This window comes from Urocampus carinirostris, chromosome 2, assembly GCF_059441175.1.
Source record: "Urocampus carinirostris isolate Australia breed hairy pipefish chromosome 2, RoL_Ucar_1.0, whole genome shotgun sequence".
NCBI classification, from domain to species: domain Eukaryota; kingdom Metazoa; phylum Chordata; class Actinopteri; order Syngnathiformes; family Syngnathidae; genus Urocampus; species Urocampus carinirostris.
In genome coordinates, this window is record NC_142350.1 from 48,421,392 (window position 1) to 48,543,287 (window position 121,896).

General features: G+C 39.4%; 7 protein-coding genes, 1 non-coding gene and 1 pseudogene across 12 annotated transcripts; 2 read left to right on the top strand and 7 right to left on the bottom strand.

Moving 5' to 3' along the window:
- Positions 1-6,251: 6,251 nt before the first annotated feature.
- On the bottom strand, positions 6,252-12,913 carry nppcl (natriuretic peptide C-like). The gene is made up of 3 exons (XM_088326863.1): positions 12,765-12,913; positions 9,928-10,079; positions 6,252-6,819 (listed from the first exon to the last, which is right to left on the bottom strand). Exons 2-3 carry the CDS (start codon positions 10,027-10,029, stop codon positions 6,535-6,537), a joined length of 387 nt encoding a protein of 128 aa, XP_088182989.1. The 5' UTR covers positions 10,030-10,079; positions 12,765-12,913; the 3' UTR covers positions 6,252-6,534.
- A 4,241-nt stretch (positions 12,914-17,154) lies between these two features.
- Positions 17,155-47,563, bottom strand: ncapd2 (non-SMC condensin I complex, subunit D2). The gene is made up of 32 exons (XM_088326862.1): positions 47,437-47,563; positions 46,961-47,080; positions 45,353-45,428; positions 45,046-45,104; positions 44,789-44,964; positions 44,208-44,347; positions 43,865-43,992; positions 43,597-43,720; positions 43,226-43,373; positions 42,950-43,147; positions 42,753-42,887; positions 41,808-41,895; positions 39,267-39,468; positions 39,078-39,196; positions 37,381-37,581; positions 37,125-37,299; positions 36,780-36,864; positions 32,386-32,522; positions 31,734-31,866; positions 29,140-29,215; positions 28,861-29,067; positions 28,605-28,765; positions 27,463-27,574; positions 27,216-27,339; positions 26,970-27,125; positions 24,476-24,653; positions 24,294-24,388; positions 21,486-21,566; positions 20,874-21,057; positions 19,113-19,281; positions 17,654-17,773; positions 17,155-17,443 (listed from the first exon to the last, which is right to left on the bottom strand). The coding sequence occupies exons 2-32, from the start codon at positions 47,076-47,078 to the stop codon at positions 17,361-17,363; spliced, it is 4,188 nt and encodes a 1,395-aa protein (XP_088182988.1). The 5' UTR covers positions 47,079-47,080; positions 47,437-47,563; the 3' UTR covers positions 17,155-17,360.
- Positions 44,421-44,754, bottom strand: LOC148372228 (small nucleolar RNA U85). Its single transcript, XR_015849848.1, has one exon. It is a non-coding gene; the product is annotated as a small nucleolar RNA U85 (small nucleolar RNA).
- Positions 47,564-48,499: 936 nt separating the features above from the next.
- ing4 (inhibitor of growth family, member 4) lies at positions 48,500-58,675 on the bottom strand. The gene is made up of 8 exons (XM_088326864.1): positions 58,561-58,675; positions 56,466-56,537; positions 56,029-56,195; positions 52,592-52,706; positions 52,417-52,528; positions 52,199-52,343; positions 50,613-50,674; positions 48,500-49,143 (listed from the first exon to the last, which is right to left on the bottom strand). Exons 1-8 carry the CDS (start codon positions 58,595-58,597, stop codon positions 49,104-49,106), a joined length of 750 nt encoding a protein of 249 aa, XP_088182990.1. The 5' UTR covers positions 58,598-58,675; the 3' UTR covers positions 48,500-49,103.
- A 3,592-nt stretch (positions 58,676-62,267) lies between these two features.
- Positions 62,268-74,940, bottom strand: nop2 (NOP2 nucleolar protein homolog (yeast)). Of its 2 annotated transcripts, none has more exons than XM_088326865.1 (16): positions 74,799-74,940; positions 72,896-73,022; positions 72,034-72,076; positions 71,879-71,946; positions 71,502-71,806; positions 70,391-70,622; positions 70,106-70,305; positions 69,843-69,932; positions 69,456-69,543; positions 68,451-68,591; positions 67,322-67,461; positions 67,147-67,236; positions 66,102-66,224; positions 65,934-66,031; positions 62,954-63,090; positions 62,268-62,869 (listed from the first exon to the last, which is right to left on the bottom strand). In XM_088326865.1, exons 2-16 carry the CDS (start codon positions 72,999-73,001, stop codon positions 62,445-62,447), a joined length of 2,286 nt encoding a protein of 761 aa, XP_088182991.1. In that variant the 5' UTR covers positions 73,002-73,022; positions 74,799-74,940; the 3' UTR covers positions 62,268-62,444. The 2 variants fall into 2 exon arrangements, with proteins under 2 accessions (XP_088182991.1, XP_088182993.1); XM_088326867.1 differs by having other exon boundaries at positions 72,896-73,057; positions 74,799-74,893.
- LOC148372231 (U2 spliceosomal RNA) lies at positions 64,985-65,198 on the top strand (annotated as a pseudogene).
- A 153-nt stretch (positions 74,941-75,093) lies between the features above and the next one.
- On the top strand, positions 75,094-79,288 carry emg1 (EMG1 N1-specific pseudouridine methyltransferase). The gene is made up of 5 exons (XM_088326868.1): positions 75,094-75,275; positions 75,388-75,489; positions 75,553-75,694; positions 77,513-77,718; positions 79,004-79,288. Exons 1-5 carry the CDS (start codon positions 75,126-75,128, stop codon positions 79,115-79,117), a joined length of 714 nt encoding a protein of 237 aa, XP_088182994.1. The 5' UTR covers positions 75,094-75,125; the 3' UTR covers positions 79,118-79,288.
- An 882-nt stretch (positions 79,289-80,170) lies between these two features.
- kel (Kell metallo-endopeptidase (Kell blood group)) lies at positions 80,171-100,963 on the bottom strand. Of its 2 annotated transcripts, none has more exons than XM_088328001.1 (17): positions 100,851-100,963; positions 99,018-99,312; positions 98,720-98,941; positions 98,532-98,653; positions 94,626-94,784; positions 92,709-92,780; positions 92,457-92,645; positions 90,329-90,489; positions 89,985-90,249; positions 88,703-88,801; positions 88,556-88,633; positions 85,889-85,995; positions 84,572-84,661; positions 83,031-83,098; positions 82,801-82,958; positions 81,769-81,858; positions 80,171-81,186 (listed from the first exon to the last, which is right to left on the bottom strand). In XM_088328001.1, exons 1-17 carry the CDS (start codon positions 100,923-100,925, stop codon positions 81,040-81,042), a joined length of 2,397 nt encoding a protein of 798 aa, XP_088184127.1. In that variant the 5' UTR covers positions 100,926-100,963; the 3' UTR covers positions 80,171-81,039. The 2 variants fall into 2 exon arrangements, with proteins under 2 accessions (XP_088184127.1, XP_088184126.1); XM_088328000.1 differs by having other exon boundaries at positions 80,172-81,186; positions 98,720-98,944.
- A 463-nt stretch (positions 100,964-101,426) lies between these two features.
- zyx (zyxin) lies at positions 101,427-121,294 on the bottom strand. 3 transcript variants are annotated; one of them, XM_088326869.1, is made up of 10 exons: positions 121,001-121,294; positions 112,657-112,899; positions 109,970-110,226; positions 109,211-109,306; positions 107,148-107,663; positions 106,158-106,299; positions 105,915-106,084; positions 104,608-104,786; positions 104,339-104,459; positions 101,427-102,893 (listed from the first exon to the last, which is right to left on the bottom strand). In XM_088326869.1, exons 2-10 carry the CDS (start codon positions 112,883-112,885, stop codon positions 102,792-102,794), a joined length of 1,812 nt encoding a protein of 603 aa, XP_088182995.1. In that variant the 5' UTR covers positions 112,886-112,899; positions 121,001-121,294; the 3' UTR covers positions 101,427-102,791. The 3 variants fall into 3 exon arrangements, with proteins under 3 accessions (XP_088182995.1, XP_088182996.1, XP_088182997.1); XM_088326870.1 differs by lacking the exon at positions 121,001-121,294 and adding an exon at positions 120,221-120,610; XM_088326871.1 differs by lacking the exon at positions 121,001-121,294 and adding an exon at positions 114,541-114,643.
- Positions 121,295-121,896: the final 602 nt, after the last annotated feature.

Consider the following 121,896-nt stretch of genomic DNA (forward strand, 5'->3'; position numbering starts at 1 on the left):
TACCTTTTTTTTAAAATTTCCGTTTTCCTTTTTTCGAAATTCCTCAAAAAAAATAATTTTCCCATCTTTTTGTCTTTTTTTGAGAAAGGCTAGGTAAAAATTCAAAGCGAAAGGCTTCACTTTTGGTTACATTACACATGACAGCGACATTTAGTGGACAAATATAAAACACTGTCCCTCTAAAAACAGTGGAATGTTTTTATCAGCGCTGTTTTTGTGGAAAACTCCTTTGTTCCAACCTCCCCCGGACCCTGGCTTCAGTGGCCCCCAACTTTATTGAGTGTGCGACCCTTGCAATACTGTACTTTTTGTACTGTAATATTCGCTACTGGTCTCAAAAATTGCAGTGATGCTAAAGGGAGAGGCAAAAGTATGATAACCATGGAAACAAAGCTTACAATTTTCAAGAAGTACGAACATAAACCACTACCTTTGCTAAGTCCCATGGCTGTAACTAATCAACAAACAGGACTATTATTAAAAACAAGACGGAGAAGGGAAAATTATTTGCCTCAATTTCCATTTTGGTCAAATCAAAACGGAACAATGAATAAAAAAAATCAGCGAGCCCGAGTTAAACATGAGCCTTTAGCTAGAAGCTTGTTAAATCTAACAGTTAAGAACATCTCATCCAAAACGGCATACCAGTCAACTTATACGTTTTTATTTCAAATTGTGTGCAGCGTATAGCAATTTCTATATGGGAATCATTTTTTAAAGTAATGTATTTTTAGCGCTTTTAAGTCAATAAAGGCCTCCCAAAGCACTTTACAATGTACTTCATATTACCCATTCACACACCAATTGGGAGTCAGCCAACTCCCTACTTATCGGAAGCATTAGGGATTCACTGTCCTGCCCAAGGATACTTCGACATATAACACGGAGGAGCCGGGAATCGAACCTGCGGCCTCTTGATCCCGAGCCGAGCGCTCTACCTCCTAACCTAATTTTATTAATCAAATCTTGTCTTTACCACTTTTTAGCTCCAATCACTGGTAACAAATGTCAACATCATCCTTGATCGCTAATATTGTCGAGGTATTCCATGTAGTCTGTTTTGCTGGAGTTGTGTTTGTGAGGTTTATTCGCGCTTAATAAGGGGAACAATTGACTGAGGTCGCCAAGTAGGAAAACTCTATCAATATCTATGATTTCTGACGCCGAATTTACACAAAGACTGGCAAATCTACGTCTTGCCACATTTTTTTGTGCCTACTATCAGTCGAGTGTTTGCGGACGTGCACGGCAGCACAGCTGAAGAAGTTTGCTGGCACGCGTGACCCCTCGGCCTTTACGCTCGATAGCTTAAGGTCAAAGAGGGGCCGGAAAGGGCAGGCTAAGATTAGACGGCGGCTGCTGGCGGCTCCGAGCTCTCAACAGAATCTACCAATGGAACAGACGCTATTCCAAACATTGACCCGTCCTACTCAATAACTCAAAATCTACCAGAAGATTTGCAAATGCGTCACTTAAAGACATAAAAGCTAGAGAAAAACACAAACCGCTTAAATCTCTCACACAAAGTATTTGTGGACTCTACAATGCATCATATTAACGACAGAAAGACTATCTCGACCAGGGGTCTCAAACTCGCTGGATGATAGTTTGAGGCCCCCGCCTTGATATGAGAGTTAAAGGGACGGTGTGTATGATATCAACACTGGATGTTGCTGTATTCTGTCGTGCCACTGAAAACGAGTGCTAAAAGAACAACGGAAAAAGAGAAAATAGGAGACTCAAAGTGACCGAAGCGCACCTTATTACTTTTGAAAATAAAATAAAAATCAAATAAAGAATAAAAGAAAAACCAGGGGCAAAATATTAAAAACGAAAAGAGAAAAATGAAAAAAATAACAAAAAGTAAAACTCCAGAAAAAGGGTAAATAAGAATGAAAAAAATTAAAATGAAACATTGAAAGAAGAAAAAGTTGCATTTTTTCCTTTTGTGTTTTTCCTTTTATCCCTTTCTTTCTTTCTTTCCCTTTTCTCTATTTTCCTTTTTTTGTGCATTCCCTCCTACTTCTCTTTAATTCCAGTTTCCTTTTTTGCCTCTTCTCGTATTTTTTCTCCCCTATTTCTTATTCCTTTTCCCCCTTCTTTTTGTCTTTCTATGTGAAAGGCCTGTCATGAACCAAAACAAGATCAGGACCCAAACACGCGACGTTTCTCACACAAGCCTTTTATTTTGAGGAGGTCCAATTCCCACTGGAAACGAATCCGACACACTGAGCAAACTCCCAGGCACCCTCGAGGACCTTCTAGAGCAGGGGTGTAAAACTCATTTTGACTCGGGGGCCACACGATAGAAAAAACATTCTCTTGGGGGCCGGACTAGTAGATTAGAGGGAAAGAAAAAGCGAAAGAAATAAGCAAACGAGAGAGGGTGGGACAAAGAGAAAGTGAGAAAGATAGAGAGAGAGACAAGAGAGAGAAAATGTGAAAAACAAAATAGAGAAATAGTGAGAGATAGAAAAATAAATCTAGAGAAAGAGAGAGGAGAAAGAAGAGAAGGAAAGAAAGTGAGAATGGGAGAAAGAGAAGGGGGAGGCAGGGAAGAGAAAAAAGAAAAAAGGTAGAGAGCAAAAGAGGAACAAAGAAAGAAAGAGACTGAGAGAAAGAGAGAGGGATAGAGAGTGAGGAAATAAGTAGGAAGAGAGAGAGAGAGAGAGAGAGGTGAAAGACCTACATGTAAAGTGTTTTTGAGAGGCACCTGGCTTTGGCAACATCAGGTGGTCATATTTCAACCTGCAGCTCTTTTTTCTCTTGTGCTTCCCTCAGCGCCGTCTCGAGGGCCGGATTCAATCCCTTAGCGGGCCTGAAACGGTCTGCAGGCCGCCTGTTTGACACCTATGTTCTAAAGTGTGTAGATCTGGTCCACTGTTCCACGGCCCGGAAGAAAACCACACTGCTCCTCTTGAATCCCAGATTCGACTTTCTGACGGAGCCTCTTCTCTAGTACTGTACCCCCAAATAGACCTTACCAGAGAGGCTGAAAAGTGTGATTCCGTGAAGAACTCGCACATTACAAAAACATTAACTAATGCATGACTTAAACACATAAAAGCTACAGGAAAAACTCACAAAACTCCTGAAAAGTAAGAAAAAAACGAAAGCGTTATGCAGCATATAAACTACAAAAAGACTTAGGAGTTTAGAAACCTGCGGCTCTAGAACCACATGTGGCTCTTAAGCGCTACCCTGGTGGCTCCTGGAGCTTTTTCAGAAATGTTTGGAAATGGAAAAAGATGGGAGGGTTTAATACATTATTTCAGACGATTTCCTGTGAAAAGACAAACACGATACTAAGATTTTTTCATGTTTTGGTGGGGCGGACCCAAGCAGGGATACATGATTTTTTTTCGGGGGAAAGGGAATTAATAAAGGGCGCTCCAATTATATAAGTCCTCAATTTTTTTTGCAGCTCACCACATAATTGGATTCGTTATGGCTCTTTAAACAAACTGGGTTGCAGATCCCTGCACTAGATTTTTGAAAGCTCACTCAAATATGACGTAAATATTCATGGGCACCTAAAATACGTATTAATACATGATATCAACTAAATAGACTGACTAATTCAAGCATGACGATAAGGAGATCATGTGATTCTCATATGATTCTGTATGGTGGCTGGGGAAGCTATTTATGGTATAGAAGGGATCACTTTGATTACTTGGGAATATTCCACAAGCTCATGTTTCCCTCGGCCTAGAGTGAAATACAGTAGACCCCCGGGAAATAACACAAATCCGCTCTGAGGCGAGGGATTGCGAAAGTAAAATTGGTGTATAGTGGGGGATAGACAACTATTGAGATTATCTCCAAACCCCTCGCACTCCAGATAAAAACCTTAAAATTTAAATGAAAAATCTTATAAAGTAAGTAATGCTTGTGTGTAGTATAAATGCATTTGCAATTATACATGTCAAGGCAACATGAAATTGTATTGTATTGTACATGAATTGACCAGCTCAGTAGCCTAGATGGTAGTGTGCCCGCTTTGAGACTGGGAGGTCACTGGTTCGCGCCTCGGCCGAGTCATACCTAATTGGTAAAATGGCGGCGCCCTCTGTTGGCTGCGGCTGCATCGGCTCGCTACAACGGGTCAGGTGTATCGACATTTCGTTCTGTGTACATTGTTACAAATAATGACAATACAAAGGAAATTATTATTATTAATTATTATTTACTTTCGTGTGACGTAACCTGGTACAGTGGAGTAGCGGGAGGAAGCAAGGTTGGGAGGAGACGGTTCTTATTATAACAGATTCATGCAATATGACCCCAGATTAAAATGTCAAAGTAACAGGAATAAAGACTATAAATTAGCTAAGCGTCCATCTAACCACACCAAGAACTCCAGGTTGCTTTAACAAAAATTGGGTGACAATAATAAAACCTATCAGGGTTGGGTAGGGTTACTTTAACTTGATTACTTTCAATTACTTTTGGATTACTCCAATACAAAATATGCAAATAAAAGACAAAAGACACTAAATATGAATAAAATTATGACTCACAACACGTGGTATGCTTTCTCTCCTGGCTTTGATCTCCGGCAAAACTAACACAAAATGCGACAGAAACAAAATGAAAATAAATCCCAACAGCTTGCCAACATCATTGTTGCCATTCCATGTATTCCGTTACTCCCCAAGCCTGCACAAAATGTAGTCATTTGATTCATATTTAGTTTATTTTGTCTTTTATTAGCATATTTGGTATTGGAGTAATCCAAAAGTAATTGAAAGTAATCCAGTTAAAGTAACCCTACCCAACCCTGCGAATAACATACATCATAATAACAAGTGAGCATTGTCTGTAAATTAACTAAGCCTGCTATCTAGCGGCAAGAAGAGGAACTGCAGGTTTTAGCAAAAACTGGACTTGCACACAGTAGAAGACTGTCTCAGAAAATTACATCAGGATTATTTTCAGTATTGCAATAAAATAAAATCTTACGTTCTGGATTATTACCAAACAACGGAAATATTTCAAGTCTTTGTTTTAACAGTGCCGATTATGACATACAATCAAACACCGACATTCAAAAAAATTCGAGAATATCATGAATACGTATTTTAGTAGGCTGTAAGCATTAGTGAAAAATACTAAAAATCACATTATATATATATATCTTCTGAAGTACTTCCTGAATATAAAACGTCTTTATATTTTTCTCTTTAAACTCCTTAGTATGTGTTTATCATGGAGTGCCAAGTCTAATCCTGTTGTTAATGAATGTTCCTTACGTTGTTATCAAAAATAATATAGACAACTCTAATGTCACTGGATTTATAATGACTCCAGATTGGATTAATTTTTTTTTTTTTAATTGCATTACTGAAAATAAAGAACTTATCACTATATTCTTATTTTCAAGGAAAGTTCTGTATGTAGATCCATTTCTTTAGTTCTCTATGCAAAAAATACAAAAACACGTGAATTTGATCATTGATATTTTGTTTTTGAGTTTGGAAAATAAGTAACTACAGCAGGGGTGTCAAACAGGCGGCCCGTGGGTCGGATCAGGCCCGCGAGAAAACACTGAGGGAAGTGCAAGAAAAAAACAAGCTGCAGGTTGAAATATGTTCACTTGATGTTGCCAAAGCCTGGTGCCTCTCACAAATGTACTTGTATTTCTCTCGATCTCCCTCCCTTTCTCTTTAACACTATCGGTCTCTTTTATCTTTCTTTGTTTCGCTTTGTCTTTTTCTGTCTTTCTACTTTCTTTTGCTCTCTTCCTTTTCTGTCTTGCTTTCCCCCTCTCTCTTCTTCTCTTTACTCCCTCTATTTCTCTTAAGATTTCTTTCTTTACCCCTCTCTTACATTTCATCTCTTTTGTTTCTCATATTCTCTCTCCCGCTTTCTCTCTTGTTGTACCACCGTCTTTCTCTCCCTCTTTCTCTTATTTCTCTCCCTCTAATCTACTAGTCCAGCCCCCGAGAGAATGTTTGTTCTATCACGTGGCCCCCCGCGTTAAAATGAGTTTAACACCCCTGAACAGTATGAACCAACTGCGACTGTGACTTTACACAATGTACTTATATGTATTGTTCAAATTTTTATTTCTTTCATTTTCTTTTTAACCTTTTTGCACATATTCATAATTTTATTTAGTTTCATCTGCACTGATAGGAGAACCCCGCCCAATTTCATTCATCCTCTATGATGACGATAAAGGCCATTCATTCGTTTAAACTACACCGGTGTACCTAATAAAATATCATCAGTGGCAAAAACAGACACAAAGGTAAAACCTATTTATTTGTGCAAATCATAAAGAGTGCGGAAACACGATGGATTGTATAACCTACATTTCTGCTTCTACAACATGAACTCACAGCATGATTGCAAAACATCACAACACTGGCCTTAACATATTACTAAAACTCGTTATCTCATTTACAATGAAATCAATGCAAAAGAAATAAAAGCTTTTCAATGTTAAAAACTATCCTTAATAGTTGAACACTACAGTGGAATTAAAGAACCGCAACAAGCTAGAAACCGATCCCTAAAGTCTGTCCACTAACAGCCCAAACCGCTCATGGAGCCGATCCGGTCCAGTTTCAGGCCGAAGCATCCTCGGTTCCACCCCCTCCGCGAGCGTTCTGCCTCGTGATTGGCCAAGGAGCCCCGGAGGAGGCGGAGCCAGGGCGTCTCGGGCTGGGTGTCGGCCATCTTGGAGGGGAAGTCCAAAGCCTTGGCGTCGGAGGAGAGAGTGGACTGCTCGTCGGCCGGGGAGCTCAGAAGGTTCTCAAGGTCGTCCGTGGTCAGGAGGTCGTTGTAGCGGTCCAGGAGATGCTCCAGTAACTTTGTGAATGAGAATTAGATAGAGGAGAGAAAGTGATCTTCCCTGAACAAACTGTAGTGGAGGGTACGCATTAGAGGTAAGAGCTTAAACCCGAGCCCGACTCATTACGTTCGGGTTCAGGCTGAGCCATGGTTTTCTCTCGCTAAAAGGAAAAAAAAAAAAAAAAAAAAAAAAAATATATATATATATATATTATATATATACCCCCATCATTGTTCTTTTTCTTTGTGAAGGGTCCATACAATGTGTGAATTTCCCTATGGGGATGAATAAAGTATCTATCCATCTATCTATCTACTATAGACTCCGTCCCCCTCTCACACAGCGCAGCCCGCACGCTCATCGCGCAACGAGTGTGCAGACATGCTGAACGTGCCAAGGAGGAATCTATCGAACGGATCCTCCACTAAGAGAGAGGGGGGGGGGAAACAAAGGACAACGACGGGTGGATAATTAAAAAAGGAGAGAAAACTGAAACAAAGGTCACCGAGAGGAGTCTTACTGTCGAGTCCTCACAAATAAAATATAAAAATTCGGGTTTGCTTCGGGCTCAGTCCCTCAAATCAAGTGAACTGGTCGGGCTCGGTAGGGTTTAATTTCTTTAGCTCTAGTATACATTCATATTTTGTTATATCTCGTCCCTACCGACCACTTAACGTTCCCATCGTGCATGAACAGTTCGAGAAATGCATACTAAACTGGACATTCGTGATACCTGTGGCCAAGGAATGTGTATAAATTCCAGTCTCACCAAAGGGTTGATTCCTACAGAATCTTATTACGTGAACACAAGGATTCAGAGTGACAAGATGCTCTAGCGGTCGCATGGGACTCATAGAACTATAACTACTTCCGTTTTATTTAAGGTATGTTTTTTTTTTTTTAAAGTTGTAAACTTGCTCTCGCTAAAGGTTGGGTTTGTACACATTTTCCATGCCCAAATGTAAGCATCTTTTAATTATTTTCAAAGCCGATTTCTCCAGTTCCAATGAAAGAAGAAATCCGGAGTGAACAAAGTATTTTGCAGATCGACAACTACATCTGCGATTCACATATGCAATACTTAATCTTGCGTGTGCTATATCAAGACATTATTTCTAGATCTTCAGTAAATCGCGAATATATCAGAACAATACAAGTATACATTTTTAAATACAATACCTGTAGGGGCCGATGACGCTTCATAGGAAAAAGTCATACTAACTAATGCCAGTTGCCGTTAACCACAACGAAAGAAGGAATGCAATGGCAAAGAGAAGCCACCAGAGAGCAGTGTTTGCATAATTTTTTCAGCAGACTTGTTTTTTTTTTAATCCCATTTTTAACACTATTTCTAATTCATGAAATAATCAAAAAATATCCCTGACTTATCGCTGTAATAGGGTACCAGAATCCCAGTGACATCAACAAAATCACACTTAATCTTTTTGTTTCTGATTTCATTGATGTACCTGTTTTGAAGTGTTGGACATAAAGACATTTTAAAAGCTCTTTGAGTTAAGTGACGTATTGTAGATTATATTTTCTTACGTTCGATGTTGGCAGATGGAAAAAAAAAAACTCTTTAATATACCAATAAAACACTATTTAGATATTGAACAAACTAAATCGACTTTCAGAGATGTGTTTTTTTCACATTACACCAACTTGAATACCGTAAATTCCGGACTATAAGCCACTACTTTTTTCCCCAAACGTTCAACCCTGCGGCTTATTTAGCGATGCGGCCAATTTATGTAATTTTTCTAACAGCCGCCAGCGGCGCTCGAGTACAAAAGGTAAGATTTAGACCGGTGGAATATATGCGCCGAGGAAGGCTGCAACTTCTTTGCTTGTGCACAATTTAAATTAGCGTAGACATATCCTCACCATATAAATTGCATCAAGAAAGACACATGACGCAGCTTTCAAGGTAAAAGCAATCGAGCAGTCCGATAAAAAAGGAAACAGAGCTACTTTACTTTGCGAGTGTGGTGCTAGCGTGATTTTGAATAAGGGAGCGTGGAACGACATCCATTTGACAAAGTCTCTTTTTTGACATCAGTTATAAGGAGGAGGATGAGGACGGTTGACCGTGATTTCTACAAGAACCATATATTTCTTTTGACAAGAACCATATATTTCTTTATTATTAAAGCTTTGAAAACTCTCTCGGTGTACCGTCTTTCTTTGTAAATATGTGTAACCATGTATAATATGTATTTGCAACTGTATATTTTTGTAATGTATTTATTTTAGAGACTTATTCTGCTATGTTTTCCACGGGCGAATACAACGGGGGCTGATGGGAAGTGGAGTAAAGGTGAGACGTGTTTGTGGACGCAGCGGACAATAGTGGATATATATTTTTCCCACCATTACCTTTGGAAATATAATTTTTTTTCCCTTGGATTATTTTCAACGGGACCCGGACTCTGCAGGTCTACATCAAACGTTAAGTACCGGTATTATTTTCCATTCTTTTTGCCGGCTGCGGTTTTTGGATGGTGTACTTTATATTCAATTACAATCGCGGGACTCAGTCGGGTTTGGGTTAATTTTGTGATTGTGTCACATGTTTTGATGTGGGCGCATGCGGCTTATGTACAGGTGCGGCTTGTGTAAGTACAAAAGCGGTTATCCTCTTAAAATGTGGTGGGTGCGGCTTATAATCAGGTGCGCTCGATAGTCCGGAATTTACGGTAATTTTTAATACTGTCATTGACACTTGAGCAAACCTAAATGGATTTACTATGAATGTAAGCATAATCATTGATTTTGAACTTGATTGAATTCTGGGAAGAAGAAAAAAAAACACATTGTGTGAACTATAATAGTAAAATGCTGTAATTGGAAAAAACAAAACTAGTTCACGGATGGCCAAACTAAGGCCCGTGGGCCACACACGTGATGTTTAATCCCGCTTGCAAATATCATAATTGAAAAAAAGAAAAATGTTTCGGTGCTGCTCTTGTCGTCAGTGTCCCTTGGTTTTGTTCAATTTTTGCAATAAAAATCATGTTATTAAAATGTCAACATTTAAAACTTTACAGTAAAAAAATATTTTGTCTTCGAGTAGATCCCGAATCTTTTTCATTAATCTATAGCAACGTGACGAGTTTTGCTACCTGAGTGCCATCGGGGTTGGGGTGAAGAGCGCGAGCCTGAAGAGGGTCCAGGGGGGCCAAGATGAGCAGAGTGGCACTCAAAAGCACGGGACGAAGCAACATGGTGGCAGAAGTGAGGAGTTCGAGAGGTACGGATGAGGAAAAGGGTCAGGCTGTGAACATATTTGTATACAGTTGGGAAATTTCTTCCAGCTCCAATGCATTTAAAATGAATTCATTTATAAGTCAAAAAGAACTGCAGAAAGAAAAACAGTGGTGATAAAAAAAATATATATTGTCATTTTCAGTATTTCCCGTCAAATTTAGCGAGGCACTAGTGGGTGGACAAGCTAGGGGAGACCAGGGGCATGCTCCTTTGTACGTTTTAAACTCAACACATCAATCTGGTGCATTTCACAGCAAAACGTAAAATGAACCGCCTTTTCGTATGTCTATACCACCGGTGGTCCAGTTTTGAGAGTTTGGTGCTTTCACCGCTGCGACCCGGTTTCGAGTCTAGTTGCCTCCAATAGCAAAGTTTCAGAAAAATTGAGACAAATTGTTATACCGATTTCTTAGCAAAAACAAGGGGTTCACAAACCATTAATAAAAAAAAGTAATTATATTTATTAGGAATGAGTGGAGAGGTGTCGTAAAAGGATAGTGGGATGTTTGGACGCGTTCTAAGGGATGGGCAGGGCACCTGTATGATACAGCAGGGATAAACCAGTGAAAGCTGTCGGGCCCTGCAAAACCCATACATTGTTTGTCTATGATTGAATTGATGTACAGAATTGATTTAGTCTAATGGTGCGTGATTGTGTTGAATCAAATGGTGTGATGAGACGTTATTATCCTACAATTACTACCTGACATGTTCATTATTATTTACTTTTGAATGACAAGATGTGATCCATTTTACAGGATATATTGCTATAATAACTGGTTGTATGATTTTAAAAGTGGGAACAAGATAGACTCATTGTAACCTTGCATATGATGATCAACAGAGGAAAAAAAATAAAAATGTCAATCACAAATAAAGTTAAATCTGTTAATTTGAAAGATTCGCATGAATGAAATGCAAAAAATAGAGAGAGAAAGGTGTTATTTTAATACACGCCACTAAATTCACCGTGAAAGTGTTACGATAAAAATCGAGATAATTCAGAAATATTTAACAGTACGCAAATAATTAAAACAGAAAGACTTAAATACAAGCCTGTCTGAGCGCAGGGGAGTTTAACAAGCGGCCTGTGGGCCGGATCAGGAGCAGATAAAATCCGCCCTGTACGCTGAGAGATGGGCAAGAGAAAAATGAGCTGCAGTTTTAAATATGTCCACTTGATGTCCCCAAAGCAGACATTACTCATAAAGACACAGGGTAGCAATGTTTTCACACTTTCTCTTTTGCCCTTTCTCTTGTGACTTTCTTCACTCTTTGTCTCTCTTCCTTTCTCACAGTCTCTTTTACCTCTCTTTAAAAAGCAAGTCTTTTTCTCCCTTTCTTTCGGTATTTGACTTTTTTTTTCTGTCTGTCTTTCTTTCTTTCTGTCCTGCTCTTTTTTCCTCTTTCGCCCTTAAATTTACTTGTCCAACCCACGACTGTTTTTTTTTTAACCGTGTGCCCCCCAAAACTTGAATAAGTTTGACACCCTGACTAAGAGAATGAAAATATTGTGATGAAAGTCTTTCGTCATAAACTATGTCATACATTTTGGATTAATTAAAACTCAACTGATATTGCAAATATTTAAATAATTTTGCAGATTATGGCCCGCAGCTTACAAGTACACTTTTTTACTCATTTTGAGATGGGACATTTCTGTCTATGAGTATTTCAGTGAATAAAGTATCTATCTAGTTGATTTGTATCACAATATTCTCCTTTTTTAGATGGGCCTGCATCTTTCTGGTTTATTTGGTGACTTCTGGTTTCAAATGTCTGTATTATGTTCATATTTTCCCCCTTTAAATTATTGCTAATTTAGTGGTCTGTATTTTTCTGCCTCAAGTTTTAATTTTGCAGATACTTTATTTTTGATCTCTAATAAAATGTTTTCTAGCTTCTGTTCCTTTTGACTATTGCTCAAATAAACTGAATTACTGCAAGGCTTTTTTTAATTTTAATATAGTTTATTATTGTTTGCAGCTTTCTAGTGTACGTTTTTATGATATTCTAATATTTTGAGATGCGGTATGTAAGTTTTTGCCATAGTAAGCAATGTAAAAATAATAAAAGGCTTGTAATATTTTAATTGCCTTGTAATGAATCCAGAATGTATGATTTTTTTTTTTCATCACAGCAAATAAAGAACTTAATCAAAATATTCTCATTTTCTGGGATAATCCTACATTTGAGAGTTTCAGGTTTATGGTTACAAATGTATTATTCTGCTTACCCCTTTCGGGGCGGCAGTAGCTCAGGAGGTAGAGCGATCGTTTTAGGATTAAGGGATCCCAGTTCAAATCCCGGCTTGTCCGTGTTACATATCGAAGTGTCCTTGGGTAAGACATTGAACCCCCAATTACCCCCAATAAGCAGGTTAGCGCCTTACATGGCTGCACACATCACGGCCGCTATTGGGAAATGTGAAGCACAATGTAAAGCGCTTTGGGAAGTCATTGACTTGAAAAGCGCTATATAAATGCACATCATTTCATAAACCATCACTTATTTAGGGGTGTGCATTTTTCTCCCCTCTGATATCTATTAGCACTTTTTTTAAATTTAACATAACCAACTTGAAATTTTGTTCATCAATAAAACAATGATTTTGTAGTGTCTGTATTATCTTGATTTTTTCCCCCTGAAAGTCCTGTATAAATAAACATAAAGAAAAGTGAAACCTGCTCACCTGTTTGCTGCTCAGCGACGTGTGTGTTGTGGTCTCAGGCACTCAGTGAGTCTTCTCCATCCCTGGTCCGGTCCTACTTGTCAGTTTAAGGGCACCTGCCGAGAGCATCACTATCTCACCAGAAAGGCCCCGCCTCCTCTTCACTCTCCTCCTCGCCCGCTCTGGAGGAATTGAAATGATGATGCTTGTCCCCCACCCACACAACCTCCTCCTCCACCTTTTGTTTGTCCTGGTGGCAGAGGCTGAACGTTGGGGCAATTAGGATATTTTTTTTTGTTTTTAATTTATCGCAATGAGGTTCAAAACCTCGGTTTTAGAATGTGGGCACATTTTCCCTTCTGTAATTTATTTTTGAAGATGTTCTTCCCCTGAGATTTGATCTGCAACCTCAGTGGAACTGTTTAAATCTAGGCTTAAACACACTTCTAGCATATGAATAACTTATTTTATGTTGACAATATCTGTGTATTATTTGTTATTGCAACATCCGTTGCAGCCTGGTCATCCTGGAAGGGTGATTACATCATGTGCAGTCCCTTCTCAAAGTTTCTTCAAATTCCTTATGTCGAGGTTTGTGAGTTTTTCCTTGCCCTCATGTAGGTTTTAGATCAGGGCATGGTGTCATAATAGTAATAATAGTTACTATTATGTTAGCCCTTTGAGACTCCTTGTGATTAAGGGCGTCACAAATAAAACATGACTTGACATTTACAAACTTCGGCAAAATAAGTCTAGTTTCCCAACCATTGGCTTTTGAAATGAAATATTTGAAAAAAAGCAAAATGTTCTCAATTAACTGGCTTGTAATTTGGCTAATCTTACGTAACAATTCTCTCGTTTTTCTGGAAATATTTTAAAATGAAAACATGAGAAAAAAAATTAAATGTCCAAAATTACAAATGTACTAAAAACAATAAAATAAAAATGATATTTAAAGCGTGGTCTTCTTTAGTTTTATATTAATTTAAAGTAGAAATAATATAATGAATGCATAAAATTATTTATAATTTACTCATTTGACCATGTAATCAACCTTTAAAAACTTAAAAATATTGCAATCGACCAAAATCGAAATAGTTTTCTTATGTACAAACTAAAAAATATAAGTAATCTTTTTTTTAAATAGTGAAATGTAAGAATTGTAAAATGAACTAGTTAAAATGTATTAACTTGTAACTCAACCGTTTCAATTGAGTAAATCAAAATGAAAAGTATGATCTTCATAATGTCTTTATTTGAATTTAAATGAGAAAATTACCTTAAGCAAAAATGATTAGAATAATTATTGCAATGCAAAGGTAATTTTACAATCTGATTTTATTTAAATTTGTCACTTTTGTAAAAAGTAAATAAAAAGTACACTGCTCAAAACAGGCTTTAAATAGTGCAATTAAACATTGCAAGTTACTTTTGTCTTTTGATTATTTTGTTTCCATCCCACTTGCAAAATGAAAACTATCCTTCGAGCAGGTCCAATCTGCTAACCAAAAGTGATATAACGACATTGCCTACTCTCCTCTTTTTGTCTCAGGTCTTTCCCAGCATGCACCGATCTCCCGTCCCTGTTAGGTAACTTACATTCTGTCATTGCCATATGCTCCCTAAAACCCCCTGCCGCCAAAATATAACGCTTGCGAGAACTTGAACACACTCGTTTCTTTAAATTCCAAAAATTCTCAAATCAAACTGCATATAAAACCAAAGAAGTATTTCAAAGTGGGTCAAGCTTAAATGAAGCGACATTTCTAGGGGCTTTATGTAATTGCTTATAAATCCCCACGGTGAGAAATTCCCCTCTTATATTTTCGGGAGAGGACAACGTGTAGGCGAAAGGGAGAGATTAAAAATTGTGAGAGGGAGGCAAGGAGGAAGGCGGGTGGGGGTTTGAACTACCGTGCGTGTGATGTCAGAAAAGAGATGAGCGCCGTGGGAGGGTATAAAAAAAAAGTGGGCAGAGGGAGTGAAGGAGAAATAAATCACCAGGCGTAGACCTAAAAAATACAGGATGAGTGCAGTGAAGCCAACCTACGACAAAAGCAAAATGTCAGATGGGGAAGCAAGGCTTGTTAGTACAAATGACCAAAATGGGAAGGAGTAGCTGATGCGATGAGGAAGCTGCAGAGGGAAAACTGAGAGGAGAGCAGAGGTTGTGACACATCACTGTCCAAACAGACCGACAAGTCATTTGTGTTGATAACAAGCAGAAGGTTTAAAGGGTGATGCAAGCTTTCATGCATGGCAGCGAAGTGATTTTTTTTTGTTTTCTCAAAGAATTCTACAGTAGACCTCTGGGTATGGCATCCCAAGCTTATATTTTCATGTTACAATGTTTTTCGGTCCCTAATTTTCAGTATTTCCCCACAATGTGACATCACTGTCACATTTTTACGTGTCCAAAAACCTCCAAGAGTTTCTCATGTCTTTAATACGCTAGTCTGCTATTGGTCACCGTGAGAAAAGATACTGGTCTGCTGTTGGTTTGCTTCACAGCATCATGCTGATGCCCATGTGCTATTGACTGAACTACCTCCCATACTGAATTGAATTGTCATAGATAATGTAGAAAAACATTGTATGCAAAAAGATTAGACATGGCACTCCATGGTAAATGCGCAAAAGGGACTTTAAAAAGCAAACAAATACAAAAATATTACCGGTAAGTTAATTCTTAGGGAATGGCCAGTTTTGATAAAAGAACAACAAAAAATAGTGCAACAACATTGAGAAGCAAACAAAAAAAAAAATCCCAAGAAAGTCACAAGATATTTTTTCTGCGCTCGTTTAGGAGAGCAACCGTCTTTGAGTCTACCCATGTTTTGTTCAGAATCTTGTGAAATAAACTTAGCTATAGGACCTGGTCACTTGCAATTATGGTAAAGGGAGAAGCAAGATGATGACAACAATGGAAACAAAGCATGAGATGATTGAGAAATACAAAAGGAATATGGCCAAAACCAATCGGCGACCTGGACAATTATTAAGAATAAGAAGGCTTTAAATCAACCAAGACTTCTTAGGGCAGAACGATTTTTCAAAGTTTGAAAAGTTCTTAATTTCAAATCCACTGCTGCCGTCTAGTCACCCCCTTTTGCTCCACCTACTAACTCCGCTGTACCAGCTCAAGTCATTTCACACCAAAGGCAAATAAAGTGTCATTTTTCCTTTAATGAGTAGATTTATGACATTATTTAAACAGATATGTATATTACATATAAGTACTGTATTTTCACCACAATAGTGCGCAGCGTGTGAAAGGGCGCAATCTCCATAGCTGATTCTATTTGTATTCAACACATACATAGGACGCACTGCATGATAGGGGGCGGCTGCCTTACAACAACATTATCTAGCATACAATTGTGCACATTTAAAAATAAGGCAGGAAGAACAGTTTGGTTGGTGGTTTATTCAAGTATGGATTACAAAGTAAAACACACGGATTAAAAACTTGTCAGAATGTTTTTCAGTTTGCTTCACCCACCATTGATTCATGAATCTTCAATTTTCTCTCGGATGCTTGTTTTCCATGTTCATCCGCTAAGCGTATAAATGAACACACCATGGTGGTCAAAAACAGGGAAAGCATTAAATGAAGGAGTAGGATTTTGAATTTACGGTAATTATTATTTGGGGGGAAATCTCTCTCAGCCTCCAGTAGCACAATAACTTTTAAATTGCTAGATACACAACAGCATTAGCATTCATGAGTACTTCAGCGAACCATAGACTCATAGCGCGTGACGTTGTGTCTTCTGCACAAGCAGGACACTTGTTGTGTTCGCATTGGAGTGAGAAAACTGCATACAAGTCGCATTTAGTTGGAAATGTAAACAATCCCTCAAAAACATCAGATTTCACCCAAAACTTGTAAATGAGCATTAAGCTCTGCAGTTTAACCTAACCTACATACCCGCCCAAATCTCACCCTTTATTAGTTACGCCCACACTTTACACACAGCTTCATGTTGTTGTCCTCAGCTACATCCGCCGCTTTAAACAGCACGATAGAGCGGGTCGCACAATTTGAAGAAAGTCTGAGACTTTTATGTACGCCCTATGGTCGTGAAAATACAGTCATGCTTACTGTGTACTATTGGTTTTTATTTCAATGTTTTTATCTGAGGTACCAGGGGTTCGGAATCTATTAGCTATGCATTATAATAGGATTCCATCCCCAGTTATGGATTAATCGCACAATGTGATCCCTACCCCAGAAAGGATTCACGTCATTTCCCAGGGGTCTACTGCACTGCCTAAATGAGTTTTCTAGCACTACATTTACATCATGATCTTAACATTAGTTGCCACATTGTGATCATTTATCAGGTAAAATTTCTTTATGGATGAAAGCAGCCCGTTGGACGGTGATGTGACAAAATGACAGCGACGCTTAGGAGAATGGAAAGAGCCACGTCAAATCCGGGTTTATTACAAGACATCCTGATGCTACGTGGGACATGATAATTTTGCTAAATGACACAAGGTAGTCAAAAATAAGTTTAAAAGAAATATAAAATACTTTTTTTAAAAACGGTTGAATAAAATATTTAAAAGTCGAAAAGAGGAAAAAAAAAAAAAAGAAAAAAAAAAAAGATATCAGTCTCTGAGGCGTGCTCTTCGAGATGTGCGGGAAATAGGTGTCGTGACTTTAGGGGTCTCACTCTCCGCCATCACGGCATCTGATGAAAAAAAGATTGAAGCGGGACAAAAGTAGTGAGAAGCGGACATCTCGCAGGATTTTGGGACCACCGCACACGACTGAAGTGAGACGCAAGTGCAAGAATCTGCCTATTTCCACACATGTTGTACGTCTCTTTCCTCTAAGGGAAAGCTTGAGGATTCAAAGTTATTTTATTTCAGTTAGCGTGCACCTTTTCTGGTGGACTCACCCTCTTCAGCCTCCTCTTCATCGCTGCTGAAGGTGATGACGGGCTTTTTCTTGGGCCTGCGGGTTCTTTGAGGCGTCACAAAACTGTCCTCGCAGAGACTGGAAACTGACTTCGATTGACCTGGAAGCAGAGTCACCAAACAAGATGGTAAACCATTTTTAAGTGACAGTGTGTAATACTTCACCGCTAGAAGTCATTGTAACTAACTAAAACGGAGCTGCAATATGTGCATTAAACGAAGACACACTACAGAAGACCGAGAGATGCCGTTTGGCGTACGACTGAAGCCTACTTCCATATTTTCTTGCGTGAGCCAGTGACAGGACATGAAAGAGGCTGTTAATCCCCTCCAATGACAAAGATAGAACAGAGCGAGTTGGATACACTGGGAGCAGCTGAAAAAAAGTGAATATATGGAATTGATCAACCCCTCTGTAATTGGTTTAATTTAATGGCTATCGGGAAATGTTACAAATGAAGCCAGAAAAACACAGCAAGAGATAACTACATTGTGTCAAACGTCAAGACCCTGAATCACAGAACTCAGCTTTTGAAACAGAGAGACTGAAGGTCAAAGAAAGCTTGATTAACATGGAGAAGCTAACAATAACAATAGCTGCCAGCAGAGCCATTGCCTGCAGCCCAGTTGCTCATGTGAGTGGCTAGATAAAAAAACATTGGGAAAATAAAGTGATAAATTCCCGACTCTCGGCAATCGTCACATGCAGGGCTAAGCTGTGGAAGGTAAAAGGCTGCCAAGTGCTATAAGAAACCCAGGTACTTCGCAAAATCCTCAATCAGGCTTCCATAGTCGAAAGAAGAAGGCTCAACATGTCAGCTTTTTCAAAGGGTGTTTCACATTGTACTACAATTACACATTTCTAAACCTACCAGTCTAAGATATGTTTTTGCATATTATTTGGATCAATACTGTTTAATATAAACAAATGAAGGGAGGCACGATGGCGCAGTGGTTAGCGCGTGTGTGGCACAGTTCTTAGGTCATGAGATCGAACCTCCTGTGTTCTCCCTGTGTCTGCGCGGGTTTCCTCCAGGCACTCCAGTTTTCTCTCACATTCCAAAAACATGCATGTCAGGACATGCATGTCAGGTTAATTGGTCGGTCCAAATTGTCCCTAGGTGTGAATGCGAGCGAATTGTCTGTCTCCGTGTGCGCTGCGACTGGCTGGCAACCAGTTCAGGGTGTCCCCTGCCCACTGCTTGCAGATAGCTGGGATGGGCTCCAGCACCCCCGCGATCCTACTGAAGATAAGCGGTGCAGATAATGGATGGAGGAATGGATAAACAAATGAAATATTTTCACTATACAACACACACTGGGGCTTTAAAGATTAACAGTAAAAATCCTATACATATTTTAGATCAGTAAACAGCAGAACAATTAATCAAACTGCAGTCAACACAAACTAACTGCACAAACTTAAGACAAAGCACAGACCTCTTTTAGACCTGGTTCGCCCCTTTGCAGGTCCTGGCCTTTGAGCGACTGTCTTATTAGCAGCACGTCCATCTTTTTGAGATTCTTCTTCCATCTCGGGGCTTTCCACATTCTCCAGACCTCGTGTGTGGACCGCCGTGAGGCGCTTTTCAAAGTCGTCCACTTGGCTCTGTGACATGATTACACAATGTTGTCGTGGTCCTCTTTGCTATTCAATTCATGCAGAATTTCTCATAAAAATAGCGATGAAGTGGCAAAACACCAAAGACATAGATTTAATCGGGTTTGTATATTTAAACAAATTGTCATGTCCCTATTGAAAGTTAAAAATCTGGAATGAATAAAGATTTTGAGTGGGCTAATATTGTACAGTGCCCTGAATAAGTATTTGCTGCCTTCCCGATTTCTTTTTTTTTGCATATTTATCACTTACAAAAAGGTTTCAGATCATCAAACCAATTTTATTATCACTCAGAAACATCCCAAGGAAATACAAGATGCAGTTTTAAAATTTTGATTCCATTTATTAAGGCACACAAAAAAAGCTTATCTGGCCATATGTAAAAATTGCCGCCTGAATCTAATAGCGCCACCTTCGGCAGGGATAACAGGAATCAAACTTTTACGACAATTGGTAACGAGTCATTCATCAAGCTGTGGAGGAATTTTGTCCCACTCTTTGCAAAATCGTTTCAAATCTTCTGTATTGGAGGTTTTTAATAGCATGAATTATTATTTTTTACATAGGGACAGAAAGGCCTAGATTTTTTTGCGTGTTAATAAATGGAATCAACATTTCAAAACTGCATAATTTTATTTCCTGGGTTGTCTTTGTGCAATATTAAAATGACTTTGATGATCTGAAACCTTTGCAGTAAATATACAAAAACAAAACAACAAAGAATTGAGGCACTGTATGTTCCTTTAACTAATTAAAGACAAACAAGGCCTGGCGCTATTACTCTCTCCGGCCGGAGAGTGACTTTAGACATGCCCACAAGAGCGGGCATTCTTCCTAGACAATATAGTCAATATTGTCAAAGCATAATCAATCATTGCTTGTGAGAGCTTATGAGTCACTTCTAATCAGGATCTGAATGATCTGAAGTCCGTTTTCTGCTGTCAGTCTCAATTGGTTTACAAATTAGTTTTTCAGTCAAAATTTGATTAAATACTGATAATGACTCAAGTACAGGTGTATTACCTTCAGCACTGCGACATGGTTGTGCCGTTTTAAACTCGGGTATTGAGTGGTAATTATTTGAATAACTGATTATAGGCAATCTTTGACATAGGCTTTGTCAGAGAAATGAATAAACGCTGCCTGGTTCCACGTTTTCAAAGTCCACAAGGGTTTGTTTTCATAACTAGCACGAGTCTCCGCTCCCACGAAAAATAAAAAATACATGAAAACACTCACTATCTACCATGATAGCACCACAGTGCTCCTAGCTTTAGTGGCAGAATAGTGCTAGTACGCCCCCGTCTTAAATACAGGGTGATTCAAAAAATGGATATCCTTGTATTATTAATAATATAATTCCCTTATCAACTCATAAGCATGGTGGCCTTCCAGGTAGGTTGCCTGCCGCGAGACTGGGAGGTCCCTGGTGTGTGTGTGTGTGTATATATTTCTACATACTACTTAAAAAGTAGTGGAAACTACCTTACTATGCTTGTGATTGCAAAGTACCTTATTTTCAAGCATAACAAAATTGAAATCCCATTTTCTTAACCCAAGGATGCATTCCAGTGCAGCACCTTGAACTGTATCTTAGCTCCGCGCCGCAGCTTGGCGGTGATGGCCAGCAGAGGTTGGTAGACGGCAGGCTCGGTCAGCTTGTCGCTGTAGCATTCCCAGCATTCCTGCAGCCTTTTGAAGCCTCGCTCACACATGGAGAGTAGGGACAGCGAGACGGCCAGGTCGCACCACTGACGCTCCGTCCTGCCGAGAAGACAAGAAAGACAGATTTCAGGGCAGGAACCAGATTAAAAATTATGGTAATGGTATACCATTCTGGATCTTTTACTTGTGGATTGGGCTTTGTGCTGGCATTTGGAATAAATCTCATTTACCATCTGTAATTCACTTTGCTATTGAATAATATAAAACGTCCTTGCTTTGGGTATGGATGAGTCAGAGGTGGACCCAAGGCACGGTCTAGTCCCATTATTCCTCACGGGTAAAATTCTCCTCCAAATACTTAGATGAGTGAAGGTTAAGTCAGCGTTTAATAGGCAAACTGGCATTAAATGTCAGCATGCCTTTTCACACACACAAAACTAATAACCTCGCATGTCCACCGCCAATATGGTCACAACGGGGTTGCGGTGGGACACTGTTAAAGAAGACAAAACAAGAAAGCAGTTCACCTAGCAGTCCTGAAGCGCTGACAGAGTTTCTCCACTAGGGATTCAGTCTGCCTTTCCTTGGTGATGTAGGAGAAGAGCTGCCTAAAAACATGAAATAAATATTAGATTGATTTTGCAATCCCAGGAGTCACTACCCTGGATTCAGAAATTGTGTGCACCAACATAGTATTTGCAGTGACCAGTGTCACTAATTCGCATAAGCACCTAGCATCCTCCGCTAGCATCTGCCGCTACCAAAACCAAGCTAGCTTTACTGATGACAACCCTAGCAACACCTACGCAGTTTGTTACGTTATGTATTATGGAATAATACAAATTCTGTGTCGTTTTTAAATTATGTACAAAAAGGGTGATCCAATTTTTGTTTTGTTAAAAAATAAATAATGAAAATGGCCAAGCATGTCTTAATTCGGCCTATAGATAAATAATTACCCATCCTTTCCTTAAAACTGGTGGGGTCAAACTCGCAGCCCAGGGGCTATTTGCGAGCCTGAGGATGATGAATTTAAGGTCCCTGCGGATTACGCTTCAGTAAAGGTTTTGTCCCTTTGGATAGTGCTGCACTTAACAATCTGTAATAATCTTGTCCAAGTCATCTGCATGTGTGATGTTTTGTGTGTTGTTAATATTTTTGCTTTTGTTTTATGTTTATCGGGGGGTGGGGGGGTGGGGGGGTGTCTGTGTAAACAAATTTCCCCTCAGGGACAGTCAAGATCTACCTATATCTATCTTAAGGCCTTTAAAGGGACAGGGTGAAATATTTGACCACCAGATGTTGTAGTTGTCCTGCAATCGAAAAAGGAAATTTATTACGGAGAACCAATCTGGCCATGAAGCATTTATCTTCTATTCCCTCCCCCCAGCCTTTTGCCAGGTTTTTGGCTTTTTGAGTACCTAAAGAAGTTGGCAGACGATTAAATCATCTCTCCCTTGGTGAGGCTTATGTTATGTAAAATAAATACAAATTCCTTGACCCAAGTATTAAAAATGCACATCTATATGATGGTTCATGTTTTTTTGCCAATTCTTAAAATCAATATAGAATGACATTTTTTTAACATTATGAGACACTGAATACATCCACTCCCTTGATGTGCAGCCTAAGCTGATTGTGGATTAATTCATGACTGATTGATTAATTTTCAAATGGATTCTTAATGTTTTTTTAAATTTTTACATCTTATTGTATATAGGGAATTTAACCCCTTTACCCCTGTTAGCTTAAGATGTGATTTTAAGGTTCTGTTGTTAGTATACAAAATCATGCAAGGACTTGCTCCCTCATATCTTTCAGATAGAATTTCCCCCTATGTTCCGGTCCGGAGCCTTCGCTCCGAAAATGCTGGTCTACTAATGATCCCAAAAGCCAAGAAGAGATCCGCAGGTTCGAGAGCCTTCTCCATTCGGGCCCTGGTGCTGTGGAACGCTCTTCCCCCCGAGATTCGATCGGCAACCTCAGTGGAAATGTTTAAATCTAAGCTTAAAACACACTACTATGCTACAGCATATGACTAACTTATATTTTATGTTGACAGTATCTGTGTATTATTTTCCCTCGTGTAGGGTTTAGATCAGGGGATGGTGTCATAATAGTCTGTGGTTTGCAATCATCTGTGGTCTGTGCAGCCCTTTGAGACTCTTTGTGATTAAGAGATAGACAAAATAAACTCGACTTTACCCTTACCAAAACTGTAACGTTTGCCTCAAGTTCCAATCCAAGACGTACCCAAAGTATATAGAATGCTGTTCTTGAACTGCTTGGAGAATATCGACGGTTTCTATCTCTTGAAAGGCAACACTCTTAATTTTTTCTGAAATAATCACTGCAAGTGCTAGTAACATGAAGTAATCTGAGTTGTAACACACAGAAATAGACTATGTTTTTGCTTGAATTTTTTCATCAATTAAATGCCTGCAAAAGCTGGAAAACAGGTGAGACAATAGCTTGAAGTCTTGCTTAGTACCTGGTCAAAATTTATCACAATCTGAAAAACTAAACATTGTATTTTACACATTTTTCTAATGGTAGGGTCTAGGCATTTCAAAATGTGTCCACTTGGAGATGACCAGTTCACAGTCCCTTTGCATTCGTGGATTTTACTTTGACCAATTTTTAGACATTGTAAAATCATGTCTTGAATTTCAAGAGTTTAAGATTTCCAATGACATGTGGCATGACATTTTGTTTACGGAACATTAAGGGGTTGGAAAAAAGGGACATTTGGAAACAATGCAAAATATTTATCCAAAGTTTTTTGTGGACAACTATTTGGTCCAACCTCTTCCAGACCCCAGCTTCGGCGGCCCCCAATTAAATTGAGCGTCAAACTCATGGCCCTGCAGCCAGATGTGGCCCGACAGATAATTTGTTGTGGCCCGCGAGAGCTTAAAATGTATGAGCATCTAAAATAAATTGGTTCAAAGATTACCCATAATACTTGTTGACTATGATATGCTCGAAGTGACTGCTCAGCATCACTACAAAGCAGTGTTTCCCTATCAATGCCAATGAGTGGAATTGAAAAATAAAATTTCCCAAACATATTCAAGAAATATTTTGTTATTAGTTTATAACATTTTAGATGTGAAGTAACCTTTTTTTCAATGCAACTGTAATGTTTGTGACCTTATACTTTAGAGTTATTTCACAGGAAGGACTAGTTAAAATTTATTTAACAGATCCAATTACATTTAGTTATTTATAAGTTACATCAGGTCCTTTGAGGACAGCCATTACCCTTATGTAGCCCTTGGTGAAAATGGGTTTGAGTCCTTGGCTCCAAATCTAAGATAATGCCCCTAACTCACTTCATGATTGTGTTGAAGTCCTCAGAGCTCATTCCTCTCTCCGGATCAGAAAGACGACTGATGATGTCCGGAAGCAGGTTATAGATTGCGTTGTCCTGAAGGGGGCGAGATGATTGACAGGTAACACTGTATGAGCACCCAATTATCCTGATTTGAAACTGCAAAACTGCGGGAATGCGCACCTTGGACGACAGTTCAGTGAAGAAGTTAAGGGCCAAGCTTGCAATATGCGGCTCGGGGTCAATTAGCAGCACAGCCACTTCGCTGACTTGCCCTTTGACCTTTAGCACGTCCTTCAGCACCAATTGGGTCAGTACCGTCACGGCTGTCTGCCTCACCGAGGGAACCTCATCACTAAGCCTGCCAGTGAGGGACGTCATATTAGCATAATGAGGCAACTCACCAATACGGTGGACCTTGGGATAAGGCCTCTTTGCTTTAAAGTTTTCACTTTACGGTGCTTTTGCATGAGTAGATTTACGTCTCTAAGATGCCTGTCTGCCATTGGTCAACGTCAAATAAAACGCTGGTGTAATATTTGTTTCTGTCACTGCATCATTAATATGCAGATATGCCAGTTTGTACATTCTCCCACTCAATTCAGCGTCGTAAAGACTTGGCTATTTGGCAATACAATACCGTTTCTGTAGTGCATATTAGCACATTCGCCTAACACGCGAAAGGTCCCTGGTTCAAGACCGGGTGAAAACATATGTTGGCCTAGAGAGGAAAGGGCACCACCAGGCTGTACTTGTCCAAGACACATCACAGGAAATGGTGTCTTGACGACCCTAGTGGTTAAGGGATAGACCCAACACACCCATATTGATACGTTATTGGCCAAGGCTGGAGTGATTCTACAGGGAGAAGCAAAACATGATTACTATGGAAACGAAGCTTGCGATTATAAGAAATACGAAGAGCAACCCTTGATAAGTTGAATGGCTGTAACCAATTGGCGATCAGTTTTTTAAAACAGGGTCGCGATTGAAGCAATAAAAACTACTAAGGGCATGACAATCCTCGCAAGTGGAAGTTTTATAATAAGTTTAATTTGTATCTGTTGTCTTCTTCCCCCTTCTTCATCCATCCACTACGCCTCTCAGCACAAAATCAGATCACACCAAAAATAAATATTCATATTTGTCCTTTGCAAATATAGTTATTCATAGTCTTGCTTTGCGGGCAAAGTGTGCCACAAGGTCTGGCGCTCATCTGTGAAGAGCAGGGGGACACTAAACACTGACAACAATGGCGAGCGGATGATGAAGGTGATGTATCAGAGTCAGATCAGGAGGCTTTTCTTGCTACTGAGAACCATGGAAACAAGTACTATACGTTTTAAAACGAGGAGCAAACCTCTTTATCTGCGATGCAGGAGGTTCAGAATGCATTAGCCAATTAGCATAGGTTTCAATCCTCGGCTATGCAGCAATTTCAAAACGAATTGAAGTCATATCCTGGGGTCTACTGTTATGTATATCTACTGTTGGTGGACCCGTGGCCATTCTATTGCACACATCCATTTTCTAAAACACCAGGAAAATTGCTCCATCAGCTGGACTAAGATCCAACTAATGAAAGGGCATGTACAGACCATTCACACCTATGGATACATTTAATGTCTTAAATTAACCCATGGAAAACTGATAAGGTCATGAAAATTTCCTCATCGGTGTTAATGAGTATGCTTTCTTAAAAGATTCTCCCGTTTATTTTGGTGAAGTACGTAAGAGTGGCAAAGTCAACAACCACAACGAAACCAATTCTGTGCACAAATATACAAACGTATATATAAAAAAAGTTTCTCTCAATCCAACTCACACCACAAAAGAAAGTCATTAAACACTCCTCATTTCTGTCAAAGAGGAAGAATTCTGGCAGAAGATCAGAAACGCGTGCGCTGCACCCGCTCATGCCGATGCTGAGGCTTATTGCAGCAATGAACGGGGTAATTAATTCTTAATACGTTTATCTGAAGGCCCCAAGGTGGCAGCTGCTTCGAGGGGAGGACAGCGGAGGTGTTTGTGTAAGAGACAATTAGGGGGGACTTATCAGGTCGGACACACTAGGAGGGCAACGAGGCACTGGAAAAGAAGTCAATGTTTTGGCATATCCCAAACTGCGAAATGTGCTCATTGTCGAACATTATAATTAAACATATCAAACGGCTCGCAAGTTGGCTGTAGGGCATCGGTTTTGCTTTGACTCTAAAGTCCATTAAAGAATTTTTAAACTCAAGTTCTTGACACGAGAGTAAAACATTCAATTTTCTCCCGAGGTTGTCAGCCCCTGTGCATAATTACGACAGTGTGACCAGCTGCAATCTGTTACACGCTTTTAATTAAACGCTTGAAGAGAGCAGATTCATCCTTAGTTACATGCCACACGACTTTTAAAGTACTGTCATAGTGAGATTTCGAGAAAGCAGGCATCCATCTGAGGACAGCTCATAATGAGGAAAAAAGTCAACTTTTGCAGTAGCAGTGGGGCAGAGCGGGATGATCCAAAAAAGAAAGTTGAATAAAACATAAATCAGCATCAACACCCACGCAGCTGCCATCGGACATGGGGTTTCTTTAGTACAATTAACTCACAACAGGGCCTGTCATTGTGAGAAATGAGAATCTGGGTGATAATTGGTGCGACAGGAACTCGAGAAGCCTGTGACTTCACCTGGCATATAAATTCTGCGTCCAGGGCTCCAAAATGTTGGGGAAGCGCACAGTGAGGTCTCCCAGGGCAATGATGGCATTGGCCCTGACGACAGGAAGAGTAGAGCGCTCCAACACTGTAAACATTAGACGGAGATTTTCCTCACAAACAGACGGGCTGGGAGGGGAAAAGGAAAAAAAAAACACAATTACCCTAATGATTTCAGTCTTTGTTGCTAAAGAATTAGACAATAGCTTGTACGTTTACCTAATCATCATGTACTGTGAAAGGGCCAGACAAGCCGCTGTGGTGAGCTGAGGGTGTGAAAAGCGTCCAGGGGCGCTGCAGACCTTCACCAGTAAGGGAAGGAATGCACTCAGAAGGTTTTCCTCTTGAGGGAACAGAGTGGGTGGGATGCACGCAAAACAACACATTAGCATATGAATGCAGCAGCATGCATTTAATGAGCGGCTAAATGCAGGATAAAAGCGGGAAGATTGGATGCCGTCGTCACCTGCCAGTAATTCCGTCTCGCAGATCTTCCGGATCAGTTCGGACTCCGTGTCTTCCGCGGAGGCGCCGACCAAGCCGAGCTCCTCCTCCATTGTGCTTTCATTTGCCGTAGGCTGGTGGGAAATTAAAGCTTCGCATAATCAGCTATTTTGGGTATTGCCGAGATCAAAACAACTGAAATTATAATTAGGAATAGGAAATGTTTTAATATCAAATACAGTAAACACGAGAATACAACATTAATCATTGCTGGCATGGCGTTCGCAAAGTAAAATTGCCGTAATACGTTCTGAACCCTTGATAAATACATGAAAATAGCAAAGTGTTATACAGAGAGTACAACTTGTGTGTAATACACGAGTAGACGAAAATATAACAAATAAATATACATGTACGGACAAAAATGACATTTTATTCACCTTTGGTTTAATTTGACTTGTGCTGGACGAGTGGAGTATCAGGTGCATGCAGAGGCTAATTAAAATCTAAACTGATTTTAAAACGTCTGATTGCAAGGATTGTCATGCCTAATAAGAATGTTGCTTTAATCCCCTTATTAATATTTTTTAAAAGTTCTAATCAATGATGGGTTTATGGCCATGCAATTTAGTGAGGGTAGTGATTTGTGTGCCTTCTTTCTATTTCTTTATAATCCCAAGCTTCTTTTCTATGGTTATCATGCTCTTGCACCACTGCAAGCCTTGAGACCCATAGTGAATAAATACAGTACAAAAATACAATATTGCTTGCTGACTCGCAAAGTCTTGATGTAGCAAAAAAGAGTCTGGATTGAATAAAGAAAAATGTCATGTGGGAGGCAATTCAGGGCATAGCTTATTGACGGTTTCAGGATGCCTGTATGCAAAACGAGAGCAAAATATCACTTTAATGGCGACAACCAATAGCGGACAATATTCTTAGATACGCATGGTTTGAATTTTAAAAGTTTTAGGGCATGCTAAATAATTTGTTGACGATGTCGTATGGTGGGGAATACGTCATAAAGAGGGGCCCAAACAGAACACATCACTAAAAATTGAAACAGTCGTGGGGGCTCTACTGTATTTTCATTATGACACTCTTCAGGTTCTTCTACCCTAAAAAATGACGGTAGGTCTCTATAGAAAAAAAAAAGTGACAAACCTTTGCTTTGCTGGATGGACTTTTTTCTTTCTCCTCCCTCTCTTCGGTCTCTCCTCTGCGCCTACGCAGCTCGCTGCTCACGCTGCGCTCCAGGTGAGACACCTGCCAGAAGGCCAAGCTGCCACACAGGGACAACAGCTGCGCCAGACACACACAGTTCACTGCAGGAGTGAAGAGGGTAGGTAGCATCAGTGTGGAGATCAGAAGAAAAAAACAAAGCAATACGAGCGCTCGTAAGATAAGAGTCATCGTTGACCTTGTTCCTCGGACTCCTGAGATCCCTCTTGTGTCTGAGTGACACCTTTATTAATTTTACCGCCTTCGGAAATTTGGTCCAGAAGGAGTCTAGCCGTGCGTTGGAGCAAATGGGAGCAGAGCTGGTCAGGAGATTCGGCCAGAAAGTAGATAAGACGGACGGCTTGCTCCATGAAGCTTTGCCAATGTGGGTCCTCCATCATGGCACCTGAAATAAATGCAAATAAAAGATTTTTAAAACTAACATACTAAACACAAAATAATTAAAAAGGGGGGCAACCTTCAGCTATTGCTTGTGTGAGGCATGTAAAGAGCTGATGTTCTTGGGGTAGTCTAAATGGGGCACCTCTTGATTGCTGGTGGAAAAAAAACCATTGCATGTTATCAATGCAGGGTTCCTACAGCTTAAGGCAAGTTAAATTTAAGAGTTTTTATAATACCCTTTGAAATCAAATATAAGAAAAAGTCAACGAAAAAATACACACTATTGAAACAAAACAAACACAAATGTTTCTTGCAAACAATACATCATGGCAGAACTTTTACCCATGGCAAAAAACATTCACATTACATTGATAGTTTCCTATGGTCCAAAGTAAAGTTGCTATGTGTATTGTGAGTAGACCCTAAACATGAGTCTGCTCTGAAAGGCCTGACTGAAACCACATCACCGTTTTGATTTTTTTCTATTGTGGTCACGAGATGTTGCCACGAAGGGTAAATAATTGATGAATGTTCCCATTTTTTTTTTAGTTTAAAACAAATATAAATCTTATTGATGTGTTTACATTTTTAGACTGAAATTTAATTCCTAATAAAGATCTTGCTTTTAGAATAAATTTGATGCCTTTTAAGACTTCCAGGATCTGCAAGAACCCTGTTAATGCCATGGTAGAAGCCAGTGTCAATCGTACAGTAGGGCTGCAACAATTAATCAATGTTGTCGACAAGTCAAGTCATGTTTATTTGAATAGCCCTTACTCACAACGAGTCTCAAAGGGCTGCACAGACCACAATTACAAACTACAGACTATTATTACACCATCCCCTGAATTAAAACAAAAATAAATAATTTAAAAAGTCGACAATTAAATCTCTTGTTGACTCTTGTCACCAGACAGGTTTTTTAGTGGGGTGAGGCATCTTACATAATTATAATCTCTTCTGAGACGCTCATGCGCAATAGCGTCTGTGACTTGAGCAGTAAAATACAGGCAGAACTGAGTCAACATAAGGTACATGTGCAGATTTTAAAGTTTGACAACATTTTAGCCTGCATACGGCGAATAAAAAAAAAAAAACTACTTGCAGTTTGCACTATCATGCCTGTAACTCGGTGATGCACAAAGAGAAAGCACGTCGGACAGTTTAACAAAATGGAAGCCAACTCCCCTTGGTAAGATTCAAGTACCGTATTTTCCGCACTATAAAGCGCACATAAAATCTAATTTAAAAAAAAAAAAAAAAGCTGACTATGCGCCTTATATATGGATCAATATTGAATTGCAAGGTCTCGCAACTAAGAGAAGCAGCCACCGACTCCATTTTTTGCGTAGAAGAAGTGCGCTGTGCATACTGGGAAATATTAAACAACGATTCTCTTTTATTTGTGCGTTTGTATAAAGACCCTGAAATGGCTCCTATTAAGAGACACGCTTACAACGCAGAGTTTAAACTCAAGGCGATCAGTCACGCAGTAGAACACGGAAATAGAGCAGCAACAAGTGGAGGAAGCATGAGGATAAGATGCGCCAAGTAAGGATGACTAAACTAAGTTTCCGTGGCAATAAAAGCGAGATGGCCACAGTTGGAGGACACACCTGAACAGTGGGTTGTTGAACAAAGAGCAGCAAGTAGAAGTGTCAGTACAATAACTATTCGAATGAAGGCAACAGCGCTGGCACGGGAACTTAACATTAATGAATTCACTTGTTGTTTTTGCACATTACGAGTGTCACTATATTGCGATTGCACTAACGTTTAATTTACCATAACAGTATCAGACGGTCTGTCCCCGTGTGCCCTGCGATTGGCTGGCAACCAGTCCAGGGTGTCCCCTGCCCACTGCCCGATGATTGCTGGGATGGGCTCCAGCATCCCCGCGACCCTACTGAGGATAAGCGGTGCAGCTGATGAGATGAGATGAGTATCAGACGTTTTTTTGCGTGTTGACTAAATGGAGGAAGTCAAATGTTAGGCCTTGCTGTTTGTTGTTCAAAGATGTGTCACGAAAATGCTTTACCTCAGAAAATAATAAAACAGCTGTTTATTCATTTTGGGAGTGAATGGAGTTGTGGAAAGCTTGTTTGTTATTTATTAATAAAGTTTGACTGACCTATCCGACTGTTTTGTTGACAGTCCCTTTAGCGCGGCACCATCTAACGGTTGCATAACGTACGTACGTATGTATGTATCTATCTTATACATACATACATACATACATACATACATCCATATATATATATATATATATATATATATATATATATATATATATATATATATATATATGTGTATGTCTTATTAATAGGACATTAGAATATAGAGAGACAAGTGTGGTTTACTGTAATAATCACCTGCAAGGTTAGACAATGTAGCTACATTACTTTCTTACCTACGTGACTACGTCGATGTTGCTGTTCAAGTTCCCGTCCTTTTAAGAAAAGCGGCTCTTTTGCCTTGGGTTACCAAACGGCTCTTCAGATTGTTTTTGTTGCTTTGATCCATATATTATTATTATATTATTATTATCATATGTAAAATTATGCACAAAACGACTTTAAAGGGTGAAAAAAAAGGAAGCAAACAGTTTCAATTTAAAAAAAAAAAAAAAAAAAAAAGTCATGTGGGACACTTTAAATGACTGCATCCTACCCTAACATGGTCAGTGATGCTGCAGATGGTGATCACAGTGTCTCTTGCTAGAAGAAAATCTTCAGTCACTTTTTCTCCCAAAGCCACTGAACAAAGAGTGTCCAGATTGCCTAGGACCACCTCCCTTTCTGCCCTGTTTGAAAACACATCCATGCAACGAAGATATTTGTTAGCATGAGCGATACAAATGCATACTCTTATGAAAAACATGGCCTGCATAAACTAAAATGATTTGAGGTGGCTTAGTCAGTGTTTGTCAGCTGGCCCGATAACGTTTGGGGGGGAAGCAGTTTGGAAGAAACGCGGGAGATTTAATGCGTTTTGAATGCTGCCAGTAGGATGAAGAGAGGAAACAGTGTGGGTGAACTACAAATACTATAATGAATTTTTCCCTGGAGGTCTTTGAGCGGGGGGGGGCACTAAAAGCGTATGTATTTGGCATGGGTAACAGTCCTGTGTATTCAGGTGAGCCTTTCATTACACGGCGAAGCGACTGACGATTAGTGCGTTACCAAAAATGAGATTTGCTGGCTGACGCAATTGCAGAATTTATATAGTGGCATAAAATGTCTATTTATGCAGAATCAGGATCTAATTAGTGTGTGTTCTTGATGCAAGCTAGCAAAGAAATTGTTTGGTATTTTTGTCTTACCGTGCAGCCATACCCAGTAGTAGCGCAGCAGCTCGTTTGTACAAAGGTGAAGTTTCAGTCTTGCCGGTGAACCTTCCCCAAAGGACCTGCACCACGGTAGACTCAAGACTACTGCCGCTTCCAAAAAATTCCTGCACCTACATAAACAGGAATATTTATGTTACAAGTTGAGCAGGTATATAAAAGATATCCAATAATACTAAAACACCTATAATAATATGACAACAGAATAACTATCAAAACTTCACGATATACAATATTGTATATAATGTATACAGAATTATTGTAAGACTTATATTGTATAAAAATGCGTGGGAAAATAGTGTAGATTTGATGAAAAATACTTGCTGGTACAAAATATTCATTGCTGTTTTGACCACTGCAACGCCAAACAGTCCTACTCTAAAATAAACTGTGATACAAGGAGCCACCAGACAGTGCTAGAACTCTCAGACAAGCAAGCCTTAGTGGTCAACAACAGAAAATCTTTGGCTGTTCTGTACCTAGTCTGGGGGACTTAGCTAACTCTTGTGACCACCGCAAAGCTGACAATATAATTAAGAACTCCTCTCACCCTGCTCACCACCTTTGCTGCCCTCCAGCAGACGTTACAGATCCCTTAAAACAACGACAATCATCATCGCCCTAAATAAGCATACAAAACTATAAAATACTCACCACATATAGAAAAAATGCAAGTAGTATTTTATTAATTTATTCCTATTTTTGCACAATATTGCTGCTAACGTCATTGCAATATTTTTCTGATGCACTTACAACTTTGGCAAATCTTCAAGCACTACCTTGTAAATATTTTTTATCGATATCAATCTTCTTTAATCATCATTTTCTCAAGTTTTTCTTGGAATGAAAGTGGAATAAGGAAGCTCAATGCAGTTGAGAAAATGGTTGGATTGCTTTTTTTCCAGTCACTTTCTACCACAGAGGAGGAAGTAGCCTAACTCTTGAAGCCCATCTTCCAAAAGTAAGTTAAACTTAACTTTATTTATCTTTTTAGAACATATTATTTGATTAAATGTTTTTTTGGTACAAAACAAGACGGGTTACTTATGCAAGCCTTAAACATACTTACTTAAACCTGAAATGTACTTATATAATCCTTAAACGTAAATTCCATACAAAATATAGCACTGAAACATCTTACAAACAAATTCAACTTACGATCATCTGGAAGATATCTGGTTTGTAAGTAGGCAAGCGTCTCAGTAGCAAATTTTAACAGCCACACAAAATACATTAAAAATAAAAACCCACTTTTCAAAATGTTCAACAAGTTTTTTTTGGGGGCAAAATCTTTGAACATAACATTCCCAATATGGAAATAATATATAATATGCTTAAGAATCCGTCCTTAATATGGAGTTAAACATGTCATTATTATTATTATTTTTTTAACTTTAGTTCATTTTCTTATGTTTAAGGTTTATACAAGTATGTTTAAAGCTTGTATGAGTAACCTTTATTGTTTTGAAACTAAAAAAAAAATAAACGTTTAATAAAATAATATGCTCTATAACGTGACAAAGCAAGCTGCATGATAAAGCAGAGTACTGAAAAACAAAGTTACACATTAGGCGTCGTCATTCTGTTGTCTGTGAACCCCTTTGAGACTCCTTTGTGATCAAGGGCATCACAAACATGACTTGAATTATTTTCAGTTTTTTTCCCCGCTGGACTTTTGCAGCACTTTCTGTTCCTTTGAAAATTGTTATCCTGGTTTCATAATATAACAGTCCAACAAAGTCGAAACTGTCGTGCCAATTTTGTTCGTAATGATGCAATGTTTAATAAAAAAAGAATTAAATTGTTTTCTTATAAAAATGGTATGAGCGCTCTCTGCCGGACCAAAGTGGTACTACAACTCTCAGCGTCACAACAGAATTAAGTGCACTCTGTGCATTGATTTAACATACTTAGTGGATCGTAAATCACGTAAGCCAACAAATCAATTATCTAATTGGTTGCAAAGGTTTTTAATAATCGATTTAAACCAATTTTATCGATTAGCGTGGCTGCATGATGCCAGACAAACCTGGTGCCAACTTAAGTGGTAATTCCTCGGTGTTAAAGAAATACGAATTCCCCAACCTATCATTTTTTTTCTTACAAAAAAATTGACATCTGTATGATAGTTCATGTATTTGTCTATTATTCAAATGAATGTTTGATTTTACATGACTGGATAAAAGTTTTTTGTACCACTAGTAAGCACTAAATATTAAACAGCGTCCCTTTTAAAAGGTTTTGGCCAATATTAATACTAAAATGCTGTCCAAATCATTGAAAAGGAAATAATGATATACTTGTTTAAAACCAGAACTGTTTAAATCCACAAAAAGACATTTCACCTGTTGTGGTTTTTAAGTTGAGCATGAAATTAGTGACAGAGATGGCACTCTCCACACTCAAGGCTAACGTGTAAAGAGCTGGATATATTTTTCTCGACTTGCTATATTTTTAATCTAGTATTTAAAAACATATTTATAAAATGTCTAAAAACCCCTTTGCATTTTCAGTATTTCAATCTATATTGTCAAATTGTGTGCCTAAAAAGGGGCATGTTATTTTACCTTGCTTTTATCTTTATCTTCTTACCTCAACTCATCTTGAGTTAATCTTGTATTTTTATCTTTGGCTATTCAAAATAATCTTTTATGTATACATGTTCCGTATTTTCCGCACTATAAGGCGCACCTAAAAGTCTTAATTTTTTTCAAAAGCTGACCATGCGCCTTATAATACAGTGCGCCTTATATATGGCTCAATATTAAATCGCAAGGTCTCGCAACTTACGCAACAGCCGCCGACTCGATTTTCCCCCGAACATGGAGTAGTCCGCGGTGTATGCTGGGATTTATATACCGGCGTTTCATTGGCTAACCAATGTGTCAATCATCATTTTAATCGATCGCTATTGGCTAAAGTTATTCGGAGCCTCGGATAGGCTAGAGGGCCAAAACAAACCCTGCAATTGGCCGAAAAAGATGTGTCAATCATCCGTTTAATCGATCGCTATTGGCTGAAGTTATTCAGAGCCTTGGATAGGCTAGAGGGCCGAAACAAACCCTGCAATTGGCCGAAAAAGATGACTGAATAGCAAGCTTGCTAAACTACGCCATAAAGAAACATGTTTCATTAGTCTGTATTTGTAAATATTTTACTCTCCTGGATTTACTACACTCACGGTTGTAAGAAGACCATAATTGCGTATCATTATTGAACGTGAGAACTTAGGTGAGCTAAGCGTCTTTATATTTTCCCGGTATCTTGTTTTAGAACGATCTTGCTGTGATGAGTTGAGGGCGGCAGTGGCTCAGGAGGTAGAGTGCTCGTCTTGGGATCAAGGGATCCCAGTTCGAATCCCGGCTCGTCCGTGTTACATGTCGAAGTGTCCTTGGGTAAGACACTGAACCTCTAATACCCCCAATAAGCAGGTTAGCGCCTTACATGGCTGCAAGGCCGCTATTGGGAAATGTGGAGCACATTGTAAAGCGCTTTGGGAAGTCATTGACTTGAAAAGCGCTATATAAATGCAGATCATTTCATTTCATTTGAGTGAATTTAACTCAATTCCAAGTGTTTATTGTCATATGCACAGTAAAGTTGCGAGCGAAAAAGAAAATAGAAACTAAGGAATGGTTGGCATTTCTTAAATCCCAAGACTTTCCAAATGATATTTGAAATGATGCATTTAAGTGACATCGTACGGACACCGCATCCACACGTGTCTACGACACGAATTTGCCTCTTTGCAAGCTTTGGGAATGTTAAGGGGGTAATCAGTTTGACTGAATCATCTGACTGTTTTGTCGACGTTCCCATTGTAGCGCCTTATAATCCGGTGCGCCTTATCTAAGGAAGATATAGGACCAAAAACTTATTTTTGGGGGTGCGCCCTATAGTGCGGAAAATACGGTATATAATTTATTCGATATATTATGCTGGCGACTGTGTGGACAGCAAAGTAAAAATTTCATTGTGCAGGGAATTGTAGTTCTTTAGTGTGCATAAGACAATAAACACTTTGGAGTTGAAGTTGGGGGCGGCAGTGGCTCAGGAGGTAGAGCGCTTGTCTTGGGATCAAGAGATCGCAGTTTGAATCCCAGCTCCTCCGTGTTACATGTCGAAGTATCCTTGGGTAAGACACCGAACCCCTAATACCCCCAATAAGCAGGTTAGCGCCTTAGATGGCTGCACGGCCGCTATTGGGAAATATGAAGCACAAAGTAAAGCGCTTTGGGAAGTCTTGACTTGAAAAAGCGCTATATAAATGCAGATCATTTCATTTCATTTATTATTAGCCTTTCCAAACCAATTGATTAAATGGGTACATCCATAACAACGCAGCCGAAAGTCATGAATAAACTACTCACAATTTCCTCAAGACATTGAATGGTTCCCAGAGATGCGTCCACCATCAGTTCCGACAGGCTGTCCACAAGAGTCTGAGCTTTGATCCTTAAGGGATAAAAGTAGTAGATAAAGCATCTGCCCTGAAGAGTACCACAACTTGAGGGCTATGCAAAAAATGTGACTTGACTAAACATATTCATACAGTACTTCAGAAATGCCATGACTAAAGCAAGTTATCAAATAAAGGCAGTTACAATTTTCAGAGGTGAAAAAATAGATTTAAATTGCAGTCTTTCATGTGATAATTCAAAGCATATTTTAACTAATGTCACAATAATGTAATGGGCATTGTGGGTTTTCTGAACCTGTTTGTGTCCCCTTTAGGGTTGAGATAGAGGCGCCTATAAGCCTGCACGACGGCATCTTTGATGGCGGAATCAGTTGACCAAACCAGGGGCAGCATCTTCCTCACACCACTGAGAGAGTTGGCCACGCTGAACTCACACACGGTGACGCAAAACTGTACCGCTTCCTGAACCACTAATAGGGAAAAACAGACCACTATGAAATAATATAAAGTGAAATCTGGCAACTTTTTAAAACCACAAAAAGGTCTTTCACCTGTTGTGGTTTTTAAGTAGAGCATGGAGTTAATGACAGAGATAGCTCTCTCCACTTGAAGGGCGAAGGTTTCTGTATCTCGGAGGTACTGCACCAGCATCTCCTGCTTCTTAAGCTCGGCATCTTCTGCTTCTTTATCACCTTCCTTCTGTGGAGAGGGAGGTAAATTCTGACTCTGCTCCGGGGTCTTGTCGTCAGAGCCTAAAAGAAGGGCAAAAAACATGAACAATTTATGATTGTGATAAACTGTATTTGGGGAAAAAGGCATCAACGTGCATATAAAACAACATGAAAAAGTCAATAAGTGAAGCAGTTTTACATCTAGCCACATTGCAAAGTGGAATATATGTGTCGTGGAAAAGGGGAGTGCTAACTTTCATCTTGGGAATACATTTACAGGTTGTTAATTGTAAACAGAAATAATGTGGCGAAACAAACATGACAAGAAGCAACTTCCAACAAAGCAGAAATGTTTAAGGCAGATCCCTGCACATCAGTCGGCATTATCGAGTGTTTTGGAGTAAATATTCCACAAGGTTGGATTCTATGGATTGTCCTTGAGGTAACAAAGCCATTTTCGCACACATTCAAAGAAGTCGAGGGCGGCTTAATAGTTTTCGGTTATCTTGTTTCAGACTGATCAAGATGTTTCTGTGATGAGTAAATCTTGAATCTCAAGAGGTTAAGCTTTCCAATGATAAGTGGCATGGCCTATTTCAGTGACTTGTGACATCGTACAGACACCTAGATGTTTATCAAAGGTTCGGTGGCCCACCGGTGGGTCTTCGGAACACTAAGGGGTTAAACTACCTGATATAAAACTTTCTGTGTATTGTCTTTTTTCAATGTGTGTACATGTGGCGTATAGTCCAAATTTTACGGGTAAACGGCTTAACGTGATGAGGAACCTAAATTTAAAAAATAAATAAATAAAAACATCGTGATCAGATATACAATATAGTAATACTCAAAATATGTTCTTTTGGTGCCACTCTTGCACCTAGTTAACCTTCCTGTTCACTGCACTTAAGGCCAACGTGCAAAGAGCCGGATACATTTCTTTTTCTACTTGCTATTTTTTTTAAACCTGTATTGATCACTATATTCATCAAATGTCACAAAATAGAAAACACTTGTCCTTTTCATTCTATAGTGTCAAACTTTGTGCGCACAAAAGAGCATATAACATTTCTTTGTTTTTATTATTAGCATTTCTAAACCAAATTGATGAAAAAATCAATTTATAAAAAAATATAAAAGATGAACTATATCATGCAGATGTCTAAACGTATATTTATTCATAATCTTGAGAAATTGGATGGTCCTACATTATCTTTTGGAATCAAGACTGTTTTGGCAGCAGATAGTCACTTTTATTTTTCTTGCCCGCTGCATATTTTCTACCCAAATCCCCCTGCAACTCAAGTTTCCCCATCCCTGCCCTAGCTAGCCACAATCAGTGATGTTTCCCATTGCTGTGCTAATGCATTGCATCATTGTTAAGGCGACTGGTTTCTGACATATTTAAAAAGACATTTCTATTATGAACTTGTCACTTATAATTAAGGGACATGAAAAGATGCCAAAAGAAATGTCCTCTAATAATATGACCCACTACAATGAATTCGTAATAGGGTTCAGAAGCCGTGACCATCAGTGGTGAGTGACGCACTAAGTAAAGTGATTGATGGGTTCACCTTTGAAAAGAAGGCCCAGTGTGTCCATGAGAGTATTGGAAGTAAGAGTGCACAAGGCGGCAAACCGCTCAGATTCGGGGAAGCGGCTGTGGGCCTTAATACAGAGGCGCACAGCATTCCTGTGACGGGACGAAAAGAGTCACGTGACATACAGAAATTTAGAAATTGTCAGGTGTGGGAGCAAGCTACCTATACTTGTTGACCCGGAGGTACTGAGCAATCATCACAGCTGTTGCCCTGTCATCCTCCATCTCTTCACTGAGAACTGCCACCTCCTGTTCTTCTTCTTCTTCTTCGTCCCTCTCAGAATCTTCCGAGCGCTCAAGCTCTTTGTCGACAGTGGTGCGGAGTTCAGGCTCCATGGCGGCCCACAGTTCTGATGCTTTAATCACTAAAAAGACAAGTTGGCCTTTAGTAAGACACTTAAGAAAAACAGGGAATTTATCTGCAACTTGTCGTTTGGAATCGATCTTGAACCATTTTACCAGAGACAATAAACCCTTTTTTAACTCAAAGCATAGAGTAAAGATGACAAAGTACAGTAGACCCCTAGGATACAGGATCCCCGCTTTACAATGTGGAATAAGATGTTCTTTTAGTCCCATTCTCAGGACATTTTCCCCATAACATCAACGACAGTATTTTACATGTCCAAAAATGTACTAAATTCAAACTTGACAAGTTACGTCTCTAAGACACAAGTCTGCTAGTGGTTGACATCATATAAAATGCGGACCTATTAGTTTGCGTCACAACATCCTGAAAATGCAAATATCCCATTGGCTAAACCACCTCACACACTGTCTATTTCTCCATTCATTTCATAAGTCTCTAGATTCTAGAGAATCTATTGGCTGAAGTTATTCAGAGCCTCGGATAGGCTAGAGGGCTAGAAGCATGTTTGCAGGTTTTAAATTTATCTTCTTTTACCTTTGGTGAGCCCTTTTTCTTGTTTTGATTCAAATAAGTTCTTCCTGAAAGAAAAATATGGGATAGGGGTATGCAGTGAAAAGCTTCTGCTTCAGCCTACTCCCTTTGGGCACATGTTTATGAATTGTGTTTTAGTACAAATATTTTCGTTTCCTTTTGTTAATCACAGCTTCATGTTTTTTCTTCTTCAATGTGCTGTATCTAAATAAAAAGCGACAAACACAATCCCATGTGATTCTTTAAGACTTCGCAAAAAGACGGTACAATACTGTATTGTTGTGCCATATTTATTCGCTATTGGGTCCCACAACTTGCAGTGACGCCAAAGGGAGAAGCAAAAAACATAATGGAAACGAAGATTGCGATGATAAATAAATACGAAGAAGGCACACAAATAGTTACCCTCGTCATGTTGCATGGCCGTAACCCATCAACGATCGGGGCTTTGATTAAAAATAAGGAGACTATTAATGCAACAAAGTATTTTAAAATGTTATAACAATACGCGCAAGGTCAACGTTTAAAATAAGTTTTATTTTTAATCTACCATCTCAACCCCCTCTGTACCCGCCTACTATTTTACTCGTCAGCTCAAGCCACGTCATACAAAAGGGTAAATATGTATTTTTTCATTTATATGTACATTTATGTCATTTGATCATATGCATAAACATTACACGTCATGTAGTACTTACTTTATATTTTGTTACTCCAGACAAAAAAATTACAGTACCAGAGGGGTTCGTAGCTCATTATCATAGGTTTCTATCCTCTGCTATGCAGAAATTTCACTTTGCGAGCCCAACCGAAGAACACAAAAATGTCGTATTCTGGAGGTCCATTGTAATAAAATATGAGTGTTTAAGTATATGCATGAGCCTTCAAGGAGCAGAACTGAGTTTTGTTTCGTTCCCTTCTCATTTTAAACCATTGCAATATGTAAATGGTAAAAAATGACCATTAAAAAAAAGTTTGGGGCTGTAATCTTAAATGTTGAATGGGATGCACACGTGACTTCAGCCAATGATGAGATTTTGAACAACACTCCATCTTTGGGTCTCCTCATGCGTTTTCATCTTTTTGTCCAATTTGATGAATTTGTGGTCTTTAAGAAACCTTTTCAATTATATTAAAAGGTTTTCTGAAGAACTACTGCTACACTCACATTAATGAAGCCACAAAAACTTGAATGGCTTCCATGGCTAGAAAACAGGTGTAACTTTATGACTCAAAGCACTTAGAGCGAATGCGTCTAAGACAGTTGATGTGGCCAAAAGCGGAAGCATTGCGTCAGGCTCTTCAAAAGTAAATTCTTGCGGCTGGAAAAAGCCACTGGGTGACGTATGACTATCGAGAGGACGACTCCTTTGAATTAAAAGTGAGATGGAAGAAATTCAGAACGCGATGAGGCGTTGAGGAAACATTTATTTGGCCCTCAGTTTACCAAAGAACAAACTCATTGCTGACTGAACAGTGAGCACAGCTGGGTGAACTTCAGGCCTCGAAACATGACCACACTTGCACACACTGTAGGCTCCATCCACATGTTCACTGCAATATAACTTTAACAGGAAACCTTATGGTGGGAGCCAGGTTGGTGTGGGTGAGCCCAAAAAGCAGAGCAAAAAAACCTCCCTTACACTGCTAAAATTACCCACCAGTCGAGGCAAGAAGAACCCAGATGTTGATCACTCAGCTCGTATTCGCCTTTGTTTCATCATTGGGCAACACAGAGAAAAAGCTTCCAAACAAGATTTAAAAAACCACCCAAAAACTAAAAATCACAGGAGTAACCCTTACCAGGTGTGGCACTTTGTAGCTTCTCTTTCATCTCTCTCAACTTTGCCACTTCTTTCTCCAGAGGTTTTCTCAAATCCGCACTGCTCAACTGGAAGCATTCAAAGACTTCAGATGAGACATTCAAAAGAAATCACCAGTAAATTATTTTGACTAGGCATGCACTGAAATGAAAATTTTGGGGAAGACATCGAAACCTGAAAGTGTGAAACACCTGGCTAAAAAAAACAAAATAACATTAACACAGACTTTCTAAAAATTGTAAATCCAAATGATAACTGACAGGGATATTACTAATTTTAAGCATTTTACTTATAAAAGTCATGTAAGAAAGGACAAAAGCATTTACGTGATTAAAAAAAGAATCAAGTCAAATAAGGAAAGGGATACAGAAGTGAAACTGTTGATATAAAAATGCTAGTACTGTTACACTAGCTGGTAAAAATGAAAGTTAGCTTGTTGCCGATGGACTCCAAAATCTTGCCCTCCTCATTTTTGAATTACATGTTCTTCGGGCATTTAGCTTTGAATAGACAGGACTGTGAATAAGAAAAAGAAAACTGAAGGAGGGAATATACAATGGTTGATGGTGCAGTAGTCGGCGCAGTATAATGCAAGTGTTAGCAAAATAGTGTTAGTAAATTTGTTAGCATTGCAAGTAAACATTAGCCAAAGTCCAGCTAGCAGCTAACAAAGAAGTGGAAGCAGAGGGACACACGAAATTTGAAGAAAATATCTTATTGGTAAAAGCTTGGCAGCAATACTGTTTCAATGGCTCCCTGAATCCTCTTTCCTTCTCAGGTGTAAAATGAAAACTGAAGAGTCGTGTTGTGCCGAAACTCAGATTTGAGATTTTTTTTTTTTTTAACTGAAAATGCACTTTTGGTCATTTGATGCCATAAATTTGGTGAAACCAACCAGATAATTAATTACTCTGCCTGAACTTACCTTGCAACTGTATGGATTGTGAGCAATAAAGGCTGCCAGTAGCTGGATGGCACTCTTGACCACATTTATAGACTTGTCCATTAGTCTTCCCACTGCCAGCCCCATCACTTCACTGTAGCGACACAGTGGCAGGGCCTAAACACAGGAAGAAGTCTTGTAAATTCAAAACAAAATCATCACATTTACTACCGACTTACTTTGCTGTTGACGATCCGCGTGTAAACCTGCAAGACGCGTGCCCTGACGTGCGAGTGTGTGTCGTGCAAGTGCTCCTGCAGGGTATCAAAGAAGCGGTCCCGGTCGGCTTTGCCGGAATCTTCCAGTCCGTCTCCGCATAGGACGCGAACTAAAATGTCTCCCATGACCTCACACACGGCGACGCGCATTGTGTGGCTCTAAAAAACATTTACATAGAAATTAACCCAGATGAGAGGAGCAACAGTTGGTAGGATGGAGATGGTCAACTCAAGTACCTCTCCTTCCAGGTGTGAGATAAGCACACTGATGTTGGGAATCATCAACTCGGGAACCAGTGCACTGAGTTCAGAGAGGAAAGTGGAAAACGCTTTGACTCCTGAACCCTCTCTAACGAGCTCCTCACTTGACTTCTGGCCAATCTCCCTAAAAATTACAAATGGAGTATTGCTTTATTGTTGTACGTACTGAAGCGGGGCTGTCCAAATTACGGCAGGGCGGCCATTTAGCTGCAGCCAATCCCCAAAAAGACAAAATGACACCAGGAAAAACATGAAAAAGCTCCAAATTGAAAAAAATGCAGCTATTTACTCAATATATCATTGCATTTTATCAATATAGTAGTGCAATTAAAAGTACACCATCTGACCTTATTACTTCCCCCACGATTGCTCTAACTCCATATTCTGTGCTCCAAACGGAGACAGCCTGCGCAAACACTGACGACAACTGCTCAAAGTGTTGCAGGAGCTGGATCACTTTCAAACTTGCACCTGGTGGGGATTAGATTAAGAACGGATGTTATCACAACTAAAACTAAGGTGCATTAATCTGAGTCTTTATGTAACACAGTAGCATTGAGGTCTGATGCTTGCAAGTTTTTTTTTTTTTTTTGCTAATGTAATTCTGAGCCTTACCAAGGAGGTGATTGTACTTTTTGATCAGCAACCCGAGAAGATGGATGATCCCGTCCCTGGTGGGTTTGCTCTTAACGTGGCTAATGGTGGGATTTTCAAGAAGCTTGTAACAACAGCAAGTCACACAGCTGAGTGAAAAAACAAACCAAAAAAAAAAAAAAAAAAAAAAAAAAAAAAAAAAAAAACAACCCACATGAATATGCTGAAATCTTGACCACAAACTTAACCTCTTTTACAGAATACCCCTAGTTTACGATGCCCCTACGTTACAATGTTTTTCTGTCAAGATGTGGAATAAGAGGTTTTACAGAGTCATCGTACGTTTCCCCAGCATGGTAAGTACCTTATGAATTCTTCTTCTACGATGGAGAGATTCCATAGAGAGCGGATGTCCAACTGGAGGAGCTGCACGAGGGCCTGGAGAGCTCTCTCCCTCTCGCTGTCCCACTGAAGTGCATCACCAATTTTGAACTTTTTGCCACCCTATGTAAGAATGAAAATATTGCAATTCATCAGATAGGATAATGGCAAACTTGTGATAATAATATGATAACGATGCCCTCAGATTACCAAAGACTGTAGCTCATACTTGCCAAACCATCCATACAGATTATTTTCGCTTGCTAACTGCTACATATAGTCAAACATAACACAGTACAAACACAAAAACAGACAAAACATTCACACATTGTTCGATATCGCCTACCTCTCCTATCTCATGACTCTGAGGATGAGAGTTTGTGGAAGCGGTATCAGTGTTAATGTAGCTGGGCCCTTACAATAGTGAAATATAACTAAAACACTACCAAGATTACCCATCAAACAGAAAGCAAGAGATCATAACCCTGGGTCTGACAAATCACTATGCTGCCATGATTACATCATCGGGCAATTCAGTTTCATTAAAAAATAAAAAAGTCAAACCTTTCCAGGTGCCGCAATAAAGCTCTGCCTGTAAGAGTCACTTTCAAGACTCTCCGTGATTTTGCAGAGCAAGAAGACGCTCATCTTCACGGCATTGAGTTTATCTTTTCGCTCCTCCGTAGAAACTGAGGTGGATAGGAGCATCGAGGGCAGGGATTGAGACAGACTGCTGACAACTGGGATAAAGAATACAATGGTAAAATGTAAAATCTACCAACATTTTGTGGTGTTTTTGATGAGGAAATTGTCATTCTAACCTTGCACCAGCAAATCAAGAGTGTCCACTTTGACACCGGGGTCCAGAGAGTTGGCATGCCTTCAAGAGTTAAGACAAAGTACAGCAAATGCAGTCCTTTATCTAATGATACAAGTTTATTATTTCCTAGAATATTCAATTTTGAAGCATTACTTAAAAAGGTCTCACAAATCTAGCTTAGCAAATATTTTTGCAGAACATTGTGTTATTTTTGTCAGGGATTTGTCACGTTTTCTTAAACATAGTAGAGGTTTTGCATTCTGTAAATGTTGAAATTGGTGCACAAGAAAAGTGAAACAAACACTCACTGTAGTACACTGTAGGCTGTGTCAAAGTGTTCCAGAATGCACAAAGGGCCTTTACTTCTCAATTCTGTTTTGAATCCTGAGTAAAATGGAATCAAAAATCAGATGAGTGTCTTGTTTTCTTCCAAACGGAGACAAACATCCATCAAGTCAATACACAAAGTGCTGTTTATATTATTCAAGTTAAAATAGGCTACAGTACAAAGCACATTATGACATTTATTTGGGGCTTCCAGGGATCCCGTGATTTTAAGTGCCCGTCATGTTGGGTTGTCATGGGAAAATGGACTACAAATCAAATCATTCCGCATACTTTGTAAGTTTAAACGTGAATTCCAAATGTAGAAATGGGGAAAGTTGAAGGTAATTAAAAAAAAAAAAAAATGCAATAATACTGTTAAGGAAATTAATAAACATGGTTGTTCAGATCTTATTTCTCTACTAATTTGGGAAGTGTGTTGCTAACAACCGTCATTGCACTATTAATGCACTTCCAACTTAGCCCTGTCTCCAGGCAATAACTATCTATCTACCCTGGTCATATCCCTCGAGAGGGGTGACCGACAGCAAGACAAACACATACACAAAGAAAAGGGTAGCAAAAATACACAAATTTGACCATGGCCAAACAAAATGCCCAAACACCCAGACAAGTTAAGCACCCCGGCACGCAAGTTGGTCATGCTTTCTTCCCTCCAGATGAAACGGGACACAAGAACGCGGCCATGTCACTCGGGTCAGGGTGACACAACACTCTTCTGTTCAACAGTAGGGCCCGACAGCTTTCACTGGTTTGCCCCTGCCGCATCGTACGGGTGCCCTACCCATCCCTTAGAACGCGTCCAAACATACCACTATCCTTTTACAACACCTCTCCACTTATTCCTAATGGAGTAAGTAATTGTAATCCTAATTGTATTCAGGCCTATGCTTACTTTGAACAATGTTGCCTTATTTGCACTACGGCATATTGCACTATTACAATCCCAAAACTGTATGTAAACACCCAAAGTGAATATCTTCTGCCTCTACAAGCCCACACTTTCTTGTGTAAATTATCTTTTTTTTTTTTTATCCTCACAGTAAAATGTGAAACTGGATTACCATGTCCAATTTCGTTATCACAATATGTTCGAACCATTTTGTAACAATGATAATAAAGGTATATTCTATTCTATTCAATCATTAACAAGAGCACTAGCTTCCACTCCATTTAGATCTCTTTCCTCCAGTGCACTCATAACACCATCCATCCACGTCTCCCTTGTAATACATTTGAACAATTATCCCGACGTTCTTTTCATCTACCGTTCTCTGTTTCTGTTTTAAGTCTTTATTACGCGTTTACCCTGAAGTGATCGCAGCAAGGCTTTAAGGCTAGGACCTTAGCTTGGCCTTTTGGCTGAGAGGCACAACACCGGCTCCTAGGCTTTGTAGCGTATTATGAACTGACCGATAACAGATAATGGATAATGAATAAAGAAGATAGATCAATAACCCTTAAACACCCCCCCCCCCGAAGTGCTAAATGTAATCTCGTCGTAAACAATGGTCACTACGTTGTTAAAAACAATTCTGGATTATAAAGCACACGATATATATTTAACTCACTGTTAATATGAGACGGGATATGTTTTGGGGGGACCACATCTTGCACGACGTACTGATTTATTCCTCCAGTTTTGCACAGGTCGCCCACGCACACGGGCACGAAAAAATCGCAGGACATCGCTGTAGGAGAATCAAAATACACATATATATATATATGAAAAAATAAATAAAAAGTTGATCAAATCTACGACTCGTTTAACACTGGAGCCCCTTTCGGCTTCTTTATTTAACAAACATATTACATACAACTTTAAAAATTCATAAAGTTAAAAATCCGACAGAGGGAAGCGTTTAATTTATAGTATGAAACCAAAATGTCTTCGGAAAAATCTTCAAAGACGCCATTCGTAAAGCAGGCGTGCTAACTAGCATTAGCGACATTTACAATAACTTTAATGGTAAAAAAAACTTCACAGCGCCTTTTGGTAGAAGAAAACAAACTATTCATACATTCAGGTTTCAGACAACAAAATTACCTGCGATTTGGGCTGCGTAGTTCACAGCGACGTCGAATAAAATACTTCAAAGGAAATCTTCCTGTCCGTGGACAGAGATACGACCGCCTTCAGATTTTCAAATCCGAACTGCATCGCGCCAAAGCGTCGACGCAGTTGTGAGGTCACTTTCAAGCGACAATTGGTCGCAATAATAAACATACGGCACAGTTCATTTTTTGTATGTTTTTCAACGGGTACATGTACACATATTTAAAAAGGATTTATATTAAAATAATTTGGAAAATACGAAAAAAGGTGCTTTACCCAATGACGTACACTTCCGCACGCGATGTATTTTTGACGTTGAAATTAAAGCTAAATTTGGTAAGTTTCAATAATAATAAACTTAATAATAATCACATATATATATAATCTCTCATCTCATTAGCTGCATCGCTTATCCTCAGTAGGGTCGCGGGGGTGCTGGAGCCCATCCCAGCAATCATCGGGCTGTGGACACCCTGAACTGGTTGCCAGCCAATCGCAGGGTACACAGGGACAGACAACTCGCTCGCTCGTTCACACCTAGGGACAATTTGGACCGGCCAATCCACCTGAAATGCATGTCTTTGGAATGTGGGAGGAAACCGGAGTGCCCGGAGGAAACCCACGCAAGCACGGGGAGAACATACAAACTCCGCACCGGAAGTCCGGTAGCTGGATTTGAACCCACACAGGAGGTTCCCAAGACCTTAGAACTGTGCCGCACATGCACTAACCACTGCACACACGCGCACTTTTTTTTTGAAGAGTACACCAGTAAGTAAAATTACTGCTATTATACTGCATCTTGCTTAATGTTTACATAAATGAACAATGGGAAAAAGATTTGACAGCACATCTTTTAGGACAAATGGTTTAAAAATAACATTTAGCAAGGCAGGAAAGTAACATTTGGTGGTGCCTCAGTCATTTTTCAAGTTCTATTGTGACTTAACTTTTTTGTAAACGTTATCACCAATGAAGACGTCTCAAATCTCGCAAAATTTCTAACTTCGAGCTATAACGAGAAGCGAAACAAAATTACACACAAGACAAAAAATTGAGGTAGTAGCTGTATTCAAATGATTGATAACACAATCACACCCAGCCTCCTCCTTGTACCAATTTTCCAGCTACATAGATGACAATATTTTTTCATGAAATGCCTTGCGTTCCAAACATTACTTCATTCAAATGCTAAAAAAAACCATTACGTAAGAGATGTACGATGCAGCATCGTTGATGGCAACTTTTGTCCTCCAACCTGTCAAACAAAATCGTACATATTTGTTCTCCAGGGCTTAAAGTAATACAACAAAGATAATAAGTATTAATAGACGGCATGTTTTACATTTCGCATGTAAATCGTATTAGTATCATGCAAATTGAAAACAACAATTTGGGCCCGTTGTAGTGTTTAATATTCAAACAGAACGTTTTTAGAAAATGCAATAAAAGCACCAGTGCAACTGAGGAAAATACTTTTAAATACACTTGAAACCCCTTCATGTATTCATCACACACTCTGCATCAGACCAAATACAAAAAAAAAGAAGAAAAGAAGCACCACATGTTAAGAAAGACAAAAAATAAAAGAAATCTACTAATTCACGGGGAAGGTTTTTCGTTCCACCGTTGGATCAGTGTTTGTTCACAGACGAGTTTTATTTTCTTTTTCTGTCTTGAGAGCAGCGGGGACAATACCTGCAAGAAGACGGGACACATACGTCAAAGAGTATTCAAAGTGACAGTGTTTAACAATCACCACTAGAGGTCATTGTAGTCTAGAATGTATGTTGATATGTAAACCTTCCATTAATACAGATTTAATAGTGCCATGTTTGGGTGTAGCACGCAACTATCCTCTTGGGCACGACCCGTTTGGGGTGATGATGCTTCATAGGACAATGTCTTACATATTAATGCCAGCTGCAGGGGATCAAGAAGGAAGAACAAATGCAATGGCAAAGTGAAGCCACCAGAGAGCCTTGTCTGAGTTTTTTAAGCAGACTTGTTGAGAAACATGACAGCATTTACAGACACTTCACCAAAAATCCAAGGACTTTTCAATCCTTGTAAACATAACATTAAAGGCCAGGCCTTTTCAAGGATTTCAAGCACCCGTACAAACCCTGTACTAATAAGGCCAGTAAAAGATTCAATTTGTCAAGCATCGGGCCATAGGCTGCACCCAAGATGCTTTCATGAGTGGCTTAAGAGGAAAACATTTGGAAAAAAATGTAGAATATGCAGAAATCCTAAAACTAAGCAACATTCACTTGCATGACCAGCCAAGGATGGTGACACTGAAGGATGAAGCAAACAATGTTTACCAGCTAATTATTTAGCAACTAACAAAAGCTGCTAGCAGCGCAAGTGGTAATTATGAGTGGCTAGAGACGATAACAGTGGGGACAAAATTGGAAAATGCCAGAATCTCAGAAAGCACTTGCATGAAAAGCTGTGGTGGGCCAGATACACTGAAGGACGGAGCAAGAACTGTTAACAGTAACGAGCCACTAATTAGTGACTAGAGAGGGGAAACAGTGGGGGGGGAGCACCAAATGTATGAATTACATGACTAGGGAACTATCACATGCAGGACTCAGACATGGAAGGCGAGTGACACTGAAAGACAAAAGAGCAGCTGAAAACAACAAAAGCCATCAGCTATAGTTTGCAGCCTGGTGGCTATCATGAGTAGCCACCAGAAAGGAAACAGAGGGGAAATAAAGACTTGAGGATGCATGAATTATGGTATTCGGCAACCATCAAATGCAGGACTCAGGTATGGAAGAACCAAGCATGAGCAGCTAACAATAACAATAGCAGCGAGTCGTAGCCTGCAGCCAGGTTGCTACCATGAATGGATAGAGGTGTAATCAGTGGGAAAAAAAGGCAAGGATGCATGAATCACTGAACTAGGTGACCATCATACACAGGACTCAAAGCACCACCAGGACAAGCTGCCTTGGCAAAATGGTCATTCGGGCTAGCGTAGGAGTAAGATTTGAGATATGTATGTCATTTCAAATTCCTAAAATCACATTTAATAAAATAGTAAATGCATTTTGCTTATTATTGGAATCAATAGTATTTATTTAAATGAATTAAGTATTTATACATCACTAGGGTCCGTTATATAATGCACGCTAGAGCTTTACATTTCTTACCATTTGCCTCGTGGTTTGGTGGTTAGACCCACACATGCAAAATGGAACCACTCAATGGAGCACTGGAAAGGAAAAACATTCTACTTTAATGAAAGCTTACAATAAATACAACATAACATTTCAACTTGTTTGTGTGTGTAATAAATCCGCGATTGTGTCATTCGTGACCTTATTAAAATGATTGTCATTTTTTTATACTTACCACAACATTCGTCCATAAAAAGCATCTGAATGAATCATATTAAAGGCCCGTGTGCAGTGAAATATGTCAAACACAATAAACCTGATATCGTTCATTTTACTGAGAGAAAATTAGATTTTTTTTTTCCCCATGCCCATTTTAAAGACATTTCCCCACTATATGACATCAGCATCAAACTATTTCACATGTCCACTAACGTACATAATGCAAACTTTGCGGTTGTTTGTGCGTAGGAAGAGGTTACGTCTCATATATGCCTGTCTCCTAATGGTCTAAGTAATTTAAAATTCTTGTCTGATATTGGTTTGCATCACAGCATCATGAAGGTGTTAATATGCCATTGGCTGAGCTACCTCCCACATGCCTTTCTCTTCAGTTCAGAATCCTTTGCGCTTCGTAAAGACTAAGATTCACCGATAATTTATTATTTTTGTATTGTATTTTTTAACAACCGATCCAAGATTTGCAATGAAAACATAACCACGGAACAAAGCCTTTAATTATCCAAAAATATGAAGAAATATGACTACCCACGCTTACATGCATGGCCATAACCAATCAACGATCCGGGCAACTATTAAGAATAAGGAAGCACTTAAAGCAACAAAGAAAACTGAGGGCCACAAGTGGAAGTTTTAAAAATGATATTTTATTGCAATCCGCTGTCTCCGTCCCCCTCTTCATCTACCAGCTCTGGTCAAGTTGCCCCAAAGGTAATGACATTTCCTTTTTACTTTAAATATATAAATACTATGTTATTTAATCTCTCTCTCTCTCTCTCTCTCTCTCTCTCTCTCTCTCACACACACACAAATATATATATATATATATATATATATATATATATATATATTTATATATATATATATATTTCATTTATTATATATTGAATAGTCTTTCTTGTCATTGATGATGTAGTGAACATTGCGAGATTAGTCATAACACTCCAAGAAACAAACGAGATTGCCAAAAATATTTGGAGACTAGCTTAAGTTGTAAGCAAAATTTCCCTTCGTAATAGTAGTGCAATTAGTGGTGCAATTATATTAAGCAGCAAAAGCTTTTCTCAACTAGCAAGATATATCTATTTTCACGGTTTTACATGCTTGTTTGAGGTAGTGATGGCCATGGGGAAAAGATACTACACATAAGTAGTACTTAGAATATACTATTTGTTATTTTTAAGCTTTTATCGAGGGAATCTGGGGTTCGGAATGATTGCATTACCCCATTAGCATAGGTTTCTAACCACAAGTCATGCAGCAATTTCACCTTCTGATTCCCACACCAGTACGGATTCAGGTCATATCCCGGGGATTTACTACATATCAATTTGGTAAAGAAAAAAAATAATTCAATTATGTTTGAAGCAAAGAACACTCACATCAGTGTTGTCACAGCCGATCATTTCGCCATATGAAACTTGATGGCACAGACAGTAGGTAGGCTCGTTGGGGTCCACTGGCATATCGAGCACATCGGATGGGTGCACGTTTCCAAAGTTGGTTGATGGGCTGTTAAACTCACCCCTGAAGGTGCAAAAAATGAAAAATATATTTGGCTCCATAAGCTATAATGTGACCATATTAAAACCAAGTATACGTTTGAAGGAGTTTGACTTTCTTCTGGGCGCTCTTGGGACTGCCGTCTTCATCGGAGCTCTTGACTTTGGATCTCGTTTTGGCAGATTTCTTTTCCTTCTGTCTGGTGTCAACTGCAAAGACACATGTTGGATGATCCGTCTGTGAATTATTGACGGATCAGGCAACTGGCATACCTTTTTTTCCTTTACTTGAGGCGGAGTCATAATCCGTGCTCTCAATCTGTTTTTCCTTCAGGTCAGCTTCAAAACGGGCCAAGTCTGTATCCAGGCGTCTAATGTGCTTGTCCACCTTACCATGAGAGTATGATACATGATTATAAAGTACGGTAGACCCCCGGCATAAGGTGAACCCCACCTATTGATATTTTCATGCTATTCATGCTACGGTGTTGAATGAGATGCTTTAAATGGCAATTTCCTCAAATGCTGCAATTTCTCACGTCATACTTTGTACTTTGCAATTCATTATCCCTGATCATATATTGATTGCTAAGAGTGGGGCCCCCAGTGCGCATTTTTGTCAAGCCCGGCGGCTCTTTTCTGCTGTTCGAACTGCACTCAGGTGGCAGTGATCTATTATCTCCGATTGCATATTGCTGTGAGCGAGGACCAGCAGACCACACTTTTGTCAGGCCTGGTGGCCCTTTTTGCTGTTATCTCTAACAAAAATCAACTGCACCCATCTGGCCGCGATCCATTATTCCCAATGCCATATTGCTGTAAGTAGGGACCGGTAGAAGGCACTTTAGTTATGAGGCGTGTCATTCTGGTTATCATACACATAAAAGCTGCCCTATATCCCCTTTCTGAACCCACACAAATTTGCATACAGGGAAAACCAGTCAACTCAGGTGCACGGTGATGCACAAATTACTGGAGCATCTGGAGCACAGAAACACCAATGAACAGCTGATGTTTGTGGACTACAGCACGGCTTTTAAACTCTAGTCCAAACTTCAACTACTGGGAATCAACACTGCCCTGAGCAATTGGACTGTGGATTTCCTGACAGACCGCACACAGCGGGTCAGGGTGGGAACAAATACCTCTTTCACCCTGGTCATCAACACCGGAGTCCCTCAAGCATTCGTTCTTAGTCTGCTACTCTACTGGGAAGGGTGAGAAGTTTTAAATTCCTGTTTTAACAGTGACTGAAGTCCTGTCCAGGGGGACCATGTTGTTTCAGCACAACAGCGCCTCTACTACCTGAGGAAGCTGAGGAACACTCATATCTTCAGAGCTTTAAATGGTAAACTTCTACAACTGTGCCATCAGCAGTGTACTGATGTATGGATGCCAGCTATACTTAGGCTGCCCAGCAGGCGTCCCAGCCGGTGGTGAAAGCTGCCGGGAGAATTATGGGAACAACTCTACTGAGATCAGCACCACCTATACGACTTGCTGTCTCAGAAGAGTCCACAACATACTCCAGGACTAGCACCATCCTGCTCACCAACTTTTCCACCTGCTCCCTCCAGGGAGGAGATTCCAGTCAATACAGGCCAGAACATCAAGACTGGCCGACAGCCATTTTCCACAGGCTGTAAAGCGCATGTAAAGACAGGGGTCGGGGGGGCTACTTCACAGAATTTCGCATAGCATGAGGGGTTTTGGTCCCTGCAAAAAACAAGGGGATAACAGCAATGCAATTTTTGGTGCCACATTTAGCTATGGGGCCCAGGACATGCTGAAGGTAAAAGTCCTAACATAATAACCTTGGACAGGAAGCTTGCGATTATCAAGATAAATTCAGAAGGCACAGGCATACTTATGCCTGCGAAGAAATTTGGCTGTAAATATTGATGACCGGGACGATTATTATGAACAAGGAGTCTTTTGAAGTAATGTATACAGGGAGTGCAGAATTATTAGGCAAGTTGTATTTTTGAGGATTAATTTTATTATTGAACAACAACCATGTTCTTAATGAACCCAAAAGTCTCATTAATATCAAAGCTGAATATTTCGGAAGTTGGAATGGGGCTTTTTTAGTTTTAGCTATTTTAGGAGGATATCTGTGTGTGCAGGTGACTATTACTGTGCATAATTATTAGGCAACTTAACAAAAAACAAATGTATACCCATTTCAATTATTTATTTTCATCAGGGAAACCAATATAACAGCTCAACATTCACAAATATACATTTCTGACATTCAAAAACAAAACAAAAACAAATCAGTGACCAATATAGCCACCTTTCTTTGCAAGGACACTCAAAAGCCTGCCATCCATGGATTCTGTCAGTGCTTTGATCTGTTCACGATCAACATTGCGTGCAGCAGCAACCACAGCCTCCCAGACACTGTTCAGAGAGGTGTACTGTTTTCCCTCCTTGTAAATCTCACATTTGATGAGGGACCACAGGTTCTCTATGGGGTTCAGATCAGGTGAACAAGGAGGCCATGTCATTAGTTTTTCTTCTTTTAGACCCTTTCTTGCCAGCCACGCTGTGGAGTACTTGGATGCGTGTGATGGAGCGTTGTCCTGCATGAAAATCATATTTTTCTTGAAGGATGCGGACTTCTTCCTGTACCACTGCTTGAAGAAGGTGTCTTCCAGAAACTGGCAGTAGGACTGGGAGTTGAGCTTGAGTCCATCCTCAACCCGAAAAGGCCCCACAAGCTCATCTTTGATGATACCAGCCCATACCAGTACCCCACCTCCACCTTGCTGGCGTCTGAGGCGGACTGGAGCTCTCTGCCCTTTACCGATCCAGCCACGGGCCCATCCATCTGGCCCATCAAGACTCACTCTCATTTCATCAGTCCATAAAACCTTAGAAAAATCCGTCTTGAGATTTTTCTTGGCCCAGTCTTGACGTTTCAGCTTGTGTGTCTTGTTCAGTGGTGGTCGTTTTTCAGCCTTTCTTACCTTGGCCATGTCTCTGAGTATTGCACACCTTGTGCTTTTGGGCACTCCAGTGATGTTGCAGCTCTGAAATATGGCAAAACTGGTGGCAAGTGGCATCTTGGCAGTTGTACGCTTGACTTTTCTCAGTTCACGGGCAGTTATTTTGCGCCTTGGTTTTTCTACACGCTTCTTGCGACCCTGTTGACTATTTTGAATGTAACGATTGATTGTTCGATGATCACGCTTCAGAAGCTTGGCAATTTTAAGAGTGCTGCATCCCTCTGCAAGATATCTCACTATTTTTGACTTTTCAGAGCCTGTCAAGTCCCTCTTCTGACCCATTTTGCCAAAGGAAAGGAAGTTGCCTAATAATTATGCACACCTGATATAGGGTGTTGATGTCATTAGACCACAGCCCTTCTCATTACAGAGATGCACATCACCTGATATGCTTAATTGGTAGTAGGCTTTCGAGCCTATACAGCTTGGAGTAAGACAACATGCATAAAGAGGATGATGTGGTCAAAATACTCATTTGCCTAATAATTCTGCACTCCCTGTATTACACAAAAGTTAGTATTTACTATAAGTTATTTTGTTATTTTATTGTTATCTGGGCTACTGGAGGTTTAGAATGCATTAGCTATGCATTATTATTGTTTTCTATTCCTAGGTAAACATCAATTTCACTTTACAATCCCCAGCAAAGTCGTATCACGGGCTCTACTGTAGCATCGTAATATCACAGTGGGTACAAACCATCTCGTAGGTCTGCATGGCCAGTTGCACCTTGTCGTCGCCAAACTCTTTGCATTTGCTGTACGACTGCTGGATTTGTCTAAGGATGGATAGCTTTTGCTCGGAGGAAAGAGTCCGCGCATTTGATGTGTATTCTTTTGCGAGAGAGTCAATCTGTCCTTTGAGATCTGTAGGAAAGAGACGTATTTTAAAGTCACACTGACTAGTTAAATGGCTATATATATATCTATATATATATATATATTTTTTTTTTTTTTTTTCACACAATACAGTAAACCCAAAGATATACGGTGATATGACTCTACGATCCCCACCTTAGTACGAATTACTGTTGTATCCTGGTTTAACACTGTACAATGGTTTATAAAAGTTCACCATCATTTTACACAGTTAGACTTTACGCACTAACAGAATATCGAACGTTAATCAATTCTCACCTTCTGTGCGTTGGTCTAAATCTCGCATCAAATTGAAGTTCCTCTGCAACTCGAACGGCAGATTTTCTATACCTGGTGCGACACAAAAATCAAGATGGATTTTGGAATGGAGACAGAAAACCAAAAAGACTAGCTCATCCAAAAATTGGTTGTAAACACGTTAAAAAGAAGCCACGGTTGCAACAAAGAGATACCTTGTGATATTATATTTATTTTCAGACGTTGAAAAGACGACTTTTGGGGGGGCGTAATACTAGATATGACTAATTTGGGAAAATATTTGGTCCACGTTCAATGGCGTGAATACAACGTAATTGTAAACTTGCATTTATCGTCTAAATCAGTGTCTCTCAACTGGTGGGTTGGGGATTTGTTTTCAGGACAATTATTAGGAAATAAGGAAGTAATGCTAAGAAGAAAATATGCGGGGTCAGTTACACCACATGATTACCACAGTAGATGGTTATAAAGCCCTGCTCGATCTTTTCTTACTATTCCGTCAATCGGCTCATTTAAGAGGGAACACATCTCATTTTATTGTGATTTTATTGGTTTTATTTCCCTCTTCTGCCTACAACAATGGGCCCCAAGGAAGTCAGTGATAAGGGGGGAGAAAAAGGAGAAGACATTGACAATGACTGAGTCGAAGAAGGAAACAATTGCAAAATGTGAAAATGGTGTACAAGTGTCTGTCATTGAAGTGCTGCTGGACGGTACAGCGAATGGTTTAAATTGTAATACTATTAGCTTTTTAACAGTATTGGTTGGTTGGATCCCTTAACCATTAGGGCTGTAGGGGCACAATTTCCTGTGGTGTGTCATGGGCAAGTACAGCCGGTGTAACAGAGTTGAAATGTGATTGTTTTGAATGTTATTTTGAATCCTCACAAAATCTGTGTTTTTGTTCTATTACTGTTAAAATCCCGGTACCTCATTCAATTGTTAGGTAATGGGCGTCTGCGACTGTCTTTTTCGTTTGGCATTTATGGGCTTCAGCGCTTGCATTGCGCTGAAGATGATTGCAGTCGTGAACAGATGCCCTGACTTTTGTATTGTTTTGTTTACTGAATGCAGGCAATAAACAGAGTGACTGTGAACCCTTGTGTCGCGCATGATTGAGGGTCATTACGCCGGATGCCACCCATTCTCTCCAGGCCAACATGTTTCCACCCGGTCTATACGTACTCATATTTATCAACGACATTATCGAATATTTAGCAATGTTTAGTCACAGTATTTATTAATATTTTGAATTTATATTAGTATGTGACTATTTTAAAATGGTTCTAGGTGGTCGCTTATGTGTGATCTAGATTTGTATGAGAGAATGTACTGTACTTGAAGTTGTTTTGGTTTTGCTAGTTGTTGTGTTTTGGGGAAAAGGTGAATGCAACTTAATATCTCTGCTTTTAACTGAACAATCCTCTCTGCTTTTAACTGAACAATCCTTTCTCTCTGCTTTTAACTAAACAATCCTTTCGTTTGAGAATTTGAATGTTTACTTGGTTAGGGTCGCAGTTAGTCATTTTTGTGGGTCCTGAAATCCAACCAGTTGAGAGCCACTGATCTAACGTCTTCAAGGGACCACATTAGCCCGAAGTGCAACGATCAAAATAAGTCGGGGACTGGTTAAACACGCCAACAAATTTTAGGACTGTATTTTGTCCACATTGGATAGGCTAATTGCATCATAATCTTAGACGTATATGTTTGTTAGTACAACGGAACGGACCAGATTTATCCCAAAATCGGAAGTCTAGTGCTGGGCGTGAAATCACTCCAGTTTACTAGCAGACCCATAGACATATTTGTCATGAACATTCGCATGAAATACAGCAAGACCATGCCAAATGTGCAAGATTTAGGATAGTTTTCAAATGCACGAGAAATTGAACGTGTGTCGTCGCCATTTCGGTGATGCTTTGCTTACAATCCAGCAAATAGACCGAGCCGGAGTCTGTCAGAGATTACGAAACGCGTTTTTGGTTCACGTAAAGCACTTTTTTTATACCAGGATATCAATAAAATAATATGCGAACAGTAATTAGTTTACTACATAGGCACCCGTGCGTATTAACTCGAAATAATAGCTTACTGTCCAAATAATGCTCCAAATACATCCCCGCAGCCATTTTGGAAAATGTAAACAAGGCAACTTCCGGTGAGTTGAGCTCGCCTCTGATTGGTTGTTTCCACACAACTGACGCGGAGGGAAGATTTTGCTGTTGATGTGAATAGTCAAGTCAAGTCAAGTCATTTATTTTTGTATAGCCCTAAATCACGAAGAGTCTCAAAGGGCTTCACAGATTGTTACACTATATTACACAGACTATTGTCAACCGACAAGAGGAGTAGGTTATTCGTATGCAATAGAGTAGAGGTGAGTTTTAAGTTTAGATTTAAACATTTCCACTGAGGTTGCAGATCGGATCTCAGGGGGAAGAGCATTCCACAGCGCCGGTGCCCGGATGGAGAACGCTCTCGAACCAGCAGAAGACCTCTTTGCTCTCGGGATCACCAGAAGACCGGCACTCTCAGATCGCAGGCTTCGGACCGGGACATAGCGGCAGATCAGATCTGAAAGATAAGAGGGAGCAAGTCCATGTATGATTTTGTACAGTACTAAGAGAACTTTGAAGTCACATCTTTGGCTAACTGGGAGCCAATGCAGGTTAGCCAAAATCGGTGTTATGTGATCGTACTTTTTTGTCCTAGTTAAAAGCCTCGCTGCGGCATTTTGTACTAGCTGAAGAGACTTGATTCTGGACTTCGGGAGACCGGAAAGTAGTGCATTACAGTAGTCGAGACGGGAGGTAACAAATGCATGAATTATTGTTTCCGCATCAGACTGAGACAGTATTGAACGGATTTTAGCAATGTTGCGAAGATGGAAGAAGGCAGTTCTAGTAATTTGCTTTAGAATACAATAAATGTGGCCCTCTAAAGTAAATGAGGGGGGACAGAAATTGAAATAAATAATAAACAATTAAAAATGATTAGAACATGTAGGCAATATTAACAAGATACTGCTTGTACACCATCCTAAGTTTTAGGGGCGTCAGACAATCACTACCGCAGCATCATTGTGCAAACACAAGAGTAAAGAACTAAAACATGAATATAAATTTGAGTATTCTATGCATTAACAAGACATTTCTCCATAGGTTTGTGTGCTTGTTTGGTGTAGTGACTGTTTTGTGGAAGAAACAATCCCTGAGCTTGTTTAAAGGAGCTGATGTGTTTCTTTCTGGAGGTTAGTGAAACGTGTTTCACCAAGATAATCATACATCAGTCGAGGTGGGATTTAAAATTGGCAAATATTTGCCGAAGAATGCAGGAATTGTAAGGATTCAAAAAAGGGAAATTCCAATGGCATCTGAAGGATTAAAATATATAACTGTCACCAGGGTTGGGTAGGGTTACTTTAACTGGATTACTTTCAATTACTTTTGGATTACTCCAATACCAAATATGCTGATAAAAGACAAAATCAACTAAATATTAATAAAATTATGACTCACAACACGTGGTAAGCGTTCTCTCCTGGCTTTGATCTCTTTGTTCACCGGCAAAACTAACATAAAATGCGACAGAAACAAAATGAAAATAAATCCAAACAGCTTGCCAACATCATTTTTGCCGTTCCATGTATTCCGTTACTCCCCAAGCCTGCACAAAATGTAGTCATTTTATTCATATTTAGTTTCTTTTGTCTTTTATTAGCATATTTGGTATTGGAGTAATCCAAAAGTAATTGAAAGTAATCCAGTTAAAGTAACCCTATCCAACCCTGACTGTCAATCACTCGATATATTAGCAGCACCTCTACATAAGAATATTAATTATAATTTTCACAAATCAGTCATATGTATTTCCATCCATACATTATCTGCACTGCTTATCCTCAGTAGGGCCACGGGGGTGCTGAAGCCCATCCGAGCCATCTTTGGGCAGTGGGGAGGGGACACCCTAAACTAGTTTCCAGCCAGTTGCAAGGCACACAAAGATGGACAATTCACTCGCTCATTCACACCTAGGGACAATTTGAACTAGCCAATTAACCTGAAATTCCTGTTTATGAAATGTGGGAGGAAACCGGAGTGCCCGGAGGAAACCCACACAAGCACGGGGAGAACATGCAAACTCCTCACAGGAGGTTCGATCTCATGACCTAAGAACTGTGCCGCGGAGGCGCTAACCACTCAGCCGCCGTTCCGCCCCATATGTATTTCATCATGTTTTTTGAACAAATATGAAGTGAGTACTTATTATGGAAGAATGAAGCATTACGTGTTGCACGCCCATCAAGAAGGACAACCGAAAAAGTAGGCATTTTCCTGGTAATGTTAAGCTGGCGAACGTTTAGTATACTGTAGTAATTTAGGATCACGTATCAGAAATATCACACGTCGCTGCCCATCAATGCTGAGGTCAGATTTTTCTCTCAAGAGCGAGATGACGCTATAAACAAAAAAAAACAACAGCGACCGTATGGAAGTGCTGTATCGGAGTCCGATCAGAAAGCTCCCCCTGCCTCCAGCACTGTTTTAATTTGATTTATCACCAAGCATACAGTATTTTCAAAGAGTGAAAAACTGATGATGAAGGAGCTGTATCTGAGTCAGATCAGGCGGCTTCTTCAGCTAATGGTAACCATGAAAAAACACTACTATATGTTTCATGTGGAGGAACAAACCCCTATCCAAAAAAACTGACCAGAGAGGGATGGTGCGGCCAGGCCGTACATGTCCACAACACACCACAGGAAGTGGTGCACAACCCTGGCGGTTAAGGGATCCGTGAATGTCTGACTAAATCTCTAGACTGGGTAGAGAGCAGCCGATGGTTTCCTGGGCTCTGTTGATGACCCTCTGTTAGCAGGGTTTGTGCGACTTTTTCATAGCCAAATTTGAAGTATTTTTACGGACTTTCAAAAGCCTATTCGACAATTCCTCCAGTTCTAAAAAAAAAAAAAGACTGAATCATGTATTTTGCAGAGCCACAAATATTTCTGCGATTTACATAAGTGACTGTGAATCACCATATGCAGTTATCAAGACATGCTTTTGTAAAATCTTGAATAAATCACTAATATATTTGTTTTTGTTTCACTCAAGGCTGACACATCAACCTTCCTTTTAGTCATCATCCGTCCGATCTGTTTCTTCCACTCAGTCGCTTTACTTCCACATCCTCTCACATTTAGTGAACCTATAACTAGGGTTCGCGAGACCTTTCGGTCTCCCGCCCCCCTTTCTTTGTCTTGCTGTGTCTTAGGGAGGGCCCCACACCACAGGATTTTTTTTTGAGGGACATGGCCACTTTCTTGTGTCCTGTTTCATCTGGAGGGACGAAAGCATGACCAACTTGGGTGCCGAGGTGCTTAACTTGTTTGGGTGTTTGGGCATTTAGGTTGGCCATGGTTCAAAAAAAAATTGCGTGTTTTTTGCTACTTTTTCCCATTTTTTTCTGTTTTTGTATGTGTTTGTCTTGCTGCCAGTCACCCCTCTCGAGGGATATGACCAGGGTAGCTAGGTAGATAGATATTCGTTTTTAAAAAAAACTCCACATATAGGTGTTGGGTAAAATTGTAGCTAACATTTTCAGTTGCAGGAAGTTTGTTCCGTTACAATTTAACACTAGGAAATGCAACCTTAATTTTGCATGGGCCAGAACTTAGTAAATGAGCGCTGTAATAGAAAAAGAAAAAAACATACAAAATTAAAGAACATTTTTATGGCAATTTGGATGAGAACTTAAATGCAAGCTCCTGCAGAAATAAGAAAAAACACAGTGGAAGGATTTAAGGACAGTTAAAAAATTTATTGTGACATCACATATTTCAGTCAACAATACGAATTGTATTTAATTATACAAAAGAAGATCTAACACAAAACACCTCTGCATTTTCAAATTGTTTGTGAAAAGATTTGACAACCCCACCCACATTTTTTTTACCTGACCATCTCATTATAATGCTTATAATGTTGCTCGTTTATGTTTAAACTTTTTGTTGAACTTATTCTTCTTTCCCATTCTATTCTTCGCTTTCATGGGTGTTTTTCTTGTGTTAGCCTGCTTCTTTTCAAATCTGCTCCCAATCTTCTGCCCAGCTTTTGTTTTCGCTGCTTTTTTATCAGGTGTGGCAGGCTTATTGACCTTAGAGCCAACTTCAAACTCTCCATCCATCTTAGCAATCTTTGCTTTTTTTGGTCCACTAGGCGAGTTCTTTTTGCCTTTATTCTGGAATTTCAGCCCTTTTTTGGCTGGGATACCGTTTGTCTTGACCTGCTGCTGCGGCGTGCCAGTTTTGCCAGGGAAGTCCTTCTTTGTCTTGTCGGTTTCATCCACTTTTTCTTTAGACTCATTGACCTCTGTCGCCTCAGAAGCACCTGTGTCTTCTTCTGTATTATGAAAAAAAAAATTGATCATTCGTCCACTATTTTGTATCACGAAAGCTGGCATTTATTTTGGTGAGGAGCATTTACCATTCTTTGTTGGCGCATTCGGAATCACATTGGAGAATTTTTTAAACTTGGCCACAAAAAAGCCATCCATGTTGTGGGAGTGGGGATAAAAACGTTTGGTGAGCCGTAGGGTGGGATGGAACCGACGCTCCCTAAACCTGAGAGAATGCAAAACGTCAGATGCGTTTGTGGGCATCAAAATGAGAGTGCGACAGTATGATGAATACAAATTGCAGCCACACAATGTAATACTCTGCAATATTTGTGCAATGACAATACATTAAATTCCATTCAGTATTTGCTCTTTTACCGCCTTTCTAAAAAAAAAAAAACCCAATAAACTCAAGACCACAGCCATCGATGGCATTTAATATAAAAAAGGACCTTTGACGTTTATAGCAGCCATTGCAATGAGAACATTCAGACATCATCTTTGAGTTAAAAAAATCAGGACTCATAAACTTATATTGTTTTGTAGCTTAAAGGTTTTTTTTTTCAAACATCGTGTTCTTGAGTTAATATTGCTGATCAGTTTGGATGCTGTTCATTTGTTTTTATGTAATTCTATTTTTCAGTAATGCATGGTTTGCCGTGGAAAGGTGGGTTGGGGGTTATGGGGAGATGCTATAACCAACTGAACCGGCGAGTAGCTTTAATGGACGAGATCGATAAAGTCAGAGAAAAAGAAAAATAGTTTACGACACAACGGTCCATAATTTTGTTAGTCAACTATTGATGTTTTTGAGTTTTTCCTTGCCCTCATGTAGGTTTTAGATCAGGGGATGGTAGTCTAGAAACTTGAGAAGGGACTGCACAATACACAAAGAGGTAAGTATTAGTTTCAGGAGCGAGCAGCAGGAGAGAGAGTGGGAAAGGTGAGAGGAGAGAGAGTGGGAAAGGTGAGATGAGAGAGTGGGAAAGGTGAGATGGCACAACATTCATTTGGACAGGTAACTTAAAATTAGTTTTACCTGGTTATATCAGTATCAGAAATTATTTTCCCCCCATTTTATTAACACTCCACTTATTGAAACATGAATATTTTGTTTGTTTGTTTGTTTGTACATGATTCAAATTGAATCTTTTCTTCCGGCGCCGTCACGAATGGCAGCCACTCCAGCAGCTCCCGTGTTATTTTCGATTGTTCTCGATTGTTCTCAGCTCAGGGATGCTGCTGGAAATGTGAATTTCCCTTCGGGGATGAACAAAGTATCTATCTATCTATCTAATTATACAGTTAACAGCGACATATTGTGCTAGAGTAAAAAAAATGCTACTAGAATTTAGTAAAATAGATTTTTTTTTCAAAATTATAGTCATTTTTTGCAAAATGTTACATTATTATTGGTAATATACTGATTAAGGGGACCCCCTCCAAAACCTGACTTTTTGTCACCCCCCTCCCCCTTTCTTCATATTTTTCGGCTTTATTTTCCCTTTATTTAAAGTCAATACTAATCTGAATAACCATTTTAAAGCTATTAAAACCTTTATTGCTGCTACAGCTGCGACACATAAAAACCGCACCAATAAAAACGGCGGGCAGTTGGCTCGATCGTTTTAGTGAATTAGCAGACCCTATGTTTTTGAAAGCGGTAACGTTCTCGGCCTTCCAAAATCCAAATTGAACCAATTTGAAATTTGATTGGCTGAGCCAACAGAGATTTAGTGGCCTTCGCAAAAAATATTGCAGGCCTCTGGGCAGATTCCTGAGCCTAGCAACACGTAATCCTAAAATGTGATTGGTTAAATGATTGTATATGAAAGCACAGGTCTTCGAGCGGCGCATGCAGAGGAGAAGCAATGAAAGGAAGCTGACAAACAATTTGGAATTACTGTCTTCTATAATATAATTTGTTTTATTTATTTAGGCAAAGGAAAAAAAAAAACGAAAAAAAAAAAAACAGCACCATTCATTAATAAGTATAGATGGACAAAATATAAGTAACATCACATAATATAGATATTTTTGAGGCAACAGAGAAGGCCTCGCATGTCCTTACGGCCAAGACTATACTCTTAGGGATCATTTCTATAGTTTTTGACTTAGGGATCACTTCTATAGTTTTTGAGCTGACTGTGGTGCTGTGTATTTTCAGCATGAATGAGATTCTAACTATAACGACATGTGTTCGTTAGGGGTTGTAGTACCTACAACGGTGCAATTACACTCATTTTTGCAATCCGGAGATGGAATAAGAGCTTGCTCTGTCCACTCCACGCATCGGCCCGGTATTGCAGTACCTCTGGGAACGGTGCATTCGCAATGATCGCAACAAGGCTTTAAGACTAGGACCTTAGCTTGGCCTTTTGGCTGAGAGTAAGAGTCCCGGCTCCTTGGCTTTGTAGCGTATTATGAACTGACCGATAACGGATAATGGATAATTAATAAAGAAAATAGAACAATAACCCTTAAAAACTCCCCCCCCCCTCCCCCCACTATTGGAGTAATGCAGTCTAACAATAAGTGTTATTGTCTATGCAATCTATTTAGATTGATTAACTTAATGTTGTCAAAACAATGATAAGGGGGCATTTGTGGTCTACCGTTCCCAATTTACAGTTCAATACAATACTTTTAATACCCATATATTTTTCAAAATGTGTGAACTTTTTACAGTTCAAGAAAAAAAGGGTAACTGTTTTTAGAGGCAAAAACAATTCTTACACGTCAATGTCAACATTGTTTAAATACTAAATGAACATTTACTAAATGGTAATCTCAGGTCAGATTTCTTCTGCATTTCTGAATAACCAGGATGCATTCAAGAGAAGGAGGTGGTATAAATTTTTTACGTTACCGGGTTCAACCATACCCACATTCGGTAACGTTCTAGACTGATTGCCTTGTAGAGTGTCTATCAAGAGTCAAAAACATTGCAATATGTAGATAATTCATATGTATTACTTGATTTATTTTACATGTTTGATAAAAAGTATCTACAGCCTTGCTTAAAAGAAAAATGCATAACCATTAAATAAACATAAAAACTCTTGTTACCTGGTGAAGCCCTCTGTGCCAAAATCCAGTCCTGTGGGGACCAATTTGACATTCCTTTTCTTTAAAGCGTAGTCTACCACCCATTCGTTTTCCTCCATCTAGAAGCACACATTTTTTGTCACGCTAACCAGACCTATATTCTCAAAAGTCCGTGGAAAGACCACAAACCATGATGGAGCACGTGCAGTAGACCAGATAGCCTCCCGTTGTAGAGTTCGCGTTAACAGAGTCGATGGCCGACAGAATCAATTCTTTCTGCAAGTGGGAGGAACGCTTGATGTCCACTTCATTCTTTCAGGGGAAACACACCTTGTAAGTTTGGAATGCAAGACTGCCTTCAAATTAAAGTTAGTGGGCCTGAAGAGTGCATTTAAAGAAGACACAAGTCACAATACAGCTTGGAAAAAGTCGGTAGGCTACTTCCATATTTTCTCGTGTGAGCAAGGATGAATTTCAACAAGTGACTGACATGAAAGACTGAGCGAGCTGGATACACCCAGAGCGGCTAAAAAGAGCCAAAAGCCGGAGTTGGTCAGAACTGGTGTAAAGCTTCGCAGCTACTAAAAAAAACTAGCAAAAGATAAAATGTGACAAAGCTCAAGAAGTCTGAATCACGGAACCCTGTGACGGTCATTAGCATGATAAGCTGTGGAAGGCAAGTGACACTGAAGAAAAAGAAAGCTTTAATAAAAAAAATAATATTAAATAAGGGGCATGTTCCATTTTGTTGTTGTTTTATCAAATCTTCGTAATAAAAATTATGTCAAATATTGGATTTCTTTATTTTATTTCTTCAATTTTATCAAAGCAATAAAACATACTGTTGTTCATTAATATTGTAATGAAGGTTAAACTTGAGGCGAAATCCTACAACAGAGTAGTCACATGGTGCATTATTCGCCACAGGATGTGTTGCATCCATCTCAGCCCCATTGACAGCAAGTTAATATAGCAAATATACTGTAGATACATAGAGCATGTGTTGCATTAATTATAAGGCTTATATGAGGCTTTTAATTTTTTGCTGACCTAAATTCGTTTTTGCGGTCCAATATGGCTCTTTCAACATATTTGGTTGCCGACTCCGGATTCTAATGAATGGGGTATTTTTACACAACAACGGGTAACTATGTTATACATACTAGGGCTTTGAACAAAAAATAACAGCTAATTACCAATAACTACAAAAGCATCTCAGGACTTCATTACTCACCTTACTGGTCTTCACAGCAGGGTCCTTAGCAATGACCCCGGTACCCGTGCACGGAGCATCTAGCAACACTCTGTCGAAGCCACCCATGACCTGGATTTCAACAAATCTTAGCACACCATTGTATGTATGTATATTTAACACAGTTTGTGTTTCTCGAAAACTATTATGGCGTCACCTTTGGGAACTGCCTGCCATCGTAATTGCACACCAGAGTGTTGGTGACGCCGAGACGGTGGATGTTGCCCACCACACTTTTCAGCCGGTCCGCGTTGGCGTCATTAGCCACAATGACCCCCGTGTTTCTCATCAGCTGAGCTGTGGCAGGGAGAAAGTATTAAAACCACAATTTTCTAAGTAGTGGTAACTCTGGAGAAAATAAAAGTCACTGGAAATTAGGGCTGCAATGAACGACTTTGTTATGTCATTCGACCCCCTAATGGTGTGTGAGTGTGTGTGAAGCACATTGTAAAGTGCTTTGGGAGGTCTTGATTGACTTGAAAAGCGCTATATGAATGCAGACCATTTACCATTCAGGGTCATAACGTATACATACATTTTTAGAAGCCCTGTCCCCGAGTGCCAAAACATTAAAAAAAAAAAATCTTTGTTTTTAAACTATTTTAAAGGCTTTGGCGCAGCCCTACGGTGAGTATCAGGCCTCTGGGAATGTTTTCAGTATGATAAGTCACCACTAGATGGCAGGAGTGGCTTTGATTAGATCTTTGTCAACAGACCTAGTGCCTTGTTTTGTTTCTGTATCAGCACATGACACAGTATGGCAGTGTGTCCGCGGCCCATTTGCCGTGTATGCGCAGTGTGACGAGGAAAGCAAATATATGAGTACAGACATAATACTGCCTCAAAGCTCTGTTCTTTTTATAAAATATGATAAAGTGCTTTCTTTATTGTCGGGACAGAGAGGTTTCGTACACGTCCGCGATCGCCCTGAAGACCCGAATCATGTGATCACGTCACCGGAAACAAGGAAAGTGCCCTTGTGTTTATGGAGAGATGTTAAATATATCTATATATACATACATACACACACACAGACACACATACATAAAGCACCCAAGTGAAAGTTTTGCTTGAAATGCATCATTTCACAAAAAACCTCTTTAATCGGAAGTTTTCTTGGAAACGAGTATCTTCAAGAAACATAGCAATGTTCAATTGTTGTTGACTACACAATGGTAAAAGCTAGATGCGTACTTTTTTCCCAAACGATAGATGATGTTTTAGCTTTCTTTTGATGTATCCTATGCCTATATAGCTACAAGAGTACCGCAAACTAAATCGTTTACCAATATAGGTAGTCTTTCCTCCCGGGGCCGAGCTCATGTCCAACACAGACTCTCCCTCCTGCGGTGAGAGCGCCATGACTGGGAGAAGGCTGGAGGCGCCTTGTAGCATATACTGACCAGACAGGTACTCGGGAGTGGCACCTGTCAGAACACAATCGGAAGGATATACATTACATATATACAGTAGACGCCCGGGATATAGCGACCCCACCTTACGACATTTTTCACCTTATGATGTTGACTAATGTTTTGGGGTCTTTTCTAAGGTATTTTCCCACTATATGACATCATCTTCAAATTATTTTCTTTTTACCAAAATTTATCAAATTCAAAATGTGCACAGTTTATATGTATAACGTGATATGTCTCTCCGAAGCCTGTCTGCTATTTTTCAATGAAATCTAATATGCTAGTCTGTTATTGGTTTGCTTCACAATATCAAAACAAATGCAGAGATGCTATTGTCTGAACTCCCAGTAGTATTTGTAATGTGTTTATTTGCTATGGGTCTCAAAGCTTGCAGTGATGCTAAATAAAAAGGAAGCAAATACATGATAACCGCTGAGACAAAGCTTGCAATTATCTAGTAATACAAAGAAGGCACACGAATCACTAAAATAAGGTGGCATATAAAGCAAGAACATCTTCTCACGGCCTTACAATCGTTGAATGGAGAAGTTTAAATACATTTTTAATTTCAATTTCTCATCCCTGCATCCACCCATTAACTCCCCTGTGCCAGGTTAAGTCACATCACACCAAAAGCAAATAAACCTTTAATTTTCCTTTATGTTAGTAAATCATAAATATGCATATTTTCCCATTAATAGTATTAGGCCTACTACAGCTAATTACCATAAGTTTCTATCCCACGGCTATACGGCAATTTCACATGTTTATTCCTACCTCCGAATGGATTCATGTAGTATCCCGGTGTCTACTTCATATGTAAACATCTGATTTTAGTCTGAAGGTGAAACGAAAGTTGTCAGGGAGTGAGCTTACCGATAGGAACGGAGGAGTCGTAAATGACCAGGCCCACTTTGGACCACTTTCCTAGAGGATCCAAGTTTACTCCTCTGTTGATTAGGGCCTAAAGGATGAAAATATAAATACAAAATCAGTCAACATGCCCTTTGTTTGCTCAATTAAAACTATGTCAAATTTAAGCAATATTATTTTTTGTTTCATGGTTATTTGTATTACATGTTTACCTAGCAGTGCTATGCCAAATTTCGTAAACAAGGTACATTATGTAGTTATCAATGACAATAAATACAACTATTCTATTCCATACTAAATTGGATATGACACATAAAACAGGTCATCAAAATCAATCTAGGTATTCCATTTTTTACATCTTATCATTCTGGTAATAAAAAGTTACTTTACCTGAGCAAGGTCCCTCCTTCGTGTTTTCAATGTGTTGGTACGAATGGTGACAGGTCTTTGGACTTCATTTGCCTCAAGGAAATCCACCAGCTATTGATGAGAAAAACATCTGTGTTAAAATCAAGGTGATGTAATAATTTGGTCAATTTTTTTAGTCTATACTTTTCCGTGACCAAGTTAAACTTTACCAATAAACTCATAGAAATGCAAAGAATCTGTATCTGTTGAAATGGCCACCAGAGGGCCCTATAATCTAGACACACCTCAGAAAGGGGAAAGAGCTCCATCATCTTCTCCATGAGGAATTCGTTGTAGCTGTAGTAAGTGCAAAGATCATTTTTCAGCAGCGAGATGTACTCTGCTCTGTTTTTTCCCGGCTCTCTCTTCTCATTGAAATTACAAAGGACGTCGATGTTGTCCTTCAGTCTTTGGTAGATAATCTTCAGGTCGATGGGCAGGACTCCTGTTTGTTGGCGAAACCGGAAACTTTGCATTCTTAAAAGGGCAACAACGCGAATTGAGTATGCATGCTTGAGATATCCACTCACCTTCCTTCTCTCTCTCCTCCACTGCAGGAAGTCTGAATTGATCCAAGTCATCTATATTAGTCTGAACCGTTTCTTCCTCCTCTGCATCCGTTTTCTTATCGCCAGCTTCGTCTTGGTCAGCCTCCTCGTCTTCTGCATCCTCGTAGTCGTCCTCATCGTCATCATCACTTTCAAGACCCAAAGATTGCTCCATGCTCTTTTGCTTCTTAGCTGCACGCTCAATAGGAAGAAGCTAAAATATGAAGTGAGTGGGATTAGTGCCTGTGGTGCATTTTCCCCATGGGTTCTTTTTAGATATAGTAGAAACCCAGGAAGTGTGCACTTCGGCGCCGCGCGAACTTCAGCGCTGACGTACGCGCAGTGCTAAAGTGCAGCTTTGGGTTTACTTCGACGTTGTCCCTAAAATCAAATCTATCGGTCTGGGCCGTTCTGGCTTTTATACCCACGGGCCGGTTTGGGTCCGAGTTTTTTTTTATAGGCACAATCATACCTCTTAGGCGGAGGGAGAAAGTGGCTTTAGGTTAAAACTTCTACTTCTGAGGATTGTCATTTACTTAGAAGATTGTTGCTTTAATTGCCTCCTTATTCCCAGTAATTACCCTAATCGTTGTTTAAATTTAACTGAGCAGAAGTAAAATGGCTATGTCAAATTTCTTAATAATCACAAGCTTTGTGTTCATGGTTATCATGTTTAGCTTCTACATTTAACATCAATGCAAGTCTTGGGACTCATAACTTATAAATGCAGTGCAAAAGAAAAAAAAATTGGATTGTATGTATTTACAAGGCACACACAGTTCTGAACTGAATGGAAATGAAGGCATTGTGGGAAGTAGTTCATCCGGTAGCAAATACACATCTTCATGATGCTGTGACACAAACCAACAGCAGACCACTATCTTATATGATGTTGAGCAGCAATTCATTTTGGAGACACGAGAGGCATGTACCACGCATAACTATATGTAAAAACATCGAAAAAGAAGGGAAAATGCTGTCACGAAGGGCCAAAAAAACATCTTATTCCACACCGTAACATAAAAAATGACGTAAACCAGGAATGCCGTAACCCGGGAGTCTACCATATTTAAACACTTTCCATTTCACGTACCTCCTCGTCACTTTCCTCTTCGTCGGGTGCACCATAGTCATCGACCATTTCATTATCGTCCTCATCATCGTCATCCTCGTCCTCCAGTTCTTTTATTCCAAGTTGTGTGTTCAGCTTTGTTTGTTTTTTCCCTTCCTTTTTCAGCTGCGGCGCTTCAACTTCTGCCTTGGATTCATCGAGATCGCTTTCGTCCTCCCAGTGCTCCTCGCTGTCATCCTCGCTTTCGTTCTCGCTGTCGTCCTCGCTGTCTACTTCGCGCTTCCTTTTGGCCGGCTTCAGCCATTTACTGTTCTCGTCGGTGAAGCCTTCAACGACAAAGTGAAGGCATTAAAACAGACAAAAAAACAGAAAAACACGATTAATATGAAAAATCATACCCTCCTTAGCCTGCTCTTTAACAGCAGGTTTTGCCTTGGTTAACTTTTCGCTGACTCTTTTGGCATTCCTGTTAAATTATATCGCAATATTAATAGGTAAGATATAGGTGATCAGTTACAGAAAAATTATTTTAAGTCATCCCAATATCTTTTACCTTTTCCTGGCTCTTCTTGACAAACGTTTGGACTCAGATTCATCTACAGGAATAAAAAAAAAAAAGACATTCAAATGCAAGTGAAAAACAGTGCAACTCGTGAATCCATCATCATTGAATTTTTACAGTAGCTCCCCCGGTACAGCGTCACCACCTTACAATGGTTTCACTCAACAGCGTGGAATAAAATATTTTCGGCTTCTTTTTACAGCATTTGTCCTACTATTCAACATCAACAAATTATTTCATGTGCCAAAAAAACGTATAAAATTGAAACTTTACTCAGTTCGTGCGTATGAGGGGTTATGCCTGTAAAATTCCCGTTTGCTATTGGTCGATGTAATATAAAAAGCTTGTCTGCTATTAGTTTGCGCCATGGCATCATGAAAATAAAGATGCACCAATATCCAATCTATCTCTCACGATGCTTCTTTTCTTACTGTTTGCTCATTCAGGATTGCATGTAAATAACTTCCATTTGTTTAGCTACGGATCCCAAGACTTGAGATCATGCTAAAGGGAGAAGCAAGAGGATGAGCGCAGTTATAATTATTCGTGAAATGCTGTGTAGTACTTTGTCACAACGCGTCATTGTTCTGACATTAAAGATTGGTTAAAACAGCACCTGGTTTTGTCAAATTTCACTCAGGAGCAAAACATATTTTATTGTGATAACAATTTTGGTCATTTTGCCCAAGCCTAGTTAAAGAGGGTACAGAAGGCGTAAGCTAATTATCATACATTTCTATCCCCCACCATACAGAAATTTCAATTTGAAATCCCCACCTCAGAATGAATTCATGTTGTATCCAGGGGGTTCACTGCATTAGTATAATGACCATAAAAAAAAGCAAATATTCACCATCTTTTATGAACTTGACTAACTCCGTTTCCGCCCCTTGCTGTTTTCTGGCTTTCTTCCCTGGCCCTCGCTTCACCTTGTTGGTGGGATCCAACTTTCGCCCCATGATTCCGTGTTACAAGGACACCTTGAAAAGATTAAACCATGCAGAATGCTCAGCACCTGAGCAAAAATAACAACAATCTCGGAATGTGCAATCGTCTTGACAATTAATCTAAAATTTGTATTTACTATTAGTGTTGCGAACTTAACGCTATCACTTCTGATGAGCCAAACAAGCAATACAAGATTAGGGAAATACAAACAATTGTACAACATTAACCATAACTACATTTAATATTCATTCATTCATTATCTGCACCGCTTATCCTCAGTAGGGTTGCGGGGGTGCTGGAGCCCATCCCAGCTGTCTTCGAGCAGCGGGCAGGGGACACCCTGAACCAGTTGCCAGCCAGTCACAGGGCACACAGGGACAGACATTTTGCTCGCTCATCCACACCTAGGGGCATTTTGGACCGGCTAATTAACCTGACATGCATGTTTTTGGAATGTGGGAGGAAACCGGAGTGCCCGGTGGAAACCCAGGCAAGCACGGGGAGAACATGCAAATTCACACAGGAGGTTCGATCTCATGACCTCAGAACTGTGCCGCACACGCACTAACCACTGCGCCGCCGTGTTGCCCTACATTTAATATTAAACACTTGTAATAAGTAGTAAACATAGTAAAAAATTACTAATAATTAGGAGCTGTGTCAAAATTTTAGAGGTTGACAGCTGCATTTTTGTTACTGGTTAGCACGAAGAATTACTAGTTTATTATGCTTTTACTATGTTGTTACAACGCAAGTATATTTTTACCTAGTTTTAATTATTATAAATAGGACTAAAGATTTTCAACTAAAAGTATGTATAAGGACAGTGAATAATTTACATTACATGGACAGGTTTAAAAAAATGAGTTTGTATAAATACACCAATGTCAATGATTTCTCATTAGATTAGATATTAAATTTCTTAGAAAAACGCAATGACCCATAATCACTAGCGAGCCATTCGGGTGTTCTTATGGGGCTACCTGATGCCCCGTGGGCACCACGTTGGTAACCCCTGCTAATTGTAAATCTCATCTCATTAGCTACACCGCTTATCCTCAGTAGGGTCGCGGGGGTGCTGGAGCCCGTCCGAGCAATCATCGGGCAGTGGGCAGGGGACACCCTGAACTGGTTGCCAGCCAATCGCAGGGCACAAGGGGAAAGACAACTCACTCGCTCATTCATACCTAGGGACAATTTGGATCGGCCAATTCACCTGAAATGCATGTTTTTGGAACGTGGGAGGAAACCCACGCAAGCACGGGGAGAACATACAAACTCCGCACAGGAAGTCTGGAGCTGGATTTGAACCCACGCAGGAGGTTCCCAGGACATGAACTGTGCCGCACATGCGCTAACCACTGCGCCGCCGTGCTGCCCCTAATTGTAAATGTGAGATCCAATTTTATTTAAGAACGCAATCATTGCGTTAAAGTGTAAGCTACGTAATGGTTCGAATTGAAATTGTGGTTTATAAATACGATTTAAAATGTAATACGTTTGACAATTAGGGTTGAAACAAATACAATAGACATATTAGTCAATGGGAAACGAACCAAACACAAATAAGTCAGATAGCACATTTAAATGCTTATCTATAATGGTTACATATGTAATTTATTAAATTCACGTTAAAAATGACTACAATAGACGAGAAAACTTGTGCACTTTTATCATGCTATCGACATTTAGGCTAGTTGCAGAAGAACGTGACTGGTAATGGAAGCCAATGCAATTTAATTCTCCCTGAATATATGAACACAAACGAAATAGTTTGTCGTAAATTTAACAAAAAGTATTTTACTTACGTTATCCCGAGTTTTGATTTCAAAAAGTTAAAAGAAAACCTCACGCGTGAATTTTTCTACTCCACGTTGTATAACAACTTTCGGCGCATGGGAATGACGTAGTGTTAAGTTCACTCTTTGCTGCTTCCTCCTAAATTCCTAATTTTTTTGCGTCAAAAAGGGAAATAAGTTTTTTAAGGTAATAAAAACGAAAGATGTGTCATTATGGTGTAAGCAATGAGTACACAGAGTTAAAAAAAAATCATAAAAATGTATCATCCCAATGGGTTACGCGTACTTTGTAGTGACGTATTCAATGTGCGACAGTTGAACACATGACAAGGGAAGATGGCGGCTGCCAACGGGAAAAAGCGTGGTTTGGAACATTTGGACGAATATGAACCAAAACCTGCAAAACATCTCCGCAGCTTGCACGATCGCATGACAGAGAGGCGACTTGTTGTTATTCTCGAAGGCGCTTCTCTGGAGACCGTCAAGGTAGAACTTCTACGATTTTACTGTGTTGTCATTTTCTCTCTCTTAAAAAATACAGCATTAACAACCGCACTGCAATTTTCTTTTAATCATACCACTTTTACAAATCTTTCAGGTGGGAAAAACCTTTGAGTTGTTGAACTGCGACCAACACAAAAACATGATCATTAAAAATGGCCGAAATCCAGGCGATATAAGGCCGGATATTACACATCAGGTAATTAAATATGATGCTTCATCACTCGTGCTTATAAATAATGCTTTTTGTTTACTGTTTTAGTGTCTTCTAATGTTGATGGATAGTCCACTTAACCGAGCAGGCCTGCTGCAAGTTTACATCCACACTGAGAAGAACGGCCTAATAGAGATTAACCCTCAGACCCGAATACCGAGAACCTTTCCTCGCTTCAGTGGCCTTATGGGTAAGTGGGTATTATTTGTTGATTGAAAATGTTCCCAATTACAGTATTATGACATACATTATCTGCACCGCTTATCCTCAGTAGGGTTGCGGGGTGCTGGAGCCCATCCCACCAATCTATGGGCAGTGGGTAGGGGACACTCTGAACTGATTGCCAGCTAATTGCAGGGCACACAGGGACTGACAATTCCGCCGCTCATTCCTACTTAAGGACAATTCGGACCGGCCAATTAACCTGACATGCATGTTTTTGGAATGTGGGAGGAAACCGGAATGCCCGGAGAAAACCCACGCAAGCACGATGAGAACATGCAAACTCCACACAGGAGGTTTGATCTCATGACCTCAGAACTGTGCCGCACACGCGCTAACCACTGCGCCGCCATGCTTCCCTTAATATGACATAAAACTTGGAATTCGCTTCCGTACACCACTGCTTCCGCTCTCTCAGAAAAGGAGTCAATTCACTTTACGGTAGACCCCCAGGATACAGGATTGGTTCTTTCTGAGGTGGCGAATTGCAAACTGAAGTTGAAATGAAATAATCTGCATTTTATATAGCGCTTTTTAAGTCAATGACTTCTCAAAGCGCTTTACAATGTGCTCTACATTTCCCAATAGCGGCCTTGCGGCCATGTAAGGCGCTAACCTGCTTATTGGGGGTATTAGGGGTTCAGTGTCTTACCCAAGGACACTTCGACATGTAACACGGACGAGCTGGGATTCGAACTGGGATCCCTTGATCCCAAGACGAGCGCTCTACCTCCTGAGCTACTACCGCCCCCTAAGTTGACTTAAGACCGGGAATAAAAAGGCATACGAATTAGCTCTGAAGCCCGGATAAAAATATGAAAATAACAAACTACTACATAGTTAGTAGCAGTTATGTGTAATATACTTGTATAAGATTTAATAACTTAAAAAAATACACGTAAAGGTAAAATCTATTTGTATTTACCTATGGTGTGAGTTGACTTGAGCTGGGGGAGTGGAGTAGCGGGTGGATGCAAGAGGGAGGAGACTGAACCAAATTAATATGGAAATTGATTTTGAACCTTTTACTTGGAAGGATTGTCATGCCCTTAGAAGACTTCCTTGCTTCAATTGCCTTCTTATTAATAATAACAGTCCTGTTTGTCGATCACTTATGGCCATGCAACTTAGGTAGGGTAGTTATTGAAAGGCCTTCTTTGTATCTAGTTAATCACAAGCCTCGTTTCCATAGTCATCCTATTTTGCTTCTCTCTTTAGCATCACAGCAAGGCTTGGGACCCATAGTGGATTAATATAGTACAAAAAAATTACAGTATTGTTCTGATGAAGCTCACCAGATTGTGATCTGGATAAAGAAAAAGGCTTTGTGGGAGGTTGTTTAGCCAATAGCATATCAGCATTTCCATGATCCCATAACGCGAACCAATAGTGGACAAGCATTTTATATGACACTGACAATAAGCAAACAGGCGTTTTAGAGATGTAACTTGCCACACGCACGAGCACGCCAAATAATTTGTCGTATAGTGGAAAAAATGCTGTCAATGTAGAAAAATACCTAATTCCATATTGCAAAGTAAATATGTTGTAAGGTAGGGAGGGCAGGGGATGCTGTATCCCCAGGGGTCTGCTGTTTGTATAGTCATTTTAAAAAAAAATCGGCTTAAACAAGAAAAAAGACATCAATAAGGTATTTTCATGTATTTGCTTGATAATAAAGGAACATATTTAATCACAATGAATAGCAGGTTTCTCATGCAAATGTTTTTCCCCATATTTACGACATCAGAAAATTATCTCTACCTTTTTTTTTTCTACCTTTTAGTTCAGCTGCTACACAAGCTGAGTGTGCGAGCGTCCGACGGTCCTCAGAAGCTCATGAGAATGATCAAAAATCCTGTGTCGGACCACCTGCCCCCCGGCTGTCCCCGCATCTCCACATCTTTTTCCGCCGGAGAGGCCGTGTGTCCTCGCACGGTGGTCCCCGAAGGGCCGGCCGCCGTGGTGATCGGCGCTTTTGCGCACGGAGCGGTGAGTTGCTTACTTTAGTCCTGGCTTGTAAAAATATGACACGCAGGCCGAAAAAGGCCTGCAAACAGATTTAATCCGGCCTGTGAGACAACGCTGAGAAGTGCAGAGCAAAAAAGAGTAACAATGACCTGCAGGTTTCAATTTGTCGCCAAAGTCAGGCACCACTTCTAAGGCAAACTGTCCACTGTTTTTGCTGGCTACCATTTATCAACCAGAGAACATTTGATGTTTCATACCCGCCAACCTCGGCCAATTGCTTTTCGTAATAATGATTGCAATTCCCTTATTTAGCAGTAATAAACCTTAAAAACAAACACAGCACCTATTTACTCACACCAAGATAGACTATGCAGAATATCTGTCGTCTGCGGCCAATGTCCGAGACGATCCGGATTAGAGCCTTAAAGAGCAAGATAAGTTTGGTCTAACAACAAAAATGTGATTTTTCTGTACAAAAATGTTTAAATGGCGTACCCAATTTGAAATGTAAAAAAGGAGCTTAAAAATCGTATAAGTTGACAGCTATGTTATATACATAAAAAACTCATGGAAATAAAAAGCTTAACAACATTAATCAGTCAGTTTTTTTTAAATATTTGCACTTAGGTGTTTGTGTGTTTTTTTTTGTCACTTACCAGTTTGCATGATTCTCCCAGAGTTGAATTAAAGGGACAGTTTGTAATTTTAACCGATAAAAGCCACTGCATGGTGTTGTATAAGCAATAACAGATTTCAAAATATGGATTCTTAGTGACCAAATTGCTTTATTTTCTCATTTTCATAATTTTCAAAATAAGAAAAAGGAAAAACTACAAAAAGAAAATCAAAAAAGAAAAGGAATAGAGGAGGAAAAAAGAAAAAGCAAAGGGAAAAAAAGACATCTTTTTAAGTTCCCAAAGTAGCAAGATGGCTGACAAACATGCCAGCTTCGTTCGGGTGAGGCTAAACATACTAGGAGGCACCGAATTATACACTGTCCCCTTAACAGAAGTGGAATTATTTCAATTGTCTGCTTTTTAAAAATGCACAGTTGATAACTTTGAAGAGATGAAATCTTGGTAAAGGAAAAAAATAGAGGAAAAAGCCTCAATCGTTCTCTTATCGTTAGCATACAAAATATCTCCAACACTAAAGCTAAGGCACATTTTTTTATGGCTTTCGTTTAAGTCCGGCCCCCGCCAAACTGTTTTTTCTACCGTGTTGCTCCTGAGATCAAATGAGTAACTCACCTTTTTTAGTCGCTGTCCAGGTTTTTTTTTTTTTTACTCAATAAAGTTTTTTGCAGGTGAACGTGGACTACACAGAAAAGACAGTTTCCATCAGTAATTACCCGCTGTCGGCCGCACTCACCTGCGCCAAGATGTGTTCGGCTTTTGAGGAAGTTTGGGGCGTCTTGTGATGTTTCTTTTCTTCGAACTCAGCAGAAGACCAGTTTTTATGGACTTTCACACTCGTGTACATCTCTCGTTTTTGTATCATGAAAAATGTAACATTATGAATATAATATTCACATAAACAAGTCTGTGTGGTTTTTACATCCTTGCTATTAAATTTGTCTGGAAAATAGTGAGAGATTGAAACTTATAATTAGCTAATGCCTTTTGAACCTACGATACTCATGGTAAAAGCTTTAAAAAATAGTACACAGTAAGTATTACTTAGGAATAATACACATGCATATGATTAAATAATATATATATATATATATATATAAATGATCTAAAGGAAAAATTAGAATTATCTTTGGTGCGACTTGTTTGAGCTGGTATATTAGAGTTGGTGGGTGGATTCAGATGGAGAAAGAGACAGCAGAAGTTAAAACTAATTTGAAATATTCCACTTGTGATGATTCAGCCATACAATGGCAAGGGGAGCTGTTAGCATGCTTTCCTTGCAATTCTTGGTAATCACAAGCTTTGTTTCCATGGTGATCATCTTGCTTCTCCCTTTAACACCACTGCAAATGGCTCAAATAGATAGCAGACCATCATTTTAGATGATAATGACCAATTAAAGGGAGGCATCTTGGAGACAACTTGTCAAACACACAAGCTTTCAATTTCAACTTTTTGAGCATGAGAAATAATTTGTTGACGTCTCATGGGAGAGAAAAATAGGACAAGGGGCTGAAAAAACATCTTATTTCACATAGTAAGGTGGGGACGCTGTAACCGGGGGATCTACTGTATGAGCCCAATAATAATATTTATTGTATTTGAAAACAGTGCTCAACATCTTTTATGGGTAAGAAATTTAAAGTGAATTAGTCTATTCCATTAGAGGAGACATACACTCAAAACCATCATGGAACATAAAGCTTCTTTCATTTAATAAAACATGTAAAAAAAATATAGCCCGTATAAATGGCTCAATCTGTTGTGAGATATTTTAGCGATAAAAGGCCCTTGGAATTTAATTGTTTTAATAATGTGAAGCCATACACCAATTTAGAATTTTAAATGAGTATTAAGAACTTGTCAATGCATGGATATTGACCATTTATTTGGGAACAGAAACAAGGCTGCTTAAATGAAAACAGTTACTTTACACATCATTAACAACTTTTAACATATGTAGACAATGTATGGGATTATATATACCTGTTGTCTTTAATGTTGCCATATTCTGGAAATCCAACCTTTTGATTTTGTTTTTTAGTGCTCGTCCACCTACACTAGTTTCTATAGCTCCCACCAATGACTTGGCAGCTAGCATAAGTTCTGTAACATCTTCAAGCTGCGGTCCAATCACTATCAAAGATAACAAATCATACATAATTTTCTGTCATCTTGCTGCTAAGGGTACCCGAAAACTCAAAACCCTCACAAAAGGCTGGGCAAAAAAAACCCGAAAAGAAAAATGTTTCTTTTGTGTCACTTTGAGTCGCCGTAGTTTGTATATTTTAGCACTCATTTTCGGGTTTATTACACATTACAGTGCACTGTCACTTTTAGCAGAATTAGCATTATTAGCATACTGTCCAATTGATCGCTGTAGATGGGAGTCATGCACCGTACGGCTGCAATGTGTGATGTAAGCAGACTTGCGAGGCTAACAGCATTAGCGTCTCTTATTTTCAAGTGTTGTTTTCCCCTCACAACCTGGACTTCGCTTCTGGTCGTGAGCAGCTAGCCGTATCGCACGCTAGCCTCAATTCCAATCGCCTGTTGATATCCCATCCAGTTGTCTCCAGGGTAACGAAATCTGAACATAATTTCAGGCCCGATCCGACTAATTTCGGCAAGACAGGGTGTAAATATGTTATGAGGACACTCAGGACAGTTTTGAATTGTTTCATTTTTACGTCTCCGTCCAAAACCTTCAGCATCCGTGTGATGAGTACAGCTGAGTTTTTTGGGGGCACTGGAGGTTTGTGGGACAAAGACCAGGTTTGCTACAAACGGCGGAGACCAGGAAAGACGGCTCCAGCGGCATCAGGTGATGATAGGGGTCCACGTCGCAGTTGACCTGAGGTAGTAGATGAAGATAGGTCAAGTTGTTGTAAGCAAACGAAACAAATTATAGCCCACAGACAACTGGCTTAAATGAGTGGCTAGGGAAGGAAACTGAAAAAAGTGAAAATCTGAAAGATAAAGCAAGTTATATTTACACAGAACATAATTATAGCAACAGGCCATAGCCTGCAGGCAAGTGGCAAACATGACTGGCTAGAGGAGGAACCAGTGTAAAAAGGACAATACTTCCATTCAGTTTGATGATAAATTCAAATTAGACTGTCTTGAGGGAAAAAAAAATCATATGTTTTTCAATACATTGGAAATAAAGTTATAAGTTACGGTTTCCTGAACCACCAGGGTCGTAGAGGCACAATTCCCTGTGGTGTATCTTGGGCAGGTAAATCCCTCTCCATGCCCAAAAATGATTATACCCGGTCTCGGACCAGAGAGTTTTGCATGTCAGTCAAATGTGCTAACCACCACTGCACTACAGAAATTAGTGTTGGGAAATATATTTCAAACTTTTGAGGAATAATTCAAACACCAGGAGGCGAAATATCTATGAAAAATAGTGAAGCCGAAAAGAAATTACCTGAGAGAACGCCATAAAAAACAAACGCGCGTGGGAGAATCCCAAAATGGACGTGTCTGCTGGCTTCTGCTTCAGACTCTTCTGATAAGCCTGTGAAAAAAACACACTCTGTCACTCTCATTGACCTCTTACAAACTGCCACTTTGAAAAAAATTGGGAAAATGTTGCTCACTTTAAGCACAACAGTAAACCCCTAGGACGGGGGTGGCCAACAAGTTTGACACAAAGAGCAGACATTTTTAACTGTGAGAGTCAAAGAGCCACACCACGCACTGACCGGAATTAGACGTAACCTACGCAGATGATTGCCAGTCAGTTATGTGTCCGGAGCAGCATAAAAACAACAAATCTGCCGAATTGATTTCAAAGTATTATTTATTATTAACTCTGATGGATTCAAGTGTTATTTAAGAAGGGGGACAAAAAACTAAACATGAAACGAGGCAAAGAGCCTCAGTATATAGAAAATATGATGAGGAAACGAGCAGCATGCGGCTCTCGCATGTTCGCAGCCCCTGCCCTAGGATATGACATTAATCCGTTCTGAGGTGAGGTTCATAAGGTGAAATTTCCATATAGCGGGGGATAGAAACCTACAGTAATTCGTTTTGAACCCCCTGTACTTCAGATAAAAACAATGAAATGACATCCATCCATCCATTATCCTCACTAGGGTCGCGGGATTGCTGGAGCCCATCCCAGCTGTCTTCAGGCAGTGGGCAGGAGACACCCTGAACTGGTTGCCAGCCAGTCATAGGGCACACAGAGACAGACAACTCACTCGCTCATTCACACCTAGGGACAATTTGGACCGGTCAATCAACCTGACATGCATGTTTTTGGAATGTGGGAGGATACCGGAGTCCCCGGAGGAAACCCACGCAAGCACGGGGAGAAATTGCATACTCCACACAGGAAGGTTTGCAACTGAACTGCTCTCTTCAGCTTCTTATTTTCTCCGTCCAATTACTCGGCCCGAATCACGGAAGTTGAACATGCTGCGAAACACGGATTGTCAATGACAACACTAACCTTCATTGCTATCTGCAGTGCTGAAAACTGCACCCACACCTCCTGCTGCTGAGCGGCACTTATGGGAGGAAACTCTCTGCTCTGTTCGCTTGTTACTGAGCAGTAGCGGGACCAAACGCAATCTGCCACGGCATGTACCGTCTCACTCTGGGAGTAAACTAAAAGGGGACACAAAAGTTCTTGCTTTGAATGTGTATGTGTTGATTAAACTCACTGAAAAGCCTTCTTACTGTCAGGTAGAAGCTCATGCAGGAGATCTTTGGCCAGGAGGAAACCCATCACGCCATAATTCATTGCTCTGGTTAATAAAAAGGGACAAATGTCAGTTCTTTTATTGTTAATATTACTGGGGATGCACATAAATGAAAATTTGTGTCCGGAACGGAACATACATCTTTTGGCCGAAATACCAAGATGGTAAAATCTATCTATCTATATAACGAAGCCATATCCCTATAGTGGGAGGTTGCTAGAGAAGAACACATTCACCAAGCATTCATCCCATTTGCCCTTCCCAACCAGACATCGAACAATAAGCCCACAGCACAATAAGGGGTGAGTTCATCTGCCATGCAACCAAAGGAAAAACCAAAATGAAAGTTGTGGCCGGAACAAAAAAATGTAACGCTTGGTCGAAATACTAAAAAGGTAAAACCTTAACAAATGACCCCCAAGGATGATATATTAAAACAAGGGGGTAGCCAACCTTTTCTTAGCTGAGTTACATTTTTTGTTATCGATTAGCACAAAAAGCATCCAGTTTGATTTGCATTTCCCCCAAAAAAACAATAAGAAAAAAATCAGGTTATTACTGTGTCATTACCAGGTAGTCATTTGATACACATTATTTCAGAAATAAATCATGTTTCCCTAGTTTCAGTATCGTAACACGCCGCTGCCCGTCAATGCAAAGGCATCTCTGAACAGCCGGATAACGCTTCACACTGAAAAACAACAGCAACCAGATGATGAGAGTGCCGTGTCTGAGTCAGATAAGGAGGCTTGTCCTTCTACTGGTATCCGCGGAAACTAAGATCAGTTTCATGTGGGGTAGCAAATCCCTACCCAAAAAAAAGCGGCCTGGAGAGGGATGGACGCCGCCAGGCTGCACATGCCCAAGATACACCACAAAAAGTGGTGCCCCTTACGACCCGAGGGGATTCAGGAACTGTGAATTTATTAAAGAATTGGGTTCAAATGGGCGCAATGAACTACCACAAACAAATGCAGTTTAGAAACCAAACTTCCTAGAAATTCCCAATGACCAACTAGTGAATGAACTGGAGTAAATTAATGATGATGGTGTTGCGAGGTCGGCGCAAACTAGTGCAACAGTCATATTTGCATATTCACAATGTAAAATAATAAAAATGGGTTTTTAAAAAATTAAGAGGCTTGCCTGTGGTAAGCTCTGAAGTGTTACATACAAATATTAGCCAAAGTCCAGCTAGTGGCTAGAAAAAAACATGCAAGCGAAGGGACACAAGAACTATTGAGAAAATGTCTTGTTGCTAGATGCTTTGAAAAGTTCCTGTTTTGATCTCTATATCCATCTTTCTTATGAGCTAAATTAAAAAGATGAAGTCACTAATTGTACAAACCCCGCTCCAGAGTGAGGTGGCTCGCCTCACTTTAGACGTGACGTTCTTTCAGAAGCCTTTTTTTTTTTCGTTTTTCAATTTTGTTGATTTTCATCCAAAACATTTGATGCCAAACATTCGGTGCATTCCTAACTATTAGTTTTAATTAACAAGAAAAAGTTAATACTTACCTTGGGTATGTGGGATGAAAGAGAGGAGGGATGAAAATTCCCATGGGAATGATCAGCTCATTACCATGAACAGAGGGCGTGACAGAAAGACTAAGGTGCAAAGAATAACCAAGATTTACATGAACCTTTGCTATAAAAAAAATTGCCCCTTCCTGATTTGTGTTTTATTGCATATTTGTCACTCACAAACATTTTCAGATTATCAAAGCAATTACAGTGTCACAATAGTATTGCCCTTCACACATTGGTTAACTGCTGTTAAAAGTGTCGATAAAAATTGTTCAAACCTCATATTGTTAGAATATGATATAATGAAATTGTGAATGTATTTAATTGCTGTTAAAAGTGTCGACAAAAATTATTCAAACGTCATAATGTTAGAAAATGGTATAACGAAATATTGATTATGCTTAATTGCTGTTAAAAGTGTCGAGAAAAATTGTTCAAACCTCACATTGTTTATTTGCTGTTAAAAGTGTCAATAAATTTGTTCAAACCAAAAAATCTCACATAGACAACCCAAGGAATTACAAAATGTAATTTTCCAACCTTGTTACACCGTAAAGTAACTGACTAACCACAGTTTGGGGAGAGCTAAAATCAATTCCACAAGCCTCACCCAAAATTGATTGCCACCACCATTGGTGAATCAATAAATCACTTAAATTGAATCTGTAAGACAAAGTGAAGTAGGCTACAACATCTCAAGAACACCATTGACATGTCATGTCATTGGGGTGGAATTGTGATGGTTCGGGCTGCTTTGCTGCTTCAGAACCAGGACAACTTGCTCGCTCTGGTTGAAGGAATAATGAATTCTGCTGTTTAGCAGAAGATCCTGAAGGATAACGTCTGGACCATGCAGCAGTACAACAATCCAAAACACACCAACAAGCCCACCTCGGTATGGCTCAAAAAAAAAGAAGAAAAAAAGTCAAGTCTCTAATTAAATCCAATTGAGATAATGTAGGTATGCTAGAAAACGTTCCAATATGGCAGATCTGAAACAATTAAGCAAAGAAGAGTGGGCCAAAATTCCTCCACAGCGTTGTAAAAGACTCATTACCAATTATCGGGAACGTTTGATTTCTGTTATCGCTGCCGAAGGTGGCCCAACTCGCTATTAGGTTCAGGGGGCAATTCCTTTTTCACATAGTGCCAGAAATGGAATCAACATTTTAAAACTGCATTTCGTATTCTTTTGGGTTGTCTCTGTGTGATATTAAAATTGGTATGATGATCTGAAACCTTTGTGAGTGATAAATATGCAAAAAACACAAAATTCAGAAAGGAGGCACTGTAAAACGAGGCGCTTACATATTAATGTCATCTTGGCTTCGGTGCAGAAGTCTACTGCGTCTTTTTTGCAACAAGGACAGCAGCTGCAGGTAGTTGGAGAAGAAGCTGCTGGGACTTATGGATACCTAGGATTGTGCAACAGTGGAGTCAGTGATGTCATTAACTTTTGGAATTTTGGGAAAGGTGTTAGTCACCAAAAAAAAACTAAAACAGATGAAATCTAAAGCCATATGCATAGAAAAAATGAATTCAATATCGAGCTTGAGAATTTACACCTACTCGTTCAGAGTTACAATATGAAAAATAGTAGACCCATTGTATACAGTGGCCCCACCTTACAATGTTGAATGAATAAATGAATGAAAGAGACTTTTTTTTTAAGCATGACAAAACGAAAACAAAACAACAAATCCAACAAACACAAAAACAACAAAAAACACACAATTTTATCGTACAGGTTCGAAAGGGAGTATAGGAGGAAGCATATGCTTATTAAATCAGACCTCAGATTTTATTAATAATTGTGTCTTACACTTAGATCTTCTGTGTATTTGTAACATGTATGTAAAAAATAACTAATGAATATACATATTTACATTGGCTCTATGGATGTTTTCACTTTACGGTGTGGAATAAGATGTTTTTTTTGCCCCTTCTTTATGGCATTCCCCCCAATATGACATCAACAAATCATTTTGGGTGGCTAACAAAAACAAAAGTTCAAGTTTGTACTGTATTTATTTGCTATGGGTCCCTGGGCTTGCACAGTGATGCTAAAGGAAAAAGTAAAAAACATGATAACCAGGGAACCAAAGTTTGCAAATATTATGAAATACAAATGAGGCATACCACTGGCTACCCTCGCTAGGTTGCATGGCTGTAACGAAGTAACAATTGGGACTATTGATAAAAAAAAAAGGAGGCGTTTGAAGTAAAAGTAAAACTTCTCGGGGCATGACAATCCCTGTAAGTGGAAGATTTAAAATCGGTTTCATTCTCAATCCACCGTCTTCATCTTCTCACCCCCTCTGCATCCAGTGAACCAGCCACTTCACATCAAAGGTAAAAAAAACCCTCCTTTTTTCAAACATATTGAGGAATATTACACACAAGGGTTACTTATTATATGCTTTATCTGCAGTACCGGGTGTTCGGGGGTGGGCTTAAGTTAGTTACCATAGGTTTTCCATCCCCAGGGTACAGCCATTTTCCAACATTCCCACCTTATAACGTATTAATACGTATCCCATCTACTGTATATACTTTAAATTTAAAGATGCATACTTAAGGTTATTGATGACTGCATACATCAGAGTGAAAATAGGTTATATCCAGGTTTGGGGGGGTTACTTTTAAAATGAAATCGGATACAGATACTAATTACCTGTTGGAAAATGTAATCAGTAACGTAATCCGAATACAATAAAATGGCAGTAATGTAACTTGATTAAAAAGAGTTAAAACTAAAGCACACCGGACTTAAATTTTTTATCCTTTAAATTTTTATCCTACGAAAGTAATCCGTATTTAGGCGAAATGTACCTATAATTTGATAACGTCTTTCTCTAACGGAACACAATTCTATTTTTTGTGTCCTGATTACATAACGCTTGGCAGATTGGCAGTTTATTAGTTTACTAACTTTAATTTGACCAGGTTTAATTTTTTTTGAAGGGACAGTGTGTATTATCTAGTGTCTCCTAGTGGTATTAAAAAAACTCAGTTTGAAAAAACAAAAACATTAAGCAACAAGCAAAAATATATATACTGTAAACATGCATTATTTCCAAATACACAGCGGTCAACAAAATTTGCATTTATTCGACCTAGGATGATCCTCATCTGGAGGGAGCTGACAAGATTGGCTGACATCTTGCTGCAATGGCTACACTCATAACCTGTGTTTTGGCTCTTTTATTTTTAACTTTTTTTTGCACAATGTTTTATTTCTTTGTTTACAAAAACAAAAAAAATAGAACACAGTGAAAAAATGTTCCCGTGTAAAATCAATTTGGCTCATTTTAAGTATTTTTTTTGCAATTTTTCCTTATTTTCTTCCTTATTTCTTTTTCCCCCTTTTCTCTATTTTACCTCTATTTTTTTCTCTTTGAATTTTCATCGATTTTTACATTTTTATTTTCTCCTTTTCCATTTTTTCGTCTTCCTTTTCTTTTTATTCCATTTCTTTAACTTTTTTCTTTTTTTCATGTTTTCTTTTTTCCTCTTCTTTTATTTCCTTTTATTTTTTCTTTCTTACAGAGAAGCTAGGCAAAAAGTGAGGGAAAATAATATTGTGTTTATTGATTTAGGGATATACAAATGAACATGACTTGACTGACTTTCGGTCACTTTGAGACTCCGTAGTTTGTACTCTTCCTTGTGCTTTTTAACACTCGTTTTAGGATGCACGACACCACACAAAGTGGTCAACTATTACACACTGTAACTTTAACATTAGAGACACATCTTTTTGCAGAATACTGAAATATACGGTGATTATTTTAAAGTTACTTATGTGGCCCCTTTTTTATGAAAAAAAGGCCCCTTTTTTATGAAAAAGGCCACACTAAAAATCAATGGGCAAGATTGCAGACTAAAATAGAGAGCCTCTATAAATCGACGAAATAACTAGATTTACTCATCCCGGCGAACAGAGAGAGCAGTCTATTTCAGGAAGTCATTTACCTCAGAATAAAGCAGGTCAAGCTCATCCTTACTGGATGTTTCTTTTGTCGCCGCAATATTTTGAGCTACGGACCGAACCTGGAGGCAGAAAACGTCATCATTTTTATCCGTTTTGAAGTTCAAAGGCAAACTTGTGCTTTAAATCACCTTTCCCATAAGAAACCGGAGCACCTTTTGGTCAGTCCACTTGAGTTTGGCCAGTTGAGACTTGTAGGAGGACCAGATATTTTCTATGAGCTCCTCGGCCTGTCAGACAATAAAGACATTCTGGAGCAGGGGTCGGCAACCTATGACACGCGTGCCAGCAGTGGCACGCGAGGGGTTCACCAGTGGCACGCGAGCGCACGGCAAAATAATAATGATTACTTTTTAAAAATGCGCATTTTTACCTGAAATTTAAACATTTAAACAAATAACACAGCGTGCAACATTTTCAGTTGCACGCTGTGTTATTTAGAGGCCTCACAGTAGCGCCCTCCTCCTCTGCTTCGTGTGTGAGCGTGTGACTGCGCGGCGCCGATAAGGGATCCGTGTTTTAACCCAGCCACAGAAACACCGGCGCGTGATAAATGAACGAATCGTGACGGCTCCTCGAGCGAAAACATCTCATTCTTTCCAGCTAGCGTGGACAGACGAATGAGGCTTTGTGCAAAAAATGACCGTGCTGTTTTGTGCATTATGCCTCGGGAGCGTTGTACCTCGCGCAGCAAGTGTTAAACGTCATTACGAGACGAAACATGAACATAATTTCAAGGATGAGTCTGACATTTAAACGCGCAGTGTCCAGGTACGGCAAACACAGACCTTGAAAACTATTGTCACTGCTAAATACACCACTGAAGCAAGCTATCACATTGCTCACTGCATAGCAAAGCACAGAAAACCATTTACTGATGGTGAATATTTTAAAGAAGCGTGTGTGTGCATGTATGCGTGTGTGCGCATGCGTGCCTTCTGCTTTGCTGCTGTTATTTCAAGTTTTTATATTTTCTGCAACAATATATCATTGATGAATGGTATAGTAGCTGTCCATATTACTTGTTTATTTGATTGTAGTTTATAGTTGATGAAGAATGGTCGATTCTGGTTAATTCTTGTGGTAAAATGATGAAGTCATGAATGGCCACAGGCCATTCCACATGTTGTTCACATTCATTTTTTAGTTAATAGATGAACAAGAATAGTGAAAGATAAATTGGTCAGTTATACGATTTTAATGTTTATCCATTTTGTATATTTGGACTGGTGGAAAATGACAGCTATGTTGGATATTAAAAAAATGTTGTGCGATTCATTAACCTTGGTGTGGCACACTGATTTACAAGGAAATTTGAAAATGGCACTCCACACCGAAAAGGTTGCTGACCCCTGTTCTAGAGAAATGATGTCATGTTAATGTGCTTATAAAAACCGCTCAACATCTCCTCACCTCCCCGCCGGCGACGTTTTGCCTCAAGAGTTCCATCAAAACCCCGTCGAAACCCCGTTCCGTTTCCAGCATGCAGCGTTTCCAGCGAGGGGCGGTGGTAAAGAGCTCGCTCAAAGCATCCGTTCTGGAGTCGAGGTGGCGCCGCCTCGCCTCGGCTTGGCCCAAAACTACCGATAAATTATTTGCGGTTTCTGAGAATCTGGAGTCCAGGGCGGGTAGGAGGGTGTGCAGCAGGTTGAGCATCATGAACGTGTGCAGGGGGCCACTGGGAAGAACCACGCTTGGTCAGAAACTGAGCAGGGAAAGCAGGTGAGGGGAGTTCCATTGAGGGTCACTTACAGTACCTGGCGCTCAGCTCGTGCCCGCTCATCCAGTTTCCGACAATGTCCGACATTTGCATGATGTAAGGCAAGTTGTGCAGGAGGACCACATCTTCTTCAGTCAGGGACTTTGAACGGAAGGCCGCCCGCAGGCAACCCAGCCAGTCAACGGCCGGGGCCTGGCGCTAAGCATAGAAATGGGATCGGATGAATGGGACAGCAAACGGCGCTAAAAACCGAGAGTTCAGTGGGACCTCTTTGTACGATCACCTCTAAACACAAATATTTCAATACACGAGTTTTATTTGCAACAAAAATCTTGCTCGCTCACGAGCACGGTTACGAGCATTCCCAGAGGCTACCACTGCCAGCGTCAGCTAGTTCTAGTTTGCGCATGCAAACTACTACTGGCCCGAAAAACTTGTTGTTGTTGTCTTCTACCAGTCAATATTATTACAAATACAAATTTTGATAACACGTAAACAAGTTGAAATGATAATACGGGGGAAACATACACTGTACGTTGTCAGGTATGGATCTGATCTCAGTCACTCCTCCTTGCAGCACCCACCTTGCAAAGACTTCATTTACCCAGAGGTGTTCATAATAACCTCGCATTTGATTTCATTAATATCATCTTATTCTGTGTTTCTTAATGTTAATTATTATTTGAATGTGTTTTTATTGATCAGAAGGACAGCTATTTAGAGTTCATCCGGATGATTTTGGGAGGATTGGGATGGACCAATACATTTTTAAATAGTTCATGTCATAAAATTTCGCAATTTACACGAGCAATTCGAGCTATTTGTACGATCCTGGAATAAATTAAACTTGAGGTACCCCTTTAAGCTATTTTGTCCTGCAGGCAAAAAAATGTACATCAATATAAGAATTATTTGTCCCTTTCTACGATTTGTTTTTGAATGTATTTTTTAAAATCCCTTAGATTGTTTTTTCAATAAAATAAGAAAAATAGCAAAAGTACATTTTGTTATATTGTGTAATTCCAAATATTATTTTGTCTATTTTGCTAGAAAACTTAAACAATATAGTAAAATAGGAAAAATATTACTTTAAAATGAATTGATCTGTAGGCAAATAATTCTGGTAATTCTCTGTACTATTTTTTTTTTAAACTTAAAAAAGTATATAGTAACATTTGTTAAATGATAAAAAAATATTGATGTGTTGGCAAAAAAATCACAAATTTAATTATTTCTGTAAGAAAAAAAAAGGCAAAATATAGTAAAAAAAACAACAACACAAACTTATTGATCTGTTTAGCAAACACTAATTTTCATATTTGGTTGGTTGTATCCCTTAACCAATAAGGATGTAGGGGCACTATTTCCCGTGGTGTGTCTTGGGCAAGTACAGCCTGGTGGCGCCCATCTCTCTCCAGGCCAACATGTTTTTACCCAGTCTTGAACCAGGGACCTTTCACGGCATAGGCGAATGTGCTAACCACTGCACGACATAATTTGTTTTCCATATTAGTCAACCACTAATAGTGCAAGTTATCCCACTTGAAAGTAATAAAACGGTCTGTCAAACAATGAGGATTTTCAGTTTTTTTTCTTCCACACTCTGTATCTCACGGTTGAGGTTTACCCATGTTAACAATTACAGGCCTCTCCTATCTTTGCATGTCGGAAAACTTGCACAATTAGTGGTTGACTAAATATACCCATTTTCCCCACTGTACAAAAAATGAGAATAGTTATTTGCCAACCAATGCATGACCATAAAGTTCATTTTATTTTTACTCAAAATGAGTTTAATAATATAACAAAAATAAGAAAAATAATACCAAAAAGTGGATTTGTTGTCAAACCCATTTATCAAATTTGATAATTTTTCTCATTCGAAAAGCAATTAGCAAAAATATCGGAAAATATGAAAAATAGAATACATAAAAATTATCTGCCAATAGATATTTTCTTTTATTCCAGCGTAGGAATGAAAGTTCAAGTTCAAGAGTAACCTTCCAAGTAAAATTTCTCCTATTCTTTTGTCAGATATTTTCACAAATTTTATGTACTAATTTCAATTATTACCACAAATATTCATTAAAAGAAATAATAACAATAAAAAAATAAATAAAACGATGCTATTTGCCATAACTATGTTCAGCAATGTGGACTTTTACCTGCAGCTCCCTGATGGTCATACGTCGGTATAGCTGCCCTTTGGCTTTGCGATGTTCTAGAGGCGCCACGGCCTCGGCAAGCTTGGAAGAAAGCAAGGTGAAGGCGCTAACGTGGATCATGATGCTTCCCTGCGGGGTTCCAAGGAGTGCCAGGTACCGATCGCACGAAGTCAGGAACGGGCGTAAAGTCTTCAGAAAAACGAAGTGTAAGTAGCACGGCGAGGATTCGCGCAAGTGTCTGGTTTCACCAACCTCTCTTGTGACTTGAGACTTCTCAGCTTCGCTGTTCCATTCGATCGGGATCAGCAGGTCAGGCTGATCGATCTGTCGGCAGAGTGGCAGCGTCAGAAATGTGGATGCAGTAACCACTCGCTGTCTCCCGGTTTACTATTCGCGGTTTTGACACTTTGCGGATTGTGAATTGTATTGGACAGGGTTCGAACAACTTTTTCAAATTCACGTCAAATCATGTTTATACTTATAGCCCTTACTCACAGTCTCAAAGGGCTGCACAGACCACAGATTATTGTAAACCACAGACTATGATTACACCATCCCCTGATCTAAAACCTACACGAGGGCAAGGAAATACTCAAAAACCTCAACAAAAGGAAAAGTCAAGCACTTTTTAAGGACTTTCAAAGCCACTTTCTCCGGTACATTTAAAAGAAGAAATCCAGTGCGAATCATGTATTTGCAGAGCCACAAATATATTTGCTATTTACATATGCGATTTTGAAGGCATATGATTTTTACAGTAAATCGCAAATGTATATGTTTTCGAGACAAATCTTTCCCCATATAGGTGTTGGGTAAAAATGACAGCACCTTAATATGTAGCTTACATTTACAGTTGCAGGAAGTTCTTCCCATTACAATTTACCGCAGGGAGCCGATAGCTTCATTTTTTTGCATGGCCTATGATAAATGTCCGTAATTGATACGTAATCTTTGCATTTCATAGTGTCCTGTTTAGGTTTAGCATGCACCTGTTTTCTTGGGCGCGACCCGTAGGGGGAGATGACGCTTTATAGGACAATGCAGAACAAACTAATGAAAGCTGCAGTTAATCACGAGTGAAAAAGAAATCCAATGGCAGAGCGAAGCCACCAGAGAGCAGTGTTGGTGTATTTTTTTTAAGCAGACTGCTTGAGAAACAGCAACAATTTCAAACTTTTACAAGGACTACAATCAAAATTGAAGCACTTTTCAATTCTTGAAAACACTTTAAAATTCAAGCATTTATAAGGATTTCAAGCAACCGTGTTAACCCTTATTGAATTGTCTTTATCGTCATTAATATCAATGCATTGGGCATTGTGTTCTGCAGCAGACAGGAAATTATATAAGAGACAGGTTGTGTTTGTGTGTGTGTGTTGGGTGAGCGTGACTGTGTGCACTACTGTGATAGGCTGGTGTATGCGGTCAAACGGGCGAGGTAGGCGGTCAATGTCAATGTGTCAGGCCCCAAAACAAACTGCAGAGAATGGCTACTGCTGAGCTAGTATTTTAGAAGCTCGTTACATTGAAAACAATTTCAATTAAATCGGACTCTGAGGAAAGTCAGAAGAATGCAAATAAATGGTGATCATCAGCAGGTGCTCCGTGGATTGTTATCAGGTCCCGGAAGAGACTGAGGCAGCATCAGAAAAGAAGGCCTACCGCGGCTAGGCTACGTAGCAATTCTCACTAACTACTCCTGCCAAGCCTGTATCTCACTAACCCTAGATCCATTACTTAAAAAACGGGTGACTTGGAGCTACAACTCATAGGAAACATTGCGACGGTTGTATTCTAATCATCACGGAGACCTGGCTCAATCAGAGGATACTCAATGCTAGTGTACAGCTAGTCAGCTGCTTTCTAAATCACTTGCAAAACCTCAAATTTTGTTGTACTTTTATTTAATGACAATAAAGACCATTTTATGAACTGAAATTCTGTGTTCTATGTTTTTATTTGTAGATCTGTAGGTGTTATTGTGTGTTAGGTCGTATACTCGCCGTCGGTAAGGACATCATCTGGAGGTAAGTTTGACTTTTTGGGTGGGCTTTATGAAGGTCCGATGCTACTTCGCCCAATTTTACTTTTCACAGGAGGTTCCACCCCTCATTAACTCAGTTAACTGATGTAATACTGTAATATGCGAAGAATTGTTAAAAAACAGACCTGTATGTATGGTTTGGTTTTTCGGCCGGAGGTTTCCGTGGGATCTTCACCAACATAGACGTTGAAAAAGGGAAATGTGGCATAGTCTCTCATCAGCACACTCAGAGTGGAGTTGAAGTCCGTTCTATTCCATTTGCCTGACACCGACCAACCTCCGAGCTGCAAGTGTGAGATGGACACAAATTTAAATGAATTTACCTGTTACAAAAGCCATCCTCCACTCTTCAAAAGTCTTAAGGCGGGAGTGTCCCAAACTTTTCAGGAAGCAGGCCAGATTTGGTAAGCTGAAAATGTGTGAGGGCAGACTACTTAGCCTGGCATTCTTTGAACCGTCTTTAATAAATGTACCCTTCGTGAAAGGTTTGCAGTGCTAGGCGATCAGCTTTGTGACCTTGCAGCTCGCTTTTGTAGCAATTTAATTTGACTCGCAGGGTCTCGCGAAAAAGTGCTGCGGTGCCGTTAAAACAGCTTCCAGTTCCCTTCCCTTTCACAGTGTTTGTTTCTAGTTAGGTTTTTGTAGTCAGCATGTTTCGTCTTAAATCTGCGTTCAGGCTCCAAGTCTCTGCACCATTGCAGACCATGCAACCAGATTTAAGAAGGAGGTTGAATGTTTTTGAGATGAAGTGTTTGAGGACTGTGTTAGGAGTGACAAGATTGGATAGACTGAGAAATGAAATTGTGAGAGACAGAACTGGAGTAGTCGTGGAACTGAGCAAGCGTGTTGATAAGAGAGTACTCGGTTGGTTTGGACACATGGAGAGGATGGATGAGGAGCGAATGTTGAAGAGGATCTACAGAGCAGAAGTCAATGGAAGGAGACCAAGAGGAAGGCCACGATTGATGTGGATGAATGGTGTTATGAGTGCACTGCAGGAAAGGGGTCTAAATATAATGGAAGCTAGAGCTCTTGTTGGTGACAGAAAGGAGTGGAGACGTGTTGTGAAAGGATAGTGGGATTGTGGACGCGTTCTTAAGGATAGGCTGGGCACCCGTATGATGCGGCAGGGGTAAACCAGTGAAAGCTGTCGGGCCCTGCTGTTGAACAAAAGAGTGTGTTGTGTCACCCTGACCCGAGTGACATGGCTGCTTTCTTGTGTCCTGTTTCATCTGGAGGGACGAAAGCATGACCAACTTAGGTGCCGAGGTGCCTAACTTGTTTGGGTTTTTGGGCAATTGGGTTGGCCATGGTCCAAAAATGTTTGTGTGTGTTTTTTTGCTATTTTTTCTCTTTTATTTTTTTTTTATAGTATGTGTTGTCTTGCTGTCGGTCACCCCTCTTGAGGGATATGACCAAGGTAAATAGATAGATAGAATGTTTCGTCTAGCAGTGTCTTTTGATATTATATTCTTTGAAACAGCCACAGTCTCTTGGCAATTTAGCCAGACGCAGTTGTTTCGGATTTCAGTGAAAAGAAATTCCAATTTCCACTTGTCCTGAGAGCGGCAACCCTCACAGTTGACTTTCCTTTTTTTATTTACAGTCGCCATGTCGGAAATTGAATGGCCTAAAATTTTCAGGGAAGTCAAGGGCAAGGTGAAATGGTGATTATTATTTTTTGTACAGATTTATTTCATACTGCAGTCAACATTACTAGCAGGACACATATGATTTATTTTATGTCAGAGGATGCGGGCCAGTAAAAACTGGATCACAGGCCGTAATTGGCCCCACTTTGGGCATGCCCGTCCGTCTTAGAGCTATGAGATATTACAGCACATGCATAATAAGTTTATTCTGTTTTTAATATTGGACACCAGCAAAGAACATTTTATAGTTTGTAATTTTGACTGTAATTGCACACTGTTGTCCGTTGATTTGCCTCATACATCATTGTCGGCCAATCCCTTTGCGGTCCACACCCTTAGGGCACATTCGATTTTGTAACCTAGGCTATGTAAATAAAAGAAAGATGGGGATTGATGTCTTCTCTCTTTATTTAAAATGGCAACTAAAGTGCAAACCTATCAATGCAATACATGAAAAAGAGAAGACTAAGCAGTAAGGTCATCTGAAATTATCATAATCAACTGATGTGAAAATTCCAGACCATTTTTCCTGTTTGAAAAACTATTTTCTAGACAAACAGGTTAAAAAATCTGTCCATTATTTGCATCGCTTATAATAATAATAATAATAATTTCCTTGTATTGTCATTCTGTGTAACAATGTACACAGAACGAAATGTCGATTGCACCTGACCCGTTGTAGCGAGCCGATGCAGCCGCAGCCAACAGAGGGCGCCGCCGACCACTTTTTAAGTCTTAGGAATGACTCGGCCGGGGCGCGAACCACCGACCTCCCAGTCTCAAAGCGGGCGCCTTACCATCTAGGCTACTGCTCAGTAGGGTCCCCGGGGGTGCCAAGACCCATCCCAGCTATCTTCGGGCAGTGGGCAGGCGACACCCTATACTGGTTGCCAGCCAGTCGTGGGGCACACAGAGACAGACAACTCACTCGCTCGCTAATTCTCACCTAGGGACAATTTGGACCGGCCAATTAACCTGAACTGCGTGTTTTTGGAATGTGGGAGGAAACTGGGGTGCCCAGAGGGAACCCACGCAAGCACGAGGAGAACATGCAAACTCCGCATAGGAGGATTCGATCCCAAGACCTCGGAACTGTGCCGCGGACATGCTAACCACTCATCCGCCGTGCCGCCAAGTAAAAAAAATAAAATAAAATATATATTAAAATATTTATTATTTAATATAATGAGCACAATAACCTGCCATAAGTAAAGTTTTTCAAAAATGTTATTTTGGTGTCAAAGAATAAAAAAAAAATACTGATTTCTAATTCTCATTATAAAAACATTATTTCCAATGAGCAAAACTATTTCCAACCTGCTGTCTCAAGTGCTATTATTTTTAATTTACTAAGCAAATAAGTTAAAAATAAATTAAAATATGAATTATTTGATATGGCAGATGATTTTGCTCATTTAGTTTTGTTTTAGTTAAAAAAAAAATCAAAGATAAACATAATTTCTTATTTTCATAGAATAATCTGAAATTGAGCAGAAATATTTTCCACCTGCAAGTTCGAGTAATTATTCTTACTTTGGTAGACAAACAAGTTAAAAATAATAAATCAAAATATAAATTATTCAATAAGGAAAACAATCTTTTAAAAAGTTTGAAAGTGTTTATTGTCATATGCATAGTAAAGAACCACGATTCCTAGTAAAAAATAATTCTAAAAGTCTTGAATTGAGAAAAATTATTTGCCACCTGCCATAGAAATATATTGTGTTCATTTCAATTATTATATAAAATATATTTTATAACAGGATTATAATTGAATGTTTTTATTTTAGTAGAAAACATTAATTCAAAAAACAACTGTAGTTTGCTAAAAAAGAAAAAGAAAAACATCGGAAAATAACAAAATTAAATCATGAAAAAAGCAAATGTATATAATATGAAAGTTGGGAGATAATTACAAAATAAATGTAAAAACAAGTAATGAAATATCATAAAAAAATACGTGAAATGAGCAAAATATATTTTTCCAAAGGGTTCTAATTTTTGAAATGCAGTTGGAAAAATAAATGAATCTCAACAATTAAGTCTTTCATCTATTTTTTTTTTTAATTGCATTTTTTCAAATGTACAATCTACCCAACATTTTTTTTAGCTGATGTACTAACACTATTAATAAATATTCAAATTTTTACCTGGGAAATACAATAGTTTTACAATTTGTTTCCCCTCAAAATATTTAACAGTGATTCCGTGTATATAAATATGTGTCTATTCGATGTGTAGCTGTTTTTTTTCCAAATGCATTAAGTGTAAGAATCAAGATCACTTTTTGAGAAAAGCATTTAGACTCAAAAGTGTAAATAAAAGCAAAATCAGATATCTAAGTTCCATAAGTATGTCACGTTATTTATATAGACTCACTTTTTGTATGAGGGCAAGGAATGGCTCTTCTCCAGCAACATCCAGTGACTTGGTGTCCAAACAAGTGCGATAGAACCCTTTTGTTTTTTGCACAGCGGAACTTGCAAGACCATCAGCAGATTCTGCAAAGCGCCGCGATTCGGTGGATTATTTTCAGCAATTAAAAAAAAAGGTTTAATACTCCTTACCCAAAATGTCCCTGAGATACTTCAGCAGTTCTGTTTTTCTATAAAGTTTCCTTTTCTCTTTGACATCTCTTCCGGATTTGCCTTCTCCATTCTTCTGAACATCAGGCAATGGTTGGTTCGGTTGGCATGAGAAGAGGAAGTAGTCACAAGGGTGCGTGAAGGGGTCAGCAGACATGGAAAGATGGACTGATGCCTGATGGCAGGCCGGGGACACGCAGGGGCCTGCTACAAGCAAGAAGTAGCTAAATTAGAACAAAATGTGCATAAGTTATTTTTTATGGTGTGTTATTGAGCCCACCAAGAACTTCGTGGATCTCGTTCCCGCGATGAAAAAAGTGATAGTAAGCACTCCCAAGGATGAGGGCAACCAAACAGAAAGCCAAAAGGAAGACGGAGAGAGAACTGCGCTTTACCCGCGCTAGTTGAGTTTGTTCAGCAGGGGGCTGCTGATGCTCGAGGTCCTGCAGCTCCAGTTGGGTTTGGGGATGACACTCTGTGGATTCTTGAATGGGGAGTATTGACTGAAACAAAGCTGAGGAGGAAAACCCAATCTCGTGTTGCGGTTGTGAAGATGACTGCGTTGGGAGTTCAGGCTATAAGGTACATGAAAAAAGATCATTCTCGAGTATTGACAACCACGAGGATAACGTCAGCAATTTTTATGGTAAAAGGAAATAAAGGGAATGGGAAAAGGAGTTGTATGTAAAAATAACAATACGTGTGGTTAAATACTGTGAAATGCAGGTCAGATACACTAGCTCCAGCATCTGGAGATAATTCAATTGGACTGGAGTTTGAAAATGACTCTCATAGTAGATATTCCCCAACACTGCAATGTTTTCACCTTTGTTGTCTTTTGTTTGTTGGACAGAATAGAATGCCTTTATTGTATGTTCAAAAAAGAAAAGAAAACAAAAGCACAACAAAAATATAAATGCAGACCCTACGACACTGCGTCCCAGCCTTACAACGTTTTCCCTTTACAGTATGGAATAAGTGTTTTTTTTTGGCCCCTCTACAGCAATTTCCCTACTGAAAAAAACAAATTGTTTTGTGGGCTCAAAGTAGAACTAATTCCAAGTTTGCAGTGTTCCTGCCTATAGTGAGCTATTGGTTGATGTCATATAAAATGCTGGTCTCCTTTTGGTCTGAGTCACAGCATAAGGAACATACAGATATGCTATTGGCTAAATTAAACCCCACAAAACCTTTCTCTTACTTCATTCAATACAGAATTTCGTATGCTTCTCAAAGAATTTGTGAGTTGGCGTAATACCATATGGTATTCTTTTGCAATTTTTTATTCACTATGGGTCCAAGCCTTGAAGTGATGCTAAAGAGGGAGGAAAAAACAGAATTACCTAACAACCTAAGCTAGTCTACAATTACTACCATGTAAATATTGCCCATGTATTCTGTGATTGTTTTTTTCCTTTAAAGTCATACTCATATTATCTTTAACAAGCAAAATGACCCAGCATTGACATGCCAATACAAGATTGGATTCAGATGCTTGGTGTGGTCGGTAGTCAGGTACTGCAGCACTCAATTTGGCCACCAGAGGGTGTTAGAGACCCCATGAAAGCAGACCACACAAACACAGAATAGACTTAGTTTGTATTGGGAGGAGCTGTGACACACAACCTAGCTAAACACCCAAACGGAGGCCTTAAATTTAACTGTGTACATTTTTGAGAAAATTGATTTGCCCGTTTCACTGCCTTTATAAATATGAGCCTTTTTTTAAATCTTTTAATACAGGTTTATTTTGAGAGCCAAATTTAATCTCGTAAACAATGCGCTCTACGTTTCAATACTATTCCCTGCAAATCAATTAGTTTTGGCCTGAATTGTGCAATTTAAAAAAAAGTCAATATTGATAATAATTTTGGTAAAGAATGAAACAGATCTTCCCAGAATCCTTTTGAGAAGTTCCTTGACAGATTTACATTGTTCCTCAGGGGAGACTTATTTACGATGACCCAGTTAACACATTCCACAAGGTATTTATCAAGCACATCCTCTTGTCAGGATTGTTTACTTCTGTTCGCGTGTGTTTGCGGATAAAAAGACACGAACATGACATACATAACAATCCTCAATTCATTATTAGATAAGAAAACTGTCCTACCTGAAGCTCACTTGAACTTTCACGACGTGTCAGCATTTGGACGTCTAGCTCTGTTAGTTTATCCGCGTTGTCCATTTTTCAGAACTGATGTTTTACGTATGCGCATCAGCCTCAACACCCCCCCCCCCACACACCCTTTCTGTCACACTGCTGTCATCTCGGCTCTTTATCTCTGGTTATCATTTAGGTCTTTCTTCTTGCAACACTGATAATAAATAAAGAGTACAAGGGAGAAAAAAAAACTCTTCTTCAAGAGAATATTACAGACACGCTTCAGTTACCCATCTGGTAAATTCCAGCTGCAATATAGTGCAGAAAAACGCATCATTTTACATGAATACGTCTGCCAAATTTAGGCAAATGAACAGCTTTTGAAGATTAGAGCATTGCAATTAAAACCTGTAAACAAATTACAGACTGTAAACATTCCAAAATGCACGCTCAAACACACATGCTGTCATCATTATCAGTGCTACGCAGAACTGCTGGCGACTGATAGACGTGTGCGAGGTTCTCGTCATCGAGGCGGGGTGAGACCATTCTAATGGTGTGGAACTAATAAAATTCAGTAAAGAAGAACTTCCAAAACCTTTTATTCCTTTATTTTTTTAATGGGCTAAATGTTGTTTTAAAACACGAATATCTTCACACATATCAAACAGTTGTTTATATTAAAAAAGGTATACAAAAAGGACAAGGCAACACCACACGGGATAAATGCAGGCATTGTCATACGTATTTAAGCAAAAAGGCATTTCAAGCGATTGGTGCAAAAGACCTTATAATAATACTTGAGAGATACCAGCACCTACAGCAAAGTACATAGCGAGCATGCAATGCTGAGTAATTTTTGTCATGTTTTCTTGCAGCGGGTTCGACTAGGCGTACAATTCCATGGTGGTAAAGTCGTGCCGGAATACAAAAATAAAGGCACGGTGCCAAGATAGGAATGAAGATGTAATGGAATAGAGTACAATAAAAACGGAACAGCTGAACAACAGAAGATAATGGAAGTCTTTAACCTCAGGAGGTGATCGAGGTCAAAATACAAGGCTCCAAATAATGTAGAAACTCCAAACCCTTCCATCTAACAACTTCTAAATATTTGGTCACTATGCTCAGACATGTTACCTAAGTCATAAAGCTAATGTTCAACGGCAGGATAAAAAAAAGAAACTCTAAGGTCCATTTATTTGATCAGATACAGCAAAAAGGATGAAGTGCGATTGAACAGAAAGATGGCCCCTACATTGTGTGCTTGAGCTCAGTATCAAATTGAACTGTAACATAAAAATAATAATCACATATTAGGTCCAATTTGGAGGCATGCTGGTGACACTAAGCTACAAGATGGGATTCCCGAAATTGAATCTCTGCTGGTAAGCCTTTGCTCAACTCACAGCATGCGTCTAACACTTGACTGCTCACACCTATCTTAAATTAAGTGGTATTGAGGAACTTTTTTTTGCTGATGTTTTCAGCCAGCAGTCAAACTAAAGTGGCAAGGAACAAACAGGAGGCCCCCTTTGAGATAATCTATCGTACGTGATCCTTAATAGGCCACAAGAGCAGCAGCTGCAGCGTTCCCAAATGGATGGGACTGCTCCCTTAAGCTGAGCGGTTTGTGCAAAACGCGCGGAGCATTTTTTTTTACTATAAACATACGACAATGAGAAGGCTTAATCTACATTAACAGATCTATGGCGGTGCAGTACATTACCTCTGCACTTAAAGTGGATCCAGCAAAGACAAGAAGACGCCACACGGCATGCAAAAACAAAACAAAACAAAAAAAATTCACCCTGGCTTTACATGGGACTTTCACACTGAACACTGAATAAAGCCCTGTGTTGCAAAGGCTGAGTGCGAAAGGGACCTGTGCTTTTTGGATTTGGTTCAGATTGAAGCAGAAAGAATAAGGTGAGTGTTTAAGGATTCCGTCTAATTGGCTCGCTTAGCGTGACACTTCATGCACAAGATGCGGCCATCCAGCGGGTAGCAGCCGTTCTCATCCGCTTCTATGGAGAGAGGACGGGCGCAGTCCTGTGGGACACAAAAGTCAGACTTTATTTTAGGAATCTGGGGCCAAAACGATGTGAAATTGAGCATTTTTTTATAACTTAACAAAGTCGCTATTCTAGAAAGTGAAAAATATTTAGATTTTGGGTGGGGAAATTACATTTTATTTATTTTAAATATTTCTCAAATGCCACATTTGGGTTGTCTTTAACCAAATATCCAGAACCTATACAGTATTTGAATAGAGAAAATGGCTGCCAGTGAATGGGTGAATAAACAGACCCCTAACGAGGGTTGGGCGACAAAAGATTGATTGGACAATTAAGTAAATCGTGATCTAATTTTTTTTCTTTTAAACTACAAGATCATCAATTCATTTATTTATTTATCTATCGTAATTTACAGACTAAAGAAGTGCAACTAAAACCCCCAAATTGGCCAGAAATTTGTAAGTCTGCCTCATAATCCGGTACAGTTTATATAATGGAAAATACAGTGAATAAATTTGGAAATATAGTTACAATTAAATAATACTGTATATTGTAACTGTTCTGACATTTAGAAGTGAGTAGAGCGGTCTTCAAGTGCCCTCTTGAAGTCCATGTGCAGTACATCGACGGCAGCTCAGACAAAAACTTTCTTAACGCTTATCGCAAATCCTCTTGATTTGTTGCTTTGGACAATAATTGTCCGCAAGTATAAAACATATCGTGATTACTTGAACGAAGATTTTTTTTATGGTATTGTTCTGTACTCAAATACCCTTGTTTGAATTGTTGTTTAATAATACTGCATACGATAACTGTTCTGCCTTTGAGAAACATATAGAGTGGTCTTGTGGTTAACATGTCTGTTGCTACAGTTAATTTTAGTAGTGAAACCAGTCGTCAAAGTTAATTTAGGTGTTTGTTTTTTATGCACCCTAGCTTACTGTAGTTCTAATTTCATGCGCCTTACAGTACAGTGTGCCTTATATAGAAAAAAATTATCACAAAAAATTATTTTTGTGGGTGCGCCTTATAGTGAGGAAGAATACTTCATTTCTTTTTAAGCCCATTCCAATCTGTTAAGTTTCCATCTGAGATGTATTCAATAATTTCCTTGACAACCATTGACTCATACACTGAGTCCTTGGGTCAACTTGAACTCATCAATCGAGCTGACATGCAAGATTTTGGGATGTGGGAGGAAAACCCGAGTGCTTGGTTGAGTACATGCAAACTCAACAAAGGCAGCCTGGTAGCTGGAATTGAACCTAGAACCTAAGAACTGTAAAGCAGATGTATAAATCACATATCCAGCGTGCTGCTCCATTATATATATATTTGTATCATCCTTATTATCTTTATCATCAATTTTGAGGGAGAGGTGAGCAAAAAAAAGAGTCCTCTAGTTAGATTGAAAAAAATGAAAAAATTTTCCCCACATCACTACTCCTACCCGAAACATATTAAAGAATATCTTCTTACTTCGCAGCGGTAACACTTGAGATGGAAGTTCTTGTCAAGAGCGACGACCCTGACAGTCTCCTCGCTGCCTGGCGCAGGAATAATGGGCTCGTTGCAACTGACACACAGTGGGGAGAAACGCCTGGAATCCCAAATTAGAAAGCAAATGACATTTCCACACGCTTAATGACTGTTGACTTCACTATTGTTTTGCCCAGCTGCTCAGTTCACTAGTGATTTAGTAATGTGCCACGCTGATATGTATGCAAAGTGCAGGGAGGATTTTGCACCTGTGGTAATCCTGGACACAGTAGGGATTGTTGTTGTCGTCGGTGATGAAAGGCCCCCCCTCCAGTATGCAGGAACAGGTGCTGCAGCGGAAACAGTGGGAATGGAAACACTGTCCTACCGCCTTCAGCACACGGTCCGTGATCCTCTCCCCGCAACGGGAGCACATCGCCAAGGAGTTCTGAGGAAGATGGATCACATGGAAATATCTTATGAATCGAGATTTGAGCACTGGCACATTGACTGCCTTGGATATTGGTTAGGGAAACAGTGGGTATAACATTTTGGGTATTTTCCACACAGCACTTTTTGTTTCGTATAACAACAGCTGTACAAATAAAGAATTGTTTATTTTTTGCATTTACTTTTTACAGATGAGCTTGAAATACTGTCTCATTCTTTCCACAAGAAGAATAGTGTCAAATTTTGAAGCAATCGCTTTTACAGGTTTTACACAATAATAGTGAACGCTCTCCTTTTCACTGTCTCGATACTTCATTTGCATCGTGCGTTGTGTTCTGCATTCTGACAAGCCAAACAGTCTATTTGCTTTTAGTTTTCATTGATTAAAATTATTATTTTAAAGAACTGTAGTTTTTTTGTAAAAAAACAAAACAAAACAAAAAAAACTGATTTTAAAACAAATTCTCCAGCTTGTAAAAAGGGCGTGCTCTTTGGTTTCAGTGTATTTAATTGTGTAAGACAGTGAACCCTTGTTTGTCACAGGGGTTACGCTACAAAAAGAAACCCTGATAGTCAAAATTTGTGGGGTAGAAACTATTATACAGTACTCATAATTATTATTCTATTCAATAGGCTATTACACAATTAATCTGAAGAAAAAAAAAAATTAGTCACAAGCATTCATTTAACACATAAAAGTACTGTATATTGTACCTGGAAACATTTTGTATTCATTTTTAAAATACCTACTCTTTTAGCGACTGTTTAGGCCATCAGAATGCAGAACCAATGCATGAAAGGTGAACTGGATTACTGCACCCTTAACAATCCCGATCTGTTGCCCTTTGATTGCAGCAACCCACCAATATCTTATTTAGTGATATCACCGTCTCACTGTTCTGCCTTTGAAAAGTTCAGAGTCTGACTTTTACATGTATTACACACACTGTGGATTCCCTTTTTATGTTTTTACTTTGGAAAATATTTACCAGCAGGTACATCTCATCATTTTAATTGTTTGCCTTTTTTTAATATTAGAAATTGTTGAACATGTGATGTACCCAATAGTTTGTAGTACGACTTACTTTAGCATAAGAACATGCCAAAAATAATGAGCAAATCTCACCACGTAACATTCTTCGCACTCAGGAGAGCCATCCCTGTTGTAAAACTGCATGCCTTGCAGGGGGCGATGACAAGTAATGCAACAGAAGCAGTTCGAGTGGAAAAGTTTCTCCATGGCTCGTACTGCTGGCTGGGTGCGGGATAGCGCCTCCCCACACTTGCCGCAAACGTCTGAAATGAGAAAAACAGAAGTGGAACACAAGACTTATGTTTGTTGCTCTCAAATATTTGATAAAATTTGTACCTGTCAGAGGAGCAGGGCCCACTGGAGGGTGAGCGTCCATGTTCTTAATGAAGTCTTTGGTCATTTTCTCAAGTTCCTCAACTTCTTTCATGTTGAGTGGGACGCCCCCTCCGGATGTCAACATGGGACCGGGGGGTGATGGCTGCCCATACATAAGCATTCAATCCTATTGTCATCCCGTCTTAAACACACCTTTTAGAGTAGTGGTTCTTAACCCTGGTGGAGCTACTGAACCCCCACCCGAACCCTTCTTTAGTGTGTAATAAAAATCAAACCCCAGAGTTTTTGCCTCAGATCTAAGACTACTTGAGCCAAAATGCCTTTATTCATGTCTTCTGTTCTGTCGCTGACGGTGTCCTTTCTAAGAGGAATTAGGCATAATTAAGCTTCGGGCGCAGTTCAGAGCGTTATATTCACAATTTTTTAACGCAGCTGACTTTACAAGTTTCACCAATGGTGTGTGGCTTTCCCTGCTTTCCGATCAAGTACACCATTTCATATGATTCTGTGAGAGAGTGGACATATCATAGAATTTGCCTCTTTTCACCATGAAATTGGCAAAGATTGTATTTCTTTATTCCCCATTTCAAAGCAGCTTCTTGAAGTGTTCCTTTAATTGCTCAACTTGACATTGCAGATCATGCAGTTCGGACGTGACTCCCATCCCATATTGTAATACATGAGAATCCAGATCGTACATATTGATTTGACCACTTTCTTTAGTGAATGTTGTCGTAAGACGTCGTGTAATTACTTTTTTCATATTTCAATTTGTACTGAGTGCGCTAAATTTTGCTCAGTGATTGGCCAAGCAATGTCACGTAATCTGTTGTAGCCAATGACGGCCAGGTGGAGAATGTCATTGTATAGATATATGATGAGTTGGCATGTCTTGACGTCCGCAGCAGAACCCCTCAGATTGACTCACCGAACCCCTAAGGTTTGATCGAACCTAGGTTAAGAACCACAGTTATAGAGCGTTTAACTTACATTGTCTGCAGGTTGGGATTTCATTGGCTGATTGAAAGAAGATGGTGGAGAAGATGCTATGGTCTTAGATTGCGGAGAAGACGCTGCAGCAGGTGTTTTTTGGTTTTGACTAACAAACTGAGGACTTTTTGCGTGATTGGCAGCTGTGTTGTTTGATGGAACAGCTGCAGCAGGTGGAAATGATGGAACAGGGGAGAACGTGCCAGTACTGGGAGCTGGGGATGTTTTTTGTGGATAGCTGTCTAAATGGGGAGACTGGTTCAGGTTCTGGTTGAGTTTTTTCGCCAGTGACGAGGAGGAAGTGGTTATTTTCGCTCCGAACGGAGACTTGGCCACTGGTGGTGGAGGCGAGTTTGACTGTCGGTTCGTCCGGGCTTTCAGTTCCTCCGCCCAGGGTGCGGGAGGTGGGCGGTCGCCCATTTCGGGAGGAGGGAGAAAAGAGAGGGAGGGTTTGGGGGCTGTTGGCGGTGGCCCGACTGGTTTGGGTGATGGTGCAGTGGAATATTTGTTTGGCAACTGGTTAAAAAAAAGGAATTCATTTAGATCTTTCAGTTTATTGAGCAACATAACTATTTCAAACCCCTTCATATGTAGTGTAATGTTGAAACAACGATCCAGATGAGAACAGTAGACCCCTGGGATATGGCGTCCATAATGAAGTTATGAAGATGATTATCCTATGTTATGTAAAATACCATATTTTTTGGTCCCTCGTTACAACCTTTTTCCCAACATTTGACATCTCTAACCAAGTATTTTACCTACATAAAAAACAAATTTAACTTTTGAGGTGTTCGTGCAAATGACTGCGAGTGATGTGTCTCATACGGCTCCAAGATACCTGTCTACTATTGGTTGACGTAATAAAAAGATACTTGTCTGCTATTGGGTCGTGTCACAGCATCATGAATATACCGAAATGTTATTAGCCGTACTCCCTCTTACAATATTTCATTTCTCTTTATGTTCAGTTTAGAATCTCAATCTTTAATCTGTCTAGCTATCGGTCGCAAGACTTGCCGTGATGCAAAAGGGAGATGCAAAAAGATGACAATGTAAATGAAGCGTACTAAGAAATGCGAACAAGGAACACACATTGTTACCTTCGCTAGGGAATATGGCCGTAAATAATTAACGATATGGACAATGATTAAGAATAAGGCGATTAAAGCAACTAAGAGTCTAAGGGCATTGCAATCCTTGCAAGTGGAAAGTTTAAAATCAGTTGAATTTTTAATCTGTTCTTAACCCTAACCCCCCTAGGCATCCACCCACTGACTCCACTGTAACAGTTCAGGTCACGTCACACCAAATGTAATGTAATGTAATTTTTCCTTGATATGTATATATTCTTATAATTTTAATGTTTGTACGGAGGGGTACAGAACACAGGAGCGAATGTCACATTCTTTGAGTCTACTTTATTGTACATATTTCGCAATGTTTGCCCAATTTTTGGTAAACATTAAAGAACCAATCACTGCACTCACATTAAAAAAACAAAAATTGCCGGAGCAAGGTTGTGTAAGGCGCTGCGACACAAACAATATTTAGTGAAGTGCTTTCATAAAGCAAACAATACCCTATGTGTTTGGTGCTTATCAACAAGGCTCCAGCTTTCTGACATTTATTTTGTAAATTTGGAGCAAACATTATTCTGCCCTGGTTGTGCATCTCCCGCTTGGACTAAACACACTCCATTTATGGACCTTTCTCTGGGTCTCTGGCAGCACATACTGGCTTCATCACACTCTCACGCTTTACTCAGTGTTTTCTCTGCAAGAGTTTTCGCTCTTTTTTTTTTTTTTTGCTGTTTTTGCCAACCCAAATGTGCTGCGTGTGCACTTCACTTATCATCGCGCTTTCCACCTGAACTGAGACTCATAAAACCAGAGCTGGCATAACTCCAAATTAGTTCCACTGACCGATCAGCCTTTGTTTGGCTTCCTTCCCTGGCATGAATCATTTTCTAGTCTCATCGTTATTATCCATTGTGTCAAATCCTAACTGTGTTAAATGGCCAATGCGTAATCTGGTTCATGATGTTGCCTCTGCTTTTTTACCTTATGATTAAAGGGCCCACGCGTCTCCATTTCTGAAAGCATGTTGGTCAGCGAGTCGATCTGCTTATCCAGACTTGATTGTTTGGTTATAGCTCTCTGGTAGACAAAGATGAAAAACGCACAAGGTCATATTAAAGTACGAGAAAAACTGAAAACACACTTTATGGGCAATCATCAAAAGCTGCTTTTCTTTTACTTATTAGCTATGTCTATGCGTCGATGATTACAATGTACTTTACAACAGCTTGAATACGCATATATTTATTAGCATCGATATATTGTGTTTTTTACATTTTATAGCCTTTTGCAGCGGCACGGAAGCTGAATTGTTAGCACATTTGCAGAACAGTTCTGAGGTCATAGGTTCACATCCAGCTACCGGCCTTCCTGTGTGGGGATTGCATGTTCTCCCCGTGCCTGCGTGGTTTTCTTCTGGGTACTCCGGTTTCCTCTCACATTACAAAAACATACATGGCGGTGATTTGGTGACTCCAAATTGTCCAACTGGCTGGCAACCTGTTCAGGGTGTGCCCTGCCTACAGCCCATAGACAGCCAAGATGGGCTCCAGCACCCCTGCGACCCCACTGAGGATATTTGGTGCAGAAAATGGATGGATGGATATCCTTTTGCCCCTTTTTTACTTTTTTAATTTGTTTACTTGCACTGAATAACGAAGCCCTCTCATGTTGTTATACTACTTTATATAATGAAAATAGTTCATTAACATTTGACTTGATGAGAATTCCATCCTGCCTTACCTGCCCACCGGCGCTGGGAAACCCGGTAGAAGTGAAAACCGGGGGCGGTGGTGGGGCAGGAGGTGGCGGAATGGCGAGGCTTGCTAAAGGGGCACTCTCTTCATGGGTGGCTGGCGGGGGCAAGTCATCTGCTACTGGGGGCGGAGCCGGGAAGGCTGGTGGAGGAGCGTCTGATGCAGGTGGAGTGATCTGGCATTCGGGCGGAGGAGCCGGCAAGTCGTCGTCTGCTGGGGGAGGAGGAGGAGGGGGAGGGAAATCTGGGGACAATATGGAGTGTTAGAATTCAAATATTGAGAGACAACGGCAATTGTATATTGGGGAGATTGTACCGTATATTACGGATTATAAGGTACACCGAAAAACCCGAATTAGGCCAGAAATTTGAATGTGTGCCTTATGACCCAGTGTGCCCTCTATACCGCAAAATAAGGTTGATGCGTAACGATACAAGGTGCGATATACAATATTTTACAGTATATTACTGAATTTGAGCAATTTTTGATCAAATTGATAGAATCATTGATCTAAATTGCAAAACATTGTCTTGTATGGAGGGCGGCATGGCAGCTGAATGGTTAGCACATCTGCTGCACAGTTCTGAGGTCATGGGTTAAAATCTAGCTATCAGCCTTTTTGTGCAGGGATTTCCTCCCACATTCCAAAAAACCTGCATGTCAAGTTAATTGGGCAGTCCAAAATGTCCCAAAGTGTGAATGAACGAGTGAGTTGTCTGTATCTGTGAGCTCTGCGACTGGCTGGCAACCAATTCAGGGTGTCCCCTGCCCACTGCCCGAAGATAGCTGGGACGGGCTCCAGCGCCCCCGTGACCCTACTGAGGATAAGCAGTGCAGATGATGGATGGATTAAATGGGAATTGATCCCAAGTAGGGGAGGGGGGGGGGGGGGTTTAAGGGTTATTGTTTTATCTTTTTTATTCATTATCCGTCATCGGTCAGTTCATAATACGCTACAAAGCCTAGGAGCCGGGACTCTTACTCTCAGCCTAAAGGCCAAGCTAAGGTCCTAGCCTTAAAGCCTAGCTGCGATCATTGCGAATGCACCGTTCCCGGAGGTGGGGGGATTTTTTAAGGGTTATTGTTCTATCTTCTTTATTATCCATTATCCGTCAGTTCATAATATGCTACAAAGCCCAGGAGCCGGGACTCTTACTCTCAGCCAAAAGGCCAAGCTAAGGTCCTAGCCTTAAAGCCTTGCTGCGATCATTACGAATGCACCGTTCCCAGAAGTACTGCAATACCAGACCGATGCGTGGAGTGGACAGAGCAGGTACTTGAGAGTTCTGACTCTACCAGTTGACCACCAATGACAAAAATACATACAACAAGGGATTAGAGCTTATCTCATTATCACACTATTTTTACTTACGGTGCCAGGAACACACAGATTTGCATAGTGCATCTGAAGGGTAAAATAGTGTCTCCATTTCTTCACACATGAATATTAGAGAATGGACAAAACAAAGTCAATAAAATACTATACAAGTTCTTTAACGTATGTATACGTATAAATTATGGATGCACACGTGAAGAAGTGGAATGACTGTTTAACCTATCAGAATGCATTGTGCAAGTGTTGCTGGAACCGTGGGTAAAAATAGTGTAATAATAGGGTACGCTCTAATACCTTTTCATAGGTCATTTATGAAATTAGTGCTCCCACCACCACTACTACTCTGGTTCGATTCCCATTGCATACAATAATTTGCGAACATGGTCAGTGACACTTATTGACTGATCAAGCATTGCATTAATATATATATATATATATATATATATATATGTATATATATGTATATGGAAGCACGGCGGCGCAGTGGTAGATAGATACATAGATAGATAGATACTTTGTTCATCCCCGAAGTTAGCGCGTGTGCGGCACAGTTCTGAGGTCGTGGGAACCTCCTGCGTGGGTTCAAATCCAGCTCCCGGCCTTACTGTGCGGAGTTTGTATGTTGTCCCCGTGCTTGCGTGGGTTTCCTCCGGGCACTCCGGTTTCCTCCCACATTCCAAAGACATGCATTTCAGGTGAATTGGCCGGTCCAAATTGTCCCTAGGTGTGACTGAGCGAGTGAGTTGTCTGTCCCCGTGTGCCCTGCGATTGGCTGGCAACCAGTTCAGGGTGTCCCCTGCCCACTGCTTGCTGGGATGGGCTCCAGCACCCCGCGACCCTACTGAGGATAAGCGGTGCAGCTAATGAGATGAGATTTTATACACACACACACACACACACACACACACACACACACACACACACACAGTGTATCTGGAGCCCAAAGGTTATACATGAATACACACGGTAACACTGAATGCAGTCTCAATTTCATGTGCCTTATACCCCGGTGTGCCTTATGTATGAAAAAAAAAAAAAAAAAAAAAACAAGACGAAAGATTTTTTTTTTTTGGTGGTGATACGCCTTATAACCCACCTACGGTAATTTTTAACTGATTTTACATAACTTGAGGCAGGTGATTAATTTCCTCACCTTCACCTAACTTCATTCTGTTAGTATTTGAATTATCATTTACAATCTGCAGTCAATCTTTTCCTCAAGGCGAGTTGCAGCATGCGCCGCTAGTCAAGCTCGTTCTTGCTCTTACATTACAAAATCCCGACTCTGTCCTGATTGGCTTAAGCAACTCAGAAGTTATAAATGTGGTCTAAAATACCATCACAGAGCGAAGGAGGGGGCGGGGGCAAATCTCCGACACGTCCGATCACGCCTGTGCCCACAGGCATCGGTGTTGGTGACGGCGCGGAAGGCGGCGTCAGACTTTTGGGCCGCGGAGGTGTGACCGAGGCAAACTTCTTTGGTTGGTTGTAAAAGGACGGTGTGGTAACTTTGAAGTTGAGGGAGGAGGTCACGATCACTGGCTTACTGCTGCTCGAGCTCTCCATCTTGTGAAACTTTACTGCAGGAGGGAGGAGGATAATACACTAATTAAAAAAGGTTCAAAATTCAGTGGTGCCTCAGTTTTCTGACTTACAGTATTTATATGTATATAATGCACTTATTTTTAGCAAAACAAAACTTAGTCTGGTTCCTTGTTATACACAAGGTTAAGAGTGCTAAATCCTAACCACTAGATCATCAGTTATATAGATAATATACGAAAAGCCATTATATTTCATTTACATCATCTTTGTTCATATTATCAGAGAAGAATATTAGAGAATGGAAAAAAAGAAAGTTGTCTTGAAAGATAAAAATAAATGTGAAAAAGCACGACGAGGGAAACAACTATGAGATGGTGACTTTGAAGGACGTGAAATAAATACATAGTAAATCTTTTGTCGGTATTGTGTGCATAGTTTACGTTGTCAGTAAATGATTTTGATCATGACCACACATATTCAACGTTTGTCCCTTACAATGCTTGAATAAAGTCGCGAGTTATGCACAAATAAATACAGTGATAGATTCCATGTTGGAGGTAAAGCTCTGAATTGGTCTGAATGTATTAACCACAACAAATAATGGTAAAGTCATTATGCATTCTCGCCTGAGTGAAAAGTTCCTTCTTTTCGAAAATAAAAGGGGTCTGTAACCATACCATACCAATATACGTACATACATACATACATACATACATACAATGATTAAAAACATTAATAATACATATTTATAGTTTAGTCGAAACTCAAAATAAGAGAAATTTAGAACTTGCAAGGCGAACAGGAGAGGACTGTAGAAAAAAAAAAAACCACAATGCCAAATTACAAATTTAGTTTACATAACTTTGGAGTGACGTATGAAAGAATCTTTTTTGCCTCATTTGTAATGCACATACTGGCCGTATTGGTCTTATTAAACACTTGCTGAGAAACAAATTCTTCAATCACGTCTTTGTTTCATTCTGCTCTGTTTGTAGAACAATCACAATAAACTTCTTAATTTAGACACTTTAACTGCTCTTTAAAACATTAACGGTTCCTTCAGTACTCTGATTACTTGTCACTTTAGCCTTGTGTGTATGCATCTTCTTGACTCTTCCGGACACCAACAACGCTTTAGTTGAACAATGTTCCTATTATTATGGATACAAGTTTTCAGCTTAAACCTTTCTAACTAAAAGCAAAACCTTTTTCATCGCTAAAAAATTCTCCACACTGCTCATACCCCTACTTTTTTAGATCATCATAAATACAAAGAGCAGTTTCAAAGAGTCACTGGTTGTTCAAAAGCTAAAATCTGGTTAAAAGCGAGGGGAAATTATTCTCTAGAGTCGAGTTGGTCAAAGTTGGAAGCGTTCAAAAGCTGAACAGCACTCTGTAAATAGCTGTAAAATGATTTGTTTTCAATATTTTACTTTCTATAAAGAGCTAAAATGGGATTTGTTAACACTCCCCAGTTAAAGCCAAGTGGATAACTGAACATAACAAAGAATTACAGTGTTTATTGAAGTAAGTATCAAAAACCTGCATCAGCCTCAGAACATCCATATCTCTATGGCCTTAGTTTGAACTTCCAAGTTTTTGCGCCACGTCAAGGGGTTATGTTTTTCCAGAAGATATTATATAACCTAACCATTAACTGTCTCTGTTTTAATCACCTGCAGACAGTGGATTCACAATTCCATGAACTGTGAGTTGATTAGATCAGGATTTTGTGAAGTATGCAAGTCCTTGTAAAAGAATCCGATCAAACACTCGATAGAATAGTGTTCCACATTCTGTGAGCAAAAGAACATTGGGAAGTGGACATCAACTTAATGACAGAAAATAAATCAGTCTTTTACCATTGGACCGTGTACACAGAGCAGATGTGGCTCACTGCAAAAGCTTATAATATTTATCACGTACCCGTTTATGGTGACATTAATCACTGTCTTGGTCGGGTCGTGAATCTATAGCTAACACTATCGTGCCAGCCGCGTAAAAAAAAAAGTGAGGCGGCTCAGGTATTTACCTCACACGTGCCCGACATTACACAATGTTGACCTTATGGAAATTCCAAACAAATTCTGGATTTTTTTCCCTTAAAGGACACCAGTCACAAACATGTCAAAAGGACCCTTGTTTCCCCTCACATAAAATAAAGAAATGTCAACACACACTAGACATGTCAGATCGCTTAAATGAGGCTCAGGTCTAAGTACTTTCATAAAGTGATTGTTTTTGGTGCCCGGTAAAAACCTTATCCTAAAGAGTATTAAGTAAAACTAGCTACAGTACAAGTTATGACAAGAAAAAAACTCCAGGGATCTGTACAATTATTTTGAAACAAGTTTCTCTGGCGTGAAAGTCATACCACGTCACAATTACTGAACGTACATGGAATCTCCCTCAAAGGAACTACTCAATCTATCGTTAATTTTTATCTCAACACATTCACATTCTCTAACTAGAATATTATACTTGTGCATTCACATTGCTTCAGTCTTTTTCTCATTTAAGGTTTTGGTTTTTAAAAAACTGTCACATTAAAAACACAGAAAGTATTGTGTTACTTATATGGTAACAGCATTTCAGTGCACAATGTACATTTTTCATGAATGCACGTTAAAGTTTTTTTTTAACAGAAACAGAAGAAATTCAAGCGTTATCTTGATAATTTTGTTCTGATCATACAAAGTATATTCATGCAGGGCAGATTAAAGAAAAATTGTGTAATTTTTCCAGAAGTTGAAGTGACAGTAGTGCTTTGGTGTTTTATTGTTTGACACTTCAAATGGATTAATGCAGTACTTGAAATACACAGAAAAAAAAGAAAATGATCAAATGGTTTTGTTTCTAGCAAAAAATGCTATTAAAACTAGAAGTGATACCAGATATTACTTTGTTTTATTTGATTACAAATTAAATTTAGCCATTCTTCACTAGAACACGGTTCGCCTTTAACAGCCATGCTGCTCCATGGATCTTCATTATTCATTCTGTTTTGCATTCTGATTGGCTAAAAAGTCCCCTAGAGAGTAGGTAGTGGTAAAAGCTATCAGAAAATTACCAAATGGTTATAGGTCCAATACTTTTATTTGTTCAACGAATGCTTGGGCCTGAAAAGGGTTTGTTCTTTGGTCTAAATGAATATTAGAGTATTAAGTTGTAGAACAGTTATAAAGAAAAATAGTACAAGTAAAGGTCTTTACTTCATGCATTTTTTAAGAACATAACCCCCCCAAAAAAACAAGGTTTTAGTGTACTCCATAAAAAGAAAATTATATTGATAAATGATTATTATGAGAACAAGAAAATCACAGAATATACAACCTTTGATTCTAAAATGTAAAAACAACCAGCAACAACAAATACTTGATATTTCTTTTTAATCACACTTTTTCTTGCTTAAAGTTTTACCCCGTCTATATTTTTAAAATTGCATTGATCTTTTTACAGTACTTTGACATTGGGCATGCACAACAATTTCATTGAAATAAATGTTACTTTGTTTAAAGATAAAATATCTGAAATATAGAAGAGAGAGAGCTCTTAATAACGGACCGTCACATATTGTATGTATAGCACTAATCTGTACAAATCGACCTGTTGCGGCTAACGTAAAATACTTATGTCATACTAAAATAATTTCTTGCAGCCACGTTCACAGTAAAACACAGCTCCTCCTTTAACGATATGAACTCACTGTATAATTTAGTTTGACACAAATGGATACAAAACATGTACTTGCAGTATCTCGTTTCCAAGAAACCATCGCCATGAGTACTTATGGTAATTCATGTCAATTAACAGGTCGCATATGGTCCTTGGTATGGTCTGGACAGATTTTGTAAAACCTAGACCCCAAGGCAGCTAATCGGTCTTGAAACTTGATCCTTGAGATGTGAGAGAGACCCTTTGCGGCGGGGAGAAATGTTGCATTACAGCACAATGACATCACCTTCTGTGCTGTTTTGTCTCCCTCCCCGAAGCAATCCTCCATCTGTGCTGACTTAAGCTTCGCAATACCCAAATGAGGAACTCTTTGGCAATGGCTAATCTCATCCATACTTCTTAGCCTGCAGTTCCCTTGTTACTTTACTGGTACCGAAAATACGTCACTTGTGGCATGACACTATCATTTCCCCCTTTCCATCTCGAACGCAAAACCCCATGACATAGTTCACCACAGCCCAAATTGTATGCTACTGACTACAGCATACCTTTGAGATGAGCAAATTACTTGGTACTGTAAAAGGGAAGAAAGGACACCATGATTATGAATAATCTTTTAAAAAAAAGGAACCTGGTCTTATACTTTTAGGTACATAGCTAGATGAGAACAGTAGAACCGCCATATGCGGGGTCCTGGCCCTAAAACGTTTTCACTTTATGGTGTGTGGAATAAGATGTTTTCCGTCGCCTCTTTTTTGGTGTTTTCACACTTTACCGCAACGAGAAGGCAAAAAGTTCTTTTACGTCGCCAAAAAAGTGTAAAATTCCAACTTAACGGTATTTGTGAACATGGCATATTATGTCTCTAAGATGCCTGTCGGCTATTGGTCGACATAATAAATAACGCTGTCATTGGTTTGCGTCACAACAGCATAAAAATACACTATGGGCTGAACTACTCCCAACAATGCCTTTCTGTTCCTTCAATAAGTTCAGAATCTTGTGTGCTTCGTAAAGACTTTGCAGGTCTGCAGTACAATACTGTAGTCTTTGTACTGTATTTAAGCGCTATCGGTCCCAGGTCTTTTAGTGATGCTAAACCGAGACGCAAAAATACGATAACCATAGGAAGCAAGCTTGAGATAAAAAATAAACAAAGAAGGGACACGCATTGTTACCTGCACTAAGGAATACAGCCAAAGCCAATCAACGCTCAGGACTATTATTAAAAAAAAAAACAAGGTAATCTTTTAAAGTAATGACTATCCTCGCAAGAGGAAGTTTTGAAATTAGTTCATTTTTTAATCTGCCGTTGGTCTCTCCTACGATCTTCTGCACCCACTCAATACTCCAATGTACCGGCTCACGCCAAAAGGTAAAAAAATATATATTTTTCTATTACATTCATACTGTATTATTTATAATGTTGTCTAATCATATGCACATATATTACACATGAGTGGTACTTACCATATAATATTTCATTATTTTTGTTTTTATCTGGGTTGCTGGGGGTTCGTAGCTTATTACCATAGGTTTCTGTCCACCACTATGTGGCAATTTCACTTTGTGAGGCCCACCTTAGATCGGATTAATGTTGTACAACTGTAGGTTTCTGATTTAATCTCTCTATTGTTCAGATGTAAATAGCGCAACCCCAATTGTAGGAAAGTGTGTCTAGGTCACTAATGTAGAGACAAACAACCCTTTAAGATGAAATCTTACAGGTCACTAGACATCCATTTACCACTCGTGCTGTGACCACACTGAGATGAATAATTAAACCAATGTGCATGCAACCAAACAGCCTCGCCCTAAAGGGGCAAATCCAAGTTTCAACTCTCCTGATAGACAAAACAGAAAAGAACATGCTGCAATTGAAGGCTGTAAATAGTTTGTTAGTCTCAACTTGTCAAGGCTGCCCTTTAAGGAGAATTACTCCAAAAGAAAGCATGTGTTCACAAAAGGTCTCTACAACTTCATTTGCAACATAGACACACGTAGACCTCGAACTAAACCATAACTGCTCTCTCGCTTTAATTTGTGAGGCGCCTTAGCTTAGATCTCCATCTACAATGGAAAAAGGTCTAAATGGTATCAAATTAGCTTGAAATAAATGTGAAATGATTAATGATTTTTTTAAAGGAGAATACACCTTCAGAATGTTCTGCTCGCCTTCCCAAACGATTTTATTTTTTTCCTTGCAGATTTTTGGGTGAGCTTCATTCAAATATCTGTGCTTTTTTTTAACACCAATAAAAGCTTTTTTCCTAATTACAATTTAACAAAAGGTTGTGTTGGCAACTGGTTTATAACTTGTGCAACACTTGTGTCTGATTACAAAATCTGTAATCAACACCTCTGAATTTGTGTTAAAAAAATAATTTTGTAAAACAGGTTTGAATCTAAATTTTGTTTGTATTCTGTTATTTTTTAACATGTCAACCTAAGTTAACACAATTCAATATGAGAACTATATTGCTATTTGTGTCGTGTTAATTCTGCACTCAGCACTTTTTTTTTTTTCAACAATTAGGTTCTTCAGTGTCTTATTGCTAAACAGAAAACCTGCATAAGAGGCATATTTTGTGTATGAAGAAATAATTTTATAATGATTTTGAATAAAGAAGTAGTGAGAAAATAGCAGACTTTACGATATTACATGTAAAGCCTCCTCATCTATATTTTTGTTTTCAGTTACATTTAATTACATGACATGCTTTCCAAATAAAATTGATTTGATTCAAACACATACAGAAATAACTTGAGTACCAACGCCATTTTTCTATTAATCATATGAAGGCGTCACTTTTCTAAGAAACACAGTGCTACTTTCCAATTAATCATATAAAACTGACAATTACTCAACATGCAGGAATTATTCAACATACATTATCTAAACTCTTATAGGATCACCAACTTTTTTATGCTGATACTTCATTGTTAATGATTAGTGCTATGGGCTACTAGTTTTATATGCATTTCTTAAATAACGATTTATCATGGTGTTACCAGGTTGTAATTATTGCAATTATGTATTAAAAATGGTTTAGTCAACCACTAAAATATTTTACTTGTAAGGTGTGGCCCTGAGTGATTCACATACATGAAACAGGATGATTTTTAATATTGTTTTCGAGGAACTGATCATCTATTCAGTGACAATAATCACTAATGATTTTTCATGCCAGTTAGGAATATACATTTCTTAGAAAATCACAAAGACCCATGAGTGGTAAGCTACTTCCAAAACCAATGCACAGGCTACTCAGCCGTTCTTTGGGGGTTACCAGGTGCCCGCGGGCACCATGATGGTGACCCATGTATTTGATGCTTTGATTTTTCAAGCTTCGACATTCACAGCACAATTTCCTGCATTATTATTGAGCACACATGTATTTTTGACACGTTTATAATACATCTTATAGGTTATATCATTTTTAAACTCTACGTCGTGTTTATTACGATAACATTGTAATAGAATGCATGGTTACAGGTTGGCTAACAATGTCGCGTGGCAATCAAGAAAACAAGCTAGCTAGGGCAGGTGCCATAGAAACGAGTCACCGAGGACAAACAGCTCCGTTTTAGCAATAATAAATGTAAATATATCAGTATAGGGAGTACTTTAAGCAATGAAATCCCTTGCGTGACAGTTGAATCATTGCCACCGCCACTCACCTGACACCGCCGCCGGCTTCCCGCAATCTTAGCTGCGCTGTCACTCAAGTAAAGCCCCGTCACGTTAGCTTAACCCAGTGAACCACCAGCACGCCCACTAACACTGGAACCGAGTTCGTCTAGACCGAGAAACGGAGCTAACTTAAGTTGTTCGTTAAATGTTTGAATCAAACACTGGCGAAAATAAAACTATTAAAATAACACAGTGGTGCTAGGCGGCTAAGCTAAACGAGTCAACTTGTTTTTTTTTCTTGCTAGGTTGGTGCTTCCGCATAGCCGCCCTTTTATCGTCGATGTCCATCAGCCGGCAGAGCAAAACGCTCTTGTGAAGCTTTTACGAGAATTTTCAACTCCCAAGAGGTATAAAAAAAAAGTTAATAACGTGCGTAGAATGCGTCTATTGTATATGTTTGCCACCTAAATGGTTAAACACACTGATATCATAGTGCACACTGTTGCTGCTGCTGTCATTTAATTATTTTCTCGAGCACATACAAATTAGGCAAGTCTACAACCACTACCCCGTTTATTAGACCTCTTTACCTTTTATTAATCGTTCATCCTGAAATGCAACATTTAATCTCGTAAACAATATCTAGTACGTTGTAATCAATAACAATAACGTCAATTCTATTCATTTTGTGCAATGCGTTTAGCTGCATAATCTTAAAACATAACAATTGTCCTTATTTGGTAGCTTCTCATCTTAAAACACCATAAAGGAAAGAGAAAAAGCACCAATGCTTCCCTAATAGTTGACTTAATTACAAAGACACTTACCGTGGTAATGTACTTGAAGTGGTTCTCCTTTTATTACTCCCAACTTTTCTTTTTTACTCAGTTCCTCTTGTTCCAGTTGCAAGCAGAGGTAACTTCTCCCTTTACTGTCTCTCTCCCTCTTACTCAGGCTTCCTCTTTCCAGCTGCTAGACCCTCCCCTTGTGCTTTTCAGACTGGATAAGGAATGACAGCATCCTTTCAAACAAGTTCTTTCAAGTTTCACTTGGGCTCTGGACCTGAGTAGTACAATGTAAACAGCACCTCACTCCTCTTTCCTCCACCCCTTTGCTTTCTGGATGTGTATGAAATGTCCAGTCATACCCCTCCTTCTCTCATACCCCCTTTCTTTCTGAATTCTTGCAGCATTCTTCATTCAATGACATCAACCTCGCTCCTCGCCTCTCCTTGTAAGGTCAGAAGTGGGGGAATGAATAGAGCGAGGAGGAGGGAGCGATATTAGAAATTAATTTGAAGTATCATGGTAGACAGAAAACGTCAACAACTGAATAACGTGCGTTCAAATAACTGGATTTTTGTATATGCTCTCAACAAATTATTTAAAGCTTTATTTACTTTGATGGTGTGGAGTATCATCACACCCTTTCACCTATCCACTTTATCGTGTTTATCTTTCTCCTCCTCTACCCACTTATTCAATAGATGAAAAGAAAATGATTGCTCTAGAAATTGGTAATGCCCTTTCTGCTTACCACGTCAAGCTGGTTGTAATCCAACATAAATTATAAATTTTACTCAACTCAAAACTGTACCTTTGGAACTTGTTACAATAAGGAAAAAAGTATGCTACAAATAATGTGCTTAGCACATTTATTCTTAACTTGTGTTCCCGAAACCACCTCTCACTCCTGCCTTTATGTGTTTCCTTGTCTTGCAGCG

Excerpts from the sequence above, each read along its gene's own strand:
- nppcl (XM_088326863.1), bottom strand. The coding sequence starts at position 10,029 with ATGTTGCTTCGTCCCGTGCTTTTGAGTGCCACTCTGCTCATCTTGGCC. Across the intron at positions 6,820-9,927 it reads CCAACCCCGATGGCACTCAG|TTACTGGAGCATCTCCTGGA; the intron begins GTAGCAAAACTC and ends TCATTCACAAAG.
- ing4 (XM_088326864.1), bottom strand. The coding sequence starts at position 58,597 with ATGGCTGCGGGGATGTATTTGGAGCATTATTTGGACA. Across the intron at positions 52,707-56,028 it reads CCATGCAGACCTACGAGATG|GTGGACAAGCACATTAGACG; the intron begins GTTTGTACCCAC and ends TCTCATGGTAAG. Across the intron at positions 49,144-50,612 it reads ACCAAACCACGAGGCAAATG|GTATTGTCCCCGCTGCTCTC; the intron begins GTAAGAAATGTA and ends GTCTTCTTGCAG.
- zyx (XM_088326869.1), bottom strand. The coding sequence starts at position 112,885 with ATGGAGAGCTCGAGCAGCAGTAAGCCAGTGATCGTGACCTCCTCCCTC. Across the intron at positions 109,307-109,969 it reads TTCCCAGCGCCGGTGGGCAG|AGAGCTATAACCAAACAATC; the intron begins GTAAGGCAGGAT and ends TTTGTCTACCAG. Across the intron at positions 104,460-104,607 it reads TGTGTCCAGGATTACCACAG|GCGTTTCTCCCCACTGTGTG; the intron begins GTGCAAAATCCT and ends TTGGGATTCCAG.
- ncapd2 (XM_088326862.1), bottom strand. The coding sequence starts at position 47,078 with ATGTCCTGCGATTTTTTCGTGCCCGTGTGCGTGGGCGACCTGTGCAAA. Across the intron at positions 44,965-45,045 it reads TCTTGATTTGCTGGTGCAAG|TTGTCAGCAGTCTGTCTCAA; the intron begins GTTAGAATGACA and ends TCTTTATCCCAG. Across the intron at positions 37,300-37,380 it reads CTACTTAAAAACCACAACAG|TGGTTCAGGAAGCGGTACAG; the intron begins GTGAAAGACCTT and ends TTTCCCTATTAG.
- nop2 (XM_088326865.1), bottom strand. The coding sequence starts at position 73,001 with ATGGGGCGAAAGTTGGATCCCACCAACAAGGTGAAGCGAGGGCCAGGG. Across the intron at positions 72,077-72,895 it reads AGTCAAGTTCATAAAAGATG|ATGAATCTGAGTCCAAACGT; the intron begins GTGAATATTTGC and ends TTATTCCTGTAG. Across the intron at positions 71,947-72,033 it reads TCAAGAAGAGCCAGGAAAAG|GAATGCCAAAAGAGTCAGCG; the intron begins GTAAAAGATATT and ends ATAATTTAACAG.
- emg1 (XM_088326868.1), top strand. The coding sequence starts at position 75,126 with ATGGCGGCTGCCAACGGGAAAAAGCGTGGTTTGGAACATTTGGACGAA. Across the intron at positions 75,276-75,387 it reads CTTCTCTGGAGACCGTCAAG|GTGGGAAAAACCTTTGAGTT; the intron begins GTAGAACTTCTA and ends CAAATCTTTCAG. Across the intron at positions 77,719-79,003 it reads GCGCTTTTGCGCACGGAGCG|GTGAACGTGGACTACACAGA; the intron begins GTGAGTTGCTTA and ends AGTTTTTTGCAG.
- kel (XM_088328000.1), bottom strand. The coding sequence starts at position 100,925 with ATGGACAACGCGGATAAACTAACAGAGCTAGACGTCCAAATGCTGACA. Across the intron at positions 92,781-94,625 it reads AAACCAAACCATACATACAG|ATCGATCAGCCTGACCTGCT; the intron begins GTCTGTTTTTTA and ends CTCTGCCGACAG. Across the intron at positions 90,490-92,456 it reads TGACCATCAGGGAGCTGCAG|CGCCAGGCCCCGGCCGTTGA; the intron begins GTAAAAGTCCAC and ends TTCTATGCTTAG.